This window comes from Diplotaxodon limnothrissa, linkage group LG7 (assembly GCF_057381915.1).
Source record: "Diplotaxodon limnothrissa isolate DT_005_m linkage group LG7, D_limnothrissa_male_GT1.1, whole genome shotgun sequence".
In the NCBI taxonomy this organism is placed as follows: domain Eukaryota; kingdom Metazoa; phylum Chordata; class Actinopteri; order Cichliformes; family Cichlidae; genus Diplotaxodon; species Diplotaxodon limnothrissa.
In genome coordinates, this window is record NC_140602.1 from 57647226 (window position 1) to 57769121 (window position 121896).

Below are 121896 nucleotides of genomic sequence, written 5' to 3' on the forward strand. Positions count from 1 at the left end.
ACGTGAGGAAGACTCTGTAAAGTCTCCATCAAGCCAACAAATTAAGTAATGCAACTCTCTCACAGAACATAAAATTGTGAATCACACCCATATGACATTTGGGCATCAAAACATTTGAAATGTCTTACTTTCTCCCTTTCTAGGACCAGTATCTTCTTAAAAATGGTTTCATTTACCTGAAAAGCAGGACACTGATCATGGAAACACGTTTCATGGTTAACATGCATAACAAAAACAGAGAGAGAGCGAGAGAGAGAGAGCAAGTCTTATTACACACTACAGTTGCAGAGCAAACTACATGAAATACTATATTAAATTATTTTTCTCTAATCTGTTTTATCTTCGTGTTTAAGCTTTTTCAAGTAATGGCAACTAAAGAGTCAAGTATAAGTCAATTAAGTACTGTATCTACATTTCTTTCATGTATGCTGTCCAATAGAGGCTGAACCATTTGAAGTCCGGCATCACTTGTGTCACTGCTCTGACTGCTGGTGGTTGAGACAGACAATGTATCTGTTAGACTTGGAGAGGAGGGCTCTTCCACATGTTGCTTCAGGACAGTCAAATCTGAGGGTGACAAATAAAAATATTAGAATACAAGGTATATACAATCAAAAACACAACACAACAAAGATACCATTTATGCACACAGGGCCAGTAAATTGCACGGTTTGATTAAATTATACTTTCTCCCAGGAGAACAGATGGTTATTTTGTATTTTATTATGGTAATATACAATTTACATACCACAAGGTGTGAGTGTCACATAGTGTGTTAGGTCTGAGCAGTCACGCAGCTTCTTGGATGATTGTGTTTCCAGGATGTCTGAAATGCATGTGATAAATCCAACTTACTGTTGAGCCATGAAAACAGCATTTTGTGATTGTTACCACAGGATATTAGACAAATTAAAAATGTTTATTTAAGAGTAACTGTACAAATCAAATCCTTCAAAATCTATCAGAGCATATATTTACTTACCTTCAGCTGTATAGATGACAAAACACACCTCTTTGACTGCTGCAAGTTCAGGAAAGATATCCTCATCCACCTCTATACCCTGCTCATCCGTGACTTTCAGTGCTGCATTTTCTGGTATGAGAAACTTCTGCTGCACTGAAGTAAAATCATCACTTAGTTAATAACAACATTATCATTTCTTCTTTAATGACTTAGTACAAACCATAACTTACCTGCTCTCACAAAATCTGTGAAGCTGACTTCTTCCAATTTTGCATATTTCTTTGTCTCTCTGTGTTTTACTTTTATCAACATCTTGGCCACCTACGGAAAAAAATACCTTTACTACTATGAAACACAACACAAGAAGAAGAGGTTGTTTATGGTAACTCTATGTAAACTGTGTATAACTTAATCAACGAACACTGTCTTACATTGAGTTAGCCTGTCCACACTAAATATTGCTTAAAATCTATTTAGCTAGGCTGGTTTAGCAGACAATGTGACTGCATGTTTGCTGTGTCCTTGTCTTTACAGTTCTGGAGACAGGGTTGTGTGCATGTCTCAGTGTGCAGCAGGACTAACTAACTGATGTTAATGGTACCTCAACATCTCATCAGTGCAGGCTGCACCTCTCTTTGGTTAAATACGGCCATTACCATGAGTCTAAACAGAATATTACTGTAGTTAGCTAACGTTAAATTAAACGTTGGTGTTAAAATTAAGAAATAGAAATAAACGTTTTCATTGACAACGTGAAATGTGTATCTTAAAATACAGTAAGATAAGTAAGTTAGCTAACTTTTGACTAGCATTAGCCTAGCTGCTATCTCCAAATCAGCATAACATACAGAAAACACATGTAGTGCTAGTTAGTTAACTTTATATTTTACTTGTGCATCCATGTAACTGAATATATATATATAAATAACATCACTACACTCACAGAAAATTCCAAAGTAAATAAAGTATTTTTACCTCCTACATGTCGGAGTCCAAGAAAGAAACACAGATAGGCACTGTAACGGTCGACAGACAAACAACACCAGCAATGTGTTGAATTAGACTCCTTAGCACCCAGTGAATGAACACCTAAATATTACACCGCTTTAGAGTACTCCCCAACACTGACTGTAGTATAAGGTGAAAAATAAACTCCCGGAATGTAACTCTTGCGCACTTTTATGCCTAACTCCAGAATATTTAACTTCAGTGATTTGCTGTGTACAAATACAACAACTGCAAGCTGCATTGAGAAGCTTTTAAGCTTTTATGGATTATATGTATGGGACATACAGGTTCTAGAGACTAGATTTTGGTATGTCACATGAGGGTTTTGTAGTTCACAATATAGTGGATGGAATTTACAGTGCTAAAAGTGGTTGATTTGTTATATTTTGTTCTCAAGATTTCAGTGTTCCCTGGAAATCCCATTAGTTGAGTAATGCAGTTCCATCCTTTTCTGTGCAAACAGCTAAATTTCAGTATCTGGTTGTTTGTTTTTGCACTGTATTGAGGTCACAGGGCCACCAGTGCCTTCCCGCTTTATGCAATGACAACAGTTTTCAACAGCACATTCTGCTGCGTTCCCACCTTCTGCCTGCAGTATTCATGTGAGTGCTGCCATGACGAAACACACATTATAATGCTTACAAGAACATGGCCCCAGGCTCTTTTAGCAGCATCAGTCACCTACCATCAAGTCAGAGCTGCTCCTAATGGGTGAAAATAGGAACCAGACTCATCTGCACAAAGACAAACCTACAGGAACAGAGTATGGCGGACATTAAGATTTAAATGGACATGTAGGATTTGGCTCAGTGTGTTCATGATCAAGCTTTCATGCTCAGCTCTATAGTCCTTTGTTAAGTCTGTCACATATGTTTCTAAATATGTGTGGGGGAGGGTGTGATGATTTTTAACGTGGTGTACTGATCTCCTCACTACATTAAGCCGGGTCATTCGTAATTGCCACTAAGGCTGCTGGCAGCAAATGAATGTGTAGAAAACAGGGACGGACAGACAGACAGACACAAACACACACATTCAGCAGTGTTTTGTCTGCATATGTGTTCAACTGATAGAATACTTAATGCTACTTACGTGTCAATTTTGAATTTCCATATTTTCCAGGTGTTCATCTGTAAATAGCATCCACTTTATCATCAAAAGTCTTGTTTTTTCCTGAAAGCTCAGGTGGATCTACTTAAGACAAATTATGATTTACATTTTTTTTTAAAAAACAGAAGGAAAAAAAAGACGCTCTGCAGTATTTAAAATTACACTTTTCCTGCTTGTTATGTTAAAAATGTATGTCAGTGTCCAGTTTCTTTTGTCTGTACATGTAAATGACAAAAAAAAGCTGCCCTGCACTGAATTCTTTAGGACAGTGTAAATTTTGAGGGATGATTGTTATGTTGGCTGATATTCTTTGCTTTTATGAATGTGTTACACTGTTGAAATGATGGGCCAACTCATCTCCCGTGCAACATATTTATTTTTACAGAAAACTGTAAAAACAGAGAAATAAGGCAATCAGTTATCTTTGGCGCGCAGGCCGTACGCTGCCTCTTCATCACTGACACTACTTCTTCTACTGTAGCTGACATTACTTTATACAAGTAACTTATACAGTTTCACATTCACATGCACCACCTTTGTAAACTGGTTAAATTACACAAATACATTTTACTATGCACATAGTGAACTCATTACAGTTTTATCTTGTTTTTGCTACTGTTTTAATCTATTTATCAACCTGTCTTCTTAACTGTATTTAATAAACTAGATCTCTTTCAAATAAATGTTTTTCTTAACATATTTCTATAGCATTCACTCTTCATGAACTAAACATAAAGCAATTCACACTTTCTCTTATTGTGCAAAATATATATCTTGTGGCTTTAACCCAAAAATACACCTGCACCGAGCTCACAGAGTTTCGGTACAGTCTAACACTTTGATCGGCACAGGCTAACAACTGGACCAACTTGGAAATTAGCTCTTTAGCTTAACATTCGCCACAAACAAGACATTTATCATTAATCGCCACTGCTGTCTGTCACTTTTATAATATCTGTTTATATTATCAACCACCCAGCTTACCTGTAAAAACAGAGAAATAAGGCAATCAGTTATCTTTGGCGCGCAGGCCGTACGCTGCCTCTTCATCACTGACACTACTTCTTCTACTGTAGCGTCAGCTACCGATGCGTACAGGACCGAGCGCCCTCTGCTGGCGGAACTTATACAACAGTAAAACTTACATTGCAGTGGCCTTACTAAAAGAAAATGTCTCTGAGCATCAAATAAAATGGGGGGCTACTATTTTCATGTCTCTGTCTTTAACATAGTGCCACACTCTCCCCCACAAAATTAAATGTCACCTGACATTTCTGTGTGCATCATCTATTCAACCATAGTTTTAACACACTCCCACAGCCCATGGTCTCCAGAAGCCATTACAGTCAATAACCTGAGCCATAGTCACTGTACAGTTCCTCTGAACCAAAGTTGGCTGACCTAAAGTGTCATAGCTCAGTACCGTTGGTTGCTGTCTTTGTCTTTGAGGCCGCTGCCTCACAGAGTCAGTCTCACCACCAGTTGCAGCTAGAATGTCAGTCATAGCATCACCACTCAATGGCCTGTCATTGTCAGAGTCAGGGCCTTGGATCTGCCCAGGCCCAGTCTCTTCAGTTTGTAGTGGCAAATCCTCTTCGCTCTGTAGTGGCAAATCCTCTTCGCTCTGTAGTGGCAAATCCTCTTCTTGACAGTGGAGACTCAGATGAGGCTGGAAGGACTCTGCCAAAGGGTTAAGCGGAGTCTGCCTCTGTCGTCTCCCTGGAACCGGCCTGAGGTACCACTGGAAGGTGCCACTGTCGTCATCATCCGATGTGTCGCCATTCCCTGGCTGCTGCTGTCTACGCGGAGGTCTGAACTTCTTCCTTGTCACAGTCGGAGAGTCTTTTTGGGGCTGAACAGTCTGTGTTGATGGCTTCTCACTTGGTAGGAAGTCACAGGGCAGTAGGAGATTTCTGTGCACCACTTTATCTCTGCCTTGGCCATTTTCAGGGCTGATGACATACACTGGACTGTCATCTGCTTTCCTCTCCTTCACTTTGTAGACTTGGTTTTCCCAAAAGGACTGGATCTTCGCGGGACCACCACGAGGAGTGAGATTTCGGAGGAGCACTCTATCCCCAGGCTGAAGATCTCTCCCTTTAACTTTCTTGTCGTAGTACGCTTTGCCTCGAGCAGCTTCCTTGGTAGCAGTTTGAGAAGCCACTGTGTACGCCTCCTGCATTCTCTTTTTCCAGCAGCTAACATAGTCATCATAGTCCACATGAGCTTCATCCCTTTTTAGGTTGAAGAGCAAGTCGATGGGCAGGCGTGGGGAACGTCCGAAGATGAGGTAATATGGGGCGTAGCCTGTTGCCTCATTCTTCGTACAGTTGTACGCGTGGACGACTTTAGCTAGCGACTCTTTCCAATCATCCTTCTCCTTGTCCTCCAGGGTCCGCAACATGGACAGCAGGGTGCGGTTGAATCTCTCCACCTGTCCATTACCCTGTGGGTGGTAGGGTGTCGTGTGGGAGCCCTGGATACCAGAGAGTTCTTTCAGTCTTGCCATGAGTTTGTTTTCAAACTCCTTGCCCATGTCGTGGTGTAGTCTGGTCGGGAAGCCAAACTTGAGTGCAAAGTCATTGAAGAGCTTGTCAGCGACTGTTTTAGCTGCTTTGTTCTTCGTTGCATAGGCTTGGGCAAACCTCGTGAAGTGATCCATGATAACAAGTATATACTCGTAGCCCTGCTTACACTTTTCCAGGTGAAGGAAGTCTATGGACACCAGCTGGAATGGGTAAGTGGACTGGATCGAGGACAAAGGTGCACGGGTCTGCTTACTCGGTTTCTTCTTCTTAAGACACTCACATTCTTCTGTAACAAAGTGTTCAACCTCTTTCGCCATTTGCGGCCAGTAGAACCTGTCTCGAATCAGGTCGAGCGTTCTTTCCACCCCTAAATGGCCCATGTCTTGGTGGAGTTCTTTAAAAACCAGGGGACGATAGGCTTTAGGGACCAGTAGCTGCTCTCGGCGTGATGTTTGGCGACGCAGGACACCATTCTGGTCGACGTGAAGCTTCAACCACTGCTTGAGTAGTGCAGCTACTGCAGGATGCTCTGACTTCACCTCAGTTCTACTTGGTCTTCTACCCAGCGACTTATACCAGAGCACTCTTGCCAGAACTTCATCTGCTTCCTGGGCTCTGCGTATCTGGTCTGGTGTAAAAGACTGGGTAGTGTCAGAATCTTTGATTAATTTCAGAGCACTCACCTGGATAACTCCAACGCCTTGGCAAGGGTCTCTCTCCTCCACCGTTACAGACTCCATTGATGCGCTTATGGCTTCCTGTCCAACTTCAGCTGTACAGCTCTTCATGTAGCTGTCAATGTCCAGCGGCATTCGCGACAGCCCATCAGCATCTGCGTTGGTCTTGCCTGGACGGTAGCGGATGGTGAAGTTGTAGCTGGCCAGCTCCGCGACCCATCTGTGACCTGTGGCGTTAAGCTTCGCAGTAGTGAGCACATATGTTAGTGGGTTATTATCAGTGTACACCACGAACGATGGGGCATGGTACAGATAATCCCGGAAACGTTCACAAATCGCCCACTTCATAGCCAAAAACTCTAATTTGCCAGAGTGCAGGTGGTACTTTTTCTCTGCTGGACTCAGGGTGCGGGAGCCATATGCTACGACTCTCATCTTGCCTTGCTGCCGCTGATACAAAACAGCACCTAGCCCAACCTGTGATGCATCACAATGTAACACAAAAGGCTCTGTGAAGTCGGGGTACCCAAGAATGGGGGGTCTTGTAAGTGCATCTACAAGCTGGTTCAATGTCTCCTGGTGGGAGGTCGTCCACTGAACGGGCGCCCGTGATGGTAAGTGGCCTTTACTTTTCTTCACTTCCTTTTTGCACTTGTCGGCTGAGACTGGACCAGAGTTCTCAGAAGATGGAGGGCTGAGCAGGCTGTAGAGTGGATGGGCTACACGGGAGAAGTTGGGGATGAAAGGCCTGTAATAAGAGAGGAAACCAAGCATTTGACGTACCTCTCCGACGGTTGCAGGTGTCTTTTCCTTTAACGCCATTACCGGGGCCAACTCTGCCGGGTCCATTGTGTAGCCTTCACCTGTTACCAGCTTTCCCAGAAACTTCACACTTCGCCTGAACAGTTCACATTTCTTTGGGGTCAGCTTAACACCATGCTCTCTGTAACGCTGGAGGACAAGGCGGATATGTTCCAAGTGTTCATCAAAGCTGCTGCTGTGCACCAGGTTGTCGTCCAGGTATGGGAGGCAGATAGTGTCTCTGAGGCCTGCCATACAGTGCTCCATGCTTCTCTGGAACTCAGCGGGTGCGGAGCTCAGGCCAAAGGGAATGCGTACCCACTGATAGAGCCCCCAGGGTGTGATGAAGGCGGTTAAGGGGCGGCTTTCTTCATCCAAGAAACCCTGGTGGTACGCCTTACCCTGGTCTAACACAGAAAACCAGGAGCTCCCGCCCAGAGCATCCAACATGTCTTGGATCCTTGGGATTGGATGGCGATCTGGGACTGACTTGCGGTTGAGCTCCCTAAAGTCACAACAAAGGCGGAGAGTGCCGTCTTTCTTGCGGACACACACCACAGGTGATGAGTAGGGGGACCGTGATGGTGTGATCCAGCCTTTGTTAAGCAGGTCTTGCAAATACTCTTTCACTTCGTTGTGCAGGGGTTTTGGGATGGACATGTAAGTCTTTTTCACAGGATTTGTGTCATGGAGGCTTATATGCATCCTCAGGGATGGTATGCAGCCGACATCGTCACTGTCATATGCAAACGCCTCACATTCCTCTCGCAACATCTTCCTCGCAGCCGCTCGCTGATTTTCATCCAGATGCTGGAGATCCACTGGTGGGTCCCATGACTTTGGTCTCTGTTGGTTCTCTCGTGTCTGTGTGTTACTCGGGTTGTGTGACTTTAACTCTGTACCATTTTTGTTCTCTTGTGTCAGCTCATTTACTTTAGTCTGGATGCCAGCTGTGTATACAGTCTTTACTGGTTCAAGGTATCCAATCACTTTACGGCTCTCCAGATAAACGGTGTGGTCTGTGGTGTTAGTCACAGGGATGGGCACATATGGTACTTTTCTGTCTGGGATTTTCACCAGTACATCACTGAATATTATGCCCTCTGGTTGTGGGTCAGCTCCATCAGGTAGAAAGAGCATGTCTTGGCCCCGGGCATGTGAACTAACGTGTGCCCGTACATAAACTGTAGTGACTTGGTTCGCTGACAAAGGCACTCTTCTTACACCAGTCCTTACCACACCTGTCTCTGGGCCTTCACTGCTGTTCTGCACAAGCTTGACAACATTATGTGCAGTGCGTACAGTTATTTCAAATGCTTTACTCACATAGTGTGCTAGCTGTTTTCTTCCTCCTTTGGTCTTTACTTCTTCCTGGTTCACGATAGCTTCAATGACATTGTAGCCAATGATGGGATCACTGGCCACAGCCGGGTCACTGGATACCAATATTGGAACTTGCAGCTCACTGGTTGGGGACAAATCACTGCCTAGTCTGAAGCTGACTTCTATCCAACCAATGTAGGGAATGGGTGTGTCATTTGCAGCAAACACTGTGAGCGTCTCATTGTCTAACAGTTCTGAAACAGGTCTGACGACTGTGTGAGGGAGGTGGTTTTGCCGCCAGTTTTCATTTACTATGCTGGACTGTGCCCCTGAATCCCACAACACCTTAGCTGGGTGATTGTCCATAAAACAGTTCACAGTACATCTGTTTCCCACCAGGCTTACTAACCGTGACTTCCGTTGAGGGGGTAGATAGTGAACCTCAGTTATCGCTGATGGGACACCAGTTGCAGTTTCTTTGGAGGATGTTGGTGGGCTTGACTGTTCATTATGGGACCGTGGGCTTTGGACTACTGTTGGTCCCGTCTCAGTAGTCCCTCCCCGTTTCCCGATGGCAGTCTCGGTGCTCGGCATCCACGGGAGTAGTGGCCCTCTCGCCCACATTTGAAACAGTGCAGGCAGTTCTCTCCTTTCCCCTCTTCTTTGCACTTTTTACAGCCTTTTTCTCGTTGCTTTGGTGCCATGGGGCGGGGACTGGTTTCCATAACAGCCATAAACATTTGTTTCATCTCTTTACGTAGTTCTTCTATAATCTGCTGCGTGTCTGACTTAGTCTCTTTATTTTTCACTGTTGTCATGGCCACTGTAGCGGGGGATTCTCTGGGTTTGGAGGGGCTCTGAGCAGATGTCAGGGCTGTTTGGCATTCTGTTTGGAGCTCTTGGACCCTGGGAATCTTGGCTGCAGTGGACCTTTTCCGTTTCTCAAATCTTTCATTTTCTAGCTTTGAAGCTTCATTGACTTTCTCAATCAGTTCTTCATCTGTTATGGTTATGTCGTTTAGGGGGGGCAGTAGCTGATACTTGATAGAGTCACTGAGCAGCCCAGTTTCAATGGAGCGGAGGAATTTGCGCTGGATGGTGGCTCTGCTATACAGTTCATCTGTCTCCTCATTTGCCGCTTTCCATAACAACTTCTCTTTAAGTTCAATGGCACGAAATACAAAGTTTAAAGCAGTTTCTTTGGGCTCTTGGGAGATATTGAGGAGCTGATGGTAAAGCTCAGTGGGGCTGTCTACCCTATAGTGTCCCTTTAATATGGTGAGCAGTTTGCTAAGTGTTACCCCACGTTTAATCTCCAACATGTCTCTTAGGGGTGTTCCTGGACTAATGGCCCTAATTACCGCTTCCACAATTTCAGTCTCCGAGTGCCCTTTTTCACTCCCATTCTCAATCTGGCGAATCAAGCTGAGATAGGATAGCTTGTCCTTCTGCCCATGCTCTCCAATCTGCCCACAGATTTTAAACTCCCTCTTCAGTGTTACCTCTTGAAGAGTTCGCGTTGCCTCTGGTCGGGCTCTGGGTGAGTAATGTGCAATATGTACTGGAGTAGCACATGCGGTGTTCTCAAGATCTTTCTTTTGCATAGACTCTATGCCTTGGGGTTCCCTTTCTGACTGACTCTCCCCTTTGCTTAGTCTCTGGATGTATACAGCAATGTCTTTATAAAACTGTTTCACTTGATCCTCTTCCTCACTTTTCTCCACATCATCAAACATGCCCTCTGCCAACCTGATGAGTGTCCTCTTGGTCTTGCTGTGAGACTCTGCGCTGTCCAGGCCGGAACATTTCAGTCGCCTGCAGACATCCACAAGATGCTCTCTCTCCAACTGCCACAAGGCTGCACTCACTTCGTCACGCAGAGGTTGCAGAGATTCCATTTCTTTTGGTTGAAGGTTCGTCTCTTGGGAAAGAAGGTGGTTGGTGATGGTGTTGACTCACTAGCGCCACCTCCTGGCTGGCTCGCCAAAATATGTTACACTGTTGAAATGATGGGCCAACTCATCTCCCGTGCAACATATTTATTTTTACAGAAAACTGTAAAAACAGAGAAATAAGGCAATCAGTTATCTTTGGCGCGCAGGCCGTACGCTGCCTCTTCATCACTGACACTACTTCTTCTACTGTAGCTGACATTACTTTATACAAGTAACTTATACAGTTTCACATTCACATGCACCACCTTTGTAAACTGGTTAAATTACACAAATACATTTTACTATGCACATGAACAACATAGTGAACTCATTACAGTTTTATCTTGTTTTTGCTACTGTTTTAATCTATTTATCAACCTGTCTTCTTAACTGTATTTAATAAACTAGATCTCTTTCAAATAAATGTTTTTCTTAACATATTTCTATAGCATTCACTCTTCATGAACTAAACATAAAGCAATTCACACTTTCTCTTATTGTGCAAAATATATATCTTGTGGCTTTAACCCAAAAATACACCTGCACCGAGCTCACAGAGTTTCGGTACAGTCTAACACTTTGATCGGCACAGGCTAACAACTGGACCAACTTGGAAATTAGCTCTTTAGCTTAACATTCGCCACAAACAAGACATTTATCATTAATCGCCACTGCTGTCTGTCACTTTTATAATATCTGTTTATATTATCAACCACCCAGCTTACCTGTAAAAACAGAGAAATAAGGCAATCAGTTATCTTTGGCGCGCAGGCCGTACGCTGCCTCTTCATCACTGACACTACTTCTTCTACTGTAGCGTCAGCTACCGATGCGTACAGGACCGAGCGCCCTCTGCTGGCGGAACTTATACAACAGTAAAACTTACATTGCAGTGGCCTTACTAAAAGAAAATGTCTCTGAGCATCAAATAAAATGGGGGGCTACTATTTTCATGTCTCTGTCTTTAACATAGTGCCACAAATGCAATGTATTGAAGTTATGTTGCAACTTTCCAGAAACAGATTTTACAAACAACTAAACAGCAGAGCATGAAGACACTTCTCCGTTTAATCACCATCATTTGCTCATTTGTGATGCTACTTTGACCTGCAGAAGTCGTGCAGAAAAATTGTAATGGCATTTGAGCCCTTGTGCTGAACAAATGTCATAGGATTACACCATTTCTACCCTAATGTATGCATTTTTTACTATTAGTACACACTGGAGTTCATAGATGCCAACAGCAATACATCTGTGATGGGTCAATATCAGTTGACCTGTATTTCACTCTCTATTAATTAAGACAACTGGAGCAGCCAGTAATGTGTGAGCAGTGAAAGGAGGAGAAGACCTACAGCCTCCATCTTTAGTTGTCATGACAAGCACACTCAAGTTGTAATCATCAGTTTTATCTTTAACATAACATTGAAAAGAAGACTGATCTTTCCATTTTTCTCACGTCAGTCAGTTCTGTGGGTAGGATACGGCGCTGATTAAGTCAGATAGAGCATGTAGTTCATTTAAAATGACATTTGACAATCTGAAAGGACAGAAAGATATCAGATGTGGGTTGGCAATTAGATTAGCTGATATTCATGTCTTGCATCAACTAATGCTATGATTCAATGCAGACTTGTGACAAATTCAAGGAAAAATCTAAAACCCATAGTGAGTGCACCTGGCAGCTTTGCAGTGGTATAGGGAGCTTAGCTTGAGTTCAGCTGTCCCCTGAGAGGGAACAATTACTGCAAATCAATACAACCTTTTTCTGAATGATAGCCTTTATCTGAATATAAAAGGTTTCTACCCTGATTGCTGCATGGTTGCTTCCATGAAAAGAATTTGAGCATGGCGGGTCTCTGTGAAAAGGATGTGATTCATTTGCTATTGCTATGGCCTTCATAATCATCTGAGCTTAACTTAGGTGAAGACTTATGGGAGATTTTAGAACAAGAGTGCAAAAACAAAGAAAAAAACTCACAAAGCTTGCAGTTGTAGTAACGGAGTGATTTTTCTGCTCACAAAAAGACAAAACATTTAAATCCATCTACAATTGTTGTTTTTTTTAGGTTTCTTCAGCTGTTTTTTTCTTTGATGGGGAAACATAAAATGACAGGAGGTGAAGGGCTTTAATTTAAGCGGATGGCGGTTAAACAGTTGAAGGGAATAATAAGGCATGTGTGGGTGTATGGGTGTCGGTGCGCTGGAGGGGAGTATAATTGAATACACAGAAGGCCTCATTCTGTCCCGTCCATTGTCTTAATTGTCGTACTACTCTGTTTTGCAGACACTGTCCTATGATTGCTGAAGGAGAAGCAGAATAGAAACATAGTTTGTACATGTTCAGTGGCTTGCAGCACCACTTGCAGGTTCAAAACCATAAATGCAGCCTACTGGACAACATTAGCTTAAGTGGTCATTAAGACTTAGACCTTAAGCGTGTGGGGAAAAGAGGCACTACAGTTCTGCACACATCACATGGCTTTCTGTGAAGAAAAAAAAAGCAGCTAGGAAACAAGGAAAAACAGGAGTGTTTAACCATTTGTTAGACATGCCTGACTTGTTCCGGTCCTTAAAGGTGGTTGTCCATCAGTGTCCACAGAAACAAATGTGACTGGCTACTTAAAAGTCCCAAAGGTTTATGGTTATTAATTATAGCAGATCAGGTATTGCTAATCCAGGTGTAGGTAATTAATAGTTGTCAGGGGTGGAGGACGAGAAATTCAGCAGGTCCATAAATCTACTCCTTTAAAGGAAAGAGACAAACACAATATCCACACTTCAAAACTTAGTTCTATCCTTTATTAAAGTGTGTTTTGTTTTATAGGAAGCTTTTCTACAAACTTTTTATCCCTTGGTTATGTGTGGTAATAATTAACCAGTGTATTTTCAGGACTGATGCTGCAGAGGGGACTCTACACAGAAGGGAATTCATTGCAGGCTGTTATTCTCTTTTGTGTATCTTCATGCTAAGCCTGAGGATATGGGAGGATTCTTGTGCAAAAGAAGAAGAATCTCCCCTTTATTCACTATCACACAAGTTTTGGGAAAGCAAACGCATCTCAATGAAGATGAATTATTCCTCGCTGAGAATCTGTGCTTTGATTTCTCCCTAATCGAACTCAAGTTTGGCTGCACTGAAGTTCTGAGGCACAACAACACATGCATTTTTCATAAAAGACAGATCATGGAAAGCAGTTCGGACTGGAATAGCGGTGACATATTTTGTGCTGAATACACCATGCATATTTCATAGTGAAAAATGTTTTCTCCCCAGCAGCTCTGTCAATGCTCAGGCTCAGAGGATTCAGAAGAGATCGAGTGTTGCTCTCCCCACCACTTGGCAGTGTGAGAAAGTAGAGGTTCTACTGCTAACCATACATTTTTATACATAAATCATCAACATAAAATCATAGTCATCTTAAATCCCTGTTGTTTTATCAGAATTTCCACAAGCTATAAAGTCAGCAGACCACCACACCACTCTACAAAAGACAGAAAAGAGCAGCAACTGTTACGGCTGGGGCAGCAGTCGTGTGGTGTTGTGAGAAAAGGACCCAAAATGCAGATACTTGCTGGAGTGTGAGTGAGCGTTTACTTATAGTGATGGCAAAGTACAAAAACAGGAAATAAGGAACAGGGAGCAACTAAAACCTAGACTGGGAAAAACTAATGAACAAACCTGAAAACATGAGGACATGGGAAGATACACAGAGATGACACAGAGAATGGAGAGCAGAGAGACGCGAAGGTTTACCAAGGTTTACACAGATGAGCCGACAACAAACACAGACAGGCACACACTATAAATACACACAAGATAACAAAGGAATGACACACCAGAGGGGAACACAGCTGAACATAATTAGACACAATGAGACACAGACCTTCAAAGTAAAACAGGAAACTCACAGACTGTTTTACAACACAAACTCAGGGACACGAACAGAGCACAGGGGGGAGAACACAGGTAGGAGTAATAAAGCACTAAACAGAAGAACCAAACCCTAAGAACTAATACAAAATCAGAAGAAACTAGAAAGTAATAACAATAAACTCAGAACGCTGGGTCAGCGACCCGGGACAATGACAGCAACACAGGGAAAAGGTGAAAAGTGGAAAAAAGATGCCTGTCTGTGTGTGTGGGTGGGTGAGTGGTTCTAAGCGAGAAATTATTTTTCTGTTATTTTATCAGTGATAAAATCTCAATTTTAACATTTTTATTTACTAATAACAAATCATGTGTTGATTACAGTTCCTAGTCCACCATATTCAGAATCAGAATCAGAATCAGAATGGGTTTATTGCCAGATGTTGAGGTTTACAACATTAGGAAATTGCTGCGGTGCTTCAGTGCAGACAATAAGAATTAAAGTGCTATGTAGAAAGAAAGATATGTGCATGAGATATACATGAGATATATACATGAGAATAAGAATTATGAGTGCTACGTAGAAAGATATATACATGAGTGCAGGTGGTGATCAGTGCCAAACATGAAATGATGCAGTGACACAGCGTAGGGTCATGTGTTAGTGGCGGGGACAATCATGTGGTTATTGTTCATGTGTCCAACAGCAGAGGGGAAGAAACTGTTCTTGTGGCGAGAGGTTCTGGTGCGAATGGACCGGAGCCTCCTGCCTGAGGGGAGCAGGTCAAACAGACTGTGTCCAGGGTGAGAAGGGTCAGCTGAGATCCGGGCTGCACGCCGCAGTGTCCTGGAGGTGTACAGGTCCTGCAGAGATGGGAGTCTGCAGCCAATCACCTTCTCAGCAGAGCGCACAACACGCTGCAGTCTCTGTTTGTCCCTGATAGTGGCTCCAGCGTACCACACGGTGATGGAGGAGGTGAGGATGGACTCGATGATTGCAGTGTAGAATTGCATCATCGTCCGTGTTGGCAGGTTGAATTTCTTCAGCTGCCTCAGGAAGTACATCCTCTGCTGGGCTTTCTTGATGACAGAGGTGATGGTGGGCTCCCACTTCAGGTCCTGGGTGATGGTGGTACCCAGGAAGCGGAATGAGTCCACAGAGGTGATGGGGGTGTCAGTCAGGATGATGGGGGGGAGTGGGGCTGTGTGCTTCCTGAAGTCCACAATAATCTCCACTGTCTTCTGGGCATTCAGCACCAGGTTGTTGTGGCTGCACCAAGACACCAGACGTTCAACCTCCCTCCTGTAGGCAGACTCGTCCCCGTCCGAGATGAGCCCAATGACGGTGGTGTCATCTGCGAACTTGATTAGCTTGACAGACTGGTGGGTGTGAGTGTCATGCAAACCTAGAGATGAGATGAACTGATGTTCCAGCAAATGAAAAGGGGAGACTGGGACAACACAACAGGGTGATCAGGAAAGTGGAAACAGCTGGGATAACAGGAGTAACAAATCAGGCATAACAAGACAGAGGAAGTGAAACTGAACACAATGCACATGAGATGAGGGACTGTCAAAATAAGGCAGGAAACAAAGTGAGAAGCAGACCAAAACACACAACTTGATGTGGGAAGAGTAACAAACACATGACAGATAGACATGATCGGCCCAAAAGACGGAGGGAGAGAGCGAGGAAAAGACTAAGGGACGGGTTGGGGAGACTAGCAGGACACTAAAGACATAACACAGGCATGAAGACTGTGACAGATGGGACATGACAACAAGACCGACTTGGTAAGGTAGAAACTAACACAATGAAAGGACTGAGGGACAAGAGGGGAACACAAAAGGAACTAAACGATGTAAAATAAACATGAGTTGCCTGAAATAAAACAAGAAAACTAAACAAGGAAACATAACCCACTATTAACTATAAGCAAAACAAAAATAAACACACAAGTCCAGAACACAAAGCACTAAACACTGGGTCAAAGACCTAGAACCATGACAGTGGGCTGGCTGGAGATTACTTGTTATTCAGTTCTTTTTGTCATTTTTCTGTTGAATACATTTAAATCTATTGTGTTTTACACTGCTCACTGCATTTAATCATTAATTATTCATCACTAGCTCTCTTCCACAGCGTGTCTTTGTCCTGTCTTCGTACCTCACACCCAAGCGGTCATTGCAGATGGCTGCCTTTCCTTGAGCCTGGTTCTGCCAGAGGTCTCTTTATTTTAAAAGGGAGTTTTCCATCTCACTTTGACAAAAGGTCTCTTCTTATCAGCATCTCTGGAGAGGCACCTACCCACACCTTTTTCAGGTGAGTTGGACAAATGTGCAGCATTTCAAACCCCGTGTTCACTTTTTTCTGCCAGCAGAGGCACCCATACGGGGAAGATGGAGCGCAAATAACTTTCTTTGTGCAATTACTGTGTGATTATACGATCAAGTGAGCTCAGACTGCTCTTAAAGCCAACCCAGAAATTGCTTACTCTGAGTTTCTCTCTAAGTTTAGGAATGTGTTTGACAAAGACTCCAGCAAGACAGCAGCCGCACATCGTTTGCTAAACCTTAAAAAAGGAAGACGAAGTATGGCTGACTACTCTATTGATTTCTGGATTCTGACCGAGAAAACTGACTGCAGTCAGCTAAGCGACTGAATGCCCGGTAAGCCAGATGTGCCCTGTTTTTCACCTGTTTCTGTTTTTCGATTACCTACAGGCCGGGATCTCACAAAGTCAAGCCAGACGCCTTGTCACACCAGTTTTTCGTCACCGACAACAAACAGAACCCAGCACCAGTACTTCCTGTCTCTTGCTTAATCTGAGCCGTCACCTGGGAAATAGAATCGGGAAGCCCAGCAAACCAACTCGAACCCTGGAAATGGTCCATCGGGGCGGCTTTTCAGTCCTGTCTCCATCCGGTCTCAGGTACCTCACTGTGCTCACACAGCCCACCTCACCTGTCACCCTGGAGTACACCGCACCACTACCTTCTTGCAGCGCCACTTCTTTTGGTCTATCCCGGGATGCCCACTAATATATGACTGCCTGTTCAACCTTGTTCAAGCCCAGAACAAGCCATCAAATCAGCCACTTGCGGGATTATTGCAACCTCTGTCAACACCTCCCCGGCTCTGGTCACACATTGCCCTGGATTTTGTCACCGGCCTACTCCTCTCAGCAGGTAACAACACAATTCTTACTATTGTTGATCATTTCTCCAAAGCAGCACATTTTGTGGCCCTATGCAAGCTTTCTACTGCCTTAGAGACTGCGCAGCTACTCACCACCCATGGTTTTTTTGCCTTCATGGAAGGACATTGTTTTGGGCCGGGAACCGCAGTTTACTTCTCAGGTCTGGAAGGAGTTCTGCTCCTTAGTCCAAGGTCAGTCTCTCTTCTAGGTTTCATCCATAGAGTAGCAGGCAGACGGAGCTGGAGGCCACTCTGCCCTGCGTCGCCTCATCCAATCAGGTCATCTGGAGTGAGCAGCTGCCTTGGATTGAGTATGCTTATAACACCGCTCTAACCACATTTGAGGCCTTTTGGGTTTTCAACCACTGCTTTTTCCCAGAATCAAAGGTGAGCATTCTGTTCCGCCTCTTCAGTCTCATCTGCGCAGGTATGGTGGGCCACTCGGGCAGCGCTGCTGCGCACCAAGGAGCGCAACAAGCGCATTGCAGACCAGCACCGAGCTCCCGCACCGGAATACTCCGTCGGCCAGGTTTGGCTCTCCACACGTTTCTTCCTGGTACATTCAGAATCCAAGAAGCTCACCTCAAACTATGTTGGATCTTTTGAAGTCTCAGTTCTGGTAAATCCTGTCTCTGTAAGACTCAAACTCCCACGCAACATGAGGAATACACAATGTTTTGCACGTCTCACAAGTAAAGTCTATTCTCTCCAGTCCGTTGTGCCCTCATTCCAGGATCCCTCCACCCACCCAGGTCGTGGATAGGCTTCCAACCTGCTCCTTTACTTGCATCATGGACTTTAGGCGGGGTTAGGGAGTTCCAGCATTTGTTGGAGGGCTACGTCCCTGAAGAGCGCTCCTGGATCCCACGGGCTGCTGTCCTGGATAAGACAATGTTGTGGGACTCTCATCGCCAGTATCCTGACAAGCCTGGTGAGTAACCGGAAGACCCCTGCATCTCTTCGACTGGCTCAGCGTCAGCCCATATGTTGTTATTGTTTTTCTCCGCTCTCTCTATCTCACTCTCCTATCTCCTGCCTGGCTGGAACTCGTCACAGGTTCCTGCCTTTGGCCCACACACCTGGAGTGATTAACCACCTGCCGCTCAATAACCTGGTTTTCTGGCCACTGTTTAAGGCAGTGGCTCAGTACTTCTCCCCGTTGGATCATTGAGTAACCTGAGTCAGTGCAGCCCCAGCAAATCCTAGGCTCTGTACGAATCACTTGCTTGTTTCTGACTGTGTGTTTCCCTGTACATAGGTACCCTGGACCTGCTCCTGTTTACCTTCCCTTGATTCCTGAGTTTGGCAGGGTGGTGTGGAGTGAGAGTGTGTTTTCGCAGAAGATGACTGTGGAGTATACATTGGAGAGGAGCATGGCGTGTGTGATAGTGACTTTGTGTATGGACCTTCCCCCTCCTTCCCGTGGAACCCCGACCTATTTTCTTGAAATTCAACCCCGACCCCCGCACTTTGTATATATTTCACCTGGTGATTGTAAATAAACTTTTGATTTTCATTCTAAGAACTCTGAGTCTGCACTTGAGTCTGTTCGGTCCCATGACAGTTTCTTTGTTTTTATGACAAGTGGTCTAAATATGGTCTAAATATGTTAAACTCATGGACCCATCATCAACTTTTATGTAGCAGTTACGTTTTGGTTTTTATTTTACTGTGTGTATTTTTTATTTTATTTTTATTTTTATGCAGTGTGATTCAAAAAACCAAATTTGAGTGTTTTCACAAAAATGGTAGCCACATTTTAACTTTTTTGCAAAGTGTAGCCAAACACAAAAAATTGCATTTAGGTGAAATGTGGTGGATTACTTATATAATGGCAAATTCTCAGCTGCCAACAGAGCACCACAATCACTCACCATCACCTCTCAGCTATCATCTGCTGCAGTTTGTCACAACCCATAGCATCCCACTGACTCACCAGCTGACAGCTCTGGGACCCCACTGAAGGGAATCAGATGGATTGTGAGCACAGCTATGTGTGCCAAATTGAATGGTGCACACTCGTTTGTGAAATATACATTTTCATATAAAAGCTGACAAAGAAATTTTATCTCAAACCAGGGACTCGCTGAGGTATCATCACTGGAGAAAATTAATTGTTACCCGCTCTGTGGCAGCGTGTGACAGTTTTTGAATAGGGTAGATAATGGCTTTATCATCGCACCATGAAAAACAGCCATATTAAAATAAGTGACAAGCAGTGCAACACGAAGGGCACGAGAGCTGCGGATATTGGATGGGCCGGCAGAGAAAAATCAATGGAATCATGTGGAAAAACTGCGCAAACATCATCTGACAAGACACCAATTGTCAGAAGTAAAAACAAATTTCAGAAGTAAAAATGATAAGATTTCATAGCTGTTAGAGGAAAAAAAGATTCCCCAAAATTTAGCTCACACTTGGTAGTTGCCTGGTGGAGAAAGGATTGCTTGGAGTATTAAATTTCTGTGCCACACCACTCTAATGCATCTCATTATAGCTAAACCAAATAATCAGCAATCAGCTGCCTCTGAAAATGAAACTTCACCAGGCTGAATTTACTACAACCTAAAACCTGGCTCTTTATCAAAAAACTTTAAACATGCACAACAATAAATGCACATTTTTAACATAGTGATCACTTGGTTCAACTAATAACTGGAAAACATATCATTAATCATATTTTTAAATATATTTATTTTGAAAAGAATAAGACAAGTAATTGTTTATGGTATATTTAATAAGTCATTATGATATTGCTTTAAATTAAAATCTAGAATGTTTTCAGATGTGAACAAAAGATATTTTGAGGGATTTGCATGCCAAATGGAAATTGTACCTCAAAAATGGAATTCATTTACTAAATAACCTTACATGTACCCTTAAGATGACTTTAATTCTTTAATTAACAAGCAAAATCAGGGCTTCACACCATGAATTAATGCATTTAAATGTTTTAAGGTATTTTAAATGCACAATAAATGTTATCTAAAAAGAACAAAAGTAGAAACTCCATCACTAAGGCGAATAAACCAGCTGTTCTCCACTGAACCAGCCAAGGTGTAGTCTCAGTGGCAGGGGAACAATATGGGAACAGCACCACCAAGGCTGGATACGGAACAATACTGGAAGAGCATATGGGAGAAGGATGCAACCCATAACAGCAATGCTCAGTGGCTAGTGGATCTGAGGACAGACCACAGCAACCTCCCCGAACAGGGTCCAGTAACCATCACAGTGGCAGACATCCAAGAAAGGGTCTCCAATATGAAGAGTTGGACAGCACCAGGCCCTGACATGGTTCACGCCTACTGGCTGAAGAAGCTGACTGCACTCCACAAGCATCTGGCAGCACCAATGAACCAGCTGCTAGTTGACGAGAGACACCCGGAATGGCTAACCGAAAATGTCTTTAAGCAAACAGCATTATTAAAGTTCTTCATGAATAGGCCAAGTGTCCTCTTTTTTGGAAATCAAAATATGGTCACCATACTGGTGAGTGTCAGCACCACAGTCCAGGATGAGACAACAAACATCCACGAATACATCATGAAGATGGCCCCAACTGACAGCGTGCTCAGTGAATGCCTCAGGCAGCAGAAACCCAAGAAAGAGGGGGAAGGCGAGGAACCATCATGGAAGGACAGGCCCCTGCACGGTACCACCGGCAGATAGAGAAGGTGGCTGATATCCAGAAATCCTACCAGTGGCTGGACAAAGCTGGACTGAAAGACAGCACAGAAGCACTAATCATGGCAGCACAAGAACAAGCTCTGAGTACAAGATCCATAGAGGCTGGGGTCTATCACACCAGGCAAGACCCCAGGTGCAGGCTGTGTAAAGATGCCCCAGAGACAATCCAGCACATAACAGCAGGGTGCAAGATGCTAGCAGGCAAGGCATACATGGAACGCCATAACCAAGTGGCCGGCATAGTGTACAGGAACATCTGTGCCGAGTATAACCTGGAAGTCCCGAGGTCAAAATGGGAGATGCCCCCAAGGGTGGTGGAGAATGACCGAGCTAAGATCCTGTGGGACTTCCAGATACAGACGGACAAAATGGTGGTGGCTAACCAACCGGACATAGTGGGGGTAGACAAATAGAAGAAGACGGCCATAGTGATCGATGTAGCGGTTCCAAATGACAGCAATATCAGGAAGAAGGAACACGAGAAGCTGGAGAAATACCAAGGGCTCAGAGAAGAGCTCGAGAGGATGTGGAGGGAGAAGGTAACAGTGGTCCCCGTGGTAATCGGAGCACTAGGTGCAGTGACTCCCAAGCTCGTCTCCCTCCTATCTATCTATATATATATATATATATATATATATATATATATATATATATATATATATATGCTTTGTTTGGCATTGAAGCATATATGTCTCATATTTTGAATTTCCAAAAATAGGTACTTAATGTAAATAAAGTATTATTTACATTTAAGCAATTCACACAAAAACCCAGATTTTAAAAAAATAATTTCAAATGTCAAATTTAAATGTAGAATAATTGAATGTCATTTTTATTTTATTTTTTGTTTATATTTTGCTGGTAAAATAGGTGCAGCATTTATTAAAACATCTGCAAATATACATGGAAATAAACTTTTTCACAGTGCGTATAATCACTGTATATGCACTCAAATCTTAAAACTAAAATAAAAATAATTTTTGAAAAGATAATTTTAATAAAAACACATCATCCATTTTCAATTGGAAAACTGGATCCAAAATATAAATTACTTTTATCATCATAATTATAAAATGATAAAAGGGAGAATATACTTTACTGAACTGATATGTTATTTTTGCATCAGCAATATTTCTTTCTTTTTGCAAATCAGTGCATTTGACGGATATTAAAGTAAACAAAGACAATGATTTGAAGACTAACAATGAAGGTTGTGACGAACAGCATTTCAGACCATTAACTGTCTGCTCAGCATAATTTAAAATAAGATATAATTTTACCGATTTCTCATTTGTCATTTGTGTGACATAATTTGAAGAAAATGCTTTACGGGATAAGGAGGCAGGAGCACTCAGACAAGACCCAAGATGAGAACATTTAATGTGGCCAAATGAGCATGAAGAAATATAAAGCGATGCTAATGATCAGGGCTCATTATTCTAGTTATAGACTGAACTGAGATAGAGTGGTTCATATAAGGCAGCTCAGTGTGAGTTTTCAATCAAAGAATCACAGTAACATATTCTTAATATGTCATCTTAGCGTTTTTGATGTCAGTCATATCAATCCATGTAGACAGCCGACCTGAAAATACACGAGCGTCTCTGCCTCATTCCTATTCCCCTGGAGTTTGTCTCTCCTGAGCCAAAAGATTCCACTCAGGCGTTGAGAATCAGCCCATGAAAACATAATGAGCAAATACAGCAGCAAAGAAAAGCCTGGTAGACTGAGGACTGGGGGATTTTGTGCTGCACAGTCCTACCACGCACTTCAAAGTAAAGCACCCTATCCCTGGAGAGGTCTCCCGCTGCTCTCACCCCTAAACACTGCAGCAGCATCCTCCCCCTCCTACCTTCTTCTTCTTTTTCTTCCTCCTCCTCCTTTCAGTTTCTAATCTTCCAATTAAAGGTCTCTGGCCTGCTACCTGACAATCCCTATTATGTAGTGCATCTTTTCAGTGAATTTCTGGCTTGAATAAAAGCAAATCTCTCTCATATATTTCTAAATGATCCCATTTCACATGACCTATGCAGTTACACAGGACATTGTTTGGTTGAGCAGACATACAATAGCCTAGATTTTTTATGCACAAAAGAGCAGCAAATGAGGTTAACTAAAGCATAACTTTTTTTTTCATCAAATGACATCAAGAGGAGAAATGATTGCTCTAACTGCCAATAAAACCCTGGGGTGATGTTGCAGCTCCAGTGAACTAGACAAAGGGGCCCATCGTTGCCAGAAACCATTACCTGCTGAAGATGCTCTGCTCCTGTGGCCTCTACTGTGGCAATGAAATCAGTAAAATGGATGGTAATTCGATTGGCCCCTTTGTCCTTACAGAGAACTGCTCAGACCTTTCAGGCTTGGAACTTGAGCACAGACCTTCAGATTTGACAGGGAATTTTAATTGGCAGTCGAATCGGTGCAATTACAGTGCAGGCTGTTAATCATATGTGCCCTCACGGGTCAGCTCAGAGTGCACAACGTGCTGACAACTAACATGACAGGCATACACATCACTGTCAATGGCAAATTAGTGTTTAGATATAAGTATCAACACAGCATTGGGAAAACAATCCATTACAAACAAACTTTGGATTTTTAAAGTGCATAAGCATTCCTGCAAAATCCTGCTGACTTAAGTAGCACAGGGTAAGAATGTTTCAGTGGGTCATGTATTTTCCAATTTATGAAATCTGGTACAAATAATCAAGCTGGCAACAGGGCTGTGAGCATCTGCGATCAATCAAAAGGGTATGGATACCCAAATGGTAAAAAAAAACTGCTGGAAAGAGAAAACAAAAAACAAAATGTTCTTGAAAAAAACTGTTTAATAACCTTAGCAATCACTTTAATTTTGTGTTTAAATTACTAACTTCCTGTGTTTCCTGTACATCCAGATAGGTTTGCAGTGAATGGTCTGAAAAAGAGCAAATATCCAATGAGTAGCAGTTCTCATGAATCCAGCAGAGTAGCTCCAGACCATCATACTACCACCACCGTGTCTGACTGTTGGTGTAATGTTCTTTTTATGAAATGTTGTTAGTTTTATGGCAGATGTAAGAGGATACTACAAACCCTTTTTCTTATTTGCGGCTGTATTCTTTGCCCTATATTGTGTCTTAATATTTGTCGCCAATAAAGAAAACCAAATTAAATAAACAGCCACCACTCTATCTTTCTGTAGATCACCCCTTGATTCAGTTGGGTAGAGATGTCAACACTGTTCATTCCACATCTGAACAAAACTGCAGGAGGAAAAACATGAACACCATTGGCTGATTTAAGTGAGTCATGTATTTGACATTACTTCAATGTGTGAATTTCCAGGCAGTAAACACAAAAAGCCAGGCATTAACTAAGTGAAAGTAAGTGGAAGAAAGGGGAGTTTCCCTGCCCCAAAACATCTTCAGAGGACTTTCATATGCAGTGTCTGTGCACGTCATGAATTATCCATGATTGCAAAATAGATCTCCTGCTTGCAGAAGCTGCACTACATGGAATATTGGTATGTAAAATAATGCGAATTATCTGCACAAATATGTATGCAAGCATAGTCTGTCTGGGTTCAATCAGCATTTCCAAGCTAAGGAGTACATTTCCTATGACACTCAAATGTCAGAGAACTTTGATTAAATAACCAGAGTTTGCATCTTGTTATAGAAACATAATTGCTTTCAAAAATGTAATTGCATTCTTACTGTAGAACATGCAGCAGTGTATTCCCTGAACCCCAATATTCATCTACACACCTAGACACAACACCAGCAAAATAATGTGGGCCCATAAATCCTCCAGAAACCAAAGCAAACAGAAGAAAGCACACTCAGGTCTGGCAGGGCAGGCTGCCGTTGCTGGGGAAACAAGAGACAGCGATGGCCGACAACTCAGGGATAGGATGAAGCAAGGGGATGTGTTTCTGTGCCTGTCCATCTGTGTGGGGGGCAGAGCAAAAGGGTGTTGCTAATGATGGGGTGAAAAGGGGGACAGTGTGAAGAAGTCTACTGTGGACTGATGTGTTGTTGCATGATGGCTAAAAGCTTAGGACTGAAGACTGCTGAATGGAAGGCTGATATATTTGGAGCACCTCACTTCTATCACAAAAGAGTTAGATGTCCAAAGCTGAGTGCCGATCAGGCAAGATCAAATATTGTACTTGAAAAAGTTGATGTTTTCCTCCCCTCATGCCCAACCAGTCATGACAGATGGCTCCTCCCTGAGCCTGGGTCTGCTGAAGGTTTCTTCCTGTTAAAAAGGAGTTTTTCCCTCCCCCAGTTGCCACTCGCTTGTTCATGAACGATTTTCTGTTCGTTTAGTTTTTCTCTCTATTATTGTAGGGTCTTTGCTTTATAATATAAAATGCCTTAAGGTGAGTGTTGTTGTGATTTTGGCACTATATGAATTAAACTAAACTGAACTGAATTGAGTGATGATGGATCTACAGCTTTGATTTGGCACAGATTTTCACACCAAATGCCATTTCTGACGCAACCCTCCCAAGGTCTTGTGTTTCCTCTCAGTTTTAAACTGGAGATCTTTTGTGTGTAAGGCAGATGTCTTAAAATTACACTGTAGAGACACTAAAAAGGTAATAAGAAAAAAAATGTAATATATGTCTTCATATTTATTACAAAATACAAGTGCCAAACCACAGTCAACCACAGGCATGTATTGTAAGTATGCAAAAATAATCAAGAGAATACATTTTTAGATCTACATAAAAGTCAATCATCAATTGCTTTTCAAGAAATAAGGCCATACCCTCTGTGGTTATAGCTTCAAGGATGTGGAGAGCTGCCACATTTGTTTATGGTATCATAAATGCTTAAGTGTATCCTATAAAATTGAATGGCTGCTCAGCTTTTTAAGTTGTGTTCCTTGAGTTGTTCTATAAAAAATAAATAAATGAATAAAAACATATACTTACATCTACCTTTAGTAGAACAATCTATATTTATTACGTGTTTTAGGTTTGGTATTGATCTTGTATCCCCCAGTCCATGAAACAAGAATTGTATTTGACTGCAACGAAGGTGTTTAAAATTTCAATACATAGAAAAATAATTACCTAGTTAATGTATGATGTAAATAAAAGTTGTTTTTGTTTATTTGTTTGTTTGTTTTGTTTGACAGTGCAGCAACGATTGAGTGATAATTAAGCTTGGGTTTTTTCCTACCAGAAAGATTTCACCCCAAAATCTGCATTCTTTGTAACGACCAGCAGGAGGCAACTGTCCTGATTGCACAAAGAAATCAAATTATCAAAAATTACAAGAGAAAAAAAACCCTATTTCTCACTTTATCTATAACATCAGTAAAGGCTCTCCTGATACATTTGCAGTCACACTGCACTGAATACAACATTTTCATTTTGTAAATTATCGAGAGTCAAAAAGACTCTAATTATGCAGTGGCGTCATGAATGAGCAGAAGCTTTTCATTGTCACCTTCTTTGTATTTTAAAATCATCTGAGAGAGGGTGAATCTGACAGTCAAACTGACAGTGAAATGTATAGTTTATAATCTTTTTTCACTCTAATAATGACCATACTTTTACAAACTGAACTTAATTTTTATTTAATGTGATGTGAAACTAGCCTCTTAACAAGAATCCAGGTTTAATGAATGTCTGGTGGCTTCACTTTTCAATGTGAAGTATCTTGCATAGTATCTGTGGAAAGGCACTTTAACATTTAGTTTAAATTAGTCCTGAGGTTCACTGGTTCTCTAATCATAAACAGACACATTGCTCTACTACGTCACTGTCTTACATTCAGAAATACAAGAGGAACAAATACGTATTTAACCACTGCTGAAAATAATTCCCAGTACTGTGTTTTAAAAACTATAGTGCCCAGCTGAATTAACACTTTGTTTAATTGTTCCCCCCCCCCCCCCCCCCCCCCCCCCCCGCCCCCACAGCATATTAAAGTGTGCACAGAGAGTTCTTCTGAAAATATTTATTAATGCAAATTGTAGATGAGTCATCAACAAGGTATTGTTTAAAATGAACAGGAAGGGAGGCAAGGCTTTTAATTTGAATTTAGTTAAATTTATCACACACTGCCTCTTCATCTTCTCCAGCCTACATAACACCACCATGAGCATCTTCTTTGCTGGCTGTTTCTGGTGTGAGCTCTGTGTCCTTTGGAGAACCTGGGCACTCTTTGAGAGAAAGAATGACTGCTCTGGAGATCACAATACTTCTACATTCATACAACTGTAAAGTTGTCTTGATATGAGCTTCATCTGTATTCTCATTTCATATTTTCAAAACAGAACTCCATAAAATATAAACTGTGACTTCACACTGCACTCTCACATTGCATTTGTTAGAAAAGTGCCCCCTAATCACTATGTTTAACTATTTGCAATTACAGGCAAAAACTCATCAGTGGCTTGCCAGGACCCCCTTTTACCTTCAGAACTCCCTTAATTCCTCAGCAATTTTCGTCCATGATACAATAGCATCACACAGTTACTGCAGATGTATCAGCTGCTCCAGTTCACCACATCACAAAGATGCCGTATTGAACTGAACTCTGGTGACTTTGGCGCCCATTTGAGCACTCATTGTCATGTTCAAGAAACCAATTTTAGATTATCAAAGTTTGGGACATGGTGCATTATTGTACTGGAAGCAGACATCAGACAATACTCGGGTAGGCTGTTGCACTTAAACGATGCTTAGTTGGCAATAAGGGGCTCAAACATTGGCAAGAAAACATGCCCCACACCATTACACCATCAACAGCAGCCTGAACCTCTGATACAAGTCAGGATGGCTCCATGCTTTTATTCCGACCCTACTATCCAATTTTTTTTCCAGTCTTCTATTTCCTAGTTTTGGTAAACCCTTCTGAATTGTAGACTCAGTTTTCTGTTCTTATCTGATAGGAGTGGCACCACGGTGCAATCCTCTGCTGCTGTAAATCATCTGCTTCAAAGTTCGACCTGTGAGTTCAGACTTGTCAGTACTGCATACTTTCTTTCCACTGTGACAGCCATTCTGAGAGAATGATGCCTTAAAGCCTTAAAATCACCTTCCGTCACCATTTTGATGCTCGGTTTGAACCTCAGGATGTTATCTTGATCACATGCCTAAATGAATCTAGATGCTGCTGACTACATACTTGTGCCAACATTTAAACAAAGTACTGACTTTTTTTTTAATCTTAAATTGTTGATTAATTATTGAATTAAATTCTGTTCTTAAAATAAATAGTACATTTAAAAAGGCTCGTCTTTTAAGGCGTTTTTGCTCTCATGTAATTTACTTTTAATTTTTAAAAAGCACTAAGAACCTTTTTGCCGAAATATACAAATATACTTCTGTTCTCTTCCAGTTTCATTTTGCATGTACAATGACAATAAAGAGCTATTCTATTCTATTCTATTCTATTATATCACTTCAATTATTAATGATTTATAATGCAAGGTAGCATTTTCTGGGTGCGCTTGTACTGCCCTTTAAAAAATGAATCCCTACACCAAAGGTTATCAGAGTAGTATTATTGTATGATAAATAATTTGAGGTATATAACAATATACAATATTCTAGTGATGCCAATACAGTTTGGTAGAAAAAATCTCAACTTTCCTTATCTAAAATCTTCCAGCTCCCTAAACTGGCATCATTGTATGTGATAATTACCCGAGACTCATCTTTTTTAAGACAGCAGCTCCCTCTACTGGTCTCAAGTAGTAATAAAGTCTCAAGGCTTTATTAAAACCAATTCGTTTCGACTCAATCAATTCGACTCAGTTCTCACAGCAGAAAAGTCATTCTCGCCACTCATAATCCAGTTTTCAAAACAGTTAGGGAATTTTTTACAACACAGCGTAACCTGTGCAAAAGATGCTCCAATGATCAAAATCTTTTTTACTTTTGTTGAAACATGAATGGTCAATCAAGCACATCAACTCTGGTAAATGAATAAAAACCATTCACTGACCTTTAAAGACTGAGTCAATAAAATGTTTGTTTGGTTTTTGGTTTTTTTTGTCAAAACCATACTGACTTTGGAAAGAGTTCTGCAGAAATGAAGGCCGATGTAGAGTGCTTTGTTTTCAGCAAAAAAGAAATGGAAAGGATTTATTTGAAACTTTACAAAACTGATGAAATGGAGAAAAGCAAAATACGAAAACAGACAAAGAGAGTATGTACAATCTGAGAACATAGCAGCAGATGTTGAGAACTGAGTTAAACCTCAGTTTAACTAAGCATCAGAATAAGGAAGAACGATAATTATTTATGGCGTGGATTTTGATGTCAGCTTGTGTGAATATTTCAGACACTGTAGATGTACTTTCCCACACAATCCCCTGCAGGGTTTACAGGGAATGGGCTGATATGAGAAAACATCCAGTGAGCGACAGTTGTCTGGGTGAAAACACTTTGTTGATATCAGAGGAGAATGGCCAGATTACTTCGAGCTCTTGGGAAGGAAACAGTAACTCAAAAAAAACCCACTCACTCAGAAGAGCATCTCTGGGAGCCACACCTGTCAGTTAAGAACAGGAAACTGAGGCATTCTTAGTACATACTAGAAAGGGAAATTTAGATGAGCAACTGTGACACAAGACTGAAAGTATGTATTTTCATTTGTTGTAAGTAAAATAGTTCTTGTAATTTTGCAGTAACTTGATTGAAAACACTAATGCAATGCTGGACAGTATTCAAGAAAGTGACAGACCTAGAGTTGTAAACAACAAAAGTACAAACTGCTTTGATGAGCTGTCAGACTCAAATGAGAAGTGCATCAACGCAGTAATAAATATCTTTAGTATTGAAGTATGTGTAGAAACAATGACAACACTGCTTTGACTTTTCTGCTGTGAGAACTGAGCCAAAGCGATTGAGAAAAACTGTACAGAAAGTGAGAGAAAGTACCACAAGCTTAATTAAAACACAAATTCAGTCATTTAAAAACATGATGGGGGAATTTAGATATAACTGATAACAGAACCCACAAGTAAGTCATTGGTGAATTTTTGCAAATACTAAGAAAACATGTTTATGTGGGGTTTTTTGTTACCTCCTTTAGCAGAGGATAAATTAATTCATTTAATTAATTTAAATGTTGCATTTTACTGTTATCCTTTTATATCCTATATAGATTTTAACTAACATGTGATGATCTGATGACATCTCTAATCGGAGTAGGTGTCACATAGAGATCATTTTGTGTGGAAAATAAGTCAAAAGATGCATGAAATCCCCCATTTTTCTGTGAGCACACACAGAGCCTGATGCAGAAAGCCCTGATTAACAAAGAAAGTTGATATCAATCATCATGCGGCCCATTATTCCCAGCTGGTGTTTTGTGATTTGTCATGCCAGCTTATGCAAGGGAAAAAAACAACAACAAAAATCATGGCTGTGTTCAGTTTGATTCCTAGTATACACCTTTGGGCTACTTATGAGTTTGTGTGTTTAGTTTTTGGATTTAGTTTGGATAACGTTTCTGAGAACTGTGACTCAGTCAAAATAAAGACTTGCCTTCTGTGTAATAAGTCTTCCTCCAGAGTCAGTTTGTAATATGTCATGGAAGTTAATGCATGCAACATATATAAATGTATACTTATCTACTAGCAAATAAACATGACTGAACAAGAACATTGTAACTACAATCACACTGCTATAATTCAGTGATAATTTATGTATATTGCACCAAAGCATTTCTATTCCCCTTGAATCAGAACCTTTCTAATATATATATATATATATATATATATATATATATATATATATATATATATATATATATATATATATATATATATATATATATATAAATTTTTAATCATCAAAAAATAAAGGAAAATTTGAATAGTTTTTGAATAGTTGTCATAGGATTCAATGCTACCCTGTGGAGCCCCACAAGTGACCTCAGCTGTCTGTTAGAAGATATAAGTGTATCATAGCATGTACATTACAGTATATTATTCACTCACCCATCCAAAATCACTGAATTCAGGTGTTTCGATCACTTCCATGGTCACCAGTGTATAAAATAATAATAATAATAAATTTTATTTATGAGCGCCTTTCAAGTCACCCAAGGACACTTTACAATAGGATAAAACACTTAGTAAAACAATGGCAGAATAAGAACAATAAAATAAAGCACAAGATAAAATGAACAAACAGTGGATTCACAGTGAATATGCAGATTTGAACAGATGAGTTTTGAGTTGGGATTTAAACTGGGGGAGAGAACCAATATTTCTTATTTCAGGGGGCAGAGAGTTCCACAGCCTGGGAGCAGAGCAGCTGAAAGCTCTGCTTCCCATGGTGGTGAGGCGGAAGGAAGGTACAGTAAGCTGGACAGAAGAAGAAGAACGAAGTGAACGGGCAGAACAAGTGGTGGTTAACAGGTCAGAAAGGTAAGAAGGAGCGAGGTTATGAATGGCCTTGAAGGTGAGCAGAAAAAGTTTGAAAATTATCCGGAATTTCACAGGGAGCCAGTGAAGTTCCTGAAGAACAGGGGTGATGTGCTGGTAAGAGGGGGTTCTGGTGATAATGCGAGCAGCAGAGTTCTGAACCAGTTGAAGCTTATGGAGGGATTTTTGGGGGAGACCATGCAGAAGAGAATTGCAGTAGTCAATACGGGAGGTAACAAGACTATGTACAAGAATGGACGTAGACTGGGTGGAAAGAGAAGGAAGCAATCTGTTAATGTTACGTAGATGGAAGTAGGCAGAACGGGTGAGGTTATTGATGTGTGATTTATAAGAAAGTGTACTGTCTAGGATGACACCAAGGCTCTTAACCTGAGGAGAAGGGAAAACTGTGGAGTTATCGATGGTAAGTGAGAAATGGTTTGCCTTCAAAAGGTTGGATTTGGTGCCAATAAGGAGGATCTCAGTTTTATCCTCATTGAGCTTTAGAAAATTAGAGGTAAATCAGGATTTTAACTCGGATAGACATTCTGTAAGGGAAGAAGGTGGGAGGGAGGAATCAGGTTTGCAAGAGAGATATAACTGGGTGTCATCAGCAAAACAATGAAACTGAAGATCAAATTTGCGGAAGATGGTACCTAGAGGGAGGATGTATATTATAAAGAGAAGAGGGCCTAAAACTGAGCCTTGGGGTACACCAGAGGTGACGGGGAATAGGCGAGAGCAGAATGATCTTAGTTGAATAAACTGGGAACGGTCGAGGAGATATGATTGAAACCAGGCGAGGGGTGTGTCAGAGATGCCGAGAGAGGAAAGTCTGCTTAGAAGGACAGAGTGAGAAATGGTGTCAAAGGCAGAGCTCAGATCTAAAAGGACGAGAATGGTGAGAAGACCAGAGTCAGCTCCGATTAAGAGATCGTTAGTGACTTTAAGTAGAGCAGTTTCGGTACTGTGACATGAGCGAAAACCAGATTGAAATCTCTCATAGATGTTATTATTAACCAGGTGTAAATGAAGTTGAGCTGCAACCACTTTTTCGAGTATCTTAGAAATGAAGGGTAGATTGGAAATCGGACGGAGGTTGTTAAAGTTGTTAGGATCTAAAGAAGGTTTTTTCAGTATAGGAGTGACTAGAGCAGTCTTCAATAAGGAGGGAACGATACCGGTGGTGAGAGAAGAGTGAATGATAGCACAGATGAGTGGGAGTAAAGAAGAGAGGCAGGATTTCACAAGCCCCGTGGGCATGGGGTCAAGATGAATGAAAATGAAAGATTACAAAGATTACAGGCTACTACAAACATAATGGGTCACTCTCAGGAGTTCCAGCTTGATGAGATGCCACTCGTACAACAAATTCAGTTCTAAAATTTCCTTCTACTACTCTACGGTCAAGTGATTGGGAACAATAGCAACTTTTTTGTTTTGTCAGAAGCTCAAACTGGCTTAAAATAGAATAGAGTGAGTTAACAATCCTGGGGTTTCTGTAAACATAAAGAAAATCAAGAATAAACAGTCCTGGTTGAAAATGTTACTTTGAAAAATCTGCTTTAAATTCAGCTTCCATAAAAAAAGATATAGCATTGTTTTAAAAATACGACTTAATGTTCAGTGATTGTCCTTACAATAATGCTGGTTTAAAAAAAGATGCACTTTTTAATTAAAGTAGTGAATCATAAAAATGATATTTGTCAATCAGTTATGTCACCATATCTGTTATGGTCTTCTGTCTGCCTTCATACAGTCACAGTTAACTTGTTTTTGTAAATTATTATTATTATTATTATTATTATTATTATTATTATTATTATTATTATTATTATCATTATCATTATTATTATTATTATTATTATTATTATTATTATTTATATGCATAAAACTGGATGAATACATCTTAATTCGTTATATTAAAAATAAATTATGTGATATATATACATTTACAGTCTCTCTCTTTTCGCTATGACAAAACATCACAAAAAACAATGAACAGAATTGCCACAATATTTTAAACAGATGCACATTTTGGTATAAACTGTACTCGTTAATTCCTGTCCTGATTCACAGTCACAAAAAACTGGAGAGGACAGAATGTCGCCTGTCAGGCTCCTAAGGTTCTGAATCAGTCCAAAATCGAAAAGTTCATTAGCTTTTATTGAGCTTAGATTGTTGATTTTTTTTTAATAAATAAAAAAATAAGATATATTAATCAAATTTTCTGCCCTATAATAATTATATTGTCCAAGTTACAGAAAATGGAAATAAAAGTAAAGTATCTACATATTTCGTTAATTGTACTAACAACAACAGGATTACAACGTGAATTTTTGTTATAAATTTAACGACAGTAGTCAGTTTTTATTATTTATTTATTTATTTATTGGGTTGAAATTGTAGGTGAAAACATCAGTGGCGCATGCGCACCTGCTCTTCTCCGCCTGTCTTCTCTCCTGACAGACCGCAAATGACCTCAGTCTCCGCAATATCACACAACTTAGACTGGAGCGCTCAATAAACGGCATACCGGGAGCGATGGCCGGGATGTTCGGGAAGATATTCGTTGGCATTTATGTGGAGATAAAACGGAGCGACGGTACGTAGCATGCTCCGCTCACACATGCACATTCAGACACACCGCTCTCCATCCGGCCGGTCCGCATGAGAGCAGCTAACGTTACCGCTCAACGCAGCCGGGTGTTTTTGCTAGCTAGCAGGCTGCTACACTGTCATTCACAGGAATGTCGCAGTAAAAGGTCGGCGAGCGAAATGTCAGAGACTCAAAAATGACACAAATAGTCTTTGACACGGTGCTGCTGTGTCTGTCAGTGATGCAGACATACGGCAATGGGTCGACCTGACTGCAGGGCTGCGGGCGGGTCCGTCCACCTGCTGTCCGGTTGACACCTACCCTGCCGCCCTCCCTCTCCTTCCTCCCGTCCATTGCTTCATGGCCGAAACACCTCCGGTTAGAGGACGGGATGCAGGCACAAGTCTGCACTGCATCATGCAGCGGTGGCCTGTTAACCAGGGCTGATGGATGGCTGATGGGGGCCTTTCATCTCCAACTGTATTTCATCTCAGTAAAAAAATCGCACGACTTTCAAACTGCTCTGTGTATTTTAATATTTGTCTGATGGCTAAGAACCCGGTCAACAGTCACTACACGCAGCGCTTGCAGTGGTGTGATTGACAGTCTCAACATCATCCTTCATCAGCCACACCCATTTAGCATATCAGCATCCTTATTTTAGGGTTTAAGTTTTCCCTGTAAACACTGAATGACTGATGGATCAGTTTATTTGTTGTAAGATAATGCACAAAATATCCTCAGGCCTAATTACTGAACATTAGCTTTATGGCTCATAAGTTGGTGTCTGTATGAGCATTGGCTCTACAGTCTGGTCCAGCACTGCGCAGGCCTAGCATCCATCTGTATCCTCTCTGCAGGACGAATACACCAGGCGATGGTCACATCACTGCATGAAGACAATGAGAGTGTGACAGTGGAATGGATTGAGAACGGAGACACCAAAGGGAAAGAGGTACATCTACCTCTGCACTCGGTTTCATTCATTATGTCCTGAAATGTAGTGATTTGTAATTTGTAATTCTCTTCCTGAATTGTTGTCAGGAATTAACTTTCAAATATGGCACCTGTCTGTAGTTTTATTTGTGTTGCTGATGAAGTGACTAAAAAGTGATTGTCTGCCAAAAAATGATAGCTGGTATTTAAACTGTTGTAAATGAGTTGCTGGCCTATAACCTGTGAAACATATCTTAATAATATCAAAGCATTTTGAGCCAGAAACAATAACCCTGTCAGACATCAGATGCTGCAATCAGTTTTGTCAAAGTGACTTTTATATACGCGTTATTTATCAAGGTAAAAACTCTTATTCATATTAAAAATGGCTTTTTAAGAGGGATCTGGCCAAAAAAGAGGCAGAAATTGCAACAAACATGACATAGTACTGTAAAGATGTTTTAAGTAGCCAAAAAGGACTGGATTGATCGTAATAAAAAACAAGGAGCAGATACAATATTACAGAGTCATGAAGATACTTGCAAAATAGGTAATTTCTTTATTTTATACATAACAGCTTAGTGAATCCTGACCACACAATATTTATCAGTATATGTTAGAGATGAAAAACACAAAGAAACACTGGAAATCACTTTTTGGAACACCTGAAAGCAATGAAATAGACATGAGTATCTTATTACTTGCTTTATCCTGGACATGTTGTAATGCTGTTGTAACATATAACATATTGCTGTACCCGATGCAGTGCACTACAAGTATCTCAAGTGTATAAGCATAAAATGCTTAAAAAAGATAGAAGTAGACACCGTCACATGACCCATAGTTTAATAAAGTCCTCATGTCAAAAGGTGAGCTTTTTTTTGGGAATTGTAATGTTGATGTTTTGAAACCAGATGTGATAAGTAAGGTTTACCAAAACTAGGAAAGACTGGAAGATTTAGCAATACTACATTCACAAAAACAATGTAGGTTTGCTTTAAGACAAAACCTGCTTTATTGTTCATTTTAGAATCTAATTAGGACCATAATTTCATGTATGTGTGCAATAAGACCTGAAACTCATAGGCCATTTTCCCATAGGCTTCTATGCAATCAAACTTCTTTTTAAAAAGCTAAAGAATGTCCTCCTGCTGGCAACCAGAAAGATCGCAGATTTTAACGAGCTTTGTCATTGGCAGAATTATCTGAGCTTTTTTTTATGTTGGGTGTTCATTTGGGAGGCTAAGTTCACCTTTACATCATTACAGCCTTCTAAAAGAGTAGAAATATTGAAAAAATATTATTGATAAAAGATATTACGACAAATTAAGCAGTCACATACTGCAAAGATAAACGTTATTGATCATCTTTATTGATGTTCTCAGCAAATACAGCCCCTGTTGCACTTGATGAGGTGATCTTGAGCCCCTGCTTAAACAAAGATTGTAACGATAACAAAGGAATTTCTTTCTTTTTTCTGATTTAGATTGATCTGGAGAGCGTCTTTGCTCTGAATCCAGATGTAGCTCCTGATGAAGAGATACCACAGAGTCCCGAGGCTCCTGTTCCTCCCTCCAATGTTGCCAAAACCAGCAAAGTACCCAAGGTCTGCTTCTCAACACCAGACATCATTAATCAATCACTCCTATTTGCACATGACCTTTTAACAGAATATTACTATTATTCCTGATTTGAAGAGATTATGCTGTATTTATTGCTATAACATATAATTCAGTTTAGACATTTTTCCTTGCATACTTTGTGTACTCCCTTCTTTCATTCTTAATTCAACTCTAATGATTATGGTCTTTATAGACCAGACGGACTACAGCAATACCCAAGGCTGAAAATACCCCACGGGAGAACAGAGGTACGTTCTCCCACTAACAGCTCTGAGATATGAAGCTTATAATTTAATCATTTTCTACTTCGATACAGTTGGTGCTGCCCGATCATGTAAAAAAAAAAAGAGTTTATGGGAAGCAGAGTGAGTGAGGGTTATTTTCTCGGAAATTACTGTAGAACAGTTTCACTACAACTTCTTTAACTCACCTTAAAGTCAGTTTTTAAGGTGAGTTAAAGTTTTCCCAATACAAGAATTAGTCCAAGTGATTAATAACTGTAAAAGTCAAAGATAGAAATTTGTATACAACAGGGTTTTGTAAGAATGTAATAATGACTCCCAGTGTGCATTTAGGAAGAAACATCCAATAAGTGTGCTGAAATTTCTTTCTTATGAATGTTTAACTGAATTGACAAGAAAAAAAATCAGTGTTAAATATTTAAAATTGTAATATTTTGTTAGAATTAAAGAGTCATGTTTGGTTGTATTTACTCTTCTAATGATAAAATCCCCTGCTTCACGAGTCTGTCAGTTATGACAAAATGAATGGTTAAGTTTGTGCAGTCGGTTTGAAGCAGTCAGCATAGAAACACTGGCATGAACAAACCTCACAGAAAATCTAAGAGGGTCACTGTGAACACTTCTCCTGAGAATTTGGGTTTAACTTTGTATAATTTGGGTGAACTGCCTTTTTAATGTTTTGAGATGAGCAGTTACACTGGATTGTGTGCTCCTCAGCTGCCTCAGTGGGAACAACCCGGGCACGTCCCAGTCAGCACAGCCAAGCTGCGGAGCCACCCCCACCAACCATCGTTCCCCAGCCTGCCGTAAACCAGTCCCTGATACAGCAGCAGAACGGTAACACAGTCACCCCGTCTGCAAACTTCATATGAGAGAGGATTCATGTCCACATGGCTCTGTTTGAAATTCTCTGGAGGGAGTTTCCAGCATCTCTGTTGTTGTTCTCTGTAGCAGTGATGTCATGCTCCCACACAGCTGTGTGTCTAAGGGTGTCAAAGGCTCTTTCACTCGCTGTGGCTTCATACTGCAGCACTTGTTTAAGTTTTTCCTCTGCTGTTGTTTGAATGACCATAAATATGTAAATAAGATCAGGCCTTCAAATAGCACTCAAAACATAACATTTGAAAAAAGAAATACTGTAAATAAAAAGCCATATTCAGTGTAATTTTTTTTAAAAATCAGCTAAATCTAGCAAGTTTTTTGTAGACCTGCCCACCGGGCTATGTGCATACACTGAAAGCAAGAGCAGAACGGAGCCGACATCATGACACAGATGAACTCAGACACAGAATGACAAATGGAGCTTGGCAAGATATGGGCTGAGGGACTGAATCAATCAAATCACTGCCATGTGTTTTAGGAATACTCCAGGACTTTTAACACGTTTAAAATAATGCTGGTTGCCAATTAAAAAAACACCCAGGTTAGGGGGCATTCACAATTATCAACAAATTATTTTTTACAACTTATGAATTGGCTAAATGGATGTAGTCTTTATAATATAAAGTTTTAGATATTGTACATTTTACACTTGATTATTGAGAATGACTGATTTAAGGTGATGCATGCATGATGCATCTGTATAGTAGAAAAACTGACTTTTAATTCAAGATTTGAAAGTGGGACATATAATAAAAGTTGAACAAGATTAATTAAATTTATGAAACCATTTAGATTTTAGGTAAATGTACAAAGCGTAGTGTAACTACTCAGTTACACAGTTCTTTTGATTTATTTCTTTTTTTTTCCCTTTTGTTGTATGAAGTGTTTTGTCGATGTGGTGGCCAGATGACTGAGTAGGAGCATCAGCAAAACTGCAGCTCTTGTTTTGTGTGTGTAAAAGTAAATGTAAGGCATTATGAGTCAGCATCATCAAAAATAATTGTTAATGTATCAGAGGGAATAGTCCCTGTTACTTCAGCCTGTAACCATATGTATATATATTTTGATGCTGATATTTTAGGCCACTGTGCTCCTTGTTTTTTCAGCACGGAGGAAATCTAACTGTGTGAAGGAGGTGGAGAAACTGCAGGAGAAAAGAGAGAAGAGACGTCTTCAGCAACAAGAGCTCAGAGAGAAGAGGGCACAAGTGAGAACTCAAGCATACACTACAGTACTTTACATTATACACACATCAACAAACACATTACCACAGTGTGAAGTGGAGAACCATTTGTTTGAGAATTATCTCTAGATATGAAGCTGATTTATAGCATACCTGCCAACACATGTTCCCAGGGTTTTTAAGACATCTCCTGGAGGCCACCTGTTTTACTATTTGTACTGTAACACTTCCAAAATTGGCAAAAATGCAAAATGTCTACTGTCTTCACTTTTTCATCTAAATAACTTCAAAGTTCAGTATTTGAGCCAACCCCACCACTCTAACAAACAAAAGTCCCAGATTTTCAAACCTAAATGCTGAAAGTTCTGGTTTATAGTCATAACTATAAGACATGGATAATAATGCTGCCTCTCACACAACAGGAGTTTTACCCACTATACTGTTGTACTGTGTCTCTTTATAAAAATAAAAAAAAGGTCAACAGAATTATGCACAAACAACTAGACTCTGTACTGTTAACCCAAGATTAAATATACTGTATATATTTTTGCTTGAATATTTTGACCTTAATGCATGTGGATGTGTGGACTGAGCTTTTTTCTGTGCTTATTTCTATTGTGTGTGTCTGCTGTAGTCTTTCACAGTGTGCTGGTAATGTTCCAGATTTGCAGTAGCAAATTATTGAAACTATAATGCATGCAATTAATCAGGTTTTTTAAATATAACCTCATGTTAAATAAGCAAAACTGTGACAATATGAGTGAAATGAAAAAGAAAAAAACATGGATAATTATACTCCAAAAAAACAAAGCAAAAGAAACATTACTCATCAAGTCATATTAACTGAAACTGTGAGAAGATTTAATAAGCACTGTTTTAATTAATCAGTCAGCTCATGTAGCATTTAATAAAAACGTTTAAATTCTGAAAACAGCTGAAACAACACAAACTTTTAAAGGAATCAGATGCTTCAGTTTTTTTCTTTTGATTATTGCAGCTGTGTTCGGTTCACAGTGTTCTGAGCAGGTGGCCCTAGAGTTAAAACATATAGTTAGTTGGAACTAAAAATCAAAACGTGATCTACCAAACCCATTTTAGAGAGCACTGTCTGGATACAAAAAGTATTCTCAGGCTGAAAGTAGCTTCTAATCGGCTGATTTAGACAAAAGACTTAAAAGTACGTGACGTGTCACTCAAAATGTTAGGATGTTGATTTTGAATTAATTAATTCACGAATAATTGAAATGCTTCCTGAATGTTTTTATTGTCTTTGTCATTATGTGATCAATACTTTTGTTTTCTGTGCCACTGCAGGAGGTGGACGTTAATTTACCAAACTATGAGATTATGTGTATGATCAGAGACTTCAGAGCCAGTCTGGACTACAGACCTTTAACCACAAACGATCTGGTGAGTCCAATTTAGATCTGCTGGTCAGAAGGAGTCAGTAGAGAGAGAGGTACCTGAGAATGTTGGAAGAAAGGAGAAACGAGGAGGTCATATGGCCAGTACAAAGGTGTGAACCGCACTATTTATTCATGTCTTCTCATGTTTCAGATTGAGGAGCACAGGATATGCGTGTGCGTTCGTGCACGTCCCCTCAACAAAAAAGGTAAGAGCATATTTATGTAGCAGCTGTATTCAGAGAAACTGTGAAGCCTGTGTTCAAGCTCAGACAGCTAATCAAAGTAGTTTAGAATTGGAGAGATGACCCCTGTGAGGAGGTGGAAAGCCTCCCTAAAAGTTTTTTATTGTTTACATCCACTATATCAATCAGATCTGCCTGATTTTGGACACTCATGGATAGGGATGGGTATCGTTTAGGTTTAATCCGATACCGGTGCCAAACCGGTACTTTTTAAACGGTGCCAGTGCTTAAACGGTGCTCGAACCGGTGCTCGAACCGGTGCTTAAAGAATGAAGAACACAAACTTTGTCCAAAAACCTCTCATGTTCAGCTGTTTTTTTGTAAAAAGATAACAATGTTAGTCTTCTCTGCAGCTATGTGGCATATATGGTATCACTCTTGGCTGGAAGCAGTGCTTAAACAATGGAAAAACACAAACTTTGTCCTAAAACCTCTCAGCTGTTTTCCACTTTTTCTTTGGGCATTTTAGCCTTTTTGGCCAGGGTGAAGGGAGCATCTGCCGTCAAACAAGAAGACAGCCGCATGTAACTACGACGGTGTTTGCTAGTTCACCTTACGTGCATTAATGGTGGTTAGCCTACTCAACGTAAATTACACACGAACAACATTAAGCTACTCACGCAGAGAAGAACGGCTGCTGCTGCCGTCATCATCCGTCATCATTTCTGCTACACTGGCAGGGCTAGGGGCCAGGACTCTATTCTTCGGGTTCATGTTGCTAACTCCTGGTCCGATAACAGGCACCACACCCGCAGTAGATGTGCACGGTGTGAGGTCTTGCAGCAAGCTATCAAATACGGCGCATTTCTAGACTTTTAAAAAAACGCTATGGGTCGCCAGGCGTTTCATCAGATTCGAGGTGTTACCTCCTTTGCACAGTATCACCTTAAAGCACTTGTTGCAGGCTGCTGGGTTTGCATCTTTTGCTGTGAAGTACAGCCAGACTTTTGACCACTTCGCCTTGGGCGTTTTTAATCTGTAGCTCTGCTCTAAAAGAACGTACGTACCTGGACCCGCCTACTATCCTCGGAAAGGTAAAATGATTGGCTAGAATCCAAAGTGTATGACATCTCAGGGAAATAAAGCACCGAAATGTGCGCTGCTTTTCGGTCTGGTTACTACCGTTTATGTCAGAACCGGTGCCATCATGGCACCGGATACCGGTACCCATCCCTACTCATGGGTCATTTCTTCTGTTGTGGTGCCAATTGTGTCCATTTTAAATATTATTTCTAAAAATCTCTGAATGTCGATTAATTAAAAACAAGTAACAGGGATGTCTATAGACTGCTGCTTGTCCTTGCCCTTGTACATCATTGTAGCCTGTGTCTATAACAATGACTGTGTCTCTTCAGAGTTATCAACAAAGGATCTGGATGTGATCACCATTCCCAGTAAGGACGTTGTAATGGTCCATGAGCCCAAGCAGAAAGTTGACTTGACCCGCTACCTGGAGAACCAGACCTTCCGATTTGACTATGCCTTTGATGAGAACTCCACCAATGAAATGGTTTACAGGTACACTGTTTTTTCTTTTTTCTTCATGCTGTAGCACTTGAGTCAAATATTCTGCTGCCAATAAACACTCCACCCTGCAGGTTCACTGCTCAGCCGCTGGTTGAGACCATTTTTGAGAGGGGAATGGCGACGTGCTTTGCATACGGACAAACTGGAAGTGGAAAAACACATGTGAGTTTTTGACTTTGATTTGAGAAGTTTGGATTTAGTGTCATAAAACCAAACTTCTCAAATTCTAACTCATGTCTCCTTTTAGACAATGGGAGGGGACTTCTCAGGAAAGAACCAGGACTGCTCCAAAGGGATCTATGCACTGTCTGGTTAGTTTCTGCTTTACTGATTATTATTATTATCATTATTATTGCTGGTCTCTCTCATTTAGGTGTGTCCTTCTCTCCCTGCAGCCAGAGACGTTTTTCTCATGTTAAAGAAGCCAAATTATAAGAAGCTGGACCTGCAAGTTTTTGCCACATTTTTTGAAATTTACAGTGGGAAGGTAAGTGTGTTATCATCACTGATCAGTTAAGCTGTATGTTAATATATAATAAAAAAAAGGTTAAATAATTGATGAATAGAGTCATGATGAAGGATGAGACATTTACTTCAATTTACTTCAAAAATACCACATATTTATATTTAACTGTTTATGCCAATGTGCTTGATTCTCTGTAGCAGACGGGTACCTCAGTCACTGGAAAACAAATTGTTATGTTTATAACTTCTGTTCCCTGAACATATATAATGTCGGCCGCACTTGCACATACACACCCCTGTCATCACAGTCAGTCTGATAGCTGCTCTTCACCAAGCCCAGCTGCACAACAGAGCAAGCTAGTGTTTTACCTCATTCCTCTTCTCCAGGCAATAGAAGTATTAAACATAACACTTTGTTCCCTTTCAGTCGGTTCATTCAGAACAACACAAATAGCATGGAACACTGGCATTCACCAGGTGGAACATACTCTCAGTTGTGGTCTTGTTTTGCCTCCTGAGGCACCTTTGGTGCTCCATGCCAGGGAGATAGGCTCCATAATCGAGTGGGAGAGCTTATAACTTATACTGCACTTCTTGGGCAGCAACAGAGGAACTTCAGGATCTCCCTCCTCCTCACATGCAAACGTGAGCCCCTCTCCACACCCTGTGGAGGCTCATGAGTGGGCCTTTGCTCTAAGGCGACTAACATGGAACTTGACCTGAAGTAGGCACCGCTTTCTTGGCAGGGAGCAGATGAACTGTGAACCTGTAAGAGCTAGGTGCAAGCTTGGGATTCATATCACATCTGGGCATGATATCGCACGTTATTTGTATTATTTGTCAGCAGTGAGGGATTGAAATTAAATGGTGCTACTTCAGGAGGAAGTATGCTGTAAATGTTAATATTATGACAAGAATGACTTCAAATGATAAAGACAGGTAGTCCAGAAAAGTTTTTTTAAGGACCGGCTCTGATTAAAATTAGCTGTAATGAGAATTGCTCTAGGAAAGGAGGTTCATGTGCCTTGACCAGATACCAGCAGCTCAGATCAGGGACCATGTTAAACACATCTCAGCATAAGTGGCTGGTGGTAAATCATGTGAATGATTCTCATGGTAGAAGTGCTGCTAGGAAAATACTACATGGGGTAAGAACCATCAGCACAAGTAATGGAAATTAAATCAGGAGAAATTTGCCAGAGTCCAGTCCTCTGTCTTTGTGAAGCTGAGAAAAGGTTAAACTGCTAACGCTACTGTTGAGCATATTTGTGTTTGAAGGTGTTTGACCTGTTAAACCGTAAAGCCAAGTTACGGGTGCTGGAGGACGGGAAGCAGCAGGTGCAGGTGGTGGGCCTGCAGGAGAGGGAGGTGAAATGCACAGAAGACGTCCTCAAACTCATCGAAGTGGGAAACAGCTGCAGGTAAACGTGATTTTTTTTTTCACATATGGATATGTGAAAACACTAAACAGTAACAAGATTTGAGTTGGAGAACCGCTGAATGAACCCCCTGAACACCCCCCACCATGCCTCTTGCAGGACGTCTGGGCAGACATCGGCCAACGCTCACTCCTCCCGGAGTCACGCTGTTTTCCAGATCATCCTGCGTCGGCGGGGGAAGATGCATGGAAAGTTCTCTCTTATCGACCTGGCGGGGAATGAGAGAGGGGCAGACACGTCCAGCGCTGACCGGCAGACTCGCCTCGAGGGAGCAGAGATCAACAAGAGTCTGCTGGCACTCAAGGTCTTCGCTTTAGTACTACAGATATTCTGTTCTTTAGTGTTGTGCTTCTCATATAGTTGTGATTTCAGAAGTTTACATACACTCATTTTGGGTATTAATGTCATTTTCATTTTAAAGATTTCTTTGAACTGTTTATTTTCCAGGGTGAAATGATTGCACACCATACCTTTGCTAAAAAAAAAGAATTATACTTTGTAGAACAACAGAAAAGTCCTAGTGAAGGTTTTCATTTTTTCAAGTCCTGGAGCACATGAATGTCCTGCAAATCTAATTAACATTGACATGAGCAGTTTTGATGGTAAAGGAAGGCAGGTATAACAGTGAAAAAGCAAGCAGCAGAGGTGGTAGTGAAGGTGGATGAGTTAAAATACTCGGGGTTAACCATGCAAAGTGACAGTACAGAATTCAATTCAATTCAATTTTATTTATATAGCGCCAAATCACAACAAAAGTCGCCTCAAGGCGCTTCATAGATACAGAGAAAAACCCAACAATCATATGACCCCCTATGAGCAAGCACTTTGGCGACAGTGGGAAGGAAAAACTCCCTTTTAACAGGAAGAAACCTCCAGCAGAACCAGGCTCAGGGAGGGGCGGCCATCTGCTGCGACCGGTTGGGGTGAGAGAAGGAAGACAGGATAAAAGACATGCTGTGGAAGAGAGACAGAGGTTAATAACAGATATGATTCAATGCAGAGAGGTCTATTAACACATAGTGAGTGAGAAAGGTGACTGGAAAGGAAAAACTCAATGCATCATGGGAATCCCCGGCAGCCTATGTCTATTGCAGCATAGCTAAGGGAGGATTCAGGGTCACCTGGTCCAGCCCTAACTATATGCTTTAGCAAAAAGGAAAGTTTTAAGCCTAATCTTAAAAGTAGAGATAGTGTCTGTCTCCCGAATCCAAACTGGAAGCTGGTTCCACAGAAGAGGGGCCTGAAAACTGAAGGCTCTCTCTCCCATTCTACTTTTAAATACTCTAGGAACAACAAGTAGGCCTGCAGAGCAAGAGCAAAGTGCTCTAATAGGGTGATATGGTACTACAAGGTCATTAAGATAAGATGGGGCCTGATTATTTAAGACCTTGTATGTGAGGAGCAGGATTTTGAATTCAATTCTGGATTTAACAGGAAGCCAATGAAGGGAAGCCAAAACAGGAGAAATCTGCTCTCTCTTTCTAGTCCCTGTCAGTACTCTTGCTGCAGCATTTTGGATTAGCTGAAGGCTTTTCAGTGAGTTTTTTGGACATCCTGATAATAATGAATTACAGTCGTCCAGCCTGGAAGTAATAAATGCATGAACTAGTTTTTCAGCGTCACTCTGAGACAGGATATTTCTAATTTTAGAGATGTTGCGCAAATGGAAGAACGCAGTCTTACATATTTGTTTAATATGTGCGTTGAAGGACATATCCTGGTCAAAAATGACTCCAAGGTTCCTCACAGTGTTACTGGAGGCCAAGGTAATGCCATCCAGAGTAAGAATCTGCTTAGATACCATATTTCTAAGCTTTTCAGGGCCGAGTACAATAACCTCAGTTTTATCTGAATTAAGAAGCAGAAAGTTAGCGGCCATCCAGGTCTTTATGTCTTTAAGACATTCCTGCAGTTTAACTAATTGGTGTGTGCTATCTGGCTTCATGGACAGATAGCGCTGGGTGTCATCTGCATAGCAGTGAAAATGTATGCTATGCCTTCTAATAGAACAAAGAGTTCAGAATGTCCCAGAGGAAAAGCCTGCGCATGCGCTTCTTTCACCACTTAGCTCTCATGTCGACGAGGGGATGCTGCAAACAGAAAGAAAATGTTACGGATACTTTCGATTGATTTAATATTAAGACGATTAACTTGGATTCTTACACCGACTATTCCCACTCACCGATCGCTACGGAGACAGCCTGCACTCGCTTCACCTCACAAGAGAGGTGAAGCGAGTGCAGGCAAGGTGAAGTTGATGGAGACAACTGTCAGGGGTAATTTGTGACAGAAGAATAGCAGCAAGAGTGAAAGGTAAGGTGGTAGTGAGATTTGGTATGATGTATGGTTTGGACACAGTGGCACTGACAGGAGGCCAAGTTGGAGGTGGCAGAGTTGAAGATGTTAAGATCTTTGTAGGAGTAAGCAGATTGGACAGGATTTAATAAGGTGCTCTGGTTGAGCAGCTTTGAGGGGTGGGGTTTTTGGACATGTCAGAGGAGGGATAGTGGATATATGAAGCAATGGATGTGAAGACAGCAGGCAGGAGGAAAAAAGGGATCAAGAATATCTTTCAGGGGCATTTTGCTGCTGTATAATCAGAAGAACATCCATCAAGGAAAATGCAACAAATAGGCTATAGATATAAAAAAAAAAAAGCAAAAAAACAACAACTTTAAGACAGCAAAGAAGATTCTTGGAAGATTCTACAGGAAAGGAGGAGATGGAGGCAGGCAATCTCGAGAAAACCCAGATATATTCAATTGACTTGAAACAGCAAATCATCTGAGAAAAGAAAAATAGTAAATATTTCCTAGTTCTCCTTAAAAATTATTTTCAAAAATGACTATAATTAGTTAGCCAGATTTTTTTGCATAATTGGGCATGGTGTATGTTTGCAGGAGTGTATTCGAGCCCTGGGCAGAAACAAACCACACACTCCATTTAGAGCCAGCAAGTTAACCCAAGTGCTGCGGGACTCGTTCATCGGAGAAAACTCCAGAACATGCATGGTAAGAAAACAACATGTACCCACTATAGACAGACACAATAGAAAGTGATTACAGATTTGGTTGCAGTTTTGGTAAATCCCTCTCTCATCTTTTTACAGATTGCAACCATCTCTCCTGGGATGGCATCTTGTGAAAACACACTGAACACATTGAGATATGCCAACAGGTAGGAAAGATTCTACTGAAAGGCAAAAAAAGGTTTTCAGATATAACATTAAGATGAATGCACATTGAGTTATAATTTCAAATTTATACACCTTCACTTTCCACTAACTACCCTGACTTTCAGGTTTTGTCAAAAGCATCAACATAAAGTTCTAAAGTGGACCTGTTATACTGATTTCAAGTTCCATAGTTTTATCTATTATACAAGATTCAACTGTCAAAAAATTCAATTCAACTTCAACTTCTCTCACTTTAAGCCAGCTTTCTTCTGATTGGCTGCCTATCACAAACAGAAGTTTGGAAAATTTGTTTATTAAGCACATTCACCATTGTAACAGTATAGAGAATTATTTAAAATTTTGTGTTTGAGGAGTTTGCATGAAACATAAAGCCAGATTTTTCTTGAAAATGTTGACTTATTGTGAGGAATATTCTTAGTTGTTTCTCCAACAACAAACCTTGGATTACCCCAGAAATTAAAGCTGTCCTCAAGCAGAAGAGGAGGGCCTTCAAATCCAAAGACAAAGAGGAGTTGAAAAGGGTGCAGAGAGAGTTGAGGGGACTGATAAGGAATGGGAAGGACAGCTACAGGCAGAAGATGGAGAACCAGCTTCAGCAAAACAACGTTGGTGAAGTCTGGAGAGGCCTCAGAACCATCTCAGGCCACAAACAGCAGAACTCTCTGCCTGGGAGGGATGTGAGGTGGGCAAATGAACTGAATCATTTCTTCAACAGATTTGATTCAACCATGAGACAGTCTACAACATCGGCTGCAGACTCACCCACCCCCACTGCTGCTGTTCCACCTCTGACACCTCAGACACTTCACACCTCCTCTATTCACCCTGCTCACTCCCCCCCACCCCCAACAACAGCATCCAATACACACTCAACACAAGGCTCCAGCCTGTCTCTCTCAACCACCCAGGTTAGGAGGGAACTGAGGAGGATTAATGGCAAGAAGGCAGCGGGCCCAGATGGCATCAGCTCGAGGGTCGTCAGGTCCTGCGCGGACCAACTGTGTGGGGTGATGGAGCACCTCTTCAACCTGAGCCTGAGGTTGGGAAGAGTCCCACAGCTCTGGAAAACCTCCTGTGTTGTACCAGTGCCAAAGACTTCACGCCCCAAGGACCTCAACAGATACAGGCCGGTGGCTCTGACATCCCACCTGATGAAGACCCTGGAGCGGTTGGTCCTGGCTCAGCTTCGGCGCCTAACAAGCTCATCACTGGACCCACTTCAGTTTGCCTACCAGCCTGGCATTGGCGCGGATGATGCCGTCATTCACCTCCTACATCGTTCCCTCGCTCACCTGGAGACCGCTGGAAGCACTGTGAGAATCATGTTCTTTGATTTCTCCAGTGCCTTCAACACTATTCTTCCCTCGGTTCTGAAGGACAAGCTGGAGAACTCTGGAGTGGACCATCACCTCACTACCTGGATTTTGGACTACCTCACCGACCGACCACAGTATGTGAGGACTCAGGGCTGTGTGTCGGACAGGGTCGTCTGCAGTACGGGGGCCCCACAGGGAACGGTTCTGGCTCCGTTCCTCTTCACCATCTACACTGCAGACTTCTCCCACAATTCCACCCAGTGCTTCCTGCAGAAGTTCTCTGATGACTCTGCAATAGTCGGCCTCATCACTGATGGGGACGACAAGGAGTACAGAGGACTGACTCAAGACTTTGTGGACTGGTGCCAGCTGAACTACCTCCAGATCAACGCCAGTAAAACCAAGGAGCTGGTGGTAGACTTCCGCAGGCACAAGCATTCTCCACTGCAACCACTGAACATCCAGGGTATGGACATTGAGGCTGTGGACAGCTACAGGTACCTTGGTGTTCATCTGAACAACAGACTGGACTGGACTCATAACTCAGACGCCCTCTACAGGAAAGGGCAGAGCAGGCTGTACCTGCTGCGGAGACTCAGGTCGTTTGGGGTGGAGGGCCCACTCCTGAAGACCTTCTATGACTCTGTGGTGGCTTCTGCTATCTTTTATGGTGTGGTCTGCTGGGGCAGCAGCATCTCTGCTGGGGACAGGAAGAGACTGAACAGGGTGATCCGAAGGGCCAGCTCTGTTCTAGGATGCCCTCTGGACCCAGTGGAGGTGGTGAGTGACAGGAGAATGGCGGCTAAGCTGTCATCCCTGTTGGACAACGTCTCCCACCCCATGCAGCAGACTGACAGCACTGAGCAGCTCCTTCAGTGGGAGACTGCGGCACCCACGGTGTGGGACGGAGAGATTTCGCAGGTCTTTCCTCCCCACTGCTGTCAGACTCCACAACAAAGACTTTAACTGAACAAACACACACATCCACACATGTGCAATAACACTAAGTGCAATAATCTTTTCTGGCATCGTTGTATTTTTACTCAGTTGTATATAGCATTCGTATTCTATTTTTATCTTATTGTATATTTTTATTCTATTTTATTCTACTGTATATAGTATATTATTTTATTCTATTCTGTACAGCTGTGTACTGTATTTATTCTTATTGTATTCTAATTTTTGCATCATAACTTTTGCACTGTCCACTTCCTGCTGTGACAAAACAAATTTCCCACGTGTGGGACTAATAAAGGTTATCTTATCTTATCTTATCTTATCTTAGTTATCTGTGTGCTCCGTTTGTCTTTCTCCTCTGTTGAATGAATTCATAAAAATGTAAAATAGAAAAGACTACATAACATAACATAACATGATCCTCTCCTGCCTCCACTTGTTGATGTGTGTTTCTCTCCCCTGTCATGCATTTTTTTCCCAGAGTAAAGGAATTTGGGATAAGTCCCTCAGACATTCCCTTCTCCCAGAGTGGGGGTGGAGGAGGTCGCTCTGAGCTCTCCCCTACCTATGAGTATGATCATTTTGCTATGTCTCTTAACAGTGTCCTGCACAATTAGTTACCCCCGTATTGGCATTTCACATGAACCCAGGCAGCCGCTTTGTGTCTGTTTCTAAAAAGATCATTGAGGGTCCTAACATCATCAGTCACCATAATAATGGTGTAATCATTTTTGTAGGGTCTTTACCTTACAAGATAAAGTGCCTTGAGACAACTGTTGTTGTGATTTGGCATTATATAAATAAAACTGAATTAAATTCAGTTTAGCTGGCATGTGAACCAAGGTTAAAATGAGTTCATTCACTGTCTGCCTCACTTTACTTATTATTTACAAAGTTTTTTTTATTGCTTTAACCTCCTAAGACCCAAACTCTTCCACAGAATGCATTTTTAGTTTCTCTTTGATATTTGGGCCGATTGGGGCCCTATGAATGTAAAAACGAAGAATCACCAGATTTCTTTATTATTTTTTTTTACCTTATTTTTGTTTTTAAGAAAAATAAGAACCACATATGGGGATATTTGTTTAAAATTTTGATAGAACAGTAGCTGTATAATGTCCTCGTAAGTGGATATCAGGCCCTTGTAGAGCAAAATTGAGTATTTTGGTCTAAATAACCCAAAATGTGATGTCCACATATGTGGACGCCAGGTCCTAGAAGGTTAAGTCATTCACTTTTTTTGTTAGTCTTATTTTATTTTTGTCAACAAATCCTTTTGGGGAAAAAAAAACCAATAACAATTGTACTTTTCTATGAAGTATTACATTATATAAGTATTATATATTTTGCACTTCCATCCCAAAACACTCCAGTGAGATACACTGTTGCACTGGATGACAAATTTTTTAGTTGCTGTAAAAACTAATTGTCATTTATTGTGTTTTAAACCCACATACATGTCTTCGTAGTGCAAATAATTATTCACTAAAGCAGCAGTATCAAATATAGGGCGTGGGGGCAGAAATTGGCCCAGCACAACCTTCCCTAATGGCCATTTATACTGCACCGATGTAATGACGCAACTGATAAGCTGTTAAATGACAGAAAAGATCCTGTTCTTTCACTATCTATAGAAATTTCAATTTTTTATAAGGGGTTCACAGTAAAAAAAAAAAAAAAGAGGGGCATTTTCTGTCAATTAACAACACATATGACCTTCCTGTTAAAGGAGCGATCCTCAACAAAGCTGCTCATAGGGCAATGGGGTTCTCTCAGTGTTGCTGTGGGCTTTTACCTTAAAATATAAAGCATCTTCAGGAAACCGTTAATAAAACTGATCTAAAATGAAGAGTACGTTAACAATTCATTTATAAAATTATGTGCTACAATAATTTATGGCTGGCAAAAAAAATATAAAAAAATTACACCGCATCCTGATCTTTCCATTCAGCATACCATTTGACAACTGCCTCCTCTGGGTTCTGATCTTTCTGTAAGATTTGTTGGCAAAAAGTAAAAAAGAAATCGCTACATCACCTTACCAGTATCATCCAATCTATTCAATATATTTTAGCTTTGTGTCACCTATCATGATGCATGTGCCCCACTTTGTTCCATCTCTAAATCCCAAATTCAGCAGAAGTGTAAACTTTTTGGTTTTCTTTGTTCTTTAGGCTTTTTTCATCAGTCATTTGTTGACTTGACTTGTTTTCCAGACGTGAGTTCCCAAAGCCTGCATGAAGTTCTTCGTCATCATCTTCATCTTCATCTTTCTTTCTCATAACTCACAGTATTCATCACTGATTTCTTGGCATGTTGAACCACTTGTCACCGACGCGACACGTTTGTATATTTCTCATATACAGCTACACACCATTGTAGCTCACCTCTGCAGTTGTTTGCAGTTGTCATACTGTTGGTTTACCTATAGTGCTGATGTGTTGTCAGGGTGAAGGAGCTCACAGTGGACCCTGCGGCAGCCATGATGGAGAGCCATCAGGGAGGACACATCACGCAGCTGGAGGTGCTGGAGGCTCAGTGGGGAGTGGGGAGCTCTCCACAGAGAGATGATCTGAAGCTGCTCTGTGAACAGAACGTAAGAACATCTGCTGCCCACGCACGCTACCGTGACAGAGAACATCTGAACCCACAGCAGCTCCGTGTGAAAAATATAGATGCTAGGTTTCCACAAACTGACTTCAGTTGGCTGGGAACTGCTGAGCCAGATGATAACTTGCATTATTCCACAAATGTGGCCCATAGAAAACAATAATATTCAAAATACCTCCTACCTTCTCATATCTTTACTCTAGCTCCCTGCCACATTCACAGTTCAATTCAGCACTAAGTCTGCTTGCAGGTTCTTGCACAGTTACTTTCCATATAAAACTAGTTTCAACAAAATAAACAATAGATCTTGCCTTCCTCTGCAGTCACTTTATTTTTTAACTTTTATGTCATAACCCTCATTCACATTGTGGCTGATGGTGCCTCATCTGGAAAATGGTCATGGCTGAATATTGAATAACATTAGGATTTAATAAAAGAAGTAAATGAAGTACCTGTGGGTTTTGGTACATTATTATTATTTCTTGGAATTTATCTAGCATAATTGTTTTTAGTTTAAATTTGCATATATTTCCTGCAGTTTTAAATTCATAATCACAGCACTGGCTTTGTTTATTGTAGGAGGAAGAGGTTTCCCCGCAGCTCTTCACTTTCCATGAAGCCGTCTCTCAGCTGGTAGAAATGGAGGAGCAGGTGCTAGAGGATCACAGGGCTGTTTTTCAGGTACAGTAGGCCAGAAGATTTCTGTTTTTCCATTTACAGCTAAAAATAATAGGAAATTAATAACCAATTGTAGCTAATTGCTATGCCTAGCCCCACATACCTGATTGATCATTTGTTTTGAGGCATGTTAGTATAGATACAGATTTTTTCTGAACAATGCTAAATCGTTTATTATAATGGGTAAAGCTTTAGTTTTAAAAATCTGATATCCTAAGCAACAGTTCACAGCTAGCACTGGAATTCATCTACCCTATTTTCTCAAGAGGCTTTACCTTTGCCAGACCTTCGTCCACCCAAGCTATCGAGCGTATTGGGCGACAAGGTCTCTCCATCGATTACGATTTCCAGCAAGCTCTTCACCTTTATCCCAAGCAATGCAAAGGGCTTTGAGGTCATAATGGAAGGTCCGGTGCCAGGTCAGCCATGGCCGTCCCCTGCCACAACCTCCAGGTGGAACCCATCTGAATGTTTTGTTTGGCTGTCGTCCATGCGAATGATGTGCCTGGCAAGTTTTTGACGGCAGCATGCGATAATCACGCTGAGGTGAGGACGGTTGCTTCATCGTAGCACCTACTCATTGGTGACATGATCAAAGTATCGGATCTTCATTATCCTTCAAAGGCAGCACTGGTGGAAGACGTCCACCTTCCTGGTAATACTGGCCGACGCTTTACACCTTTCAGATGCATAGATTTCCATTGGGATGATGGTTGAGGCGTACTAATGAACCTTGATGTTGATTGAGATGGAGGCAGATGACCAGATATTTCACATTTGTTGGAATACCAACGAGGCTTTGCCAGTGCGGCTCTTGAAATGAGTCTCTCAATCTCCGTCCCAGCCAATGACGCTGCCAAGGTATGCAAACCTCTCAACCACCTCGAGTTCTTGCCCACCGATCTTGATCTTAGGCATACCGGCCTGGTCGCTAATGTGCATGATTTTTGATTTTTCTGCACTGATGCAAAGTCCAACTTTTTCCAGCCAGGTTCGACGTTGGATGCTGGAGGTGGTGTCCATCTTCCACCAGTCATCTGCAAAATCAAGGTCGGTAAGTCAACTGATCCCGTCCAAGGTGATGCCTGCATCTGGCCTGACCAGGGCTTTCTTCATGATGAAGTTGAGGGCCATTAGGAACAGGAAGGGCGAGAGGATGCATCCTTGCCTGACACCAGTCTCAATGGTGAAGAGATCGGTGTGGCCCGTGTTCATCTTGATGGAGCAGTTGGGGTGGCAGTAGAGTGACTTGAAGATTGAGATGAATTTTCGCGGGACACCGTACAGGTGGAGGATGCTCCAAAGCAAATCTCTGTGAATGCTATCAAAGGCTTTTTTGATGTCGATGAAGTTTATTGAGAGTGATCGCTCTCAATTAACACATATCATTGAACGCTAACTGTTCGATGATGTTCCTGAGGGTGAATATTTGGTCAGTGCATGATCGTCCATGTCGAAAGCCCGCCTGTTCTTCGCAGAGGCGTTGGTCGGCAGTGCCTTTAAGTTGGCAGAGTAGCATGGTGAAGAAGGCCTTTCTTTTGACAGAGAGTAGGGTGATTCCACACCAGTTTGTGTACTCCATCATGTTGCTCTCCTTTGGTAGTTTGAGGATGACGCCTTTCTGACAGTTTTTGGGGACGGCCTCCATTCACCAACATTCATTGAACAGTTTTGTGAGCACATTTGTAACAATCGGCCCTCCATATTTCAGCAATTCTGATTGGATTTCATCCATGCTGGCTGGTTTGTTTGATTTTTGAGCTTTCATCGCCAAACAGACTTCATGTTGAGATATGGTGCCTTCTTCTACTTGAAGAGCTCCCAGTTCTTCTTGTTGCTCAAAATTGTATGTGTGGGTCAGTGTTTCCCAGAAGTGTTTGACTCAACAAGCATCCTGCTTTTCTTTGGTCACCAGAAGTTTGTCATTCTTTATTCTGTTATCTGTTCAACAAAATACATAGATGTATGAAGTCCTTCCATGAAGTCCTTTGTTGATAGCTTTAACCTGTTTAAAGCTACATCGACATTCCCAGCGAGCTGAGGAAGAAAAGACAGGGGTGTCGTGCTGGGAAGGAGCGCCGTCGCCCGAGAAGGAGACGTTATCGACCATCTCTTCCTTCTGTAATTATTGGAAACGTAAGATCTTTGCCCAATAAGATGGATGAGGTCACGTCGCTAACCTGGTCACAGAGGGAGTACTGGCAATGTAGCATCATGATGCTAACGGAGCTAACTCCGGACACAAGCGTGACACTACCGGGATTCCAGCTGCTGCGAGCGGACAGGACGAGAGACAGCGGTAAGAGGAAAGGAGGGGGACTGGCAGTGTTTGTAAATGACAGATGGTGTAACCCTGAGCACATCACTGTGAAAGAACAACTCTGCAGCAGAGACATTGAGCTGTTAGCCGTTAGCATGCGTCCGTATTACCTGCCCCGGGAATTCTCGCATGTTATCGCGATAACAGCTTATGCGAGTGCCAAAGACTTCACGCTCCAAGGACCTCAACAGCTACAGGCCAGTGGCTCTGACATCCCACCTGATGAAGACCCTGGAGCGGCTGGTCCTGGCTCAGCTTCGGCACCTGGTGAGCTCATCACTGGACCCACTTCAGTTTGCCTACCAGCCTGGCATTGGAGCGGATGATGCCGTCATTCACCTCCTACATCGCTCCCTCGCTCACCTGGAGACCGCTGGAAGCACTGTGAGAATCATGTTCTTTGATTTCTCCAGTGCCTTCAACACTATTCTTCCCTCGGTCCTGAAGGACAAGCTGGAGAACTCTGGAGTGGACCGTCACCTCACTACCTGGATACTGGACTACCTCACCGACCGACCACAGTATGTGAGGACTCAGGGCTGTGTGTCGGACAGGGTCGTCTGCAGTACAAGGACCCCACAGGGAACGGTTCTGGCTCCGTTCCTCTTCACCATCTACACTGCACACTTCTCCCACAACTCCACCCAGTGCTTCCTGCAGAAGTTCTCTGATGACTCTGTAGTAGTCGGCCTCATCACTGATGGGGACGACAAGGTGTACAGAGGACTGACCCAAGCCTTTGTGGACTGGTGCCAGCTGAACTACCTCCACATCAACACCAGTAAAACCAAGGAGCTGGTGGTCGACTTCCGCAGGCACAAACATCCTCCACTGCAACCACTGAACATCCAAGGTATGGACATTTAGGCTGTGGACTGCTACAGGTACCTTGGTGTTCATCTGAACAACAAACTGGACTGGACTCATAACTCAGACTACAGGAAAGGGCAGAGCAGACTGTACCTGCTGCAGAGACTCAGGTCGTTTGGAGTGGAGGGCCCACTCCTGAAGACCTTCTATGACTCTGTGGTGGCCTCAGCTATCTTTTACAGTGTGGTCTGCTGGGGTGGCAACATCTCTGCCGGGTACAGGAAGAGACTGAACAGGCTGATCAGAAGGGCCAGCTCTGTTCTAGGATGCCCTCTGGACCCAGTGGAGGTGGGAAGTGACAGGGGAATGGTGGTTAAGCTGTCATCCCTGTTGGACAACATCTCCCACACCATGCAGGAAACTCTGACAGCACTGAGCAGCTCCTTCAGTGGCAGACTGCGGCACCCACGGTGTGGGACGGAGAGATTTCGCAGGTCTTTCCTCCCCACTTCTGTCAGACTGTACAACAAAGACTCCAACTGATCAAACACACACATCCACACATGTGCAATAACACTAAGTGCAATACTCTTTATCTGACAAAGTTGTATTTTTACTCAGTTGTATTAAGTATTTGTATTCTATTTTTATCCTATTGTATATTTTATTCTATTTATTCTACTGTATATAGTATTTTATTTTATTCTATTCTGTACAGTTGTGTACAGTATTTTATTTTTATTATATTCTAATTTTTGCCATATAACTTTTGCACTGTCCACTTCCTGCTGTGACAAAACAAATTTCCCACATGTGGGACTAATAAAGGTTATCTTATCTTATCTTTAGTGCAGTAATTTACAGTAAATACCATAGAATTTGCCATATTTTTATAAGGAGGAGCCACATGCCATAACATAACTTTGACCCACTTTTGCATTCATAGGCAATATGAATTTAAAACCACATAGCCCAACTCAGCTGCATCGTTTTCCCTTACAGGAGTCGATCCGGTGCTTGGAGGATGAGAAGGTGCTTCTGGAAATGACAGAGGAGGTGGACTATGATGTTGAATCATATGCAACTCAGTTAGAACAAATCCTGGACCAGAAGATAGACATTCTTACTGAGTTAAGAGGTAAACATCATGCAGTTTCCAAATTTTCAGCCTCTTTGCATTAAGAAAGTATCAATTCTACAAGTTAGTCTGATAAATGAATAACTGTAGATGGCAACAGACACACCGTTAACAAACAACTACCAGCTGCCACAGTAATAAAAGCAATGTACCGATGTTATGTTATATATTAAGCTACATTTAAAACATTTCCTCTGCCAGCAGTTCTTTCCCACAAGGAAATGAATCTGTTACTCTCCACCAGACTCAGAAACGGCAATTTTATCTCACAAAACACAGGATTTTTCATCTACTGCAGCCTTGATGTGTATATTGGTTGGTTTGTATTATTGTTCTGTTTACAGTGCGTAAGCTTCAATCCAAACTAACGCATTACAGTGCAAGAGTGCTAAGTAGTTTCTATGATAGTGTGCCATTTCCATCAACAAACTTGCAAGTAAAATTAAAATATATCTTCACATTTTCAGTTGTACAACTCAAAATGTGTTTTGTGCAAACAACTCAAATAAGTTTTACACTTATTCATATGGTAAATGGCCTGTATTTGTATAGCGCTTTTACTAGTCCCTAAGGACCTCAAAGCGCTATAGACAACCAGTCATCCACCGTCCAACGACACGAGCCGGGGCTCGAACCGGCAACCTTCCGATTACAAGGCGAACTCCCAACTCTTGAGCCACAATCGCCCTATATAGGGGTGATATTCATATTGGATTTTTAAGAACTATACCCATATTTGGTGATTTAAAAATCTGATACTTCAATCAAGGTCAGTATTGATGAGTGTGAAGTAGTCACACTCGAACGTCAAGGAAGGTGGTAGGGAAGCAGACTATGCAGACATTTTGGGTTTCCAAGGTGAGCAATTTATTTGCAGTGAACTTAATTTAATGTATAACTTAACAAAACTTTCCCCAAATCAATTCATTTAACAAAACTCAACATAACATGGCTCTGGTGACACAACTCACCTCTCCTCTCTCCTGCATCTGGTAGAGACTGGCTTTAAATAGGGCCATCAATTTCCCTCCAATTGCCCAGCCAGTACCACTCACTCAACTGAGGGATCTAAAACTCTACTCAGGTTATCTAAAAACACAAAACCTCTACACACTTCTAATATGCACATTTACACAACTAAATGGCAGTATTAACAAAAGGAAAAACATTCAACAAATCCCTTTAAACATTAACACAAACAAAAGGAAGCATCTCTCTGGAAAAAGAAACCCCTCCACATGGTTTGACCTGATGATGTCATGTGTGACATGATCAGGACTTTAAAATGAGGAAATGCCAAGCGGGCGTTTCCCCACACCTGACACTCATGATGACTGAAAAGACAAACAGAGTAAGTATGAACAAATGACTTAATCTGTAACATAATAAAGTATAAAGAAGCATAACTTAGTATTTGTCTTAATTTGCAGAATGTTTGATTTGCCGGCAACAAAACGCTTACACAAACAAACCCGGGATAGTGAGTGAAGCAATGTTACTTGACAAATAGCAAATCATAGCAAATACATAGAAACAGAATAATGTGTACAATGTGCAAAAAAAAGGTAAACACATATGGGACAAATGGAGAGAATTACAACTGCTTCTCCACTTTGTCACAATGAGCAAATAGCTGATTATATGAAAGAAAGAAGTTAAGCTACGAATTATATGAAAATACAAGAGACCCAACAAAGACAACACAATTGTCCAGCAGAAGGATTATCCATGATGATAGGAGAGAGAAATCTTTATTTCCTATTCTTCACCAGTTTCTGCTCTTATCCTATCATTTCACCTTCACTTTTTATAAAATTCACATTTTGCTACAGAATATTTCACAATATTTAAAAAAAAGCTTCAGCTGGTGTATCAAATTTTGTATGAGTGACGTGATTTCATGTTATCCTTAAAGACAAAGATCATCATTTAAATAGTGCCTTCTGTGTGATATTCTCTCCTCTTCCAGATAAAGTCAAGTCTTTCCGTTGTACTCTCCAGGAAGAGGAACAAGCTAGCAAACAAATCACCCCCAAGAGGCCTCGGGCGCTATAGACGCATAACATGTGCTATTTCACTGATTGGTCCTCAGAGAGGTGAAGGCCATAAGGAGGTCAGTGCTGATGAAGCAGCTGATTTAACTCAGCTGTGATTTTATGGTGTGAGTTCCTGTAAGTGTGTTTGGTTTTCCCTGACCTCTCTGCTGTACAGACTGCTTCCTGTCATCCATCCATTTGCAAAGCCAAAGAGCGTACCGCCCACGCTCTGCCATGTTCCTGTAAAGCGTATCTATAAAGTTTTTCTCTGTGTGCTTAATCCCAAGTACTTGATTTTAAAACAAAAAAAAGTTCAGACATTGTTTTAAATTATTTTTTATCAGATCAGTCATGCTCACCAGGGCAATTTTATAAACAACTTTTGCCATTTTGTGCAATATTTGGAGGAATTTTTCTTCCTGTTTCAGCTCGGATGAACAGGGCATGTCAAGTTTGTGTGTAACATGAGCCACGTGTTTGTGTTGATACTGTATGTAATTAAGGTTTGATTGAGACAAGCCTAAAATTAACCTTATGTGACATTAACTGCGCTAAAGGGTGCACTATGATCAAGGTGTTTCAGGATACATTTACAGAAACAGTTCTTTTTTCATTTGCCATAATAAAAGATTACTTCTTGTTGCTGTATGTGTATTTATTTAGCCCTCAGGGCACCTCCTGTGGAGCATCTAGCTAATTTTTTCGGGGCCACTAGTTCATAGTTACTAATTATTACTAAAATATGTTTAACTACTCACGCTGTTCAAAGGCATGAAAATCTTTTCATAGCCTTCAGTTTAACATGAAAGACAATACAATACAATACAACTTTATTTGTATAGCACATTTAAAACCAGAGGTAGCCAAAATGCTTCACATAATCCAATAAAACAGTAGTAAAATGCAGATAAGCTAGCAGATGGCTGGCATTGATTAACCAAGCATACAAGCACGCAGATAAGCAAGCAAGACTTAACGATAAAAACAATATAGGCAAAAGAGAGGAAAGGGGAAGGCAAGAAAGAACACTTAAAAGGCCTGCTCTAGGAGGCTGGGAAGGCTAAGCTAAAAAGGTGGGTTTTCAATCAAGACTTGAAGGTCTGGATTGAGTCAATGTGCAAATAGTATGAGGGAGGTTATTCCAGAGGTTAGGTGCAACTGAACCAAAGGCACGGTCACCTCTGGTTTTCAGCCCTGACCTAGGTTGTACCAAGAGCAATTGGTCTCACGATCTCAGCATTCTACCGGGAGTATACACACTAAGGAGATCAATAAGGTAGCTGGGTGCAATGTTATTTATGATTTTATAAGTAAGCAGTAAGATTTTAAAATCAATGCGGTGTTTAATTGGGAGCCAGTGAGAATTGGGGTGATTGTCTCAAACCCTACGAGTACCAGTTAGAAGGCGAGCCGCGGCGTTTTGGACGAGTTGCAATCTACGAAGAAGGGCAGAATGAAGCCCAGTGTATAGGGAGTTGCAATAGTCTAACCTGGATGTGACAAAGGAATGGATAAGCTTTTCTAGATCCTCACGTGGTAAGTATGGCATGGCCTTAGAAATTAAACAAAGTTGATAGAAACAAGATTTAATAACAGAGGACACATGCTTGTCAAGCTTAAAGGAGCCGTCCAGGTAAACACCCAAATTACTTGCGGAATCGGAAAGATAATCAGCGAAGGGCCCAAGGACACCAGTTAGATGGGCTCTAGGGGTATGACTATCAAATATTAAAATTTCCGTTTTCTTGGTATTAAGGATAAGAGAATTGCTCAGCAGCCAGTCTTTAATTTCACTTATATAATCGAAGAAGCGAAGTATCAATGAAGTTTCATCCTCAGTCAATTCAAAATAAATTTGAATGTCATCCGCGTAGCAATGATAAGAGAGTTTGTACTTTTCAATAATACGACAAAGGGGTAACATATATAGAGAAAATAGCATAGGACCCAATACAGACCCCTGAGGTAACGAGGGCAATGGAAGAGGAGTAGGTACCCATCGTGACAGAGAAGGACCTCTCCGATAAGTAGGATTTAAACCAAGTAAGAGCCATACCCGTAATGCCAACCAGAAGTTCAAGCCTCATTAACAGGATATTATGGTCCACCAGATCAAAAGCAGAAGACAGGTCCAACAAAACTAAGACGGCGGGGCGCCCAGAGTCAGTAATTAAAAGAAGATCATTGAAGACCCTCAAAAGTGCTGTTTCCGTGCTATGGCGCAGTTTAAACCCAGTTTGAAATTTATCCCAGATGTTATTCTCATTCAGATAGGTCTGAAGTTGTGATAGGACAATCTTCTCGAGGATTTTTGACAGGAACGGAAGTTGCGAGATAGGTCTGTAATTAGCGAGATTTGAGTGATCTAGGGAACGCTTTTTAAGAACAGGTTTCACTTCGGCATGTGTAAAGGCAGCCGGAACACAACCCATTGACAAAGAAAGATTGATTAGTGATAATATACAAGGCCCAATTACATTAAATCCCTCCTTAATAATGCGAGGTGGGAGAATGTCGTGAACAGAATTTGAGATTTTTAGACGATCAATAACTGTAACTTCGGTCGTTGCTGTGCTTTTTTTTGGAAGTCGAATTTCCCAGAGGAACCCACCCGAGGGATTAATAAAGTTCTATCTTATCTTATCTTATCTTAATTCCCTTAAGGGTAGGAAGTGACACTGGTTCGAACTGAGCAAGTGTCATAGAGCAGCGTAAAGCGGGGGCTTGGCACATCCCCGAAGCTTTTAAGGCTCTTAAGGTGGAGATTTTATCAGTGAAGTGATTTAAGAACTGCTCACAAAGAGCCGAAGAAGCTAGCCACGATGCTTCAGGATAAGGGTTAACCAAGGAGTTAAAAATATTGAATAAAACGCGTGGATTATGACTATTATTCGTAACGATGGCTGACAGAACAGCCGCTTTAGCCATCTTAGCAGATTTCTGGAATTCCAAGCGCGTCCTGCGTAAAATATCAAGGGACACCTGGAGCCTATCCTTTTCCCACCGCCTCTCAGCTTGACAGCAGGTACGGCATAGGGCACGTGTAGAGTCATTTAACCAAGGTCGGGAACAGCTTCTAGGACATTTCACTTTTATAGGGGCCACAGAGTCCAGTATGGAGGTGCATATAGCAAGTAGGGAGTTGGCAAAGTCATCAAATAAAGACTGTGTGATGCCAGCCGTATCAGGGAGCACAGATTCAGAGAAAAACGCAGAAAGTTCAGCCACAGTCCCAGAATCAATGAACCGGCAAGGCATCGAGGGCCCCCAAGGTTCAGATCAGTTTTGCGTAGATCAGCATCAAAAATGACTGGAAAGTGGTTAGAAATCCCAGTGTTGCTAGTTCCCCTGACACTAGCAACACTGGGATGTGGTTTTCCATGAGAGAAAACCAAATCAAGTGTGTGACCTTTAGAGTGGGTTGGAGCATTTACCCACTGAGTAAGATTAAAAGAGCTAAAACAAGAAAGTCTTTGGCAAGCCTATCGTCTTTACAACAGATATAAATGTTAAAATCACCAACAATAAGAAGACGGTTATAATTTAAGCAAATAGATCCTAAAAAGTCAGCAAAATCATTGATAAAAGTCCACAACACAAAGAGCCAGGGGGGGACCAGCAAGTTCCAATAGTTGTGCTTCGAAGCTAGCAAACATAGGTGGGGACAGCTGCCGTATCCGGAATTTATTCCTAAAGACCACCGCAAGTCCTCCACCCCTGTTCATCAACAACCTAACATTTAATAATGCCCTCCGGGCCGAAGACGCCAGGTTAGAGGTACATCTCAGGCCTAGATTAATTGTAAGCCTAGATTAATTTTATTAGTATTTATTATCAAAATGACTGCTGTAAACTCAGTTTATTGCAGTTGAGCTACATGAAGTTCAAGACCTGTGCTTTGTATGTGTGTAACTTGATACCACATCTGTTTTCTAGTAACCAGCAGTGGGCCTCTGGTTACAAAAAGAACTTGCATAGAAGTCCAAAGTCACTTGGCTCCTTTGATGTGTATCCTCAGTAAATACTTTTCTTGATGATTTCAAGTCTCAGTTGCTAGTTTCAAGTCTTATTGAATACAACGTGTTTATTTTGTTCTTTATGGACCCATTAGAGGCGGAGAAAGCAAAGTACACATTTGGATGAGCCAAACTTGTGATTGACTAGTCGCTACTTTACAAGCCTTGCAGTGTCTGCTCCAAAGCTGATTAGTTGTTCTGGAACAAAAAAAAACTCAGAGTTGCCGATTGCAGAGTTAACAAACTCAAAGTTAGACCCAGATCTACAGTGGGGCAAAAAAGTATTTAGTCAGCCACCGATTGTGCAAGGTCCCCCACTTAAAATGATGACAGAGGTCAGTAATTTGCACCAGAGGTACACTTCAACTGTGAGAGACAGAATGTGAAAAAAAAATCCATGAATCCACATGGTAGGATTTGTAAAGAATTTATTCGTAAATCAGGGTGGAAAATAAGTATTTGGTCAATAACAAAAATACAACTCAATACTTTGTAACATAACCTTTGTTGGCAATAACAGAGGTCAAACGTTTACTATAGGTCTTTACCAGGTTTGCACACACAGTAGCTGGTATTTTGGCCCATTCCTCCATGCAGATCTTCTCGAGAGCAGTGATGTTTTGGGGCTGTCGCCGAGCAACACGGACTTTCAACTCCCGCCACAGATTTTCTATGGGGTTGAGGTCTGGAGACTGGCTAGGCCACTTCAGGACTTTCAAATGCTTCTTACGGAGCCACTCCTTTGTTGCCCGGGTGGTGTGTTTTGGATCATTGTCATGTTGGAAGACCCAGCCTCGTTTCATCTTCAAAGTTCTCACTGATGGAAGGAGGTTTTGGCTCAAAATCTCACGATACATGGCCCCATTCATTCTGTCCTTAACACGGATCAGTCGTCCTGTCCCCCTGGCAGAAAAACAGCCCCATAGCATGATGTTTCCACCCCCATGCTTCACAGTAGGTATGGTGTTCTTGGGATGCAACTCAGTATTCTTCTTCCTCCAAACACGACGAGTTGAGTTTATACCAAAAAGTTCTACTTTGGTTTCATCTGACCACATGACATTCTCCCAATCCTCTGCTGTATCATCCATGTGCTCTCTGGCAAACTTCAGACGGGCCTGGACATGCACTGGCTTCAGCAGCGGAACACGTCTGGCACTGGGATTTGATTCCCTGCCGTTGTAGTGTGTTACTGATGGTGACCTTTGTTACTTTGGTCCCAGCTCTCTGCAGGTCATTCACCAGGTCCCCCCGTGTGGTTCTGGGATCTTTGCTCACCGTTCTCATGATCATTTTGACCCCATGGGATGAGATCTTGCGTGGAGCCCCAGATCGAGGGAGATTATCAGTGGTCTTGTATGTCTTCCATTTTCTGATGATTGCTCCCACAGTTGATTTTTTCACACCAAGCTGCTTGCCTATTGTAGATTCACTCTTCCCAGTCCGGTGCAGGTCTACAATACTTTTCCTGGTGTCCTTCCAAAGCTCTTTGGTCTTGGCCATGGCGGAGTTTGGAGTCTGACTGTTTGAGGCTGTGGACAGGTGTCTTTTATACAGATGATGAGTTCAAACAGGTGCCATTCATACAGGTAACGAGTGGGGGACAGAAAAGCTTCTTACAGAAGACGTTACAGGTCTGTGAGAGCCAGAGATTTTCCTTGTTTGAGGTGACCAAATACTTATTTTCCACCCTAATTTACGAATAAATTCTTTACAAATCCTACCGTGTGAATTCATGGATTTTTTTTTTCACATTCTGTCTCTCACAGTTGAAGTGTACCTCTGGCGCAAATTACTGACCTCTGTCATCATTTTAAGTGGGGGAACTTGCATTCGGTGGCTGACTAAATACTTTTTTGCCCCACTGTACCTCTCACTCGGTGCTTCCTATTTCTAAATACAAAGACATCAGTGCTTGAAACACTGTGCTTCAGGCATCACAGTGGGATCTCACTCCTCAGCTGGTAGTAAGTCCCGGATTTATACTTTTTTCTTTTTTTTTAGGCATTCCACATAATTGTATGTAAACGTTTAAGACTAGGCTAAAAAGAACACACAAACACATGGTAATTTATCATCCAATTATATTTATTCCACAGTACAGAGGATAATGGTGAGTGCTGAACACATACTGTATGAACAACGACACATCTGTACCTACTGAAAATGTGAGTCTAAATCACTTGGAAAAGTAATTCTGGTGTCCCTAATTAAGTACATGTGGCATCTTAGTTACTGGCTGTCGGTGTCATGGATCAAAGAATCAGTTAAAACATATAAAATGGGTAATGACAATCTATGCAACAGCTAACATGGCGCAGAGAAGTACTATTTTATGCCACCCTTTCCTAGCAAATATAAGCAGTATATAAACATTTAACGATGCAATAATGTAACTGTAAGCAGATACAAAGTGTTTGTCTATTCCTGGAATTATAAAAAAAAAAAAAAGTAAAACAAATGGAAATCACACATAAAGCAAGAATTAATGATGCCGTAATGGTTACAGGGCAATTAAAATTGCTACAAATATAATAAATCAATGTGTAGAGCTACATTTTAATGTGTTATAAACCATTAAGTGTTTATAGTGGTGCTTATAAAAACTAGATGATGTTAAAATAAATTTTGTGCATGTGACTCTAATCCCATACTATGCATATATTGAAAGTGTATATTAATTATTGCCACTATACACTTTGTCACGGTCCTACAGCATCTGCGGCATTATATTTCAGATGTGTACATACAAAATATGATATGGTTTCTAAAGCTGGACATCAATAAATTGTCAGTCCCACGTTCTAATAAGGAGCCTTTTCTAAAAGATTTATTCATTTAAAGATATTAATCAAAACCGACTTTTATTTGGCAGCTTTGTTTCACTTATAATGGCTTTTAAAAACATTTGTAATCCTATTATAAATACTAAATAGTCATCAATTAAGAACTTTAATCAGTAGGCATGCTTTCCTTTTACATGACTGTACGTCTTCAGTACAATACATACATGTTTCAGGTATGAGTTTACAGAAGTCATTACAAATACTTTTATTGGCTTTAGAAAATGTAGGAAGGTTTTAAACACATGAATTTTCAATAAGTGCCAAATAATTAGTTTGCTAAAATGCTGTTCATAGAAGCAACAGTGGGTGCTAACATTTTTCACAGTGTCAGCATTAAAGCTAAACTGAGCAGTCATCTCATAGACTGAAATGAAAAGTGGTCTCTTTGGACTAACATGTCCAGTGACTTATTCAGCATACAATAATGTTTACCCTTTCACAAAGGGTGTGTTATTAGAAAGTGAAACCACAAACTAATAATGCACTTTTTAAAACTAAAGATGTAGGTCTCTATATTTAATCATTCTTATCCCAAAGTGGCAATAATTGTGATTACAGGAAATATATTCTGCTGTTTGTTTTTGTTTTTATATGTAAGTGTTCAGTTTAATTGTAAGGACATAGTGGAGAAGAGTTCATTTATTATTCTTACCAGTGTAGGTTATGTAATTTTAAGTTGGATTAGACAAAATGCAACAGTTTGTTAAATATTGTTTTCTGTTAAGGGCTTTTACTTTTCCATGCACCTACTGCTGCCTGAGAAAAATGTCTCGAGTTATATTGCAAAGGTTTTGTAAAATACTCCAGCTTGAAAAATAGGTACAATAGTCCTATAAAACATACTTGACTGTTGTAAGAGACAGCAGATGTCTACAGCAGCTCAAATACAAACAGTTTTCACATGGTGTGAAAAAGCTGCACGTGGTGTATGGACGTGTATGCTTTCAGACTGCATGTAGATTGAATTGTGGTAGATTGTGCCCCTGCTGTGATGTGAAGAATAATATTGCACTGGTAGGAACATAAAAGCTTCCTGTGTTGGTCCATAGCCTCAATGACTGCCAAAATGACAAATAAAATGCTACATATTTCCGTTATAGTTCACCTGAAATTTCCAGAGTAACGCCATGAACCTTAAATAAATAAATAAACCTCGACCCTATATTTCCTACATATATATCTTTACAGTATGTACAGTGACACATCCTTGGCTCCTGAACAGTGTCAGAATCCAGACGGACAGACATTCAACTCAGCAGCCAAAATGGCCAAATGGGAAAAAGTGTTCTCCAGGACTTCTTTCAGTCTAGCATATTGTCCAAGGTTTTGGCAGCACGCTCAGACTCTGTTCTACAAGGTCAAAACATTTTGCCCATTTTTTTTCACATGCAACATTCAATTTAATATTATGTAGTCAGCAAATCAAAATCCAGTCAAAGCATTAAGACGTTTGCTCTCAGTACACACTTCCCCTTCTTACGAAAGGCTGGATACAGTGTTCATCAGAGGTTTTCAAACTATGACAACCTCCCATCTGTGTCAGGTGGATTGTACAGGTGCACAGAGGTGTTTGAGAGCAACAGGAAGCACTAGTTGTCTTTTTTGGCCCTTTAATTTCCAAGTTAAAAATGAGTGGATCTATGTGATATATGTATCTTTAGATTCAATGGGCCATAGACTTTCAGAAGACATTGCTATATCCAGTACCCATGACTAATAAGCAGACAGTTCTTCATGGGTACAGTGCAAACAGGAAGAGCTAATAGCTAAGACAATTGCTAAAATGCTTTTAATGGGGCCAAAATCTTAAAAAAGAAAAAAAAAAGAAAAAAGTTTTCTTTTGTTTTTTAAAGAAAAGAAACAAAAATAAGAAAAACTCCTAATCCTCTAGCTATAGTCTGTGCTTCTCAGATATCAGCATGTAGTCAAGTCACAAAGCTAATTACATTCCTTTAAAAATCAGTCACCATTGTTCTAAATGATTTTCTGGATTCCTCAATGAGTCTTCTAAGTATCTGGGTTAACCAACAACAACAAAAAAGCCTTTTCTACTCAGTAAAAAGAAGATTTTAAACTTGAAATCTTTCTCATTTTGCACCTCTGAAACCAAATGAAAACAAAGACAGCAGTAGATAGTAGGAAAATTAGGAAATGGATTTGAAGAGACACCTCTTGCAGTGTGGTGGCACAGTAGTAGAGCAGTAAGTACTGTTGCTTCACAACTAGAAGATCCTGTTTGTCCATTTAAGGTGTCCCTGCCCAAAACCCCCCTTTCTTCTGACTGCCCAACTGCTGGAAGCTTGCTGAGGAGCAGTACTGATTATCTGAGAGTTATATCCACCTGAGAACCAGCCCATTCATTTATGTGTCCTCTGTAATGGACATCTGTTTTTGACTTATTTGAGCTAACCTACATATATGACATTCTGGGATTTCCATTGATATTTCATGGGTTTTGTTTTTTATCTCCAAAGAGGAAGGAAATCACAAAAAAGTTCAATAGAAAGATTGTTTTTTCCTCGCTTCTCAGGAGGATATTTCTGGGTGTGCTGTGTATGTAGCCAATAGCACAAAGAAATCAGGTTTCTGTATGTCATGTTATTGTAAGATAACATAACATAAGAAGGAAAAGTGCGCTTTTAAAGGTAAACTTCAGGAGTCTACATTAGATTGCACAAATTTTTAAAGAATTACAGTTACTGTAGTTCCAAAGCTTTGAGAATAATCATCCACCAAACAGAAAAATATGCCTGTTAAGAGAACACAGAGTGTGGGCATGGATATGCATCAGGGGGGGAGCACAATATCAGACTTTGAAAACTCCTGGTCTAAAGACTTCTGTAGAGTTCCTTGTTAACTATTTGGCACATATACGTACATCATTTTCATATTGTGACCAAATGTACAGACGTATGCATACCAGCACATATATCATATCCTGACATAAATAAAAAATGTCATGCACTACAGAGGTGTTCGAATGCAGCAAAATGAGATGGTAACTACAGTATATTCCACTGTAAACTAGTGCAAAAAAGGATAATGAGGTTATGCCGTTGATTAACTACAGTATTAGAGAATGATTTTGGCTTTTGTGGTGGGTTCAAGACGGTCTGGATCACACAGACTGGAAATAGAAGCACTCTTGTGTAGTGTGGAAACTGGGCATGTGAAATAACAGCATAGTAAAATGAGGGTGACAAGCAGTGCGGCTGCTCCATACATCCATACACGAAGGCTTAAAGGACAGATTCACAATTTTTCATGCTTCAGAAATAGCCATATGCTCATCTGAACACTGAAACTGTTGTAGTTATAATTATTTAAGTCTATACCAAGCATGTAGAACTACGTATCATTTGTTTAGACTTAGACTTCCAGTTCATGCAAAAACACATTAGAATTTATGCTTGTTATTAATATTATAAATATTATTTTGAAAATCTGGCTTAAAAGAGTAAAGTAAATAATTTCCAAGGTTTTAAATTTCATCTTTGTGTCAGGTCAAGTCAAATTATTACAGGGTGTGTATAAAAATGAATAACTTTAAAAACTAGCTATATTAAAACAATTCTATTGCAATATAAGAAGGGTTGATTTTAAAAATCAAGTATATGGCCTTTTTTGAATTATCTGCATAAACACTTTTTTTAAAACTCCTATTGACTGAATTTGGATCATTTTAAAGGTATAAATTAAAAGGTCTTGTCATTCAGTTTTGTGCAGCCCTTAGTAGAACACCCTGAACACAACAATTTTTCGAGAGATGTTGTTTAGTTGTTAACATTTGCCAAAAATAAGCATAGTGGATTCTGCCCACTATCACCTAAACTGGAAGCACATTGTGTAGGGTATGTCTTCATGGCTAGTTTTACTGTTTCAGTGTTCACACAGGCACCTGACTTTTTCATTTATCATACCTGTAAATGTTTTTACCTATTATATAAAGAGCCCATATGTGCCCATAGTTTTTGTTTTTTTTGGATTTGGGTCAGAGATGTGAGGTGGCTTCATCTTCTTTAAAGGGAAAGAGAGGCCAATGGGACTCATCTCCCATACTTCACACACACTGATAATTCAGTCATTTCAACATTCGAGCTGAATCACTTCGGCTCATTCTTTAGTCCATTTGGTACAAATACTGAAACATCTTTGTGAGTGAAAGCTCTCCCTTCCAGTTCAGTCTGAAATGAAACAGGCTCCAGGTCCAGCCTGCATTATATCCTATGAGAAAAAAGAGCAAATACTCAGGAAACACCACAAAAGTGTCTCCCAGCAGCAGCAACTATGGGAAACAAAACACCACCAGCAGGTGGATCTGAGGTATTGCAAGCAGATGAATATATATATAGATATATATATAAATAAAGGGATAGTTGCTGTGGACTGTACAGAGTCTCAGTTGTTGCTTTGATGCTGCATGCCCTGTTTTTCTGCTTTCCGTCTCCTCTGCAAAGAAAGTGTCTTGTGGGATATTAAGGCCTTGGATGGCCCAGAGGCCACACGGAAACAGAAAATACTACAGAGTTTCACACAGGGTGGAATGAAAACTGAATGGCCGACCTGCTATCAGTATGTTTTAAGAAGCATGAAAAGGACTGATCTGTGACTAAGACGACAAGTACTTTCCTCTGTGATACAGTATATTTCACAAATCCAGCCCTTATTGTTCAAAGGATCAATTCATCCAAAATACACATTTCTTTATTCATATCTTTTGGTATCTAAAAATAGAAAATTTAGAGATTCTTTTAAAATCTCTGCCAGCACAATACCATGAAGGTAATTCGTTTGTGGTCCATTACACTTAACTCAATGCTAGCATTCTCATGCTATCATTTCTCCAGTAACAATGCTACAAGCTTTTTTTCTAATCTAGTTTAGCTTGTTAGCATGGTGATTTTAGGTGGTAACAAAGAGAGTTTGGACCCTGGCAGACTCTCAGGTACATTTTCATGACAGAAAATACTTCCACCTACATTTACATCATCTTAATGTTTAGATACTTCTGGACAAATAAAACCAAAAAGTACCAGCCAGATAAATAGGGTGGAGTAAAATGAAATTGGAGAATTCTTTATGAAGCCAGCTGACAGGCTGTTGGTAAGAAATGGGAAGAGAGTAACTAAAGCATCTAACCTAACAACCTTCTGGATGGATTTTGTTTACACTAACATGCTGTGGCTAGTTAAAATAGCTACTAATATGATCTCTTTTGGTAGAGTTTGGATGAACAGATCCTTTACAGTAAGGTCTCCATTTGGTCTCTCCTTACTTTTTGTTAGATTTGCCTTTCTGTTTTTTGGTCTCTACTTACTTTTTGATAGATTTGCTTTTCTGTTTTTGCATCATGAGGGTTTTCTATACTTATTGCCAGTCACTGCTGTGTTCCAAAACAGTGGAAAAGAAACTCAAGTGTAAATCACTGGCCCTTTGCCACGGTTGCCAAACGAACTTAGCCTCAGTCCCATGGTTGACTGTCTGAAGATCAATCTGGCTCTGCAGTTTGTCCTGAGCTCATGAGTGTAAATGTTTATGTTGTTTGGAAAGGAGAAGGGAGGGTTTCCCGTTAGACGAGATTAGTTTAAGGCTTACAATTTCTTTTTTTAATCCTTCCTTTGTCATTTTTTTAAATAGTGGTATATCCTATAAAAGTATTACTGTAAAAGAGTCATGCTACAGAACTGTTTTGTTCTCTAGATCCCACTTGGCCTGATTAGTCCACTCCTCCTGGACAGATCCCTACTTATCGCTCCTTCCTAATCTCTATTAATTATGGGTTATTTATGCTGAACCATCTGTCTATTCCTTCCACAACCCCATCATCCACACACTCCCATCTTTTCTTCACCTTTCTATCTTTTATCTTAGTCCAGAGATCATAGTGGCTCGGCCAGGGTCCTTTATACCAAAGCTTTTATTTAAACATTACTTGGGGCCATGTAAGCCTACACTGCCCTCCTTGGTGCTGCTGCTGCGCCCCCAGCACCCCCCAGCTATACTCATACTCCTCTGTGCTGCTGCTGTGACCCCTCTATCGCGCTCCACTTCACACTGGCTGAGCGTGCGCTCAGTCCGGCTGGGCTGGCTGGGTGAGCATGACCCCGACCCTCCAGGCTGCTGAGAGGAGATGGTGCGAAAGATGTGGTTCCGTTTCCGGAGGAAGTCTCCTCCAGCTGTGCCCAGAGCAAAGCTGCCCTTCCGGAGGACCATACGGGTACTGGCGGTCTTGGCAGGGCGAGACCTTTGGTTGTACTCCAGCTGAGATAGGTGGGAAGCATAGCCATCCAGGATGAACTGGAACAGATTAACAGTCAATTAAACTGGGTTTACTCAGCATCAATGCACAGACAGAAGGTCCCCTGACAGACCCTAAACACTCAGCGATTAATCATGTAAAATATTCATGGCCTAATTAGTTCACAATGAAACTATTTTACAGCTGTACACCCACTCAGATAAAATAGTTTCATTGTGAACTAATTCATAATGTACCACAATTATTTACTATCAGACCTGGCACTGGTGCTGCATTTTCTTCGTGGGCCTTCCCACTATGTAGATATGAGATGGAGGCAGGCCAATAGAAGTGTACACTGATATGTCCTTGGTGGAGCCATAGGCAGCAAATATCCTCATGTTGGCCTAATCAAATACAAAGAGTTTAAACTTTTAGACATTGGAAGGATTTTGCTGCATTGCTATTCCAGACTCTCCCTGCCCTCACTTACCTCGTTGATGAGGGTTTTGAGGAAGTTGGCCTTGTGTCGGAGAGGGTCATGTACCAGGCCGTCGCAGAATGAGACGATGCCATTAGGGAAGTTATGCTGGGAGAGCCAGGCAACAACACGCTGCTTCTGCATGTCAGGACGACCTGTGACATACACTATCAGATAGCCCAAGTCCTGCCAGTACCTGCAAACAATAAAGAATAAAAATCCTGAGAAGGAGTCGCGTTTGGATTAGCTGACTTCCATGCTAAAAGGGAGTGATATGTTGTTCAGAAAATCAATATTCTGCCATTACTTCACATAAATATTCCCAAGATGCAGCACATGTAAAAACTACAAATACCAGGGGGGTAGTATTTATTCTCAATAGTTTAGAAGAAAACTATAAAATAACATATATGGAATTAAAAATGTGTGAAAGAAAATGTGTTTTTCAATTTTACATTTTTCAAAACTTTCACCTTTCGCTGTAAGCTCCACACAACAATTAGTCCTGCAAGTACCTGAGCTGAGAGAGTGGAGAACCCCAGCCTCAGTACCTTTGTCCATGCAGCAAGTAGACCATGTGTTTGTGGTCATTTATCCATTTATGCCTTCACTGTGGAGAGGAATGTTTTGCATTGTGTGATGTTTTTGACCTAGAGAAGCAATTCTTGTGTTGCTTCTTCTAACTTACTAACATACAAAAGGGGCAGACTTTAGACCAGATTCAAATGTGAGATATGTGGCTCCATGTGAGATGCAGAGAAAGTGAACTGCTCATATCTGCATATGCATTTTCCACCATGAAGTATGGAGAACAAGTTGCCAAGACAACATTCCACAACAATCTGTTTTGGTCTTTGCCACGGAGTTTTTGTTTGTGTCCACAACTTTGATTTGTACTATCTAGACGTTTTACACTATATATTACTGCAGAGTAGTATTCCTACCAAGCATGCTGGTGTTCTCCTTACCTTACCACATCCACAGCCCCTGCTCGAACCTTAGGGTCACTCCCCATTATTGAGACGCTGGCAGCAAATGACCCGTCAATGCTGAATACAACAAACTCTGTTCCTCGTGGTACAATAGTAAGATAGCTGTCTGCAAATGTGTGGTCGCCCCTATTAGAGAAACAGCGACTGGTAAATATGATGAAATTCATACATGTATGCGTCTCTCCTTGTGAAATAACTACAACTCAGCATACCTGACCACCATTTTGACAGGATATACCCCGATACCCAGCCTCTTGCTCTCTGGAATTACATAAGAGACACGTCCACTGTTGTTAGTGAGCTCCGTGTCAAAGTACACCCACTCTCCAGAGGGAGGCTGGGTCATGATGTGAATGTCAATCTGCAAGAAAAAGAAAAAAAACAAAAACAAAACATGGCTTGAATACAAACCATCTCTTTTTTGTTGTTGTTCCTAACAGCCAAACATGTCAGTCATTACCTTTTCTCCAGTTAATGTGACCATGTCCAGAGGACCATACATGAAACGTCCCGTCAGTGTCTGCACTCCATCCTCTGTGAACACGGCGTCATTCACGCGATGATTAGCTGTCACATTCTGAGAAGCAACCAAAACAGGAAATCAGTTTCTTTTTTTTTTTTCTTTTTTTTTTTCAAATCTCTTTATTTGGTTTTCCAGTGTTCTTTATCATAAAGGCAACTAAGATTCAAATATAAATGATTACATATATACAACAGAAATTAAACAAAATCAAAACAAAACAAAACAAAAAAAAGGCGGAAATCAGTTTCAATTCTCTAAAGTCTCTCTTGAGACTTCTCTTACTGTTTTTGCTGCCAAAATGAGATGACGAGAACTTGACTGAAATGTTAATCAGCTCATTAGAGATGCTTTTTTCCTAAATTGTTTGTCCTGTGAAATGCCTCTTTGGCACCTTTGGGACTACCGTATCTTCTTCAAGGACTTTTTGGACACCTTTTTTTCCAGAATAACTGAAATCCTCTACTTATGTCTTGCTGCTTATATCTTATGCAGGGCTATGGGCTATTCTATTCTATTCTATTCTATTCTATTAAATGTTTAGAGAGGAAATATTTTCTTGGTAGATATGCTAGTAACTAACAGATATCTGAAGTATGAAAATCAAAAAACGTGCTTAATCTTTAACAATAACTTATACACAGCCTTGTCAAAAGAAAGCAATGATAATCTAATATTTAGTTGGAACAAATTTAGCTTGGCATTATTTCAAATGTTTTATGCTTAGCATGTAAGTGGGGTTAAGTTAATTGGGTAGGTTAATTAAAGTTGGATGTGAACTAGATGTGAACGTGAACAGTATGACAATGGCTGCCTGTCTCTCAGTGTCGGCCCTGTGACAGGCCGGCGATCTGTTCTGGGGGTTTCCTGGCTCTCGCCTTATGGTAGCTAGGATAGGCTCCCCCCATGACCCTTAATTGGACAAGCAGAAGAAAATGGATAAATTGATGGCTCTAGTATGTGTGGCATGACATTTTCTGATGATAAATTAGTCTTTTAGGGAACGATGTTGAGGTCTCCAAAGTTTGGATCATTAGAAATTCAGATTTTCTTTGTAAATTTGCCTTTCAGGTAAATAAAACATCCATTTTTCTCCCTTTGTGTCATTTTTTGCTGCTGCTGAAATACTTCTAAAGCCAAACCTATGCCCTCCGAAAATATAACAGAGATACTTTAAGTCAAAAATCTCTCTTTTGTATCCACATCTTAAAAGTTCAGCATTGCCTCTGTCAGGTGGAGATACCATAAAGACCTCTTACCCGAATTTTAACATGAGTCCTCTTTCGAAGCCACTTCTCCCGAGGTTTTGAAGGAGTAAATTCAGACACTTCTTTACCATCCAGCTCCAAAACACCAGAATTCTCATGTCTCATTACCTGCAACAGGAAATGAAATTAACATTAATCACATATATTCTGTTCTCTTTAATGTTTATGGGGGAAAAAAGAAATGTAGAAAGCATGGTGAACCTATTGTACCAAATTTTCTGTAAAGGAATGGAGTCTTATATTTAATTTTAAAAAAGCAATGACTGAGATTATCATCCCTGGAACTATGCAACTTAAAACACTTTAGTGATTACAAATCAAAGAAATAAAATCAATTGAAAGAGAACCTGTCTGAGTATAAATGAGACAACGTCCGTCGATTCCCAGTAGGAGGCATGGAAAAGATGAGGCAGAGCCACGGTTGGAAAGGCTGTCAGGGCATCAGGACAGTAAAGAGCATAGTCCATCCTCTTACTGCCCCACCACCGAGAGGCAACTACAGCAGTGAGGGGAAAAACAGACAGTCAGAACGTCCACTGTGCTGATTTTAGTTAGTGTTTTTCACTGAAGGTTTGACTAAGAGGCACTAGGGCTAGGTTAAAACTGGACAGTGGTGAGTAGTAGAAAGGTTTGAAGTGCACACTGTTCCCTCTCTTTTTTTCTTGTAATGCAGTGGTTCCCAACCTTTTTGACTGATATATCCCCAAAGCCCTCAAATATCCCTCCACCGATACCACAGTGTGTTCCAAACATGATCCCAATGAATGCTATTTTAAACTCTACGATATTTTAAAAGACACGTGTGATTAACTGTAGTGAAGCAATTCGTCCATTCTTTGTGTTGCAAAAGTAAAAAAATGTTTGTTGTTACTGTTGTTACTGTTTAGGGCGATCGCGGCTCAAGAGTTGGCAGTTCGTCTTGTAATCTGAAGGTTGCCGGTTCGAGACCCGGCTCAGACAGTCTCGGTCGTTGTGTCCTTGGGCAAGACACTTCACCCACCTACTGGTGATGGCCAGAGGGGCCGATGGCGCGATATGGCAGCCTCGCTTCTGCCAGTCTGCCCCAGGGCAGCTGTGGCTACAACTGTAGCTTGCCTCCACCAGTGTATGAGAGTGAATGAATAGTGGAATTGTAAAGCGCTTTGAGGGTCTCGAAAAGCGCTATATGAATGCAGTCCATTATTATTATTATCCACGACTTGTATTTGTCCACTGTTTTATCTATGAACTGTTAATATCCCTAAACTGCAATATATGACTTGGATACAGCAATTTATTTGATATGATGAATTTAGTTAGCGCTTATAGAAATAAATTAGTACACATCAATTTTTACTACTATTTGGGCTGTTTTATTTTCCCACATAAATGGGATCTCTTACGCTCATTTTTATCTCCACAGATTTATTTGTAGCCACTACTAGTGTATCCATGATTCATAATGCTAAAGCATCTGAATTTACTTAAACAAAGTGTTTAATTTCCTTCACGCTTTGTTTGAGATAACTTTCTTTTGACTGGCTGCATCTCGCAACCAGAAGGTGTGATCAACAGGTGGGTGGGGCTTCTGCATGCCTGAGATGATCACATTAGCAATATCTGCTCTCAGTGATGTCATATAGATGTAGCAGCAAGGGGAAAGTCTTTAGAGCAATCTGAAGCTTTAGGCTCACAGGGATCACTTACACATATAGTACACTGACCTTCTTATTTAAAACTTAGACCATATTTAATATCAAAATCCATCGTGTCATAAAACATCAGTATATATTTTTTGAGATTTTTCTGCCAACACCAAAAGTAGCTACTGAGGTACAAGTAAGCCTGATTGGGAATCACCACCAGGACAAGAAAACAGTGGTTCTCAAGGAATTAAGTTCAGAAAGGCTCACAAGAAGGATTATGGACCTCCAGTGTAATTACTGTAACTACTTGGGAGTACTATCTGAGAGAAAGGAAGAAGCCAGAGGAGGAAGGAAAGAACACAGGGAATGAATACAGATTGTAGCATCCTTCCCTCAAGGTCCTCTTACTACAGCTCCCAGGGTACCTTTCTCTATGTTCTTCAGCACCCTGGGCGACGGGGGTGCCGAGCTGATGTCAATGATGTCAGACGTAACATCAGTGAGGTCAGAGGTCATGTCAGAAGTCATGTCAGAGCTAACGTCCGAGCTGTGCTCGGACTCCACACCGTTGGATCTCGGAAAAACCTGACGAATTTTCTTGCGCAACTGAGGCGGTGTGCTCCGAGAGGCAAATCTATGGTAGGGTAGATGCAGCTGTGACAGCAGACTGGGCCTTTTAGTGTGGCTCACTTCACATTTGCTTGCTAAGAGGATGTTTGGAGGGAGGAAATGAGAATGTCAACATGTAAACTTCCAGCTTCTGGACCAAAAATTAGGTCAGAGACACAATGTCAGAGGTCAGCTTACTCGTAGCGATGTTGGAGGCGGTGTAAGAGTCAGCTAAGCCTGACACCTGGCTGGCTATGCTGGCCTCACTGGCTCTACGGGTGCAGCGAAGGTGAGGAATCCCTGGTGATGTTGATGATGGATGCTGACCATCAACAAGAGTATGGGAGTGAAGGGTATCCACTGCGAATAAAGAGGAGTTATAGTCATATTCTTTATTCACATATGATCAATTATTTCTATGATTATGAATAATTCAAACACCAATATAAAATAATGATATTTTTAATCACTCATGCAAGGAGAAACAAGTTGTAAATACAACATGTTACCTTTTGAGTTTTAACCATTTGATAAATTTAAGTCTCACGTTCACTCTTTTAACTCTGTTTTTGGTTTCCTCCAGATATCTTCCTGCTTAGCTACTGCATGTTCCACTATTTTTACCCAATAGTCAAAGAACTCTGTTTGCTATTTGCTGCTGAGCAGTTAGTGTAAAATCGCTTTTTAGTGCTTAATTTGTCTGAGAAGAGACAGGAGTCTGAAGTGGCAGAAAAATTAGAGTCATTAGAGTGAACCAAAATGATAAAACTGCAACCAGCTCGCTAATCAAATAATAGAACCTCAAAATGAATTCAGTGGGTAAATACAGGTTTACCCGCAGCAGATGGCTGTTTGGTTCTAGTTTGGTTCTGTTGGATATTTCTTCCTGTTAAAATGGACTTTTTTTTCTCCCCACTGTCAATAGGTGCTTACTCATAAAAGGTTGTATGATTGTTGGGGTTTTCTCAATATTATTTTAGGGGTTTACCTTACTCTGCAACTTCCCTGTTGGCAAAACAGGTGTTTTGAACCCCACAAACAAAAAAAGCAACTGAGCCATAACTAATGTTAGGGAAATCTGTTGATGTTTATGAAAGAGCCATAAACATCAACAGATGAACCAGCCAATATACTGGAATATTGTATTTTTTCCATCTGTATCAGTAATGGTCTTAAAAAAATCCTATATTGTTAGAAGCTCTAGTTTTAACCAAATCCAGACCACATTAGAAAAATAATAATAACAGGATAAAGGAGATAAAGAGAACAAATACACACTCTCTGTGTTGCTCTGGGAGGTCTGCCAGTTGAGGACAGGCACAGGGATGCAGGTCTCACTGACAGTGCTTTCCTGGTTCCGATGTGATGCTGTACTGCCAGACTCTATCAGAAGCTGGGGGTTACTTTGCACAGTTTCAACTAAGCCAGACAAGGGGTAAAAAAAAGTCAACAACTTGTATTACATAAAGTTCTGCAGCAAAATGTCTCAGGAAGTGTGCCTTTCTTTTTTGTCTGTGTTTGCGTGTGTGTCAACTCACCCAAGAGAGCCGAATGTCCATCACCCAGAGGAAAGCGCTGATAGCGGGAGACGCTACAGGGAGGCAGCAGGTAGAACCTCTTGTCTAGGAGAGGCTCAAGACGAGAGGCGGAGGGGTCAGCTGGATGAAACATGTTGTAAACCTGCTGGCAGGCTGGACGCAGCGCCGACACTAGAGCAGGAAACACAGCAAGAAGTTTTAAATAAACAGACTGGTGTGACTAGTAACACGGGACACTGTGTATACAAACTATAACTTTAGATAGTAGGCTGGAAAATACATTACAGTTTTACTGAGTTACATTGATGCAGTTCTCACATCATCGATGTAATTCTCTCCACTCCTTTTGGAGATCATTTATCTGAATTTCATTAGTGGGACCACACCTTGAAGCACACCCTTTCTCAAAAATGAGAAGCTGTTTGTTCTTGTTTTTGTGCCTTACCCTGTCTCCTTTTTTCAATTAATTCATTTCTCATTAGTACATTGAGATCTTTCCAGTCTGGGATTCGCCACCAGTCCCCTCTGAGGCCCTGAGGCCTTCCCCAAACCACAGCCTCAATTCATGCTCGAGTCATCTGCCATTATCTACTATCTACTGCTGTAAAACCTAAATGAGGATGTGGTCCCGGCTAGTGAAATGCAGTTCTTAACTCTGTAACACACTTCCCCACTAACTTGAGAATTTGTTATTGTATTTGCACACACTGCTATTGTTTCTACCCATTAGCACCACACACATTTTGTTATTGTCTTGAAGCACTTCTCGTCTGAATCTCATAACTAATCAAAACATTTTCCGTAACACTGCCCGGTATTGCATTATTGTTTTTAATGAAATCCCTTCAGACTTCTTTCAAAGTCTGTATGAAAGACTAAGGCCAGTCACACACTGTCAGTGGAAGAACAGTTTTCCTCGATCGTTTTGGTGCAATTCTCCCATCAGAAAAGTCACTGTCACTACTAAATTTGGATGAGCAGCTGACAAATCTGCAACAACTCTGCTCTGAAACTTGTACTAACAAGGTGTACTTAATAAAGTGCTCAGTGAGTTTGTACAGTATGTATAGTATACACATGTGTGTAATTGGCAGTGCCATGACATTCACCTGTAACACAAGATTGTGAGTATTTATTTCCAATTGTTTCAACTAAACTTCTTCTGACAACGTGTTACTATTTGCTTTTACCCAAAGGACAATTTCACTGCTAACACTGAGAGTGTGTGAGTGGATTTGCTCTTTCATACATGTTTGAAAAAAGTTCAAAGTAGCTTGATTGAAAACACTAATGCCGTGCTGGACAGTATTCAAGAAAGTGACAGATGTAGAGTTCTGACTAAGAATTATATAGGTTCGATCACTGGCTTCTCACGGTCCTTGAGCTCTCTAATGCATCCATCACAATATGAATGTGTGTTTATGTTAGATAGAAAGCACATATACAGAAAAAAGTGCATGTGTGTATGAGGCAAGTTTTTGGTGCTCAGGTAGAGTAGAAGCACTATATAAGAACCAGTCCATTTAGTACTAAATTATAAGTAGAAACAATAGCTGATGTGAGAATTGCACCAAAGTGATTGATAAAAACTGTAATAGGACTGTCGTCTTTATATAAAGCTTGACAACTACTTTGCTGATGTAAACTTCCCACTGGTCTTGGTCTGACTACACCATAGACTCTCTAGTGTTTGTCACAGTGTCTACAAACAACAGCAATAAAAAACTATGCCCATATGAAAAATAAAATAAAATGTGTATAACCACTTAGAATTCCAAACAATCAATGTTTATATCCCATCATAATCACTTTGTTTTACACTTAAACTACTGTAGTATGTCCTGTTTGAAATCATACCTTTATCCATATGAATCTTTGATTCATTAAGCTACTAGGTGGTATAAGCTTTGTTTATATTTAATCCTATGTCTTATGCCCTAATTTGATGTGTGATTGTACTGTCATATTTCAAGAGTAGGGAGGATACTGTATTTTTGTGGCATGTTATTTAGGTGATAGATAAGAATATCCTCACCAGTGGTAATTCCAGGACATTTTCAAGGCAAGCAGCACAAAAATATTTGACTCTTTATGTATTTTATCAGTATAAGAGACCGATAAAACTGCATCTACCAACAACTTATTTTCCTAATATTGAACGTTTTAAAGTTATTCCGATATTACTTTGGAAAACCATGAGAAATAAATGGCTGTGTAAACAAAGAAATGAAACTAAACATCCGACAGCAACTGTAATGATTTCCTTTTTTCTTTTTTTTTTTAAGTCCACATGTTAAGCCAACAGCTGCAGGTCAGTAATCTGTTTCTTTAAAACCTCAAAGGACACAGTGCAGTCAGACTTGTGGCTGTGTAAGCACTTCTATCACATATTTCTCTTTTTCAGCCTTTGAGATCAAAAGCATGACTTCTAACCTCTGACACCTGCCTCCCAGCTGCTGGAGACATGCATTTCACACAGGAAGAAACACAAAGTGCTACAAATAACCACTTCCTGCTTTGACCTGTGACGAACATCAAATTAGACCAACGGCAAAATAAATGATAGGAGCATAAAAAGGGAGAAAATCCTTCCCCACCATCCAGAGTGGGCACCACAGTCTTCCTCAGTGCAAGCACGAGCCCGAGTGGAGAGCCGAACAGGAAGAAGTCAGTCACTTCAAATTCGAACTTCCCCAGAGATCCTCCCTCCAACATGGTGCTGTTGCTGGAACGCCGGGATCCAGCCTCTCTGTGGAGAACGCTGGCGTGAAGGCTGCCCAGAAAGAAACAAAATATAACACATTAGAAGAAATCTTTGAAGGATTTGTGGCATTTGTTTTAAGTTCTGTGTCTCACCTAGTGAGGAAGGCTTGGTGGTGTTTGATGGTGTCCAGCTCGTACGTGGAGGAGTCGCTGCGTTTGCGTGGAAGCTGCTTCTTGGGGTCGTCAGGCCCAGAGCAGTGAGGGATGTCAATGTTGCTGCGGCTGAGATGGCGGCTTCCTTCGAGGGATGGCGAGGAAGAAGAGACACTGTTTATGACGATACCAGGAGAAAGAAGTTCTGTGTCCTGAGAGAGAGGGATGAAAGAGGATACTGTCAAATGTGTGATTGAAATTATTCCCACAAGTCTTTAGTTTTTTTGGAATGACTTAGGTGTTTGTAATAGCCTTATAGTTTTATGGATAGCACTCTCAAACTGTAGGTTAGTTTGTCAGGACTATACTCACTATAATTTGGCAACTATCAGGTGAATGGTAATAAAAATTTGCACCAACATTCATAGTCTTGAGATGCCTCAGAAAAAGAAATATCCAGAGTCTTTGTCTAGCATAAATGAGACCAGCAGAAAAACATGTTACCATAGTGAGCTGCACCTGCAATGTGAAGCCCATTTATTTTTAAATTGCTGATTGTTTATGTTTTAAAAAATTAAGGATGGTTTAGCTTTTACAGTTACAAGATCATTGCACTTGAAAGACAACTACAAGATTTTGCTTTAACTTCACCTGTACGGATATCAAAAATTGCCTCAGTACCCTTTAAATGTGACATAAGATCTGTGATAACTCTTTACCTTTTCTTCATGCAAGGCTGAAATTGTATGAATTGTAATTTTAACTGGGTTTATGACCAGAACATGCACCTCCAAAACTGATATCATACATCACTGCATTACTTCCACTTTGTATGTATTACCTACTAATAGATGTAATACATTAGAATATGCTAAACTAGGCTGCTCTACCATTCAGTTCCAGGCACCGCTGTGCCACACTGTGTATTGTCTTGCCATGCAGACCCACTAGCATGGCTTCAGAGTCTTGTTACATCTAATGTACACATTTTCTTCATATATTTCCCCCCAAGGGTCACATTTAGCACACTGTACTGCATTTGACAACATATCGCTTACAGTAAAAACAGAATAAGTCACACCATTGCGCACTCATGGACATACACAAATGAAAATTGTCAGACAAGTTCATATAAAGCAAGGATGGAGTTGAATGCAAGAATGCAATGCATTGAACATGTTGGCTAGTTTTCCACGTATTTTAGCATAGCTAAACACAGTTTCTGGTATCAACAATGGACTGTATATAAAAGATGGATGTAGCCACTGTTACATTACATTGTCTTTAGCTAAGCATTTTAGCCATCGGCATCTGAGCTACTGAACCTAAAAATAACTAAGAAGGAGTGAAGCTGACCGATAAACCGAGAGACACTGAACAGTCCTTCTTGACACCAGTGGGGACCATAATGTACATCGGCAGTTTTTGTTTTTTTAAGACTTTTTAAGACTTCAGCATTAGTTTCCTTTTTTAGACCCAGAAGCTACATCCATCTTTTATATACGGTCTACGGTATCAACAGCTTGGTATGTCATCAGAGAATTTAAGTTGATACCTGGACACTAATGGCACTGCCCCGTCTGCTGCTGTTTTGGCTTTCTGATACCGTCACAGAACTGCTGCACAGCGCATCAAAGCCCAGAATACCCCCAACACAGTCCCCAATAACACACACCTGTATTATAAAGCAAAGCACAAAAACATGAGTATGCACACTAAATCAGCGTTATCTGTACAAGCAGTGCCAATCCAAAAAAACAGAAACCCAACCTGGCCATTAAAAGAAGCTCCTTCCAAAGATCTGATGAAGTCGCTGTACACCTGATTGGCTCGTAAGATGACGGTTGCCGCGGCATCTTGGTACTGTGGTGCAGAAGTAGCCAGAAGAGGAAGCGCAGCCAGCGGAATGTGGTCCTGACTGCTGGATAGACAGCTCTCATCGTAGCTGTAGGGGCTAAGACTGCAGAGCAGAGAGAAGTGGCTTTATGTCTATAATCAGCTTGCACGTGTATGACAGCATGTTATTAAAATGCTGCTTGCTCACTTGGACACAAGCGAGAATGCTTCGACACACACAGCAGGGCAGGGTACCATTCGAATGGCAATGCGGCCCAGTGCTGAAGGGTAATGGACCCTCATCACAGCCTCAAAAGCTCCACTTAGCGTGTTTACATCTCCCTGTTTGCTGTTCTGTTCTCCTTCAAGAAAAAAAAAGGCTCATTATTAATCATTGCCATGAAACACAATCATAAGGCCTTGCACATTTGTTTGAAAATTAAAAGACTTACTGTACTGCATAAATGAACATCTCCTATACCGATTGTGTTACTGGTGGGGGCTCGCTCATTTAAATAAATATACATATAACATATATAACACTTTCCTAGTCTTAGCTAATCATAACTAGCCACTATAATTTTGTTTTAATTCACTTTTCACATGTTGTTTGTTTTAACTATTTGACCTAGCTAAAAACGAACTGCTTTTCATTAGTTAGTTGTTTTTGTTTTCTTTAAAATTACATATTTTATAGTGTAAAATTATTTCCTGTAAATATCCTGGTAGATAATTGTTGTTATTTTTTCTATGACTGTATGAAATGTATCTAGCCATTAATGTCTTTGTGCTTAGATTATTTCATTTGAAAACTTTATAAGGCTTTAAGAGATTGTAACGTCGGGTTGCGTTTAGTGGTTGAGAGGAGGCGGCAAAACACCTAGCAAGGTAGCCAAAAGAATACACACTCACGCTGGCGTTGGGGATTCCACAGTGTGTTCTTTAATATACCTTCTCTTCATCAACCATATAAGCCCGGTTGAACGGCTGCAGCTTAACAAACATAGCGCACAGTGTTCGTACAACCCATAACGTTGCAAACAAAGGTGTCTGGAGAGGTAAAACATAAAATCCGTCCCTCCTCATGTACTAGCGTGCAAGCACATGTCCACACCATCACAGAGAGAGAGAGCAGAGAGACCAGTGGCACACACTGATGACATCATCAACCCTCGACTTGGGTGTCTTAAAGGGACACCACACCATAGTGGCTGTTACATATTCCCCCCGGGTTAAACAAAGGCTGCCCTCAGCCGGACCCAGGTGACCCTCCTCCCGCTACCCCCTTTCACCACACATAGCTACTTTAGGTAGTAAGCAGGTCGTGGAGGAATTGTTACACACCTGTACAGCATTGGTACAGTCCAGACTTAACCAGCCTCCATACATGGTCAGCAGGATAAGAAGTTAAAACCAAAACAGGGAAATGTACAGTGCAATATTGACAAACTGGCATACATGACAGTGTCCCACATGGTGAATGTCCATTTAAACAAATGTTAAAGAAAGAAAATAAACTTAGGATAGCCAGGACAATTGCAGAATGAAATTCCCTTTTTCTTTCATTGCGTTTCTTCTACTTCACAAACTTGCAACAGACAGCATAATATGTGAAAACAGTACCAGAAAGTACTGTAGAAAACCCAAACAACAGTCATGTTACAACAGTAACCAATACGAAATACATAAGAAAAAAAATTCAAATTCAGGAACTATGGCAAAGCTGCATCGAACCCACGCCCAGGAAACGCAGGTCCACGCGCATCCAATGGAGCCACGACGAAGAGGCCAAACAGAGAACGGCGCCACAGTCCACAAACCACGCTGGGGCAGCTCCAGCCGCTGCCATGGAAATGCACCGCCGCGACCCTTTGATCCTCCCGACGTCCTCGTCCAGGCCAGCCTGGTCCGTTCCCGCGAAACATGGCGGACAGCCACTTTGCCGCGTCGTACCTTTTTATGTACCAATCATCAACTGCTCGAAGATACTGCATACTGAGGTCCAAGAGAAGATGTTCGGGCGCCATTTTGTAACGTCGGGTTGCGTTTAGTGGTTGAGAGGAGGCGGCAAAACACCTAGCAAGGTAGCCAAAAGAATACACACTCACGCTGGCGTTGGGGATTCCACAGTGTGTTCTTTAATATACCTTCTCTTCATCAACCATATAAGCCCGGTTGAACGGCTGCAGCTTAACAAACATAGCGCACAGTGTTCGTACAACCCATAACGTTGCAAACAAAGGTGTCTGGAGAGGTAAAACATAAAATCCGTCCCTCCTCATGTACTAGCGTGCAAGCACATGTCCACACCATCACAGAGAGAGAGAGCAGAGAGACCAGTGGCACACACTGATGACATCATCAACCCTCGACTTGGGTGTCTTAAAGGGACACCACACCATAGTGGCTGTTACAAGATCCTATCACCTGGTATTTAGTATGAAAAAAAAATCATTTTTCAATCTTTTCTATCCTTGATCAAATTTAATAATGGTTGAATTTTTTTGATAATAAATTAATTTCCTTTTTTCTTCTAATTATTATTATATTGATGTAAATGATATTTTTATCACAGAAAAATGAAAACTTAACTATGCTAATTTTAGCTTTAAGAATGTATTCTTATTATTTTCACTCTTGTACTAAACAATCAGTTAATCCAAAAATAGTCTATAATGTAATCTATAATGAACTTAGTAGTTAGTTGGATTGTGGGAAGAATTTTGAAGGTTTGACTGTACCAGAGCCAGTGTCCAGTATGTTGCCTCCATGCAGGACCAAAATGAGGACATGAATTTTGGAAGGCTGTACACACTGCTGAGATGAACAATCCTGCAGGTAAGAGAAACAGGAAAAAAGCAGGAAAATAAAGGTGGGCTGATAGGGATAGAGGCAAAAGGGAGTAAAGGAAAACACTGCAAGCAGTACTTAAAAGGACAAGGACATTATGACATGCAAGAGGAGGAACTGGGAACTGGACCTTCAATTGCAAAGATTCAATTAGTTATCTGTAAAAAAAAAAAAGAAAAGAAAAGAAAAAGCAAGAAAACACAACATTTTGTGCTTAAATGAGCTATGAGTTCAAAATAATCAAATAAAGTCTAAACACTTTGCTCTAGAGAAGACCAGTGGTGAGCTAGCTACATTTACATTTCATTTTGAAGAGAAAAAAGAAACCCTAACCAGGTTTTCCCCTTTTAAGGACACAACACTGGACAAGAGGAGGAAAAATCTTAAACGTCACTCCTGAAGTTAAATTCTAGGGTCAAGTTTTATTTTGGATTCTAGTTTCACTTCACTGGCGTTATAATGTAGAAGGAACAGTACCATCTACAAGCCCTTTAATTATAGGTGTCGGTGTAAGAAAGACAGGAATTAAATGCAAGAACACTGAAAAAAATGGCACCTCTATCTGTGTCTCCACATTGACGGCATACTCCCCGACTGACTCCTGGTACAAGGTTTCTGTGAAAACAAATTATGGACTTCATCACTGATGACAGAAGAGATGGCCTAAACTATAAATTCTGAGTCCTGTAGTCCTCAGGATACACTGGGCTTCATTTACAAACAGAGTAAACTGTGGCACTGTTCACTCTGCGGGGTGAGAAAAATGAGAAAAATAAATACATAAAACATGATGGCAATGGTCGAGGGATTCAAAATGTTTGTAGCCCACCAACCAGTGGGTGATGTCATGGTGACTATGTCCATCTTCGATATACAGTCTGAGTTCACAAAAAGTGCATAGACATAAATCTTAAACTGTGTGTGTCCATAAGCTTTCCGTTTGGATGTTTGCCCAGCAATTGCCGTCAGTCTGATGTAACTGCTGTCATGCTGGTCACGTAGGCCTTGTCTTCCTTCTTTTTTCTGGTCTTTTTTTCTTTTTCTTCCTTCTTTTTTTCCTAGTTTTCTTGGCATGGATTTAAATGTCAAACCTTTCTTATTCTTAAGTGACCCACAGTCCCTATCTCAGGGGGAAAACATCCAACTCCTGGTTATTACAGCCCCTTTGTCACTTCACAGGAAACACTTCTGTGCCTCATCCACATGGAACACTAATGTTTCAGTTCTTCACTTTTGAAATCTTTTTGATTTGTGCTTTAGTAGGCATGCTTCTCATTGAGAATAACACCTTTCAATACAAGATAATTTTCCTTAATGCACACAAGATGATAAGAACAAAATTGGTAGGTGCATCTCTTTCAGGACTTTATGTATATCAGTAAATGAAGCCCAGTGTTTTCTTGTTTTGTTTTGGTACACAAAAGCATAAGATTAAGAGTGAGGCAGTCACTTACCTTGTCCTTCATCCACTTCTATTGTTTCTATTTTGTCCATCAGATCATTTGAGTTCCACTTGGTGATTTCCTTGGAAAACATGTCTTCATTATCAGAAAAGTCCTCTGCAAGATACACAGAGGGATTTTAATATAATGGAGACACTTCACTGATCTGATCAAAGCAGTCAGCCTCATAACACAGATTAAATAACCTAAATTACATCAAAGGTGACTCCTGTTTATGCACTCTTTGAAAAATCAGTCTGTCTATTATGGTTCTCTAAAGGCTGGTTCCCCTGAAACCTCAAACCTCCTCAAAGTCTCCAGAGGTCTTTTTTAAAGATGTGCTTGCAAAGTCCTCTTTCAAAGGTCATTGTTATTCCATCACACCCAGTACTGAGAAAAATGTAGGCACTTTTGTTTGCATTCACATTCACTAGGCAGGACCTTCAGACAGGCATGTGAAGGTTTCTGAATTTACCCCCTAACCCTCCAGGTTTATGGGTACGGTTAGGGATGGAATTGATTTTAGCAACATGGTAAATACACAAGTTTTTCCAGAAACTAGAAGGCGATCGATCTAATGAAGTCTAACACATTCATTTGAGAATTACAATTTTTCTCATAAAAAATGTGTTTGGATACTCCAGAAACACAAAAACAGGTGTACCTAATAAAGTGACCGTGTATATGGCATTAGTGCGCAGTAACAAGCTGTTGGCACAAATTATTATACCTTTTTCTCAGAAATCACACATTGCTAATAAATTCATTCTAAAAACTAATATAATAAGCAAGTTAAGACATTTAAAAATTAATTTGTGAGACTCTGTCTGGCAGAATAATTTCTCTGGCTTCAACTTTAATAACATTCATTAATTAACATTTCAGCATTCATTCTTAAGGATAAATACCCACAGGGATAAACGAGAACATTAAAAGAAGCAAGCAGGATTAACAACCTTGAGTTTCTCCATTGTTAATATTTATCATCCCAAAGACACACAGATATGAAAACACATCAATTCATCTTTCAAGATAATGTCCAAATACTAAATTGAATCTGTGGGAACTGCTGAAATGCAAAAATCTTTCTTGTGCATGGGTACAATACTGAATAAATTCATTGGCTCGTGAGCTGTTTATAATGTGTTTTATTCTGCTGATCTTTACCATGAGCATCAAAGAACTCATCATCTGTGCTGTCCTCAGAGTCCCGGGCAATGCTCTGCATCCTCCACTCTGAAATGCTCTGATGAGATGGACTTCCTGTACAAACAAAGATTAACATTGGTGTATTACAGCGTTACCTAAAATTATGGCATGACCAATATTTTAAATAAGTACTTGCACTCATGTCAACAGTCACACTGTAATTCAAGGTATATCAATACAAATATTGTACCACAGACTGTGGTAAAAGCCAGTGAAACACACAAAAATCAGAAGGACATCCTCACCTCCTCGCTTTGATGACCTATTGGAGGATCTAGAGGATGTTGACCATTGTTTTGTGAGCTCCCCTCTTGTCTCAAGTGAATCTCCAAGCTTCCCTCCTGCTCCTTCTGCCTCTGCAGTCGAGCCCACTGTCTCTGCTCCCTGCTCCTGCTCTTGGCTAATGAAGGAGTTGTTGGCTTCTGTTCCCCCTCCATCATTCAGGCTGTATTGGGCCATCTTCTTTGCTAAGGCCAGCTGGGTCTCCAGCTCCAGCTGCCTGATGTCCTCGATAGTCAGGCCATACCACTCGTCCTGCCAGCACCACGCCTGCCGGTGGGCTCGAACCATGACTTTACGAAGGCCTGCAGGAACAGCAACCAAAATTTAGCGCTAATGAATTATTTTAAGGGCTCAAATCTACAAAAGTGGATTAGCTTAATATCCGTATCATTATAAATCCAATTTACTTTCTTCAGGTATTTACGATTCTCTGTCAGCTATTTGTTAGAGGTTTGTGTTGTGTCTTCATCTTGATTTAGTTGATTTTTTTTTTTACTGCTTTTTTGAAATATAAGTGATCTTTACTCTTTTTTTTGGAAAGAGAGCAGTGATGGCGAACAAGAACAGTTAGGTGATGACTGTATAATTAACCAGTCAGTTGAAACTCACCATAAAGTGTTTTATCGCCACTCATATCATTATGACAGTCACGTTTTTCAATTTATACATGTGCATAAATTTAAAAACTCAACAGCCATATCTTTTTAAACTGTGCCTAACAGTTGTTTGAGTTGCATAATATGCTTAACTTTCTTCATCCTTATTTTGAGTGTGTATACATGGAGTTAAATTGCTTTTGACAGACCAATCCTGGCCTCTGGTTTTTTTTTTCAGTTTTCATTTATATAAACAGAAGTCAGGATTGGTGTGTCAAAAGCAATTTAACTCCATGTATACACACTCAGAATAAGGATGAAAAAAGTTGAGCATATTATGCAACTCAAACACCTGTTAGGCACAGTTTAAAAAGGCCATGTGTCTTGGAGCTGGTGTGTGATAGTATTCATGAATCAGGGGAGATGCAGATGAAGACCCTGTGAATATTTTAGGGCGGAAGCCCAGTAAACAAGTGCAGATAACATTAGCATAAACATAACGTTCAGTGAAAGGCTGAAACGGGAGAGTCACAGAGGAAAATCACATTTTGTGATTGAAGATGTGTTGATTGGACCACTGAGTGAGAATATCATGAAGATAGAGCAGCCGCTGCTTCGCTAGTCTGGAAGTAAAATGCTGTGAGGCAGCATCCTGAGGGCCGTGAAAGTGTATAAACAGTCTTAGATCACAGCAATAAAACAGAAACACACCAACACAGGCAGGAAATTAATCCAGCCTGCTCTGTTATCTCGAGAAGCCAGTAACCTCTCTCTGCTCCTGCCTCTCTGACACTTTCTACACCAGGTATCGTTTGCATTTTTATTAGTTTTTCTTCGACACTTCCTTCTATTTTAACTTGGTTCATTCACATATATGCTTTTACTATTTCTTTTCCATATGGGAAGTGTTTGTTGTTTTGCTCTCTCTCTCTCTCTTGCCTGTCTGCCTGGGCGGGGCTCAGATTGGGCTCCCGCCCTTGGCCTACGCACCTGCAGCTGATCACCGGTGATTTGCAGTTGATCTCTGGCTCTTCTTAAGGCAGGGGCTCTGAGCTACTTGTTGCTGGAATATTGAGTAACTCTCGTTAGTATTGCCCGTCTCTATAGTGATTCTGTTGTTCCCGTGCTTGCCTTGGCTTAATCCTCATCTCTGTAAATAGGTTTATCTGGATCTGCCCTCATTCGTGACCCCTGGACCCCGTGCGTGAGAGTGGAGCTGCTTGTGTGGAGATTGTGTGGACAAGGAGTGGAGCGAGTATGAAGGCGTGTGTTTCCCTAACCTGTTGACCCCCGGGACCCTGGTGTTTCCCCCCCTTCACGTATATATAGCGCACCAGTGTGATTAATAAAGAACTGTTTGAAGCGTGCTTTCTCCGTCTGCGCCTGAGTCCATTCCACCGCCGTGACACAGACTACATTTTGTTTTTGACTTTCTGACTTGTGTTGTTGTGAGGCTTGTCTTTTGTGTCAGCTCTTCTGCGTCCTCCTCACGTGATTAGCTGCATACTGTGTATATCTAAGTGCCTGGTCTGTGTGTATTTCTGTTAGGTTGAAATTGTTAAATGTTGTCATTGTGTTACTTAAATTTGTAAATCGTGGTTCAAACTGTATGATTAAAGACATTTATTATAGGGACACATCCTATGTGAGGGTTCTGTTTTCTTATTTAGTAAACTTCCTGCCTTTATGACCCTTTTGGTGAGCAGGAGGTCACACAAACACAGACACACACACTCACATGCACATGAATACACATACACAGACGCACTTACATACACATACACACTCAATGCCTTAGGGTTTATGATGCACCATAGGCGGGTTTTACAATGGGTGTTTGTGTAAACTGTGTGTCACAGAAATAAAAGGCTGCTGTGGGGTGATGGTTCTTCAAAGTGGTCTGACACCGAGGGCAGAAGGGCTGCTCTGAGATCCTTCCCTTGCTATAGCATGTGAAAAACCGGTTAAGCTGTTCATCTTGCTTCGTTAACGGGAATAAGTCTCTAAACCAGCGGGCCTGTGGAAGCGCAGACCCAGCAATTTCCTTTTCCTCTATCAGATTACCTTAATAGGTCTGTGAAGTCTATGAGGTCTATACACAGCCCAACAGAGCTCGGCTTTCTTTGTGCTAGCTGGGTTAAAAGAAACCCTCAAAACTCTGTCAGAGATAATATGTCTCACAAGTAATTGGTGTATCACACCAGCGGTCATCACTTTCTTTCCTAAACCAGGCTTTTTGCTTCATATTCTGTGCATGCTCACATAAAAGGGACATTTCACGAGTCATATAACTCCTCTTCCACACAAAATGATCTCCTTTATCATGTCACCTGCCCCAGTCAGAGATGTTAATAAAGGAAAATAATCCAACGGTGACATAAAAAGACTATAAAAAACATAGCAGTAAAACGCTAAATTAACTCAAGTATAACTCAGGTTTATTATTTTAACATTGAGTAAATTTTTGATCCTGCTGTTTATTCTGAGAGCTGAATACTTTAAATGTCAAAGTTTACTGTCTCATAGTCTAATGAAGGAGAAGTGGAAATTGTTTTAGTTTGTCAGCAAATCAAAGTGAAAGTAATTTTATTGATTGAACAGGTGTTCCCGGCCTGTGTTCTGTGTTCTAGTAGCTGCAATTTCAGCAGTGTGAAAGCAACTTGGAGCAGACTAGAATTAAGTTTATTACAATAAAGACATTTATGCTTTTTCTGCATCAACAACTAACTACGTGCAAATTCTAGAGATATTACAATGCACAGTTTGTACTGCTCTTTACCGATGGTTTCATTTGCAATGTTAGTAAAGCTTAAGAACTTGCACATATAAAACATAGTCACCCAGCACTCGAAAGATGCTCTAAATAAAAAATTTATAGATTTGATTTAGTTAAAAGATTTAATAAAAATAAAGATAAATTACCATGATGATTTAGCCAGGTAAAAAACAGCCATTGAAAACTTAGATTATAAACTCGACATATCTTGCCAACCTAGCCAGAATCCTCTGGTTTGTTATGCAATTTGTTATATGAATAGATTAACTACCTATGTACCAAATCTTGAATTAACAAATAAAATTGGAATTTTTATCTGTTCTTCCAAGTTGTGCATTTCAGTCCTCTTTAGGATGTCACAGTTTGCAGGATTATTGGACACTGGGATTAAATATTGATATAGTCATAGTTTTTGCTAATCTTTAAGGATCTTTAGGGATTTTTTTGTTTTTATTTTAGCTTCTACAGTTATCTTAGACTTTGGTTTTTCCTTGTTTTTCAGTAAAATATATGTCTGTAGGTTGTAAGATCTGAACCACATAAAAACATGCATACACGCAAGCCATACCTACCCACATCATGAATGAAGCGTTCAATCTTAGACTGCATGCCCCAGTATCTGAACTCTACTTTGCACAGCTTGTAGGCACACATGACAGAACTCTGACCCAGGTTCTGGCCAATTTCCTCAATCCAGTCCTCTGACAATGGACCCCGTTTAGTCTTGACTGACTGATACAGCTTAGGGTCTTCTTCCACGAGGTACTCATGAGGAGGTATGTAGTCCTTGACGATGTCTATGGGGTCTACAAGGGAAACAAAGACATAATGAATTGCTAAACTGAGGCAGATTCAAGCAGCAGGTATGTCTCAATGTCCTCACTCACCTCAAGAAAAGAATGTGATTTTATGTGTGTGTCTTTTATGTAATCCGTCCCTGCCGGGATCGTGTCTGGAGCTGACTGCACATTTTCCCTGCACCCCAGTGAATTTTAGTATGCGGAGGCTCAACACAAGCTCTTACACTCCACAGCCTACATCCCCTCTGCACCACACTGTCAGCGCTTTCATTGCAAATAACTCTGTGTAAATTCGATTTCTGATCCTGCTTATGAGGAGACGACGACCAGGCAGTTGATCCCAGAGGCACAATTTTAGCGTAATGGTGCAGAGAGAGTGAGTTTTTAAGTGTGCATGACGATAAACTTACCAATAGTCCTCTGTCTTTTCTCAGCAGAGGACATATTGAAGACATCCACTTGATTTCCAGTATCTGGTTTATAATAAGTCTCAATGTCTATAGAAAATTTCTCAACAAAGGGACAGGTATACCTGAGGAAAGAAAAAGAAATTGTTGCTTTGGATGGAAAAGCAATATGAGCAGCTGGGTCTCCAGAAGTAGAGCCAGTTATCTACAAGATGGGGGGTTGATGGCTCAATCCCTCTAGGGGAACTATGCTCCCCTCGTTTACATATCAAAGTACCCTTGGGCAAGATGCCAAGCCCTGAATTGACCTCGAAGTATCCATCAGAGTGTGAGTGTCAGTGTGTAAGAATGTTTATTAAGTGCTTAGATGCAGAAAAGAGCAGTTTATATAAAGCAGTATTAGTAGTGCAAGTGTATATGACAGGGTGAATGAGCCTTGTAGTAAGAAAACGCTTTGAGCACAAAATCACTGCTATTGAAAGTAATAATCCTAATTTCCAATTCAAAATCATATGAAGTGTGAATGCAGTGTCACAATCTAGGATTGTCAGAGGCAATAGTGAAAAGCTGCTCTGGCATCTTCACATGGTTGAAACAATACAAGAACCAGTGTTTGGGTTCTTTGCTAGAAGTCATTGGTGGTATCATGCATCAGTTAACAGGATCCTTCATCCCAAGTCAATATTAGATCTCATGACCCCCCCAATGATGCATAGGCAATTAGATATCTTCAAGTGAAAGTCAACAGAAACCAAGCACAACAATTCACTGAATATCCCATGCTCAGCATCCTTTCAAGAAATTGCAATGGGCTGCATTTTAACAGCCTGGTCCTAAGACAGGGACCTCCAGGGTGGAAATGGTTAAAGTTACTAGTAAGTGCATCTCCTTTAAAATGTAGCTGAGCATCAGCAGAAAAAAGCCTAAGCTGAAGTAAAGTGCAGCACCTGTAAGCAGAGCTCATGTAAAATGCTGCAAATCAGCATCAGTTGTAAAGTAAAAAGTGGTGCCAATAAAATTCCCTTAACACTTGATGGGCTTAGAAAGCAGTTGGAGTGGCTGGTTCCAACACATTAAGTCATCAGGATGATATTCAAAGTTGGCAGCAAATGAATATGTGGTCATGCAGCTGAAGTTGTTGTATTTAAAAAAAGAAAAAAGAAAGAAAGAACACACTGCCATCAGCAGATAATAATAAAAAGAACATAATAAAAACCATTAACAACATTTTATCTCTGAAAGGTCAGCATTTCTACTTCAGATAAAGCCAACCTCATGTAACGTACGCTTAAGCATTAAGAGGGAGCAACTGTTTTACAAGAGGCACAGGGGGACAGTTTTATAATGTGTTCCCCGGAAATAAAATTCCATCACTTTATTTTCTGTATCTGTGGTTCCCTCACCGGGTTCGCGTATAGGGGTAAGCATTCCAAGACTCCTCTTCCACTCGAAGGGCAGCTTGAGGCAGAATGGCACAAAACCAGGATGGGATGTGTTTGCCGATGTGATAGACCTTGTGAGTGTACTGACCCGAGCCGCCAGGGCCGTCCTCATATGGTTTGTTCTCCAGGATCTCCACCCCACTGCCCTCACCACAACTTTCTTGTCTGCTCTTTTTCTGCAAGACAGCAAATATGAAGAGGTCTAAAGTATAAAGCTGTTGAGATTAATCAAGATGCAAATAGTATGTGTAAAAGAACTCAATATACAGCCACAATGGTGTTCACGTTAGAGTATTACATTAGTATCACATACACACATTATATTAATAATAATAATGTAGCATCAGCTAATTTTACATGTATTTGCATGTTATACTCTACTGGACTCCAAAAGTGTTGGATCACATCAAAACCCAAGATATTTATTCGTAAGCCTGGAATTCAGAAATATTTCAAAACACAAGAGATGAAATGCAAAAAGAACTTCAGACAATTAAAACAAATTTTCTCAGTGACCATAATTCCTTAGTACAAAAGGTCAGATTCCCTCAAGTTATATTTTTGTCTATATAAGCAGTGTTCAGACGAAGCTCAGGTAGAAGCTCACATACAGTTAGGTCCATAATTTGTTGAACAAGGACACAGTTTGTCTCTGTACACCACCTCAGCAGTATCCCTCAGTATTGGTCTCTGAGGAGATGTAGTATCTTTAAAGCATTTTTCAGTCGGAGGAAAAATGTCCAACACTGGAAATATACTGCAGTAACAGAAAGAGATTTCCACCTGCCTGAACATGTTGAACATTATGACAATGGCTATCATCACTGACATTACAAGAATTCATTTGTTACACGTTACAGTTCTGTTTCCTCTTTATTAGGGGTGTGATTGTACACTTTAGATCCTGCCTCCAACATACAAAACCTACATGACTTCACTTCCACTTTCCCATGCTGTAAAACTCAGTGCTGACATCATTGCTGTAGTCCAATCATCTTTCTGCCTCCCTTCACTCTGAGTGAACTCAGCCCACCTTCAATCAGTCTCCTCTCTGCATATTTTAAATCACACCACTCATCTTTCATTCTCCCTTGCAGACTCCTTCGTGCAACCCAACTCCCCCTCATCTCTGCCTTACGCAAGTCACTTCATCCAAGTTTTCAACGTATCCTGTCCTAATTCATTTTATTCTACTGTGATGGGTCATCGGCATCTAATCGCCAAATACCATAACTTAAAATCATCATGAATTATGTTTAGTTCTCTCTATTGATCTCTCCTCAGTGAAATAAGACATATCCCAAAAGAGCACCTTTGTTAACTAAGAGTGGTGTAATTTCAAAAAACACTTTTTTCTTTGTTAATTTCAATGAATTGCTTAAATAAGCATGTCTCTTTGAAAATAACTCTGTTCCTTCATATTCTATAAAGAGCCAAGAGTGTTTCTTATCATTAATATCCTGTCAACTATGGTATGTTTTTAGGGGACTAATAAATTGAAATAACAGATCACTTGCAAAAATCACAAGCTTTTTATACTGCTGAATGATAAAGGTCCTTAAATTGTACTTTTCCTGGCTCAGACCTTGGTTTTGATTAATGAACAACTTGCAGCTGGGACTGGTGTCCACACACTCGCTTCTTTCTATAAACTTCCAATTAAACCCCTGCTAGCCTTACGCAGCACTCCTGTCTGTCACTGCCCAACCTTGTGATTACATCACAGAGCTGGATGATGCAGCAGAGCCGATGTGATGAGGTGGAAAGAAAAAGCTGCCACATGGAACAAGAAAGGTCTGCCTCTCCATTATATAAGACACCAGTTTTCTCTACTTCGCCCACCCTATTCCTCTACTGTTCAGAGTTTTCCATCTTCTTTGGCTTTGAACAACACCTCTGTTTGATGTTACACTGTGAAGAGTTATGTTAACAGCAGATTCAGTTTGCGTATTTTGAGTAGATCTTGCTTTAAATGCAGCATTTTGCAGATTTTCCTCAGGTTAGGAGGATCGTCCTCATTAGGAGGAACTTTCAGGTGTTTTATGAAGTCTCAGTCCTAGCTCATCACTGAAAGAGGAAAGCTGAGTCAGCGTGATCTAGTCTGAGCAGATTATCTGATCTGATGCCTTATGCTAAATGGGAATATTAGTAGGATAGTCTTCGACCTGTTCTACATGATAATAGGTTTGTAGAAAATATTGTTTTAGGGCAAAAAACTGAATAAAAACTCATTGGTTACCGGGTGATTGCACAAATTTCTTTTCACATTTAGTGAATGATTTCAAGTAGCTGCAAAAAGCAACTGGTCACCCAGAAGTTGAGCGTGCAACACAACACCTCTGGCCAACTACTTTTGATCAAAAGGCGATTTCACAGGTCACTTAGTGGGAAGCAAAATATTTGTTACCAAAAAAGTCAGTTCATTACAAATTAAGGTTTGGATTTCAATGGAATATCCTGAAATACCAACCAAAACAATACATTTCTGATTGTATTTTTTATGCATCTATATAATAACAATCTGAGAAGTGCATAACAGTAGATCATACAGTAATATTTTGAATCTGTTATCAACCTCGCATCTTTTCATCTAATCCAGACTAAATGAGACAGACATAGGGGAGGTAAAATCAGCATGGAACTTCCCCCAATAAAAGGCAGCAGATGGTTCAGCCACATAGATCCCACCGAGTGTTGTATTAATCCTGCTGCTCTACAGACAACTGGTCTGGAATTACAGTTTCCGTTTATAAAGAGCCTACATCTCCTTACAAGGCTCTCCTTTTGTACACATCCACCTTTATGTGGCTTATTAAATATATGAAAACCCTCCAGGATCTGATAATAGAAGCTCAGTTACCTACATAAGAATCACAATCTACCAGGGTGGAAAGTGAACTTAAAATTTTAACATCTGCCAGCCACTGGCAGGCAAATGTTCACATTCACACAGTAAAGGATTGTTTGGTGTTTAAAACCACTTTTATATTTTACCATCCTTTGGCTTGTGACTGGAGCTAATTTCCAAAATGACTGCAGTGATTACATGAGAGATATCCATATTACTGGATTTAGTTCTTTAGTTTTTCAGAGGGTCAGCGACTTTCATATAATTAACCTGCCATGCTTGGTTGAATATTTCAGACATAATAACACTGGTACAAAACTGTAGCTGGGCAGACTCATATTGGAACAGAAAACATTGAAATTGGAGTCTTGAAAAAAAAAGAAAAAGAAAACTTATTACCGCCAGCTAATAACTATCCAAGTCAGCACTGACACCATGGGTGCGGTGCATACATGTGTCATATAAACAATAGTCTATAATACTGGAAAATAAAAGAACTTTCCAAAAGAATATGTGATAATATGTTTATCTTTTTATACGTCTATATGTCTATAAGGACACTGATAAAGGGCATGGCTGCTATAATACACAGGTGTGCCAACAAAGGGAACAACAGTATCGCTGATTTGTATCTGCTAAGCCTGATCTTTGCTAATTCTAGTCACTGAAATGGACATGTTGATGTGTTTGTGGCGATAGCACCTTTTGGAGCACAAATAGAATGTTTTGCTGTGTGGCACAGCTAGAAAAAGACAGCTGCAGTTCAGTTTTGTTGAGTGAAATTCGATGATTTTATTTGTCTGATACTAATGCACCATTACCAATCTGTTTCTCTTTGTTGGACCCACATAGATTGTGGATGGAGATGCAACCCAAACTTCCTGCTAAGTCATCTGCTCTTTTGCTCTCTGTTATCTGGCTCCAAAAGTTAACATGGCAACAGTAAGAGCACTGATATTTCAAAATTCAGATTCCAGAAACCCCTGGTTGATGGTTATGTCCATGTTTGTTGTATGTGTATGACACCACAGTGTCAACCTGGGGCTTTTAGGGCAATATGAAGATCTGGGGTCTGAGGGTTGCCCATGCACTTTTAGCGGCAGTGATATACTAGTGATGTAAGAGTTAATTATCAGGTGTTACATTGTTCATGCAAACTGGGTATTTCTGGCTACAGCTTTTGCATCTTCCTACTCATTCAGAATGAATGACTGCACTGGCATTGTCTTGTGATTTTTGAAACATGATTGAAAAATGATTGAAAAGGCATTTCATTCCTGCCAATGTAATATGCTGCAGGTCGAGGAACGCACAACATGAATACAAATCATCATGATCATTACTAACGGCAAGAGTGGGGTGTTCAGGGTCAAGAAGGAGAGCTCAGATTGCAAAATGAGCTCTCTCTACTGAAGACTTTAGGGAGGTAATATCAGTACTGAAGGTCAGAGGAGGCAAACAGCTGGAAAATTGTAATAATCTAGCAGGTAATGTAATTTAGGTGAGGTGCTAAGAGCCTCAAATTACCATCCTTCTGTCTGCATACCTTCTGGGAAGTGAGCACACAGGATCTGTATTAATAACACTCATCTTCAATCCCAGAGCAGAAAAGAGGTACAGTGTAGAATATACAGGGTGCTCTGTGAATCTTTATTAACCCTTTAAGACCTACCATAGAACCAAGTCCGCCAGAGCTTATAGTATATTTTTACATGCTGTGGAGCCATTTTTTGGAGCATTTCAAGTTGCTATACATCAATACAACCATTATAGCCCAAATTTTAATAATATATCTGCATTAAGTGCATAGTAATTACATAAATTGTAAAAAAGTGCAATAAACTACAAAAAAATGTAAAATCGTTTTTGTTTTTTTAACATATATTTCTAGTTAGAGAAATTTAAGAGGCTTATCCCTCAAAACTGTAAATACAAAAAAGTTGCACAAACTAGTTTCCCACCACAGGAAATTTATTTTAAGTGTCTTCATAGTTTTATTTTTGAGATACACCAATTTTCATATACTGCAGGAAAAACGAAAAAATATATTATAGTGCAAATTTGCAAAATAACAGCATATGCATCAAAATAAAATATTTCCAGCAGTGCAATGTGAGTCCTCGGCATCCCAGAAACGACACAGAAAGTCATAAAGTCAAACATAACTTTTAAAAACACAAGTATAGGCTCATAAGGCCACAATGGTAAAAAAAACTACATTTCCGCAAAATGACATCACTTCCGGTTTCGGGCAGGTCATGACGGACATGCGACAGTTCACGCTGATGGACGTAGGAAGTGTTATGAACAGCTGATCGGATCGGCAAAGCGTGTTTCTGGAATATTATGTTTTTGTTGCTGCAAGTGCTTTTTATGCAGTTTTTGCAAAGCCATATGTGGAAGGAAACTGTGACCTAGGACAAGCTGATGTGCATAAGATGTAAGTACAACTCCTCTGGTTTCATATGCAAAAAAAATTATTGCGCTAGCTTACTTGGTTGCAGAGCTACCGGGATTTGAAAATAGTTACACAAAATGGAGCGTGTCCACTCCGACCGGCTTTAAAGGGTTAAAACATAGGTAATCCTGGGGAATGTTGAGCCTGACAGAAAGTTCACAACAGGACTTCTCTAAACAATGGGTAGCTGGGGCCATCTTTAAGATACAGTTTATGCACAGAAAAATATGAATGGTTTTTACTTAAACTGACTGTGGCTATGTCCACACGTACCCGGGTATTTTTGCAAACGCAGATTTTTCTATGCGTTTGCACCTTTCGTCCACACGTAAACGGCGTTTTTGGTCACTGAAAACGGAGATTTTTAAAAACTCCAGCCAGGGTGGATATTTTCTAAAACTCAGTTTTTGCATTTACGTGTGGACGAGAAAAACGGAGAAAACGCAGCGTCAAAGATGTGTGCCTTTTTTGACGTCACAGTGTGCGCCACGTTATTGTTTCGGTGAAATGAATTTCTACAATACTGTTACTGTTAATTCTACTCTCTGCAGTGTTTAAATGCTTACATATACACACAGTTACTGTCCCTCCACACATACGACTCGGTTCTGCTTCCATGCCCCAGCTTTGTTTACTTTTTCCCACCGAGGCTTCTAGACTTCTGATTGGCCAACATTTCTACACGGTTAGGAATATAGCGCCACTTGCTGCTTTGGCATGTTCCTAGCAGCGTTTTCCTTCATTTCTGCCTTTATGTGTGGACGGGATTATTTTTTAAAACGAAAACAGAAAATCTCCGTTTTCAAAAATACCCGTGTACGTGTGGACGTAGCCTGTGATTAAGTGTCTGAAAAGCCAAATTAATGGCTTTGTCAGTGGTGATTGAACTACTGAGTCTCTACAGTTGCTATTGATGGAGTTTGACACCATTAGATTACATTAATTAGATTGCATCTAATTAGCAGTTAATACGTGAAAACTTAATAAGTGAAAACTCAGAATTTGAATGCATTTCATTTGTCAGCTTTAAAATTCAAAAATTTGTATAGTTTACTAAGCTTTGCTCTGCAAAAAAATTAAAAACAATTTTATTGTTTTATTAGCAATAATATCTGATTCTAAAACAGGACACCTACACTCTACTTAGAGACCTCATATCATTTATGTATAGACTAAGCCTATGTTTGAATTCTGTTTTTATTTTTAATCTTTATTATCAAACCCTTAAAAATCCTTATTTTACCCCTCTGTGAACTAAACTACCAGACTAACGACTGTCCTTTTTATAATAGTGTTGCATTTGACTGTTATATTTTTATGTTTCTTATAGATTTTTAATCATGTTGTAGGTGGCACTCATATGGGGATCATTTTCTGTGGAAGAAAAATCATATTACCCATGAAACAATCCTTTTAGATTGGGACTGCCAACACCACCTCTTTCATGTGCGCGCAAGAAAACCCTGGGTTAATTTACCGAATTAATAACCAGCTTAACTTGACTGCTTATCCTGATTGTCAACATTAGGGTAAGTGAATACAGCTAACAAAAAGATACCCTGGATATGTTGAGCTGGCTAGTACAGGGCCAAATATATTTCTGTTACCCCACTTCAGAGTTCAGTTTTATAGTTTTATCTTCAGAGTTGAAGATAACTCTCTTTCTAAAACCCACTCAGGTTTAACAAACTCAGAGTTGTTAGCTGAAGCCCTGCACTGCTGTATTGGACTACATCCCCCTTTCAGCCCTTGCTGAATAACACAACCCACAGACATGAGTGTAGACATGCTGAGTAAATAGAAAAAGGACAAGCTCCAGGTCTCCTTGGAGATCTTACATGACCGTTTAACAGTCATGTCTGCTTACTTCTCAAATATTGTTTCTAATAACAGTCACAGGCCTCAATTGCTCTTTAGTATTTTTAATTCTGTCTTGGTGAGAAGCGGTGTAATGTTGATCAGGTTGTGGAAAAATTTTCTACTTTCAGATTTTCATCACATCTGGCTGGTAATTCCAAATTGCCCATAGGTGTGAATGTGAGAGTGAATGCTAGTCTGTATCTCTGTGTTTGCCCTGCAACAGACTGCCAACCTGTCCAAGGTGTACCCTGCCTCTCGCCCTATAGCAGGTGGGATAGGCTCAAGTTCTTCCTCCAGTGTGACATCACTTTAGATTATTGCATTTTATGGTCTGCATTTACTTTATTTTATTTGATCTTATTTTATTTATTGTCTTTTAATCTGGTGTGTTGGATTCTATTTTACTGGATTTTAAAACTTTTACTTGGCTATATATTTTCATTTAAAACACTTTGTTGAACTTTGTTATTCTAAATGCACTATATAAATACATTTGTGTTATATAAATAAATTTGACCTTGACTTTATCTGTATGTCCAGTTTGAGAACTGCTGCTAGCTTATGCAGACACTCGGACGACTCCCTCTGTGAATTGTAATAACCCAGCTTTGCTGAGGGTCGTGAGTCTGCCAGGCTGAAGTGTCCCTGAATAATTTATGTGACAACACAAGGTTAGCATAAACCAGGGGTAGCTAACTCCTCCCCTCAGCTCTTGGTGCCTTAGTAGAACCTCATGCATCAAACATTATGAGTGGCTGCTCAAAGGCTTCACACATCTCCTACCTTGGTCATTTTTCAAATCCAGTGCGTCAATCTGACACTGGCCACAAACAAAAGGTTACTGTCAGCTTGCTGCTGAAGTAAAACAAAAATGCAATGGAAAATCCACCAACAAGTAGAAAAAACTGTAATAATCTCCTGTGGACAGATCATGGTCCCCAGAGGACAAAGCCCAGGGGTTGATAATTTCCTGTAGATAGTTTTTAATGACCTCTAATTAACAAAAGTGAGGGATGATATGTGAGATGGCTTCTAGAGAAACTGACACTGGCACTGACACAAACCCAGACAATCATTCGATATTCAAAAACTGCTACATATGTATTTTCTATATTCTGCAACTGCAGTCCTCCACACTTAGACGCACAAGTGAAAATGTATCACAGAACAGATATGATCCCAGTGGGAATAGGAGCTTTAGAGGCCGTAATTCCCATTTCCCTGGGAGAGACACTGCAGTAGATTCCAATCACATCATCAAAGGTCTCCTAAAACTGAGTCTTCAGAACAAATACACAGCTTAATGTCTTCTAAGATGAGCTGCTAACCCGCCTGTTGTCTTGGTGTATTTTGGATAAGTTTTTTTTTAAGTATTTATGAGCAGAAGATAGTCAGGAAAAAATTTACAACCTTGTATAAATTGATCTAATAATTTCCACATTTGAGAAGCTTAACGTGATTTTTTTTAAGAATGTTAGATAATAGTCCTGTAGTATGCATGATGATGGGATTGAACTGATATTTTAATGCTTTTTACCTTTTGGAAGGTAACTCGAGGAGTTAAAATTTATTTTTTTATTTTTTGGTCTTACCTGTTTAATTGTCTGTTGTAACTTAATTTCCAACAATATCTCAACATTTCACTAAATCACAGCTGTCCTTTCACTTGCTGTTTTTCTCAAAAACAAAATGATGGCAGCTGCTGCCTTGCTGCAGCTGATGTCACTGGTTACCATGGCAACTAGTGCCCAGCTGTGAAAGTGAGCAAGAGGCAACGTCCAGCACAAGTGTGTGTGTGTGTGTGTGTGTGTGTGTGTGTGTGTGTGTGTGTGTGTGTGTGTGTGTGTGTGTGTGTGTCTTACTTAATGTGCCAGTGGCAATACATTTAGAGGGTTTGGGGGAAAACATAAATATCAAACAGGCACTACCTGCTTTTATGCCATGAGGTCCAGCATATCTGAGACCACATCAAACAGCTGCAACACTTTCATGTATAAATGGAAATAATCTGAAGGTATGAGGATCCCAACTAAACCTTTAATTTAATAAAACATTTAGGAATACAAGTCGTAACTTGTAAAATTCACTTACAATTTGTCTTATCAACCCTTGTTAAGCTAAATTAATCCGCAGCCATTGTTCACCTCTAAGAAAAATGGCTGTATCTCATGAACACAGCTGAAGCAATAAAGGAACATGGTGGTGCTATAGCTCCTTTGGTTGAGCAGGTGACCCATATTCTAAAAAGCTGGGTTTGATTCGACTCCAGACCATGTTTTACATATCTTCCCACTTTCCTGACTACTCTCTGCAGTGACGTTGGCCAAAAAAGAAATAAAAAGAAATAAAGGAATTTCACAAGAGTGAAAAAGTTATTATGAGCAAAAAAGCCTTTCTGTGTGTCACAACATGGCTAGGCTTCACATCATACAGAGAGCAATTCATCAGGCTTTGTACACTGAGAGACAAAAATCCAGTTACGTTTCAGATAGACATTTTGACTCCAGTCAGCACAGGTGAGGGCTGGAGAAGAAGGCTGTCTAATAGTCTCAGTGGTCTCTGAACTGATTCCCAGAAGGGAAGAATACTCGCACATGGTCAGCTCTGGACACTGCAGATGAACAGCTGTTCTTATTATACTAGTTTCTAGTATATCTGTTGGATGCATGCACACTTGTAGTGTATCCACAGTTACAACTAACTGCGGGGACAAAAGATTTTGATGATTCTGCAATTTTGCTGCCAGGCCACACACCACAAAGCGTTCAAGAAGCACCTGACAACCACAAAATTCTGGATTTATAGATTTTCTTCCCCCGTCACCTGACCTCTGGTGATCTTGGACTTTAGTACCAGACTCTGTTTTTTTTCTGCAAGCATATTGAATATTGAATAACATTTTGTTAGAACACAATACACAGAGCAATGAGACACCACAATGAGGGCTAGATGGTGGTTATGAATATTTCCCTGCTTATGTTTACTAAACAAAACTCACAGAGAGATCATTTTTATGCCCTTGTAACTATCTGCATTTGTATTTTCACACAATTACCAAGATAAACACAAGCCACAGGCATATGGAGCACCATCTGCTCTGCAGAACTCCACTGCCCCTGTGACCATTTACTCATGTTCCCTTAGTGCTCTTGTCCTGGTACAGACCCACACAGCTGACCTCTGCCACCATGACATAAAAAACCTGAACTTCTACCTGGTTTAGTGCCCCAGGTCAAGAAAATTACTCTACGCCCTGTACTATAATTTTTTTTAATTTAATTCCTCTCAGGTATACTTATTATTTCCTTTGAAGACAGAAAAATTAGAGAATGTGCTCCACAAATATTTGAGTATATAAATTATTTAAAAATAAATGAATTTTAAAAATCACATAATGCAACTTCTCATTTAAAGTTTTGATTTTACAGCAAAGGAAAAAGACATCTAGACGGGAGCATACAAGTTATATGAGTTGCAATTTCTGATTTTTAAAACAGTTTAATACAAATTCTGAAGCCAAAATGATGCCATTATTTATTTTACACACACCTTGTCTGCAGCTTTTATCTCCAAATTCTATAACAAAATAATATATAATAATTAGAAAATAAAAAAGTATTCAAATTACTTGTAGTGTGTCTAATTTATTTTTACTGTTCACAGTTCAGTCCATACCTGTAAGTGTTTGGACAAATACACATTTTTTTTATTTTGCCTTGGACCAACCACAATGGATTCTAGACCAAACAACCAGAAACGTGGTTTAATTGATTAGGAATTACAACACAGTGCACTATTTTCAGAGGTAATAGCATCTGAATTGATAAACAAGAGTGTCACAGCCAGGTGAGGGCCGTTTAAGCAGGTAAAGTAGAGTAGTGTTTCACTTGTATTTACATTTGGTTCACTGACTTACCTTATATTTAAAACGATGCTAATTTTTCCACTTTTAATTGAATCTCTGAAAACGTGGGACTGTGTATAAACATGTAATTGCATGACACATGCGTCTTTTAATATAAATGCTTAGTTTTTAATAGTGTCCAGCCGTAGCAGCGCCACATCTAAGTGAAACCAGGTGAAATGAACCTAAATACATGTGTAATGTTTGTAAGGCTGTGTGAGGAAAACTACTCACCTGGATCATGTAGAGCTGAGCAATGCGGTACTCCTCCACACTCATAGGCATGGGGATCCGATACTCCTTGATCAGCATGGCTGTGCTTGAGTTGAGCCGACACAGTTAGTGTGTGTGTCCAAAGAGGAAGCAGCGCGTGAAGGTAGATGCTCCTGTCAGTCGGCTTTGCTACCCAAGCTGCATGTTCAAGCAGGAAGAACGGGACTCATTATTCACACCTGAAACAGAGGAAAAATGTCCTTTCAGCTTCCAGAGTTACAGACAAAACACAGGAAGAGTTTGCATGTTTGTCTCAAGGATTAACACCCCCCCCCCCCCCCCCCCCCTTCTACATACGCAAGCCAACACATACAAGGTAATCCACTGACCCAGGAAACGCGCTGAAATCCCCCAGCAACCTAAATCCCAACTCTGACTACAGACCAAAGATGCAACCAAGTTGTGGTCAGTGCTGCCTTTTAAATTACTCTTCTTGTCTAGTGATAGAAAGCGCATGTATTCAAGTATCAGAGAGCCACAGTGCTCAGGTATTATACTTCTACTTATAGTGCATTTCAGATTGAAAGGTTGTACTACTTAAAGTTATTAGACATTTTATTTACATTATTACATAGGGGGGAAAACATATAAGCTGTTCATTTAAAATAATGCATTCCATAAAAGTTTCCTGGCATTATCTGGTTCACTTGTCCCCATAGAGCAGGTTTGGCCAACATTTTAATTCCAGAGTTCTACTGATGCTGATTTAGATGAAGTGAGCAAAAGGCCGCATTCTTTTTGTTTCTCTTTTACATGTGTGTTAGCTAAACCGAGATGGGCCCAGGCTATGGGTTGTATTTTTCCCATGTGTACCTTAGAGAGACTGACATGCTGGATGACTGCTCCTCGCTGAGCCTGTGATCTCTATTCTGTCGCCAAGTGCTTTTGCTGGGGTTCTCTCTCTGATTGTAGCACCTTTACCTTTACCCCAACAATACAAAGCTTCTTGAGGTGACTATTGTTGATACTATTGACTGGTGCTACACTATAAATAAAACCGAATTGATCTGTTGGCTTGCATATTAAAATACATTTTTAAATAACCAGTTTTCTGCAGTTAAATTACCATTCAAATGAGGGAATTTTAATTGCAAAAGTAACTTTAGACTTTTAAAAAGGCAGCTCATCTGATCTCTATGAGTCTGACAGCTCTGTGGAAGGTGGAACCAAGTGTTTTGACTCATGTGCTCCATTAAAAAAAATAAATAAATAAACCAAAACCGCCATCTTTACTTTACACACTTGTGGATATGTAAAGCGCTTTGGGGTCCTTAGGGACTAGTAAAGCGCTATATAAATACAGACCATTTACCATTTACCATTTACATCATTATCCATCTATCCAAACAGTGCTGTGAGAGTGAGGGTGATGTACCGCTTATTCCACCTGCCGTTAAACAACCAGAGGAGGGTCACATGACAGTGAATGCTTAATCTTAGGCAGATGATGGTGGACAGTAAATCTAATGCTGAGAGGGGAAAGGGTTAAGGTAAGGAGCTGATGTCAAATGCGAAGTGTGTGTCTGTCCATCTGTGCATGACTAAGCTGTGCATGTTTGTTCAAGCTTCTATAGCAAATGAACTGCAGTGGTCAGGAAGTGTAGATTGACATTAAAGACTTCCTGGAGTCTTCATTTGCTTATTATTGTATTTAAGTTACAGCCATTTTTAAAATCTGTCAAATGACAGTAAAAGCCCAGCTGATAAACCACAGAATTTGAAGGTTGTTTTTTTTTTTTTTGGAACGGCAGAATTCTGAGAAAGAAAAAACTGAATTATAAAAACAAAAACTCAGAATTCTGCAATTAATGTCAGAATTCTGGGGGGAAGAAAATCCAAAACGCCATCTGTTTTTTTTCCAGATTTTTCATACAAGTTCCAGCCCAGTCTCATGGAAAACAGGAAACTGTGAAATCGTTATGGATTTTTTTTTTGGTTTACGTTTATAAGAAGGTCACATTATATTGTCTTTAGCGAAGATGTGTCACCCTGGCAACCAAGAATACAAAGCTTTGAAAAAACAAATGTAAGCTTTTATTATGGTCTAACCTTAAATAGCTTTTGCTTCTAAGTTTTTGCTTATATTTTTAATATTCCAATTTGATTGCCAGCACTGCAAACAGGAAAATCTGACCAGAAAAACTATTACAAGATGTAAAACAACTGCATGGCAGGGGGGTTGTTTTATTTGTCTGAACAGTCCATGCCCCAGGAGCAGTTACATGATTCAGATCTATGCCCAATACTATACTTTTAAATCATTTCATTCAAAGATTGATTTCTTTTACACACATCTACAATGGATAAATAATAACAAACAACAGGAGCAGGTATAAAATATTTGTCTGACTCAACAACAGAACGAACAGTGAAATCCAAGCTGCCCTCCAGAGGCTGTAATGCATGACCATATTTACAATGCAGAGACAGTTTGTGCTCTGGAGCAGTTACAGCAGAGAAACTGAGTGACATTTCTCACTGACTCCTGTGAAGAGTGAGTCCTTGGCCCACAGAACAGCTGCTATGCAGCAAGAATCACTAAATCCACATAATGCAAAATGTGAGACAGTGGCAGATGAGCCCTGACATGTAGACATAAACAGACACACAGTGTCATGTATGATAAACTGGCTTTTTTTTTTTTTTTTTTTTGGCAAAAGGATGTGAATTATAGAGGAGAGCTGCCAGGATATTACTGTAGGGGAAATGATTAGTTCACTGACAGAAAATGAATCAATTATTTTAAGAATGGGAGATGCTTTTTCTTAACAAACAAAATCATTTCAAGTAGTTTTAAATGTAAGGATAGTCATTAACAGATTAGCTATCTTTCCTGGTTTGCATAGGTCTTGTGCACAAGTGTAGCAAATCTCAGGTTTATATGTAAGTTGTTAAAATAGTCTAAAGTTGCTTTTATTAACTACAGTACAAACAGCAGCTCCTACAAACAAAGAAGTCACATGATTTCCTATTAGAGGGGCTGCTTTTAGTGGTGAATTTGAAGCTAATTGCCACTGTCTTTGCAGGGCATTTTAGCATCTTTTAACTATAAGTTTACAATTCGTAGAGCAATGCTATAATAAGCCCCAATCAACATCTGCTCACCAGACACAACATTTCACTGTGGCACCAGGACAAAACCACATAATAAAGAAAGATTATCCTCTATAGACTCCAATAAGTGAGAATCCTACATGGTTCTCAGATCACCATGAAGGGCTGCATGTTGGATGGCACAAGATTTTCTTCAACTCAGTACCTAAAAATACAAAATCTTCTTGTACAACCCCATGGAGTTGTCTCTTGTTCATACATTTTAGAGTAACATTTTATTCAGCTTCTATCTTTAAACCAGACATCAAATAAGTTATGAACTAGAACAAGCGATCCATGTTTATTTTCTCAAACAGCAGATTGACTTCTTGCAAGTTTTAGCAGACAACATCACATCACCCCAGTCTTGACTTCTCTACATTAGCTTCCTGTATGTTTTAGAGTTGATTTTAACATCTAAGATGATCATTTTTAAGGCACCAGCTTGGTACCGAGCTGCACAGAAGAAATTTCGAACCAGTTTGCAGCCTCAGATCTTTAGGTGGGGCCGTCTGCCTGTTTCAAAGCCCAAACTTAAATCTACAGAAAGATAAAGATATGACTGCAGAAATTAGGCTTGAAAAATCAGAAACTTCCTTGAAACCACTTCTTCCAAAGCACATTTTTACAGGCTTGCTCCTTTGTGACGTCATTACAATTTTATTTCGTGTTTTATAGTCTTGTATTAACTGTTTATCATCTTTCACTTGTCTTCTTTATTATTTCCCTATATTTTACTCTTTTACTGCTAATTATTTTTTATTTTACTTTCTGTTTTTTATTATGTCTTCACTTGAACTTAATTGTATTGACCTTATTTGGCCCTAATATTTGGCTTTCTATCTGGAACTGCTTTTTCTGTTTGCCAAATTGCTTTGCAAACTCTATTTTTAAAAATACTGTACAACTAACATTTATTATAATCAAAATCACCAGTAAACTCAAACAGAGTGTTGACTCCATGCAGCAGCTAGGACGTTTCCTGGGTAGATTCAGAAGCTTTCCAATTGAGCTCAAAGCAGAAAATTACAGCTGGTCAGAGCCTGTGCCTGCCTATGCAGAGAAAAAGAAATGTCTCATCTGCACCTCTGAAAGGATGACTAGCTGCCAGCAGCCATCTATCAAAGTCCTATGTGATGGGAGGCTGAGAAAGTCTACAGCTAAACTGTACTAAATTTACAGCTGAAGCAGCTCTGGTCAAATAGAAACAGCAGCTTGTTCCTGTGCACCAAATTGGAGCTCAAGCTACTGTCTGGAAAAAGGCACACCCACCATTAGCCCCTTCGACCCACAGTCCAACAATAGATGCTGGTGTTTCAACCTGAATGACAAAGGTTGTGACAGCTCATCTCTGGGACAACTGCAGATAAAACCAGAACGTATGGGACACGATCTGCCACAACTTACAGGTTATTCCTCGTAAAATGGCAAATGCGACCTTGGACCTGAGCACAGTTAGGTTGAAGAACCAGACTAATGAATAATCTATGAAAAATTGTGTTTCTTTCAAATTGGTGATGGACATAAGGATGGACAGACACACATCTCGCCATGGCACAAGCTAATCAAACACTTGTGCTAAAAAGCAAAAAGATTACAAGGCTACTTACAGCACATGTTGATGAGTTTGACAAACAACTTCGACTGATTCTCCAACCAGTTTGTTTGAGCACTAGAGTCAATAGAAATTAACAGAACATGAACATATTAGGTTTTTTCAAACTTGACACCCTCTCTCTACCCACTTCCACTTCATTTGTGTGTCCATGTGGAAGGTCCCCGTCACTGAGGACCATTCCATCCCAGTGAGTGGGTTATGAGATGATCCGCCAGCAAGTCTAGATTGATGCTAAAGATACTGACAATGTTCAGGGTCATGTTGGGCTCCTCATGGAAGATGCCCTGGACAAATGTAGCATACATGAGACTAACTGTATATTTATTAATAAACTGATCAAAGATAGACATTTTATCAAACAGGCACCAACAACATAAGCATTATGTTGCATATGCACCATTTCTCTAGTCTCTTAAGCTCTCAACTCTTAAACTAGCTTCCTGATCCTGGTTCTGTTCTTTTGATCGTTCATATTTTAGGCTCCATATCTAACAGACTTTTGCACATTCGATTCAAAACCAAGATGCCTACAATTCAAAGAAGCTGTTTAAAACCCACCTTAATGAGCACTGCTTCATTCAGCTGAGAATATTTAGTTTGTGAAAGGTGCATTGTCATCAAGTCCAGAATTCAACTTTTTTTTTTTTTTTTTTGGCCTCACAAACACCTGAGGGGAAATCTCTGGCTCTGTAGCTACTAAATGGTGCATGATGGTCACCAGCTGGTCTTTGTGTGTGTCTGCTTTTTGCAGCTTTTGTTTGTTTGTTCGTTTTTTATAGTTGTCTTAAACCTGCTGCCAAACAGCCAACAGAAGCAGTGAAGCTGGAGCCAAACAGCTCTGTAGAGCCAAGAGCAGATCCAGGTTCAGGAGATAATTCTCCTGTCAGTGTTTTCATACTTTTATTACAGGCTTTGTTATTATGCGATTTTTTTCTAACAAAAAAAACCATGAATAATAGACCCACAAATAATTGGTTACTCTGACTTCCTCCTACAGTCCAAAAACATTAGCTGCTCATTCTAAATTTTCTCTCAGTGTTAGACCTGAGATGGACTGGCCCTTCCATGGTGTACCCCACCTGCCACCTCTCACAACCAGCCTCCCTGAATTGAAGTGGTTAAGAAAAATGGATTGATTAATTTAAAATAAAATCCTCTTGTGGAGCTCTTTTTAAGCTTTCAGTTAGTTTATTTTCTGCACCTTACTTGTCTGCACATCTCATATTGAAGTTTTTTAAATTCCTGTTCCTCTGCCAAGTCCCCTGAGTCTGTACAAAGTACATGGCCAATGTAGGTGACCCATAGGGGGAATCCACATGACACATCCACTCCAATGCATTTGTTCTCCTAATAAAGATATAAAAGAAGCAGAAGAGTTAGTTAGAATGAACAGTATGGCAAACTGTTACCTTTTGCTTAATCTTTTTCTACAAAAAATACGATTTCTGACTCAAAATAATGGAAATCTAAGCTATGTGTCCAATGCTCTCAGCTTACTTCAGGGGGATTCCCTGATCCCCTACTTAACGTGTTCCCTCACAGATCCTCAAACAAACCCTACGACCATGATATGAATAATGTGTTTCTGTCACAGTCACATACACAACATCTAAGAGCAGGAGGCCAGTGCATCATCTGTTTCTTACACATCACAGTCGGATGCATCAGGATACATTTGATTTGATTCTTTGGCACTTAGAGGAGTCGTGCTGCACTGACAAGATCCCCCGATGGGATTGTGCTCTACATTCAGTAATCATAGCACACACTGATGTAAAACACACCACAACAGTCTTCACATGAGAACACATATGCTGGGGCACAACATCTGCCACATACACACAGACAAATCAACAGCAAGTCTGTTTCCCCCCTGGTTTCATGAGATACCCCAAGAGTCAAGTACTGTACTGTGTGCGCTTGTTGCGTAATTCAGTTTTCCTTCCACACTAGCTGCAGATGTGGATTTCATAGACAGGCATGTACTGCCTAATGATCCAGTAGGAAATTAGCAAACGATATTTGCGTTACTCTGTACAGAGCAGAGTCTCGTATGATGATTTGTTATCATAACTCAGGCATGAAAAACTCAGCGTGCAGCACATCATCACCACCCAGCTTGCAGCCACAGGACGTTAATGACATGATGTTTCACCAGATCTAAAGGTTTATATTTTGATTCTTTCAAGCTAAATAATCAACATGCAAGTTGGTTCACACAATTTGCAAGATGAGGTAATTTTCTTTCAGATATTTGGCTACAACCTGTAACTAGCATTTTCCCCACATCCACAGAGTTACAGTGTTTGATTATAGAAACGTTAAAAAAATAAGGTTTTTCTTTTTCTTTCTTTTTTAAAGTGGTATTTGATAAAGAAAACTGAATACTGCTAAAGCCCACACATCAAACATGAATCCATTACTTATTCACAGCCTTAGTTTCCCACCTGCAGATCCTCATTCCAGTCAGCCTTGACCACAGTGAACCACAGTCCAGCAGGCAGCATTTATGTTACCATCATGTCATTTACGTTCATAACAGTGCAGTTTGGAGGAGAAAACAAACGAATGCTCCATTTGGCAGTATTTCATGTATACAAGCAAATAATCATGTATAATCAAATAAATCATTTGGGTGTTTACCTCAAAGCTACCCAACTGATCCACTAAATACAGGCTTAGGGTCCATTGCAGATTCCAATCCTAAAGAGAATCCCAGCGCACGCACCCTCGCTTCCCTTCCTCTTCCGTCTTTGGTCAGCTTATCTTCACCGGTTCACCCCCGCTCTGGTAAGGAGCTTCACTTTCTAAATTCTCACAGTGAAATCAGAGAAGATATCGATTCTCTGTCTCTCCTCTATCTCCTTTCTCCTCCCATCCACCTCTATTTCTCTTCTGCGCTCCCTTTTCTGCCGTCTCCACCTCTTTGGGACTGAGGAAGCTTTGTTACCACGGAGACGCATGAGGCTGTGGCCTGATTGGTGGAGTTTGTTGTGATGCAGCAAGTCGGCAGTGCAGCCCACTAGATTGATTGCCTTTTCAGTCAGAATCGTTGTGTAATACTGAGCCAGAATAAGCTTACTAAGTGGAGATATATAGGAATTTATTTTCAGTAAAGCGGGGGATTACAATTCACTTTCAGTGTTACATTACTTGGTTGTGTATCACAGCAAAGCCCGTGGTGGAAAGTATGGAGGACTGTGAATGTCAAATTTATTTAACTCCCAATTAAAATACATACTTTACAATGGAATTTAGCAATCTATAAAAGACTAACTCAGCACGTTTTGTCTATTACATTAATTGATTAATTTTATTGGATAAAAAAGGAGAACAAGCAGAAAGCTAGTTTTCACAAACAAATTATGAAAATAATTGTGAAAAATTTCAATAAATAGAATTTTGATTTTTTTTCCAGATATGAAGCAGATTAAAGCAATAAATGCTCACAGTACAGAAGATGGAAATAAATCATCCATCTATTTTCTTTGAATTATCCAATTCAGGGTCGCAGGGGGATGGACCCTATCTCAGCCTCAATAGGGGAAGTATCTGTCATAGGGCTAACACAGAGAGACAGGCAATCATTTCCACCTATGGGCAATTTAGAATCACCAATTAACCTAACCCCACTAACTGCATGTCTTTGGACTGTGGCAGGAAGCCGAGTACCTGGAGAGAACCCACACAGACACCAGAAGAACATGCAAACGCCACACAATATAGCTCAGGCTTCTTGAAGTGAGGCAAACCATTTTTGCTTTGAAAAATATTTTCATGATTAATCTATTTGCTAAAAAGATGCAATTAATTTTCTGATCAATTTACAGATAACTTATTGTAGCAACTTTTTTTCAGCCATCAATCACATAACAACAAACAAAGATGAGTTTGTAGTGAAACAGTCCCATTTTAGCAGAGGAAAAACCAGCGCAATTTTCCATTTGTATTTTAAAAAATGACTTAAAAATGACTTGACAAACTCAGAAACAAGATCAGTGCAACTTTAGTCTAATTTTTCATTCGCAACAAATTGCCATAGACTGAAGTTGCATTCACCAATAGCAACCAAGACGCCATCTTTTAATTGCTTATGTATTATTCTCAATACCAACTTATTGGCTGATTGTTTTCTTAATCTATTTCTAATACCAGAGAAAACCAAATGTTTTATATAAAATATATATAACAGGGCACGGTGGTTAGCACTGTTGCCGCACAGCAAGAAGGTCCTGAGTTCAATTCCATCATCAGGCCGGGGTCTTTCTGTGTGGAGTTTGCATGTTCTCCCCGTGTTTGCGTGGGTTCACTCCGGGTACTCCGGCTTCCTCCCACCGTCCAAAGACATGCAACTTGAGGGGATAGGTTAATTGGATAATCCAAATTGCCACTAAGTTTGAATGTGAGTGCGAATGGTTGTCTGTCCCTGTGTGTTGGCCCTGCGACAGACTGGCGAGCTGTCCAGGGTGTACCCCGCCTCTCGCCCTATGACAGCTGGGATAGGCTCCAGTGCCCCCCGCGACCCTGAAAAGGATAAGCGGAAGCGAATGGATGGATGGATATATATAACGGGAAAAACAGGGGAAAAAGATGTTGCTTCAAAAATAACCACATTTTCTAATATATAATTTCAACGACAGTGTCATTTTTCAGTCATTTTTATAAAGCTTTATAGGAATGGCTTTGCAAATCCCTTTTTCTTTTTCTTTTTGTGCATTTGACACATTCCGACAAATCCTTGATGATGGGATCTCTTTTAAAGACAACATCAGAGGTGATAAGGAGTCAATGTGTGAAGAAAATGTGTGTGCATCACGTTTTAATGGGAGCTCTGAGCAGCAGATTGGTTGCGCTGATGATTATGCCTTTGTTTGCAGGGCATCGTGACTGTCCTGCCTTTGGTGAGGTGCTTTGCTTGTGCTTCAGCCTCTGAGGTGCATTTTGAACAGCTTCAGAATGAGTCAACTGAGTGCTGTGAACACAGGTATTTCCTTTTGGTTGAGCAAAATGATACAATTTATACAGGTAATTCCACACTGCAAATAGCCTTCTGAGATATTCAAAAATCATCATCATCATATACCTTCTATGCACACAAAATTTGATGTGCATAGAAGGTATATTTTAATTTATACATACCCTTTATTTCTTACAGTTCTGTCACAAACAGTGACTCCTGTATACTGCTTTGAATTTCTTATTCTGTCCTTTGAGTTTTCTGTCTTCCATCTACCCATATATGCTTTCCTTTTATAACCTTTCCATTTTTTTGTACTTCCTCCAAATTTTAGACAGAGCTGAGTGGAAAAAATCAACATCTTTTGTGTGAACTGTGTCAGATTTTCTTCTTGAGAAAGCTTTATAATCCTTTCGATTGTTTTAACTGACAGCTCTCTTATTAGGGCCATTTTTCCTTTTAATGAGCCTGGTGCAATTTTGGATGTTTAGTTTTTGCAGAATTTGTTTTAGTAAAGCAGACTACACAGTGAAGCCGGGAAAATTGGCAAGCATAATGATTTGAGTAAGTTTGACATGGGCTAAATTTAGATTGGGAGCGCAGGTCAAAGCATCCCCAAAACTGGAGCATTTTTGGGTGTTTTGGCTCTGCAGTGGTTAGTATTGTCGAGAGACAGACTTCCTGTATTGGGGTCATGGGCCACGCAATCAACAGTATCTATCAAAAATGGCTCAAGGAAGGAACAGTGGTGAACCATGGGTCATGTAGCCTCTTTCAGTAGTATAATGCCCCCTGCAACAAAGCAAAGGTGGTTCAGGAATGGTTTGAGGAGCATAACAACAAGTTTGAGGTGTTGACTCAGCCTAAATTTCAAAGATGTTAGTCCAATCAAACATCTGTGGGATGTGCTGGACAAACAAGTCGGATCCATGTAGGCCCCACCTCACATCTTACAAGGCTTAAAGGATCTACTGGTGACATCATGGTGCCAGATACCACAGCAAACCATCAGAGGTCTAGAGGAATCCATGCCTCGATGGGTCAGGGCTGTTTTGGCAGCAATAAGGGGGACCACAACACAGGTGGTCATAATGTTATTCCTGATTGGTATATTTAAGATTTGTTCATTTGCTACAAAGCTGAACTGAATAAACGTCCTGAATGACCTTGGTTAACATTGACTTTAGTCAATAGTCACCTTATTTGGCATATGGCTCAGCTGTAGAGCAGCTGCGAGAGTCCAGACAGTGCAGGCATCAGTAGAAAATCTACATGACATTAAATTCAAACTTAAGCAGCACCAAAGGAGCAGCTGGCGTTGAGGTTAGTTTAGGAATACGGAGTTCGTCATGCAAGGTCAAAGGTATGTGCCTTTTTTCACACTCTGCGCCACATTACTGTTTACATGAGATGAATTTCTACAATCGCGGATAGAGACAAAATACTGTTACTGTTAATCTGACTATCTTCAGGTTTTATGCTTACATTTACACACGCAGTTACTGTCCCTCCATTTAGAAATGCAGAGGCGTCACGGTGTAATTATTTTACGTGTAGTTATTTTTTTCCTGTGTAATAATATTCAACATTGCATTTTTCAAAAAAAATGCCTCTCTGTGCAAAATGGGTTCAAAAACATAAACAACTGTGGGATACTGTTTGTCTGTGATTTGGACAGGGGGAACAAATTGTGGCAGGATTATTTGTATCCCACAGTAACTTTACTGTATAAAGAGCTAACATCTCTAAAATGTCAGGAGTATTTAGTCAACTAAAAATCAAGAATGTGGGATACTGTTTGTCTGTGATTTGGAGAGCCCAGCGTGTGCTTCCGACGCAGGGAAAACCAATTCTGTCGGGGAGACCTACCGTGGCAGTTGTGCAGGTGAAGCCAAAGGGAAGATATGCTTCACCATATTTTCTAGTATTTGGCAATGCCTCATCCTCAGCTTTGCATTTGTGTGGGAGCCCCGTAGAAAACCTGTCCATTATGCTAGCAGTGTCTAAGCTTCTTCTTTCTTTCTTTTTTTTATTAATTCCCCCACCACCACCACGCAATGGCTCTGCCGCTCTAGCAACCATGTGCAGGTTAAAGAAGCTTAAACAGTGTGGTAACCCTACTTGCAACAGGATGTTGCCTAAGCTGGCATTGAGTAAGTTGATCTGCAGAGACCATGGCTGAGTTTAGCTTTTGGCCAGCCTGAATAAACATTTCCATCCACTAATGTTCCATTTTATGAACTATTTTGCACTTTTCCCATTGAGCTTCAAGTTAACACCAATTTATCTATGACTTTTCTCAGAGGGTTTCCGTTTAAAATACTCCACCTGCAGCTCGTAGTGATCTATAGGGGACTACGTAGCTGCTGCTTGGGCTTAAAGGACATTTCAAAGACTATAACTTACAAGAGGAAGGAGAAGAAAGACAACCTGAGACATTTCACTACAGGAGATCTCAAAAGCCAAGCCAACCCCTAAATTAATTTACAGTCAGTGGCAACTGAAAACAAGCTTCGAGGCTTGTACAGTCACACCAGCAGCAGATTCACTGCTCTCAGCCTCGCATTTTATCTGTGAGCTGCAGGGATCCACATCCTCAGAATGAAATGACTTGTTGATGGGTGCTCCGCCCGCTGCACACACACTCTTTATCCGAGCATCAGCAGAGCAGACGCTAACAGAAACAACCCCTACTACGCAAACACCACTTACACACGCACAACCCAACATGAACATCTGCTGTCATTGTGACTGTTAATTTGTGATGTTGTCAAGCACATCTTTCCTCACCAGATACTCCTGCTACCCATCCTGCACTCATCAAAAAAGGTCTGTGTGGCTACTCACTGTCAGTTGCTGTGATGCAACTAACGGCATTTATGTGGACGTCACTTGAGCATGTGTATGGCTGCATTACCAGTAGACTGTTTGCATTTATATTTCACATTTATCTCGGCTGAGTCATTTTCAACACTATATCCTTTAAAGCATTACATAATTACAATTGTGAGGCACTTATTTATTTATATTTACATTACATTTTATCCATTTTTTCTTAGTGCTAGAAACAGCCTGCCAAAATGTGCACACCCTCTCATCCATAGGTTTTCAGTAGTGTAGTTCAGTGACTTGAAGCTGCTGGTAATGTGACAGACCCCACCTAGTAGGCAGTTCTCCGTCTCTCAAAGTGGCCACACCCTTAATATTCCATAACTTTAAGCCTTAATACAATTTAAAAATATAAGTTAGCATATATCTCTGTCTCTCTGTATTCTGGTAGCTGGGATAGGCTCCAGCCCCCTCACAATCCTGAAAAGGATAAGTGGAAGACAATGGATGGATGGAGTAAGTGTGCAGAAATTCCCTATACTGTACAGCCATCATGAAGGTGAAAAATTGATTTTAACATGAGAATCTAGAGAATCTATGAGGATTGATACACTGGAGTGACCTCAAGTAGCCATTCAAAGAACCCGCTACCTGAGGTGTCCATTTGTTTTTCCTTTTTAAAAATTTAAAAACAAAATTAAAGCTAAAAGCTATTTATTAGTGCAAATTACTTCTACAGCGTGCTTCCCCTCACCCCCCTACCAGTCGAGGCAGTGTTTGTTGATCACTTTACTACTGTCAATATGTTAATCAGTTTCATAGAGAGACTCAGGGCGTCACAGATTGTTTACGGTTCCAACCATAAGAGTGAAAACAAAAGGACTTGGAAACACTAAAATAATGCTGCTTACACATGACGAGTCAGCATTAATAACAACACATAATGCAAAGGACATTATAGTGCAGAATGAGTACTTTGACTTTTCTGAATGGTTACGGTAAGTAGGGCTGGTGTTCTGTTCTTCCTTTTACTTAACAAAAATGATATTTTATCACTCTTCCTCCATCAGTTGATGGTTTGGTTTGCAGAACTACTACGGATAGAAGATGGTGTCACTGACCTGCAGTTCATCCCCAGTGGAGGCTTCAACCCTTCTTCCTGTGAATAAGAAACAGCTGAAATAAACCTCAGAGAGCAGGTGTGTGTTTCAAGGAGCCTACAATGCAGAAGCATTGCACAAGAAAGAGAGTGCTGTCAAAAATATCACATTACGGAGGAGAAGTGACTGTTTTTAAACCATTTCCTTCTTCAATCCAGTTTCAGAGCATTGAAAGTATTGAGTAATGCTTAGTTGCAAAAGCATTGCATATTACATTATTTAAAAAGTGATTTGGGTGTCTGCAATTAGTTGGAGGTTTATTTTCCTTGACGCCAAATGTATTCATCCATAGCTAATGTGGTCATCTGACACTGTCAAAATATCACAGCAGAGAAAAAAAAACAAGGCATGGGCAGCAAATGAGAGTGAATGCAGCCCTGACGTGATGGTTGGGTTGATGAAAGAGGAGAAGCTATTTTTAGATGAGGGTGTCAGAGGAGAGGGAGGAGGTGGGGGCATGGGGGAAATGGAGGTGATGCGGGTCCAGGGATCAAAGTGATGGCGCTGCTGTAGCTGGAGTTAGTTGTGGCATTTCTCAAATTGTTCTGCTTTCCTGCGCGTTCGTAAATGACGGCAATGCATCACCGCCTGAGGAGGGAGGGGAGCTAATCAGTGTTCTCAGCACTCATCTGAGCCTCTGCTTAGTTCGTGTCAGTCTTTGCAATGCTGTTTAGTGCACTTAAACAATGGCACAGAGCTGCAGCTACAAACAAAACAAACACAAGTTGAAAACTGCTAAATTTTTTCCTTTGGGCAGAATATTAATCACTGCCACAGACTGAATATAAAAAAATAACTTTAGATGCGGCCCCATGTTCAACTGTAGCGACTTCATGAAATGAAAGATCTCATAAAAAGTGTCATTTAACCAGCTGACAAACAGCTGAACTGTTAACATCCTTTTGGATACATACAGAGACATATACACTCATCAGCTACTTTGTTAGGAACCCGTGTTCAACTGCTTGTTACCACAAATATCTAATCATCACTAGAGTATACAGAGAACGATCTGAAAAAGACAAAATGACCAGTTAGCAACAGTTTTCTGAGTGAAAATACAATAGTGATGCTACAAGTCAGAGGAGAATGACTATAAAGTAACTGAAATAACCAGTTGTTATAATCGGGGTATGCAAAAGAGCATCTCTGAACCTACAACATAGTAAATC

At 40.5% G+C, this 121896-nt stretch overlaps 2 protein-coding genes across 4 annotated transcripts; one reads left to right on the top strand and one right to left on the bottom strand.

Annotated features, from left to right (window-relative positions):
- Positions 1-34035: 34035 nt before the first annotated feature.
- On the top strand, positions 34036-59114 carry LOC146629345 (kinesin-like protein KIF2A). Its single transcript, XM_085358518.1, has 21 exons — positions 34036-34096; positions 34951-35045; positions 36513-36632; positions 36842-36896; positions 37608-37727; positions 38879-38979; positions 40270-40365; positions 40513-40567; positions 41959-42121; positions 42202-42292; positions 42378-42441; positions 42526-42617; positions 43874-44016; positions 44134-44338; positions 46935-47045; positions 47144-47211; positions 49985-50074; positions 51952-52099; positions 52693-52794; positions 56924-57059; positions 59029-59114. The coding sequence occupies exons 1-21, from the start codon at positions 34036-34038 to the stop codon at positions 59112-59114; spliced, it is 2202 nt and encodes a 733-aa protein (XP_085214644.1).
- Positions 59115-71885: 12771 nt separating this feature from the next.
- pitpnm2 (phosphatidylinositol transfer protein, membrane-associated 2) lies at positions 71886-107106 on the bottom strand. Of its 3 annotated transcripts, XM_085358520.1 has the most exons (27): positions 107029-107106; positions 95686-95900; positions 94286-94407; positions 93648-93881; positions 89667-90005; positions 89380-89475; positions 88225-88329; positions 87327-87385; positions 86662-86752; positions 84129-84282; positions 83855-84044; positions 83640-83759; positions 82085-82296; positions 81826-82001; positions 79229-79399; positions 78969-79109; positions 78466-78468; positions 77889-78050; positions 77507-77785; positions 75804-75952; positions 75448-75564; positions 74129-74245; positions 73881-74029; positions 73645-73794; positions 72689-72872; positions 72474-72602; positions 71886-72254 (listed from the first exon to the last, which is right to left on the bottom strand). In XM_085358520.1, exons 1-27 carry the CDS (start codon positions 107104-107106, stop codon positions 71886-71888), a joined length of 4311 nt encoding a protein of 1436 aa, XP_085214646.1. The 3 variants fall into 3 exon arrangements, with proteins under 3 accessions (XP_085214646.1, XP_085214645.1, XP_085214647.1); XM_085358519.1 differs by lacking the exon at positions 78466-78468; XM_085358521.1 differs by lacking the exons at positions 77507-77785; positions 78466-78468.
- Positions 107107-121896: the final 14790 nt, after the last annotated feature.

Coding starts and splice junctions, on each gene's coding strand:
- LOC146629345 (XM_085358518.1), top strand. CDS start 34,036: ATGGCCGGGATGTTCGGGAAGATATTCGTTGGCATTTATGTGGAGATA. Junction 42,442..42,525: donor AGGGATCTATGCACTGTCTG/GTTAGTTTCTGC, acceptor CTCTCCCTGCAG/CCAGAGACGTTTTTCTCATG. Junction 57,060..59,028: donor CATTCTTACTGAGTTAAGAG/GTAAACATCATG, acceptor CTCCTCTTCCAG/ATAAAGTCAAGTCTTTCCGT.
- pitpnm2 (XM_085358520.1), bottom strand. CDS start 107,106: ATGCTGATCAAGGAGTATCGGATCCCCATGCCTATGAGTGTGGAGGAG. Junction 95,901..107,028: donor CTCAGCTCTACATGATCCAG/GTGAGTAGTTTT, acceptor GCTGTCTTGCAG/AAAAAGAGCAGACAAGAAAG. Junction 79,110..79,228: donor TGGACATTCGGCTCTCTTGG/GTGAGTTGACAC, acceptor TGTCTGGCTTAG/TTGAAACTGTGCAAAGTAAC.